At 38.3% G+C, this 126,005-nt stretch overlaps 13 protein-coding genes, 3 long non-coding RNA genes, 2 other non-coding genes and 4 pseudogenes across 27 annotated transcripts; 9 read left to right on the plus strand and 13 right to left on the minus strand.

The window, feature by feature from the left end:
* Positions 1-1,832: 1,832 nt before the first annotated feature.
* Positions 1,833-7,199, plus strand: LOC126619213 (serine/threonine-protein kinase Nek3-like). 3 transcript variants are annotated; one of them, XM_050287512.1, is made up of 16 exons: positions 1,835-2,117; positions 2,918-3,025; positions 3,168-3,234; positions 3,471-3,536; positions 3,713-3,759; positions 3,883-3,928; positions 4,089-4,169; positions 4,277-4,319; positions 4,399-4,448; positions 4,534-4,615; positions 4,705-4,754; positions 4,942-5,015; positions 5,275-5,326; positions 5,599-5,827; positions 5,900-6,054; positions 6,235-7,199. In XM_050287512.1, the coding sequence occupies exons 2-16, from the start codon at positions 2,940-2,942 to the stop codon at positions 6,925-6,927; spliced, it is 1,821 nt and encodes a 606-aa protein (XP_050143469.1). In that variant the 5' UTR covers positions 1,835-2,117; positions 2,918-2,939; the 3' UTR covers positions 6,928-7,199. The 3 variants fall into 3 exon arrangements, with proteins under 3 accessions (XP_050143468.1, XP_050143467.1, XP_050143469.1); XM_050287511.1 differs by having other exon boundaries at positions 1,833-2,117; positions 5,599-6,054; positions 6,259-7,199; XM_050287510.1 differs by having other exon boundaries at positions 1,834-2,117; positions 5,599-6,054.
* Positions 7,200-7,321: 122 nt separating this feature from the next.
* LOC126619214 (protein IQ-DOMAIN 19-like) lies at positions 7,322-10,223 on the minus strand. Its single transcript, XM_050287513.1, has 4 exons — positions 9,010-10,223; positions 8,410-8,640; positions 7,581-8,168; positions 7,322-7,483 (listed from the first exon to the last, which is right to left on the minus strand). The coding sequence occupies exons 1-4, from the start codon at positions 9,340-9,342 to the stop codon at positions 7,463-7,465; spliced, it is 1,173 nt and encodes a 390-aa protein (XP_050143470.1). The 5' UTR covers positions 9,343-10,223; the 3' UTR covers positions 7,322-7,462.
* Positions 10,224-10,368: 145 nt separating this feature from the next.
* Positions 10,369-13,000, minus strand: LOC126619215 (uncharacterized). Its single transcript, XM_050287515.1, has 3 exons — positions 12,890-13,000; positions 10,977-11,796; positions 10,369-10,680 (listed from the first exon to the last, which is right to left on the minus strand). Exon 2 carries the CDS (start codon positions 11,718-11,720, stop codon positions 10,983-10,985), a length of 738 nt encoding a protein of 245 aa, XP_050143472.1. The 5' UTR covers positions 11,721-11,796; positions 12,890-13,000; the 3' UTR covers positions 10,369-10,680; positions 10,977-10,982.
* Positions 13,001-18,046: 5,046 nt separating this feature from the next.
* On the plus strand, positions 18,047-21,383 carry LOC126617938 (uncharacterized). Its single transcript, XM_050286016.1, has 6 exons — positions 18,047-18,273; positions 19,777-19,929; positions 20,221-20,301; positions 20,416-20,547; positions 20,659-20,763; positions 21,050-21,383. The coding sequence occupies exons 1-6, from the start codon at positions 18,171-18,173 to the stop codon at positions 21,124-21,126; spliced, it is 651 nt and encodes a 216-aa protein (XP_050141973.1). The 5' UTR covers positions 18,047-18,170; the 3' UTR covers positions 21,127-21,383.
* Positions 21,384-24,417: 3,034 nt separating this feature from the next.
* LOC126618309 (phloretin 4'-O-glucosyltransferase-like) lies at positions 24,418-25,146 on the minus strand. The gene has a single exon (XM_050286350.1). It carries the CDS (start codon positions 25,144-25,146, stop codon positions 24,418-24,420), a length of 729 nt encoding a protein of 242 aa, XP_050142307.1.
* Positions 25,147-25,537: 391 nt separating this feature from the next.
* Positions 25,538-27,239, plus strand: LOC126617939 (uncharacterized). Its single transcript, XM_050286018.1, has 6 exons — positions 25,538-25,742; positions 25,914-26,066; positions 26,172-26,252; positions 26,357-26,488; positions 26,597-26,671; positions 26,975-27,239. The coding sequence occupies exons 1-6, from the start codon at positions 25,643-25,645 to the stop codon at positions 27,049-27,051; spliced, it is 618 nt and encodes a 205-aa protein (XP_050141975.1). The 5' UTR covers positions 25,538-25,642; the 3' UTR covers positions 27,052-27,239.
* Positions 27,240-27,408: 169 nt separating this feature from the next.
* Positions 27,409-29,515, minus strand: LOC126617935 (probable ribose-5-phosphate isomerase 3, chloroplastic). 6 transcript variants are annotated; one of them, XR_007621591.1, is made up of 3 exons: positions 28,484-29,515; positions 27,998-28,099; positions 27,409-27,612 (listed from the first exon to the last, which is right to left on the minus strand). XR_007621591.1 is itself a non-coding variant. In XM_050286015.1 (2 exons), the coding sequence occupies exon 1, from the start codon at positions 29,358-29,360 to the stop codon at positions 28,512-28,514; it is 849 nt and encodes a 282-aa protein (XP_050141972.1). In that variant the 5' UTR covers positions 29,361-29,515; the 3' UTR covers positions 27,409-27,612; positions 28,484-28,511. The 6 variants fall into 6 exon arrangements, 3 of the variants coding, with proteins under 3 accessions (XP_050141972.1, XP_050141970.1, XP_050141971.1); XR_007621590.1 differs by having other exon boundaries at positions 27,545-27,818; XR_007621592.1 differs by having other exon boundaries at positions 27,545-27,818; positions 27,998-28,121.
* A 1,959-nt stretch (positions 29,516-31,474) lies between these two features.
* LOC126617941 (PITH domain-containing protein At3g04780-like) lies at positions 31,475-34,099 on the plus strand. Its single transcript, XM_050286019.1, has 8 exons — positions 31,475-31,643; positions 31,859-31,945; positions 32,196-32,319; positions 33,167-33,215; positions 33,303-33,360; positions 33,480-33,526; positions 33,618-33,695; positions 33,846-34,099. Exons 1-8 carry the CDS (start codon positions 31,605-31,607, stop codon positions 33,895-33,897), a joined length of 534 nt encoding a protein of 177 aa, XP_050141976.1. The 5' UTR covers positions 31,475-31,604; the 3' UTR covers positions 33,898-34,099.
* Positions 34,100-34,258: 159 nt separating this feature from the next.
* On the minus strand, positions 34,259-34,329 carry TRNAG-GCC (transfer RNA glycine (anticodon GCC)). The gene has a single exon. It is a non-coding gene; the product is annotated as a tRNA-Gly (tRNA).
* Positions 34,330-34,860: 531 nt separating this feature from the next.
* Positions 34,861-36,130, minus strand: LOC126617940 (probable aldo-keto reductase 1; annotated as a pseudogene).
* Positions 36,131-36,136: 6 nt separating this feature from the next.
* LOC126618310 (probable aldo-keto reductase 1) lies at positions 36,137-39,420 on the minus strand. The gene is made up of 2 exons (XM_050286351.1): positions 39,298-39,420; positions 36,137-36,400 (listed from the first exon to the last, which is right to left on the minus strand). Exons 1-2 carry the CDS (start codon positions 39,418-39,420, stop codon positions 36,137-36,139), a joined length of 387 nt encoding a protein of 128 aa, XP_050142308.1.
* A 272-nt stretch (positions 39,421-39,692) lies between these two features.
* Positions 39,693-39,763, minus strand: TRNAG-GCC (transfer RNA glycine (anticodon GCC)). Its single transcript has one exon. It is a non-coding gene; the product is annotated as a tRNA-Gly (tRNA).
* A 1,682-nt stretch (positions 39,764-41,445) lies between these two features.
* On the minus strand, positions 41,446-43,399 carry LOC126617933 (perakine reductase-like; annotated as a pseudogene).
* A 5,771-nt stretch (positions 43,400-49,170) lies between these two features.
* LOC126617937 (uncharacterized) lies at positions 49,171-50,272 on the plus strand (annotated as a pseudogene).
* A 1,030-nt stretch (positions 50,273-51,302) lies between these two features.
* On the minus strand, positions 51,303-52,572 carry LOC126618311 (probable aldo-keto reductase 1; annotated as a pseudogene).
* A 7,687-nt stretch (positions 52,573-60,259) lies between these two features.
* LOC126617944 (uncharacterized) lies at positions 60,260-62,163 on the plus strand. Its single transcript, XR_007621595.1, has 4 exons — positions 60,260-60,734; positions 60,835-61,079; positions 61,206-61,272; positions 61,927-62,163. It is a non-coding gene; the product is annotated as an uncharacterized LOC126617944 (long non-coding RNA).
* A 2,728-nt stretch (positions 62,164-64,891) lies between these two features.
* Positions 64,892-68,400, minus strand: LOC126617932 (calcium-transporting ATPase 12, plasma membrane-type-like). Its single transcript, XM_050286011.1, has one exon. It carries the CDS (start codon positions 68,128-68,130, stop codon positions 65,035-65,037), a length of 3,096 nt encoding a protein of 1,031 aa, XP_050141968.1. The 5' UTR covers positions 68,131-68,400; the 3' UTR covers positions 64,892-65,034.
* A 12,816-nt stretch (positions 68,401-81,216) lies between these two features.
* LOC126617945 (uncharacterized) lies at positions 81,217-82,335 on the plus strand. Its single transcript, XR_007621596.1, has 3 exons — positions 81,217-81,344; positions 81,435-81,612; positions 81,744-82,335. It is a non-coding gene; the product is annotated as an uncharacterized LOC126617945 (long non-coding RNA).
* An 8,989-nt stretch (positions 82,336-91,324) lies between these two features.
* On the minus strand, positions 91,325-93,825 carry LOC126617942 (calmodulin-like). Its single transcript, XM_050286020.1, has 4 exons — positions 93,640-93,825; positions 92,712-92,869; positions 92,510-92,590; positions 91,325-92,036 (listed from the first exon to the last, which is right to left on the minus strand). The coding sequence occupies exons 1-4, from the start codon at positions 93,728-93,730 to the stop codon at positions 91,902-91,904; spliced, it is 465 nt and encodes a 154-aa protein (XP_050141977.1). The 5' UTR covers positions 93,731-93,825; the 3' UTR covers positions 91,325-91,901.
* Positions 93,826-96,424: 2,599 nt separating this feature from the next.
* LOC126617934 (uncharacterized) lies at positions 96,425-104,465 on the plus strand. The gene is made up of 4 exons (XM_050286012.1): positions 96,425-96,812; positions 102,729-102,923; positions 103,446-103,627; positions 103,925-104,465. The coding sequence occupies exons 1-4, from the start codon at positions 96,524-96,526 to the stop codon at positions 104,231-104,233; spliced, it is 975 nt and encodes a 324-aa protein (XP_050141969.1). The 5' UTR covers positions 96,425-96,523; the 3' UTR covers positions 104,234-104,465.
* On the plus strand, positions 98,197-99,653 carry LOC126617943 (uncharacterized). Of its 2 annotated transcripts, none has more exons than XR_007621594.1 (3): positions 98,197-98,568; positions 98,746-98,924; positions 99,056-99,653. It is a non-coding gene; the product is annotated as an uncharacterized LOC126617943 (long non-coding RNA). The 2 variants fall into 2 exon arrangements; XR_007621593.1 differs by lacking the exon at positions 98,197-98,568 and having other exon boundaries at positions 98,634-98,924; positions 99,056-99,119; positions 99,216-99,653.
* Positions 104,466-110,436: 5,971 nt separating the features above from the next.
* LOC126618814 (GDP-mannose 3,5-epimerase 2-like) lies at positions 110,437-114,019 on the minus strand. 2 transcript variants are annotated; one of them, XM_050286989.1, is made up of 7 exons: positions 113,903-114,019; positions 112,458-112,868; positions 112,213-112,306; positions 112,002-112,131; positions 111,790-111,922; positions 111,072-111,279; positions 110,437-110,930 (listed from the first exon to the last, which is right to left on the minus strand). In XM_050286989.1, the coding sequence occupies exons 2-7, from the start codon at positions 112,865-112,867 to the stop codon at positions 110,775-110,777; spliced, it is 1,131 nt and encodes a 376-aa protein (XP_050142946.1). In that variant the 5' UTR covers position 112,868; positions 113,903-114,019; the 3' UTR covers positions 110,437-110,774. The 2 variants fall into 2 exon arrangements, with proteins under 2 accessions (XP_050142946.1, XP_050142945.1); XM_050286988.1 differs by lacking the exon at positions 113,903-114,019 and adding an exon at positions 113,538-113,757.
* Between the last annotated feature and the right edge of the window lie 11,986 nt (positions 114,020-126,005).

A 126,005-nucleotide genomic window follows, 5' to 3' on the forward strand; every position in this document is an offset into this window, starting at 1 on the left:
TTGACATGTAAGATGATATTTCTTATTCGTGATACATCATTTGGTTAAAAATTTAGTCTACCTAGCATTACCCTAATGATTAACGTTTTTGTATGCATTAAATTGTAATTTCCTTATTAATGTTTTAGTCAAAATACTGCTCTAACAATCTTGCCTTGAAACAATTTAAATATTTTCTTTCTTAGCTTGTTGCTAGTCAAAGTCGTAGCTTGCAATCTACTAAACGAGCCTTACTACCCTGTAATATAAGTATGTGTGTGTGAGTGATAAAACATGTCTTTTTCGACGTAATGAGTTGATCATTATTCTTTGAATATTAGTAAAATTTATTTTTAACAAGACGATATTGCATGATACTCCAACATATGAGAAAGACTGTTCCAACTCACATCAGGACAAAATAACAATTTCGACTAATTAACTCGATTCTCATCTGCAACATTTATTTATAATTTCTTAATAATCCAAGAAAAATAAGTAAAATAAAGTCTCCAAAGTCTAAAATATTTAATAAAGCTGTGTGACAAAATGAGTGGGGCCATGTCCATCCTCCCAGCTTCCCAGCCTCCCCTCTCATCCGAGCCCTCCGATCTGGCTTCTGTATGGAAGCCTTCTCCTCCCCGTCCCTTTTGTTTGTTAGTGTCTCCTCCCCCTAATGCCACATAGAGGTGAGATTTTTTAGTATGTTAGGAACACGACTTATAATACCAGTTGTCATAATATAAATGATTAGATATTTTGAAGAAATACTCCAATCACTTGAGTATAACTTAGATCAAATCGTGTTTCCGTCACACTAAAAAGTTTATCAGTATAAAACTACAGGGTACTTCCTATCACTTCTCTCCTTTTCACAACCCCAGACAAATCATACTAAAAAAATTACTATTAATTAATCAATTAATTAAGAGAATTGTTATTAACACTCCAAAAATCTTATTTGGCACTTCAAACTTTCTATAATTAAAAAGAAAAATACATTTGTAAGGAATGTATAATGAGATTTTTGGAGTGCTAATAACAGTTTCCTTAATTAATTATATTAATTTTTTTGTTTAACACTTAATCTAATATTTTTTTTCAAGAGAACAACTTGTACAAAATGGAAAAGGATCATCTCTTGATCCCTTCCATCTAATCCTCCTCATCAAACAATCCAGATTCTTGAAATTTGATCAAACTGCATCAAAACGTGTAGCTATGGTCCCTCAACTAAAAATTCATTACCATTGGTCGGGTCCCTCAACTTTGATCCAACTGGAGAAATTGTTCCTCAACTTTAACCCAATTGGAGCAATGATCCCTCAACTTTAACCTAATGGTAGAAATGGTCATTCCAACATAACTCATTTTGACAAAATTTTGACGAAGTTGACGAAAAAGATTATAACTATATATTTTGATGAGTTGAGGGACCCCAATTGTAGCAATTGTCTTTCCAACATAACTCATTTTGACAAAAGTTTGACGAAGTTAACGAAAATGACCATAGCTACACATTTTGATGAGATGAGGGACTAATGGTAATGAATTTTCAGTTGAGGAACTATTGTTACAATTTACTCTATGTAAAATAAACGTTATAATTAATATTGTATCATTAGCACAAAACATGGTGGTATACTCGTGTCAAAAGAAAGTGTCTCAAAGTATAACTCTATATAAATTATCTTATACCTTATAGTTTAACGTTAATTTTTATGTCAATATTATAAAATATTACTGCGAAAACATGAGCGGTCAGAGAGTTCATAAAGAAGCTTGATTTTGAATCTTCTTAGCATTTCTTTATTCTATTTATTAGATAGCAATTTAGCAATGCAATGCAATCACTCACTCTCTCTCTCTCTCTCTCTCTCTCTCTCTCTCTTAAGAAGTTGACAGTTTGTCTGTCGAGGAGTTGGAGAGTAAAAACCCAAATGGGCGGATGGGGGAAAGAACTACTGCAACTTCCTCTGCAGCTTCTACTTCTTCTTCTTCTTCCTTTTCTGCTCCCTGCTCTACTGGTCCTGTGACGACGTCGTTTTCAGCTCCTACTCCCCTGCCGCCACCCGAAATGTCTCCTCCCTCACCTGCATTGTGATCTCTTCGATCCAACTCACTCACTCTACATTCAGGTCCTCCAAATCTCTCCCCCCCCTCTCTCTCTCCTCTTTCTCTCTCCAGCTTAAATTCTCTGACTTTTCTTTTTCTTTGACATCAAAGTGCAAATTTTGACTTGGGTTTTTAGTTTTGAGTTGCATTTTCCATTCTATATGAAGCAATTTGCTTAATTTTTATCATTTTTACTCGGTTTTTTTCCTTTATTTGAACTTAGTTTTTACTGTGTGTATTACATTGTTTGGTTGCTGAGAAAATGTGAGAGAGCAAGAGAGAATTATATTGTGCTATTCATGGTTTTTCTTACTGTTGGGATCTGGTTTTGAGGATAAATTCACCATTTGGCTGAGCTAATTGGATAATTTGGACACAAAGTTCAAATTTTTACTTCTTTTTGGTAAAATGTTTATGTAATTTCAGCTGCTTTTTACCGCATTTGATTTTCAACATTAAAGAACCGGACATTCATCTAGAAAGAAAGCATAATTCGGGTTGTCGACTTGAATTTTGTACTGAAAGTAGTTGAAAGGGTAACTATTGCTGACCACATTTTGCTTTCAAGGGCTTATCAATTTTCTTGAGTGAAAAATAAGGTATTGTTTTTCTCTTGCGTTTACTTTGTTTGTTTCTCAAGAAAAATAGAACTGCAATCTTCCGAGCTATGCAAATCTTGAGTAACTTCACATATGGTGGAGCTTTCCCTTGCTGCCGAAATGCTACGTTTGATTCGTGTCAAAGTACATTCCGAGAATAAAAAAGAATTGGTTTCGCTATTGGGAATGTATATGAAATTAAAACCATTTTGTTCTTTATTCAGTGAAAAGTTTTTAGTCTAAAACATGGAGCAATATGAAGTTCTTGAGCAAATTGGGAAGGGGGCTTTTGGTTCTGCGCTTCTTGTCAGGCATAAGCATGAAAAGAAGAAGTAAGACTGGATTTTACTTTTCCTTCTTCTTTACCTCAATCCATTTTTACTTTCATGGGAACATGAGCTGGTCCACTATTCCTTATTGTATGGTGATGCGAAGTTTGGGGCAGAGTTAATTATGCTTCTTTGATATATGAAGGTATGTGTTGAAAAAGATTCGCCTTGCCCGCCAGACTGATAGATCACGGAGATCTGCACACCAGGAGGTTAGTATTCTTTGTTAATATTTGTCTCAAGGAACTAAACACATTACTTGTGTGTGCTGCTAATCGTCCATTTCTTTTCGGGCTTCAATGGATAATCTTCCATACCCAATAAATCTCATTCATTTTCTAGACGACTTTACTAAAAGAAAACATGGAAAGAAAAAAATTGAGTTTGCTGCAGGCTTTATTATGTATATCGGATACCTCCAGATTGACAACTTTCCTCGTTTGTGTAGATGGAGCTCATTTCCAAATTCAAAAATCCATTTATTGTGGAGTACAAAGATTCTTGGGTGGAAAAGGTACATTTGCCCACAACTGTATCTAGTGTATTTGTGCTCGGTGGTGCACTTTTCCTTTTCTTCTGTATCTGATATATTGCTGCATCTGTTTATTAATTCCCGGTTGGATACATTGGAGTTATGGTAGCCTAGCTAGTTGATATGGCCTAAACTTGGTTCATACCCCTTGTTTTCAGGGTTGCTATGTGTGCATTATTTTAGGTTATTGTGCAGGCGGAGACATGTAAGTTTTGTATCATGCTAAAATTCTTATATTTATATGTGTAATGTGTATATTCATTTGCTTTGACTTGAAGGCTTGCATATCATTTGCCAGGCACTCATTCTGTGTTTCTGTGTGGTTCAGGGCAGAAGCTATAAAAAAGGCCAATGGTCTTCTTTTCCCTGAAGAGGTTTGAAGCTACTTCAATTCTTGTTTTTCTCTTTGTTTTCTCCTCCTGCAAAATTGTTTTTTTTCTTAAAAACACATTCCTGTCACATAGTCGCTTTTATGCATTTCGTAACTGTAATTTCGCCTCCTATCATCTAATATGGATATCAACTTTTTTTCAGAAGCTCTGTAAGTGGCTTGTCCAGCTTCTGATGGCGCTCGACTACTTGCACAGGAATCATATTCTTCATCGCGATGTCAAGGTTAGTGACATTTTTTGTCCTGTGCACTCTGGGACGATGGGTGTTGCTATCTTCTTTCGAATTCCCTGAAGCTAATTTGTACTAATAGTGGTCCATGGTTGTTTCAGTGTTCTAATATATTCTTGACAAAAGATCAAGACATACGCCTTGGTAAGTGATCCTATTATCTTCTACAGTTCTCCATAAGCGGAGTGTAATTTTTCTGAACAATTGATAAACGTTGGAGCAGGTGACTTTGGACTTGCCAAAAAGTTGACTTCGGATGATCTTGCCTCTTCGGTAAGTAACTGTGGTCCTTTTCTGAAGTTCATATTCACAACATCTTGAAGCTATCTATATTAAGAATCATTCTCTCTTGATTAAGGTTGTTGGAACTCCTAGCTATATGTGTCCTGAGCTTCTTGCTGATATACCGTATGGTTCAAAATCAGATATTTGGTCCTTAGGTAAGCACTGAATATGTGTGAATTTTTTGTCGTCGATTATTGTTCTTCTTTAGCTGCAATATGTATTGTACTGAACATATCTGATCCAGGATGCTGCATCTATGAAATGGCTTCTCATAGAGCCGCCTTTAAAGCGTTTGTAAGTTTTGTATTTCTCATATTTCAGATATCCAGAGATGCATTGCTTTACCTCCTTTGTGTGTGTTTCCTTAATCAGTTTCTTTTTAAAGAAAATGTTTTATATTCCTCTGCATTTATAAATTGTTTCCTTTTTCTCTTGCAAGCTATTTTTTTTCTTACGTATTTCTTTTCTCTTTCTTTAACAGGATATACAAGCACTGATTAACAAAATTAACAGGTCCATAGTGGCTCCCCTTCCCACAAAGTACACTGGTGCATTGTGAGTCCTTATCTGGTTTTTCGTTTGGCTTTGGTGGCCATTCAATATCCATTGCACGTTCTGCCTTCCTTACTGCATAAGATCATTAAAAATTTGCGAAACATTTTGAATTGTGCAAGGATAAAATCAAGTGACAAAACTAACAGATGCTTTAATAGCCTGAATTTCTATTACCTCGTGTTTCTAGGCGGATGTGTTTAAGTTGCCTTTCATAAGTGAATATTACTTATCTAATCACTTTCAGTATTTCTATTTTCAGCCGAACACTTATTAAAAGCATGCTTCGGAAAAACCCAGAACTCAGGCCAAGTGTACGTATACTTCTCCTCTGGTGCAGTCCGGTTTATTTGATTGGCAATAATTTTGTAATTTCCTCGTATGAATTCGAAAGCATTGTATTCAAAACATTTTGAATACGTATTATCAATTCAGAGTTGCCTGGTATGACCGGTTTTATACAATCTATATAAAAAGCATATCTTTCGGGTTAGTCCGATTCCTGTAGAATCAGATTTCCTAGGAATTGTGACAATTCACATCTTTCGAACTTTTCATCTCATTTGAAGTGTTTCTATTGTGACAGGCTGCCGAGCTGCTTGCTCACCCAGTCCTTCAGCCTCATGTTCACCGGGTTCATCTCAAACTCAATAACCCCAGACATGGAACTTTAGCGGTCAACTGGCCTGACACCGGTTACTTGAAGAAAACAAGATTTTCAGAGCCAGAAGATGTTCCTTTCTCCACTCCCCATTACCAGGAGAAGCGGCATACATTCAGCAATGATAGGACTTTAAATCCTAGTATATCTGGAGGTGAGCAAGATTCCTTAAGCTCTACCCAAGAAATGCATGGCAGGTCAAATTATCTGAATCGAGAATTGGCAGGACATTCTGTTGGTGGCACTGGCACCTATAGAAAAGCAGCCATACGCAAGCAACCAATTGCTTCCAAAACTTCAAATATCGTCAACAGTCGAGTTACTCCAGCAAAAGCTTCTGCCACTCCCAAGAGATTTATGGAGCCAAAGAATCGTGCATCGGTAAGATATTTCTCTCTCTCTCTCTCTCTCGCTCTCTCTCAAACAAAAAGTGCAAGTTTATCTCAAACAAACTTTAGCTGCATAAAAGCACTAGCTATACTTTTGCAAAATATTTTAGTTTCTAAACAGCAAGTTTTTTGCTAGTCTAATAGTTTGAGTTTATAAAATTCATCTTTCCAGCTTCGTGTTTCACGCACTCCGCAGAAGACGGTGAGTACAACTCGCAGAGCATCATTGCCATTAGCAAGAGCTGCAACTCAACAGTCCCCTTTCTGGCCCAATGTTGATGTTCTTCACTGTATTAAATCTCCCGATGTTTCTGTCAATTCCCCTCGAATTGACAGGATAGCTGAATTCCCATTAGCCTCGTATGAAGAACAATTATACGAAGAACAGTTTCTGCCTATCCATAGAACCTCATCACCCTCTGTGCAAGGCTCGTCTGGTTCCCCACACTATGGTGACCGTTCAATGATGAAAGACAAATGCACAGTTCAGACAAACGACAGAGCCTCTCGCAAACTTAGTTTCACGGGTGCATGGCAGGGAATAGAACCTGGCATGTTCAAAGCTGCACCAGACAATCAAAGTGATGGATTTTCGGATCAAAATGCAACTGCTGGAGCATCGAGCCGGACCTCATCAAACACACGCCGCCGGCAGTTTGACACTTCATCATTCCAGCAAAGGGCTGAAGCTTTAGAAGGGCTGCTCGAATTCAGTGCAAGATTGCTCCAGAACGAACGATATGACGAGCTTGGGGTGTTGCTGAAGCCTTTTGGGCCAGGGAAGGTCTCTCCTAGGGAAACTGCTATTTGGTTGGCTAAAAGCATCAAGCAAAATACTGTCAACCAGGATGATCAATTCCAATGAGCTGTTGCAACATGTATTTATAATTCCAACTCGAATTATTTTTGTAGTTACGAGTTTTCGGTTATCATTCTTCTCAAGAGGAATTAGGCTCCTAGATAGATCCTGATTTTGCAGGTTATGATCTCAGAAGAGGAATTCATTATCACCATGAATTCAACTTAGTTTGTAAACTGTGATGGCTTAACTCTCTCTCTCTCTCTCTCTCTCTCTCTCTCTCTCTCTCTCTCTCAAGAAATGGTTGGAAATTTATCGAATGATGGTATTTGATACAATTATTGTCCTCAAATGGCAATGAACTTCATGAACCAATACTATTAGTTATTGGTATCTTTCATAGGAAAGTTCTTTTGAGTAGTGCAAATGCATGCTACGAAAATTCTAGAGTACATCAATGTGCGCTGAAGAATCCATCAGATTTTAACGGGTGAACTTGAGCCACTTAAAACGTTTGTCGTTTACATTTTGATATACATTGATGTGTAGGACTCTGCATACTCTATATCAGTCTGGAAGAGCTCTTCAGCATCCCTTTCTGTTAGTACAAATTCACATGGGGCTGCAAATCAAATATTCAACAAATTAGACAATTACGAAAAATGCAGAAATCAACGATAAAAACCTGCAGTGTTCTGTCCATTAGGATAAAGTTTTACCTCATATGCAGCAAGAGATTCATGATAGTAGGAATGGACAGTACTCGAGCTAACGGAAGCATGCTTGTTGTCCTCGAACAATCTTCTTGATCTGTAGAGCTTAACAAACCAGGGATCATGGCTTTTCTGACCGTTGGGTTTGAACTGCGTAGATGAACGTTTCAGCACTTGATCCTCCATGGCAACTAGTGTTGCATCCACTTCTGTTTGCTTGCTTCTGTTCTTCAAGCTTCCTTCAGGCCTCTGCTTTGGTTCACTCTGTGACCTAGCTTTCGCCTTGGAAGATTTCGTGTTGGTCATGTAATTTGGCTTGAATGCGAAGTCCTCGTAGTCTGTGTCATCTTGGGGTTGATGAGCGAAAGAGTGTCTTCTTGGTTTTGGTTTGGATGCAGTAGGATAATTCCAGGGACTATTTACTGTTGCAAAAGAGGATTCCTCGTAGTGATGCCGGTTTGAGATGGAAAGACGATCTGAATAGACTGTTGAGCAGCCATGCTCAAACCTCCCTGCAGCTTGTGAATGATTAAGGTGTCCACTCGTGCTTTTCGCAACTCTTTGAACATCATTCGGGTTCAAATCTATTGACTTCTGCATAAACAAGACCACATTGTAAGCATGGTACATTTTTTGGACCACGATCACTTCATGTTTGGTTGCTATCAGAAAATGCTTTCTTGAGGAGCTCAGATTTCGAAACCCGAGTGTTTGTATCAGGCTGAATTGGGTTTCTGATGCAAAATTCACTCGGGTTTCGGAAGCTAAGATCAAAACAAAAACTAGCACAGATAGTATGAATAGGAAACATTTCGGACTGAAGGAGGAGACTTACCCTATGAACTCCACTGTCCTGAGGGTGGCCTCTTCGAATGATCAGCTGCTTTTTATTAGCTCTCTGTGCTTCTTCCACCATCTGAATTCGCTTAAACCGCGCTCTAACCTGGATCGCCATCAACGCCTGCATCTGCATTATCGTAGCAGTTGTTTGTTTCCTCACAATGTGACCTCTTATGAGTGCTTGTAACTTCACCAAACCCTTCAAGGCATGTAAAGCCTTCCTTGCCTGAAAACAACATAACCAATATGACTACCAAAATAAATAGATTTGGAGTTAAGAATCTTATGTTGGAAAATATTAGTATTTTAGGTTTGTTTTATTGTTTGGTTTTCTTGTGGGTTTAGGCTTTCGAGTCAATAATATTTTCCATTGTTTGTACGTTCGTTAGCGTACTCTCTGATGTTCACAACTTTTTATGACATGTTTACTAATATGTTATTGCATGAGGAAGAATTGAATTCACGAGGAGTCAGAATCCGGAATTCCCATTAAAGATGCTTACTAAATCATCTAGAATCGGATTTTGAATGATACTGAAAATAATCGTTTACGGATTCGTGAACATGTTGTAGAGTTTTGGATGGAAATTCGTACCAAATGCGAACGGAAGGCAGCTTGAATCCTTGTGGCAGCAGCATTTTCGACATCTCTTGGTGCCACGGCATGATTCTTCTGAACTTTCAGTGACAACTTAGAGATGTCAATTGAATCAACAGATCTTGTAACCCTGTGGGACGCCTCTTTGCCTGCCAACTTTCCAAAGCTCCACCTTCTCTTCACTTTCGGCGTCCCTGGCCGGTTCACCGACGGCCTGGCAGAAGCGGTAGATGAAGACTCATTCGAAACCTTAGTTTTCGGGGCATCGTTAATCTTTTTTTCTTGCTTTCCAACCAAGAACTTTATGATCCATCTGCTTGCCTTCCCCATCTTCAACTGTCACTAAAAGTTTATAGCACCACAGGAAAAATAGTGTTACACTTCATACGGAGGAGTATATATATACATATACATGTACATACATACACATATACATATATATATATGTGTGTGTGTGTATAATGATCTTACTTGTGTAAATAAAATATGATTAAGATTAGTTGACTGTGTGGATGGTTGGTATATTAAAAACAACCGTCAACAGTCTGCATGGCTTTTTCTCAAAGTGCTTTTCCGGCATGGTCATTTTTTGCTGAATATTTAATCACTTTGGCCAGCAGAGGTTTATCTGAGAAAGCCATTTGCCACCCTCATATGGATAGGCAAAGATTCCTAATTTCCTCCCTTGTTAAAGTAATAAAAATGTCAACTGCTTAGAATTTGGTTTTTTGGGAGGAGGCTGCATCAAATCGAGGCATCAATGGACTTATTAATCCCTTATTTCCTCTAACCAATCACATTTTTATAAACTTCAAAATTTGGATCTCAGAGAAAATGATAACTACACGGCTTTTTTCTCTCCCTCACATCTATGTTTAATCATGTCTATTGTTTTCATTTGATTTATTCAATCCAACAGCTAAAAATAAAAAAGATAGGAGAGACATGTATGTAGGAGGAAAAAAAATGGTGTGTGATCAAATTTCGATTTAATATTTCACGGGTCCTTTGTTAGTTCATGATTTTTCAGATCTTCTAAGGGCCCGTTTTGAGATTGTTTGACAACCAAAAACACTTATAACTCGTTTGACAGTTTAAAAGTTAGAAGCACCTTAGGGCTATATAAGCACTTTCTAAAGAAGCACCCGTCAAATACTTCTTCAAGGAGCACTTCCAAGTTCTTTAGCAAGAAACACCATGATTTTGATACTAAAAAAAAACGAGCATAAGTGCTTCTTACAAAAGCAATCTCAACGAGTCCTAAATCCCATTAGGCTGTCATCCCCATCAGGGCCGTCGTTGATTGCTTACCGAACCGGCCATTGCAGCATTGCTAACATAACACCTTACACAATCTTAAAAGACTTGGAACTTGCACAGAAAGTTTCTAATGCGTTCAATACAGATCATGAAATCATGCAAACATGTAAAACTCAACAATTTAGGTCAAAATACTAAACTTATCCGACATTGAATTTCCGAAAGCATTCAAACAGATTATTGCTAATAACCAAGACCGAAGCACTAGATCTAATTCCGCAATACCATTTCATCGCTTCCTCACCAACACGCTGACTTCGTGAATTCAAATACTAGCTCTCTTCTGACTTCAGTAAGTGCTGGTTGTCTGATAACAAACGATCTCCTACCTCGCAAGCATAACGCCATCTGCATAAGAAACATGAAATCATATCAAACGAGAAAAGAAATGAAAACTGGCAAAACTAAGCGAGCAGAGACATGGAACCTAGTGAATGCCGCATGGCTTTTCTTTCTACAGGCTAAGTCTCAAGCTTATTTAAAAAACGCAGATTGTTTTGGTGCGCGTGAGAGGTAAACTATTTCAAAGCTAGATTCACAACTTATCAATCAAATCTCCGAAAAGAAGTTATCATCCCAGAAGTGAAAGAAAAAAAAAATTAGCAGGGAAGTAAACTATTAGGAGCCAAAAGAAAAAAATCAACCTCCAGTTATCTGAGCTTCTCCTTCGCACTGCTCTTTCTTGCAGCTTCCTTAACTTTCTCAATATAACCTTCAATCGGAGGAGTCAGAGTTGCCATGAACCGGTTTACTGGGAACGGGGTAAGATCTGGAACCAATGCTGCTGCTTTCAAATGTTCAGGCAATGCCTCAATCGCCTCCTTCTTCAACCGCAACAGTGTGGACTCTGCTGCCTGCCTTGCACGGTGATGCCTCATCAAGACCCTGCTATACTCCTTTGCAAGCTTTCTACCGTCTTCAACAGTCAGGTTATATTTTGGTATCTTCTCCACATCAACCAAACCTAGTGATATCAAATCCAAACCAGGTGTTCCAATAATTGTTGGTTTTTCTGGGATTCCCAATTTTCCCTTATCTTTCTTCAGCATCTCAATCTCACGCTGTCGCTCTTTGCTAATAAGTCCCATCTTCTCTCGCATTATTTCACGTTTTCTCAGTACTGGTGGTAACCACCTAACAGGTGTCGGGGCATTTAAGCATGAATCATATAACTTTTCCGCCGGACTTATGTGACCTCCTCCACCTTTAGCAGCAGGGGCTGCACTACCCCTTTTCACAGTGATCTTTGACCGCTTCAGTGGTCCTGCAGCTTTTGTCTTTGATTTACCCTTTGCCGTCCCACTTACAGAGCATCTCTGAAGAAAGTTATGGCTTGAAGAAGACTCAATGAAAGACGTCACAGGTTTAATCTTTAAGATTCGTATCATTTTCTGAAACCCACTAAGCTCTTCAGCAGGATACAGTGAATGTCTTGCTTCTACAATTAACTTAAATTGCCTGTCACTATGGTAAACCAAGAAACAGATTATCAAAGGACGAAAGAACATTATTCACACATTTCACCAAATCCAACTGCCCACATGAAAAACCGATATTACAGACAGAAAAAGAGACAAACAAGAAGTACCATTGTTACTCAACTTAACTAAGTTTTCTATTCCCGAATCGAAAGAAAAAAACTAAGACTTCACTTAAACTTTACTTAGCTCTGAATACAACACTAGCATACTCCTACTCATAAGATACGGAAAGATCTAACTTCAGATTCAAACTTTCAATCGAAAGTCCCATTACGTAACATTACAAAAATTTGCATTTGTTAGAAAACACAAAGCAACTCCCGCCTGTGTAAGTTTATCTTACATTACCGGTCCTAAGCCCGGATAAAGGAGGAGGGGGTGGTCGTCAGGTAGTCGACAGTCAGCACTCCCATCTTACATCGAATCCTTATGATAATGAATCCTGAACGAAATTGCGCTAACCGAGCGCAATGGCGTTCTAGGATTCATATAGTCGACCCCCACTTAGTGGGAAAAGGCTTTGTTGTTGTTGTTAGAAAACACAAATCAATTAGTTTACAAACTCCATTTCTTGTTTCTAAAGACTAAAGTTTGACAGTATTGTGCTCAAAATTTACAAATTCAACAGCCAAATACAAATATTCGGGATCGAATTTAAGCAGAATTTGAACTAGGGAAACATCTAGCTACAATGAAACTACTTCTATATGCTTAAATTCTAAAATACAAACCATCTAAAGATTCACACCTTTTTTTTTCCTTCTCATTCCCAATTTTTAAAACCTAATTAATAATCACAGGCTAACATTGCATCTTCAAAAGGGAGAAGAACAAAAATCCCCAATCTTTCTTTGTCAAACGCTTAGAGAATTACACATTAAATAAACCCAGAAAAAAAAAATTGAAACTGCAACCCGGAAATGCAATGAAACTAAAACAATCTGTAACTCAAATTACAGGAAATAAATCTCAAAAAAAAAAATTGATCTTTTCAACCATCAGAACTAAACCTTTGATCCATTCAAACTCAGTATTAAAATCAAATATACGAAGAAAAGGGGAGAGAGAGGACGTACCAGCTTGCTCGACTGTGTAGCGCCGGACCGAGGAGTGAGAGAGGAGGAGAGAGAAAGGAAGAAAAGGGTTCGAAGGTTTAAAGCGAATGATGAGAAATGATAAACGGGTGTTGGGCTTACGGGTTAGAGTATGGGTGGGTTCAAGTTGGGCTTGGCCTGCTTATGTATGATGGTCTTCTCCAAATAGGCCTCACATATGGGCCCAAAGGTAGGTGGAGCACAAAACTAGAAAACGAAGTTTTTGTTTCTCAAGGTTTAATCCCTTAATTAATAGGTATATTTGCGAGTGCTTCTAAAATTGCTAAAAACAGTTTTTACCAACTTAAGACACTTAGTATTACGATATAGTGATATTTTTTATCACTTATAAGTGAGAAGTCTTATGTACAATTCTTGTCAAAAACGAATTTGAATCATATTATTAATAGTCAATTATGAGGCTTAGTTCACCATGTTCCCCCTTAATGTGAATAATATCGTTTGCTAAAAAAAATGCTTAAGAATACGTTTGGAAATATAATTTTAAAAATCTTGTTCGTCTTAAAAAAAAATTTTAATAAAAGTTTTAACAAAAAAACTCTTATAAACAAAAATGCTTCCAAACGAAACACATTAATTTGATCCAAATTGGAAATTAGTTGCCACAAGTTGAAGAAATTTTGCATATAACTGAATAATATTACTTTATATTTACATCTCTTATCACATTAGAATTACACACTGGTTAGCTTTCAATTCGTCTATGACCATCAAATAAATGTGAATAAATATGAATGGATATATATCAGTATCTCAAGAATTACCACTGCTTAGCTTTCAATCTGCGTATGACCAATTACATCTCTAATAAAATGACCTTTCGTATGAATATCTTTCGTTGCCATATAAAAAATAGATTTGAATGGATATATATCAGTTACAAATAAGAATCTCTCCACTTATTGAGAACAGTTGTCTGTTAATCAATTAGCATAAGCATGCTTAGTGAATTAAAAAAAACATGAACTCTAATAATGAGCAATTTAATTATGTGGTTTGGTCTATAATTTATGAGTGCTTGACTTTATTTCATCAACTGTGTTCTTCTCACATGGAACAAGTACCTGTATATTCTTCGATGAAATAATGTTTTTACCTGATGCAAGATCATGCGAGTTTAAATCTTCTACGCTCAAAATTTTTTTGACCTTTCTGTACTCTATTAAGCGAGATTTAAATGAATGATTAGGTGTCAACAAATGAGATAAGTTGAAGAGAGACCACATAAAGTTTTTGGTGCAGAAGATTTAGGGTTTAGGCCAAGCATCATTTAACTATTTTTTAAACTAACTACATATAACAACATATTATGGTTTTAAGAACTCAAAGGATATTAATAAATAACGTGGCTATTACCTCTTCACCCACGCCAAATAAAAATAAATAGTTATTCAAACATCATACGTAGTTCATAGTTGAAAGAGAGACAATAAACTTGTAGTTTAAGTGATTAAAAGTATATATTTTGCACTATAAATTTTGAGTTTGAATTCTTCTTACTTAAAAGAGAGAAGAAGATTTTCAGGACAATTTTTTATTCGGGCAAATGAGATCTTACAACAGGGATGTTGGAAAATTACTTATTCACAACGACGTCGTTTTGAGTCTCCTTGCTTCACCGTCCAATTCCGTTTGTTAATTTTACTTTCGATTTCATCGTCTTTCATTGTTTGAGTAAACTGTCGATTTGCTCCCTGAACTATCACCCAACTTTCAATTTCCCCCCTGAACTTTTTAATTGGAAAATTAAGGACTTAAACTAATTTTTTTTGGCCAATTTCCCCCTACAGTTAGTTTTTCATAGATTTCATCCAAATTAACGTTAACTCTTATCATGTGCAAACCACGTAACTCTCATTTGTGGACAAAAGTGTCATTTCACTAGACCTTTAAATACAAAAGCTATAGAATCACACATATTTGCATAGGTTTATATTTTAGAAATCTAAGGTTTTCAATTATTTTAAAGAATGAAGCGACCGAACTACCCACACATGTTGTGCATATGCTTCCATTTAACAAAAATTTGGATGGAATGAATGAAAAATTGACAGCAAGGGGCAAATCGGCCAAAAAAATTAGTTTAAGTCCTTAATTTTCCAATTAAAAAGTTCAGGGGGGAAATCGAAAGTTGGGTGATAGTTCAGGGGGCAAATCGGCAGTATACTCTTCATTGTTTTCCTCTAACCATACCTATAGCCTTAAAAAAGCACTTCCAACTGTTTTTTCTGTATCACTTAGATTTTTAATAGGGAATTGTTATTGACACTCGAAATTTCTCATTATACACTCCAACTTTCTATATTTAGAAAGAAAAATACACTTGTGAGGAGTGTATAATAAGATTTTTGGAGTGTCAATAACACTTCTCATTTAATAAAAAATTTACCATGTTTCTAATCAAATCATTTTAACAAAAGCCCTTGCCAAATGGAACACATTAAGTTGATCTAAATTAATTAATTGGAAATTAATAAACTAGCAAACTAGCTATTATGAATGACTGGATTTATCGTTTTTTATATTCATACATCACCAACTACACAAAAGAACCTCTCTAGTTGATAAGAACATGTGTCAATTCATTTAATTAGCATAATCCCCTGCTTATTGAATTCATAAACATAAACCCTACTTGTGAGCAAATCAATGATATGGTTTGGTTTATAATATAATATATAAAGCATCCGCCGAATAATTCAAATCGAAGCAATTGAAAGTTCGACTCGGGCCTATAATTTATGAGTGTTTGACTTACAATTTCGTTAACTTCTCGTTGTTTTCTTCTATATTCTTAGGATTAAGCCAACCATGTTAGACAAAATAATATATCTCCTAGTGACGCGAGGATCATGCATGACTGCATGTAACTTAACATCATTAAACTATATTTTTAGAAAAGATTTAATATTGACTATGGTTTTGTAACAACTCAAGGATATGAATTTAGCTATTTCATGTTCAACCACCCCAAATATTAATTTAACTCGAGGATATTAACTTGACCTAACTTCTCACGATGCAAGCTGATTGTATTCGTGTTACACAATGTCATGCTCTTTAACTTAATCAAATAAAAATAGTATCGCATGATTGGTTTTAGGCAAGGTCTAAAATATCGATATTATCCCGATATTTCCATCGAAATTTCCGTGTTTTTGGACTACCGATATTTCCGATATTATCGATATTTTAGACCTTGATAGGAACTCTATGTGGTACTAAGTCACTCATGTATTTTACCATGTAATGTATAAAGTGTAAAATATTGTACTAATTCATTATATATAAATGATTATGGCATGTTTAAACTTCTTTCATTAATTACTGCATATTTTTTACACTCACAATATTTGCCAGCTCGCTATATAATCAACTTAAATCAGTTAAATCTATCATGCAATGCATTTCCTTCCAATTTTTTGTGATAAACTAATAGATAATTGACTAAATAAACATTCTGCAAAGTTTCAATAAAAATTTCCATGTTTTTCTTACAATTTCTGTGGTTTTTATTCAATTTTTATCGATATCGATAATATCCCGATATTTCCATCGAAATTTCCGTGTTTTTGGACTACCTATATTTCTGATATCATCGATATTTTAGACCTTGGTTTTAGGCACAATTATATTTGTGTCTTGTTTCTATATTTCTCATTAAAAAAAGAAGAAGAATATGCACATTTTCAACTTTTGTGCGTGCAAAATTTTTCAAGCATAAGAAAACTAATACAACAACAACAAAGTTTTATTTCACATATTAGCTTAATGAATCTGAAAATGCCATTGCGATAGATTTTTTTAAAGGTTTTTTTTTTCTCTGTAAGTATACATCTTAACCCTGATAAGTGGCCATGTGGAAAAGTGCGAACCACAGCTCACTAAAGAAAAAATCGGAGGTCCTGAATTCGATACTTTGTAAGCTGTGGATCAATGAAATTCTCAACTAACCTCCTCTGAATCTAAAAATGGTGAATAATTGTGATTCGTCACCAGTTATTTGCTTTTCAAAGGGAAAAAAAAAATGAAAGTACACATAATACATCTTTATCCATATGTTGACATCTTCCTTTTGTTTTTGCTTAATCCTTTGGAAAATGTCTTCCTCGGTTTCTTTCTTCTATAGTTTGTGGCCATTATTTAATTAAGAGACGGCTTTAATGATAATGAAGGGGAAATGTTGACTTTGGGGGAGCTCAAAACAACTTCTTTCCACATGTCACTCCTCTAGAATTACAACTGCCCCTTTTGAATTTTGCACACCTTGTTGAATTTAGTACAAGTCTTTTGGAACTCTACAAAACGAAAAAAATAAACTTTAGTCAAGTTTAGTTAACATAACTTTTAGCAAAATATGATTGTGTTGTACAGGGATACATCTGCCACTAAACTACAATCCTGAGTTATAAATATAATATAATTTTGCAGTACAACTATTAACGGATTCTAAATTTGATTGGCATCGAAGTGAATCAAAATCTTATAATTATTAAAAATTTATATATCTTGTTGTGATACAAGTTACAACTACATATCAACGTCTTGAATTTGATTGGCACTCATTTATATCAACATCTTTAATTACATAAAATTCTTGTAATTTATTGATTTTGTGATACAACTAAAAATCGACAAGTCTTGAATTTAATTGGCATCCGTTCGGATCAACATCTCATAATTACCATACTCTATGGTTTTTTGTTGTCATCAAATGGTAGGATTTGAAAGGTGATTATCTCCATAAACAGATTAAAACCTGAATGATTCTTTGTTCTGGTAGTATCTAGTATGTGCTGACTTTGGGAAACCCTAGGTAGACCCAAAGAAATATCCGATTTTATTGAAGATAACTTTAACGTGGGCAATTGGCAACTACACACCCCCCTTTCACGTTTTTTTTTTTTTAATATTATGGAACCTTCTTCCAGTCGACAAACTAGGCCGCCATCGGAAGCTTCTCGTCTCCTTTGATACCTTCTCAAATTTTCCATCTTAATCAATTATTAATTAAGCTCATAAGCCTGTTGATTTAATACATAAATAATCCTTTTAATTTTCTTTGTTTGGGTTCTAAGAAATCTTCGAAACCCTTCAAACTTTATATATATAGAGAGAACCAAGCCTCGTTAGAAACAACCCTTCACATCTTCACATAAACCTCCCTCCCTCTCTCTCCCGCCATCTCTCTCTCTCTCTCTCTCTCTCTCTCTCTCTCTCTCTCTTTAAAAAACTGATACAAATGGCTTTCTCTAAGTCCATAGCCTTTTTAGCTGTGCTTCTGGTAGCGCTGCCCATCGCTGCTTTCGCGGACTGGCCGTATAACTTAGCTCCTACTATTGCCGGTAAGCACTTCATTTTATCTCCAAAACAGATTTTTTTTCAAACTTTGTCTGTAACTCACTGTAGGCTCGACAAACAAAGAGAAGATGTTTATGAACGACATGTATAGTCTCTTTTTATATAGAGTAAAAGACTGTTTACTACCCTCATGTTTCGTGATTTTCAACATTTAGTATATTAAGTTTTTTTCGTCTCAGATTCATATTTTGGAACAGTCTCATACATCCGTTAGTCAAACTGTTAAATTTGCCGTTAATTGTGACGTGGCGTCCATGTGAACAATGACTGGGCGCCACGTGTCATCCATGTTTCTTCTTCTTCTTCTTCCTCCGACTGAAACTTTTTTTTTTCCTTCTTCTTCTTCTTCTCCTTCCTCCGAATCTGGGGAAGTTTTTTTTTTTTTTTTTTTTCCTTCTTCTTCTTCTTCCTCCGAATTTGGGTTGCAGATTCGGTTTTTTTTTCTTCTTCTTTCTTCTTCTTCTTCTTCTTCCTCCGACTGCAACTTTTTTTTTTCTTCCTCCTTCTTCTCCTTCTTCCTTCTTCTCATTCTTCCTTCTTCTTCCTTCTCCTTCCTCCGAATCTGGGGAAGATAAAGGTTTTTTTTTTTCTTCTTCTTTCTTCTTCTTCTTCTTCTTCTTCTTCTTCTTCTTCTTCTTCTTCTTCTTCTTCTTCTTCTTCTTCTTCTTCTTCTTCTTCTTCTTCTTCTTCTTCTTCTTCTTCTTCTTCTTCTTCTTCTTCTTCTTCTTCTTCTTCTTCTTCTTCTTCTTCTTCTTCTTCTTCTTCTTCTTCTTCTTCTTCTTCTTCTTCCTTCGACTGCAACTTTTTTTTTCTTCCTCCTTCTTCTCCTTCTTCCTTCCTCCTTCTTCTTCTTCCTTCCTCCTTCATCTTCTTCCTTCTTCTTCCTTCTCCTCCCCAGATTCAGAAGAAGAAGAAGAAGAAGATTCTTCTTCTTCTTCTTCCTTCGACTGCAACTTTTTTTTTCTTCCTCCTTCTTCTCCTTCTTCCTTCCTCCTTCTTCTTCTTCCTTCCTCCTTCATCTTCTTCCTTCTTCTTCCTTCTCCTCCCCAGATTCGGAAGAAGAAGAAGAAGAAGAAAAAAAAAATTCCCTAGATTTGGAGGAAGAAGAAGAAGAAGGAGAAGGAAGAAGAAGGAAGAAGGAGAAAAAGGGGAAGGAAGAAGGAGGAAGGAAGAACAAGAAGGAGGAAGAAAAAAAAATTGCAGTCGGAAGAAGTAGAAGAAGAAGAAAAAAAAACGTGGACGACACGTGGCGCCCAGTCATTGTTCACATGGGTACCACGTCACAATTAACGGCAGATTTAACAGTTTGACTAATGGATGTATGAGACTGTCCCAAAATTTACATTTTAGGTATGAATCTGAGACAAAAAAAAACTTGATGTACTAAATGTTGAAAACCACGAAACATGAGGATAGTAAACAATCTTTTACCCTATTATATATATAAGTTGGTTTCTTTCTTCTTACACATCTTCTTCTTGTTACAGCTCAAATATGTGATCAAGTTGAGTGTGGAAAGGGAACATGCAAATTTGATATAAACGAACCATTAGGTTTCACGTGCGAGTGCGACCCTAACTGGAAGCGAACGCGTGATGGTGACGATGATTTGAAGTTTCTCCCCTGTGTCATCCCCAACTGTAAGCTCTAATTCTTGTTGGATTTTTGGATCGTCGGGCCTGCCCCACTCTAACGATACCGATATTGTCCTCGCCTTTAACACCTGCCCAATTCGTCAGGTGTGGAGTTTTACCACAAAAGGTCTCGGTACTAGTTAGAGTGGAGTAATCATATTTAAACCCCTTGGTTTCTTTTCCCACCACTGATTTGGGACTTTAACAATTCTCTCCCTCTCGAATAAAACTTGAGGAGCAAGATTTTGTTTTGCAGGATGTCACTTAGGATCGATTCTAATTTTTCGTGTTTCGCAGGCACACTGAACTACAACTGCCAGCCCGCTCCACCTCCAGTTCCTCAGAAAGAAGTCCCTCGCAATTTGTCTGCCTTTGAACGTAATTACCACTAAGCCAGCTCAATTATCTCATCCATTAATTCACATAATTAAATTAATCGCTTGGTTATTATTAATTTGTTACTAATAACTCAAAATTTTGGGGTTTAAACAGCTTGTTACTGGGCTTACTGCGGAGAAGGTAACTGCGTAAGGAACAGTACATACCATTACACCCCCATCTGTGAATGCAACTCCGGCGCCACTAATCTTCTCAATGTCACATTATTCCCCTGCTACAATCAATGTATGAACTCTAACTAATTACTTGTCTTAATTCTGGTTTAAAACATAATTAACAAACTTTCGAGAAGCTGGAGACAGTGACAGGAACTCTAATTTTTTCGTAATCTTTCAGGCACGCTTCAGAGTGACTGTGCGAGCCTTGGAATCAAGGTTGCAAACTCAAATTCCTCCACTAGCCCTGGGAGCACCACTAACTCTGGGAGTGACAATAGTCAAGGTGAGACTGTAATTTGTTTGTTCTTTTTGGGTTATCAAATTTTAGACTTGAGATTAAGGCAAACTAATTAAAAGCCCGTTCGATGACCATGTTATTTTTAGATTAATTTCTAATTAACAATAAGGATCAAGACTTGGTCAAGGGGCTTGAGGTTTCAAAAGTCGACATTTCTTCGTAATTAACTATGAAAATAAAACCTAAAATCTATAACTCAGCCATGTTGAGCACTCAAATAACACAATATGCTGATTTTTTTTTCTTCTCCTTTTTTCCCCTCGTTTTCCAGCTACGTCGTTTTTGCCCGGAAAGTTCCAGTTGATGGCTGTAGCGATGGTGTCTGTGGGTCTGATTCTGAGGAAGTAGGGTGCAAGAAACCGCCACGGCCGAGATTGTGCATTACATTTGTTCTTGTTTGATCATACTATAGTTTCACTCACTTCAGATTCATTTTTTTGTTGTAAAATTACTTTGATGTTTCCCCAGTTCATCAGTTTGTATACAGTCAGTTTGTGTAAATAGATCGACACACGGTCATAGCCCGATGACCCATATATTGCACTTGTATACAGATTCTTATGAACCATCAATATGTTGACATCTTCCTTTTGTTTTGGCTTAAACCTTTGGAAAACGCCTTCCTCGGTTTCTTTTTTTGGTCCTGAAAAGTAAATTTCATTAATCTAAAATAAGGTTACGGGCCAACACCGTGGAAGGCAAAATAATCCAAGTATATTGGAGGAAAATAGATAAATAAACGCTTAGCCCAATTAAATAAACAAAAACGAAAACCCAAATCCCTAATATCTAACTGCAAAAAACAGCGTCCGCCGCTGTCATCGCCACAAAAGTCTTGCCAGCAGCTGCCTAAGCAGCAATAGTAGAGAAAATGACCGAGTGGTGAAATCAACCAAGACAACACCACACAACCAAACCTGCAACCAAAAGCACACCACATCCAGATTTCTTCACCAAATACGCAGAACCAAGAGATAGTCACCGGATTCAAATCTTATTCACTAATCTTTGCAAATATATACAAACACAGTAACACATGGGTATAAGGTGAGGCTAAGGATATGTAAAATACCCTACTTTAGTCATAGCCACAGAACACTTGACCTTGAGGGAATTGTAGCATGCTGGTTGGGGGAGAGAAAGTGAGGGAGAAAAATAAATTTGACAACCATATCCGGCCTGGAGTCCTCAAATCAAAACAAAGGACGGGGTGGGATGGATTAGAGCAAGTCCGCCGTTGAACCTTGCTCGGGGGATAGGCGAGAGGAAAGGGCCCGAGGGCCGGTGGGTTCGGCTCCAGCGTTGGGCAGCTCGAGTGAGGGTGGGAGCCCGAGGGCCAGGCCCGTGAAGGATTGACAGCCCTTCAGCCCGAGGGGTGTGACGTCAGGCTGACGCCATGCCTGGCGTCGGTCCTTTTTTTTATTTTTTTTGTGTCGGGCGCATGCCCCTCATGCACGCGTGGGGGTGCGTCAGCTGACACGTTTTCAGTCTGAATGACCAGCGCGCAGTGACCTTTGGGAAGCCACGTGGCTTCCCACGGTTCGTTCGATCCCAATAGCTCTTTAATACGAGCCGTCCGATTTCCAACGGTAATAAAAAAAAAAGCTGATTTAATATCAACCATTTGATCTGAGATCAACGGTTGATGTTACTCTGCTTTATAAATTAAAAAAAAAAGTTTTAAAATTAAGAAAAATTACCGTTGTGACACGTGGCACAATCTGGAGTGTTGGAATTCAATTTTTTTTTAAATCCAACGGCAGAGATTAATTATTTGAATAAAAAAAATTTAAAAATTTTAAAAAATCTGAAAAAAAAATCTGAAAATTAAAAAAAAAAATGTTTCTACTTTTCGATAAATACCTTCTCATTATCATCTACCTTACACCACAATTTTATATGTTCTCAACTACTTTCAATCACATTCCTATCTTTCTCTCAAAGTTTCAATCCAATTTTTTTCAACATAATGACTACTGATGCAGGTACGAATTGGACGTCTCTTGAAGATGTTGCATTGTGTACTAGCTAGGTTGAAGTTACTCATAGTTCGCGTACGGGTAATGAGACGTGGCACAACGAGAACGATTTAAAATCTGATCGAAATCTATCTTCAAATATTTTGAAAAGATAACAACACGTGGCACGATGACATTGGATAAAAATCTTATCGAAATCTATGACCAATAATAGTCGTTTTGGGTAAATAACACGTGGCACAACGAGAACGATTTAAAATATCTTATCCGAAATTACAAATAAATTTATTTAGTATTATTTTGTAAAAAAAAAATTAATAATATTTTATTGCCTATTGCTAGGGCTATTCAAGTGCAACGGTGAAGATGCAAAAGACAGTTACTGTTCATTAAGGCAGTTACTGTTCACAGAGTGGATTGAATAGTAGATTGCCTGGAGGGGATGACTCCAAGGGTGGAATTGCTCTTATGGGGGAAGGGAGGCAAAGGGAAAAAGTAAGGGAAGGTGGAGTTTTGGGTTTAGACAGTAGAGGCCAGAGGAGAGAGGGAAGGGAGGAGAGAAGGGTCATGAAGCCCAAAACTTGTTTAATTAAGAAACGGCTTAATGAAGGGGAAATGTTGACTTTGTTGGAGCCCTAAACTTCTTCCACGTGTCACTCTTCTAGAATTACAACTTCCCCTTTTGAATTTTGCACACCTTGTTGAATTTAGTAATTAGCACAAGTCTTTCTGTGCAAAAGGCAAGAAAGAAACTTTAATCAAGTTTAGTTACGTAATTTATAGTAAAATATGATTACGATTAGGTCACCTTTAACCAAATGTATTGTTCTGTACAACAATACATTTGCTCACTAAATTATAATACTAAACAGCAAATATAATAGGATTTTGTGGTACAACTGTTAACGGGTTTTGAATTTAATTGGCACCGAAATGAATCAACATCTCATAATTATTGAAAATTCATATAACTTGTTGGTTTTATGGTACAACTAAAGATCACTACGTCTTAGTTTCATCCAGTCTTTAATAACTTGATTAATTTTAGATAATAGTTGATAGAAACAACACTTGTAAGGAGTTTGTTGAAACTAAGAAATATAAGCATGCCTTCTATCCACACAAGAATAAATGAAGTTATTTGAAAATACCTGCTAGTGGAGGAAGACCACCTAAAGATAAGAGACATAGGGCTAAAGAGAGCCAAAAAAGTATTATTTGTGTATAATCATGCATAATTTCGAATGCTATCAATTCTATTACGTAGATCAAATGATACAATTCAAGCAAAAGTTCTTAGATTCATGCAATTTGATTGACACCTAGTTAGATCAACATCTCATAATTACATATAATTCTTGTGACTTATTGATTTTGTAATACAACTCAAAATTAACATGTCTTGAATTCGATTGACACTCGTTCGGACCAGCATCTCATAATTACCAAACTCTATGGTTTTTTCGTTGTCATCAAATATTAGGATTTGAAAGGTGATTATGTCCATAAACTTGGAGATCAAAACCTGAATGATTCTTTGTACTAGTAGTATCGACGTGTTGACTTTGGCAAACCCTAGGTGGACCCAAAGAGAAAAAAATCCCATTTTATTGAAGATAACTTTGACGTGAACAATTGGCTTGGCAATTACAACCCCTCTTCAATGGCGGATCCACAGTGGGGTCAATGGGGTCACACGACTCCTTGGAAGCCATGGAAACAACCTTAGAGACCCCTTGGAGCTGCTGGTGTGACCCCTTGGCTGCACACCAAGTGTTTGACGAAAGGTCTGAAAGAACTCCATGGCGAAATTGTACGGATTTGTATCCACCATGAAGGAGGGAAGGTCTCGGCTTGTGAAAGATAATGGCAAACCTGGTAATTCTATTGGACATGGAAGGACATTGTTCGTACCAGAACTAGTATTATCCCGGATGAGATCTTTGTACCCGTTAAAGTAATAGTAGTAGATGTCGAAAACCGTGGCTGGCTGAATCCAAAGCAGCACGCGTGGGAGGTGAAGTTCATGTGCCATCCCTGCCGACCAAGGGAGAAGTAATGAGTAGACTAGGCAAGTGTAAGGGTGACCCTCGTTTGCACTTGCGACTACAAGGTCGGTGATGGCTTGTGCTCCGTGGTGCCGCAACTCCGACATGTAGTGGTCGATGTTGTCACCGGGCTTAAACCTGTCATCGTACCCATCAGAGAAGGGCGCATAAGTCAATCCATCTGGAATTGAGCCATTGCCTATGTGATGATGAGCTAAGAGACTGGTAACGAAGGTGACATGCGCACCTGTAGTGTTGATAAGGCGCTTGGCGTATTGGAGGGAAGGGTTGATGTGGCCTTGAGTCGGATATGTGACAAGTAGAAAGCGGTGTTGCACCATGGCAGCGCATGTGATTGCGGAGGTGCGTGGAGTTGTTGGAAGTAGAATAAGTAGACTTGATGAAATGACGATATGCATGTCGTTTCTGTTAAAAAAAATTTGCGCGCTGCGCGCGCTATCCTTATTGACCCCCCAAACATTATTTCCTGGATCCGCCACTGCCCCTCTTCACGTTTGTTTTTAAAAAAAATTATGGAACCTTCTTCCAGTTGACAAACTCAGGCCGCCATTGGAAGCTTCTCTTCCACTTTGATACCTTCACAAATTTTCAGTCTTAATCTCATATCAATTATGCTCATAAGCGTGTTGATTTAGTAAATAATTAATTCTTTTATTTTCTTTGTTTGGGTGCTAAGAAATCTTGAAACCCCTTCAAACTTTATATATATATATATAGAGAGAGCCTAACATCATCAGAAACAACACCCCCTTCACATCTTCACATAAACCTCTTCTCTCTCTCTCTCTCTCTCTCTCTGTGAAAAAACTGATACAAATGGCTTTCTCTAACTCCATGGCCTTTTTAGCTGTGCTTCTGATAGCGCTGCCCATCGCTGCCTTCGCCTGGGACTTGCCGAATAACTCTACTATTGGCGGTAAGCACTTCATTTTCTCTCCGAAACATTTTTTTTTTCAAAATTTGTCTGAAACTCACATAGGCTCGACGAACAAAGAGAAGATGTTTATGAACGACATATAATCCTTTTTATTATTATTATTCGTATCAGTTGGTTTCTTTCTTCTTACACATCTTCTTGTTGTTGCAGCTCACATATGTGACCAAATTGAGTGTGGAAAGGGAACGTGCAAAGCCGATTTTACCAAACCATTAGGTTACACATGTGAGTGTGACGCTAACTGGAAGCGAACGCGTGACGGTGACGATGATCTGCAGTTTCTCCCCTGTGTCATCCCCAACTGTAAGCTCAAATCCTCTCCCTCTCAAATAAAATGTTCAGAAGCGAGATTCCGTTTTGCATGATGTCACTTATGATCGATCAATTCTAATTTTCACGTTTTTGCAGGCTCACTGAACACCAACTGCCAGCCAGCTCCACCTCCAGTTCCTCAGAATGATGTTCCTAACAATATATCCGCCCTTGATCGTAATTACCACTAAACCAGCTCGATCATCTCATCCGTTAATCCACAATTAAATTAATCACTCGGTTCTTTTTACTAATAACATGTATTTTCGGGTGTTAAACAGCTTGTTACTATGCTTACTGCGGAGAAGGTAAATGCGTAAGGAACACCACATACCGTTACACACCCTTCTGTGAATGCAAATCCAGCGCCACTAATCTTCTCAACGTCAAGGCTTTTCCCTGCTACTATCAATGTAAGAACACTAAATAAACTTGTTTTAATCCTGGTTTAGAACATACTTACAAACTTTCAAGAAGCTGGAGAAAGTACTGGGAGCTCTAATCTTTTCGTAATCTTTCAGGCGCGCTTCAGGCTGACTGCGAGAGCCTCGGAATTAAGGTTGCAGACTCAAATTCCTCCACTGACAATAGTGAAGGTGAGATTGTTTGTTCTTCGTTTTGGGTTATCGAATTTTAAACTTAATGTGAAGGCAAACTAATTAAAAGCTTGTACGATAACCACGTCGTTTTTAGATTAATTTTCTAATTAACTTGCTTGACAAGAAGGATTAAGACTTTGTCAAGGGGCTTGAGGTTTCAAAAGTTCATTTCTACGCAATTGACTTTGAAAATATAGCTTAATTTATTTCTACAACTCAGCCATGTTGAGCACACAAATGACGCAATATGTTGACTTTTTTTTTTTTTTTTTTTTTTTTTTTGCTCCTCTCGTTTTCCAGCTACGTCGTTTTTGCCCGGAAAGTTCCAGTTGTTGGCCGTGGTGATGCTGTCTGTGGGTCTGATTCTGAGGAAGTAGGGTGCAAGAAAACGCCACGGTCGAGATTCTGCATTACATTTGTTCTTGTTTGATCATACTTTAGTTTCACTCACTTCAGATTCATTTTTTTGTTGTAACATTGCTTTGATGTATCCCCAGTTCATCAGTTTGTATAAAGTCTGTTTACGTAAATAAATCGACACACGGTCATAGCCCGATGACTCTCATATACGGCACTTGTATACAGATTTTTACGAGTACAATAATTTTATGAACCATCTATCATTGACAGAGCAGATTTTCAACAAGTATTGTATGGCTTTCTAAGCTACACAGACACAGACACAGACACAGACACGCACACAGACACGCACACACACTAACATACACCGGGTAGATATAGATTTCTCGACGTCATAAGCAAATCAACTTTCCGCAACAAAGGAAAAGATTTTACAAGTCGATAAAATCCACCCTCGTGAAACAATTAGAACTGATGCAATCAGCATAAGAAATGAAGACAAAGAGGTCATACACTAATAAAAAAATTCATTAGAACACTTCCAAAACAATCGAAAAGCTTTTACACGTTGATCAAACCTGCCGTTACCAGACAATTAGAAGGACAGATGCCATCAACATAAATAGAACACAACCAAAAACATGATCAAGTTATAAATACGCCACTCAGGTTGCAACCGAAATCATATCGCAGGTTCTGTATGATTTAGGCTTCAAGTTAACTGGTAACACGTAGTAATCCAAGCATTGAGTACAGGTGTACCATCGAGCGTTTTACTCCATAACTTTTTAAGATGCCATTGCAAAGAGAGAGCCACATGCATCATACATCACACAAGAGAGCGATTAACTACTAACATAAGTGGTTCACCGATCGATACTCAGTTCATTTTCGAGTAACATTGATCACAAAAAGCTACCAAGTTTAAATATCAGTTCAAAAGAAATGTTGTTGAAATCTTACCTATTCTGGAAGACAAACTGAAACGCGGGAATCACTTGACCCTCGAAAGCCTCAAGAAAAGCTTGGGTTACAGTTGATGGAGGCAGTTCTCAGTATACTCTCCTAAAATTATACAGAAACAGGACTGCCAATAACTCAAAATATAATAGCAGAAGTGTGAGCTAAGAATCTAAGACAGTAACGAGGTCCATTCGGGTGACTGAAAATCGCAGAAGCACGAAGGTAATTCATTTCACATTATTTCACAATTCACAATTCCATCATTCTTTAGTATCATTAGTATACCACTGGTCGAAACCGCAATGCTCAACAAACAATAAGACTATCGAATGCAGAATTTTCGACAAATTTCCCATTTCGCCAATCTAAAATTACACCAAAGCAGCTAAATTTCACCAGTAAATACTGAACAACAAGCAGCAAGTACCAAAACCCCCCAAAAATATGGAAAAAAACAGAGTACTAATGGAGATTCCAAATACTCACCACCACCGGAGAACCCGAAAAAAGCCAATCACTTGGTCTTCACATCCACTCCATCCGTGCCCGCAATGATCACCGCCGTCGCCATGTCCAAGAACAACCCATGTTCCACAACCCCTTCAAATTTCAAAATCTCCTTCCCTGCCGCCGGCCCGTCTTTAATCGGAGTCTGGAAGTACAAATCCACAATGTAATTGAAGTTATCAGTCACATACGGCTTCCCGTCGCCGTCGATCCTCAATTTCGCCTCCACCCCTTCTTCCTTAAACAGCTCCTGAAGCCTCACCAAGTTGTACTTCCAGCAGAACTGCACCACCTCCACGGGCATTGCCAGCCCGCTTCCACCGAGCCCAGTCACTAGCTTCGTCTCATCCGCCACCACCACAAACTTCTCCGACGCCGCCTCCACCATCTTCTCCCTCAGCAAAGCTCCGCCGCGCCCTTTGACCAAATCGAGATTTGGGTCGACCTCATCGGCGCCGTCGATCGCCAAATCGATCTTCGGGTGGTCGTCAAGCACCGAAAGGGGAATACCCAACTGGCGAGCTTGGTCCTCCGTGCGCTTGGAAGTCGGGACTCCGACGATGTCCTTCAATTCGCCGGATTTGAGAAGCTCCCCGAGCTTGGAGACCACGAAGGCGGCAGTGGAGCCAGTTCCGAGGCCAAGGACCATACCGGATTTGACGTACTCGACGGCCTTGTCGGCGGCTAGCTTCTTGAGGTCGTCTTGAGTGAGGGCAGGGACTGTGCGGGCTTTGACGGACATGGGCCTGTAGGAAGAAGGTGAGCGCATGTTAGGGGATTTGGGGGTGCGCAGGAAAAGGTGGGTGGCGGTGGAGGCATTGTGGGGGGAGAGGAGGGATATGGCGGAGGAAGCCATTGAAGAAGTGGAGAGTGGAGGAGGAGGAAGATAGAAGAAGGAGAATTGGAGAGGAAATAAGAGGTGGATTTTGCTTCCTCTGTTTTTTGTTTGTTCCTGTGAGCTCTGTTTTTTTGTATTTTCAAAGGTTTATGCTTTGGATATACAAAATGTGACGTTTTTGGGGTGGGTGGTTGGTGGTGGTGGCTTGCTATTTGGTTTGGTTGAGATAAGAGGTTGTGGGTGAGGATTAAGAGTTGTTAGATTCGATTCTCGTTAAATGTGAATTTGAATCACATTATTGTTAACCTATTATGAGGTTAAGCTCACATTCTTTCCTTTAGTGTATATAATATCGTTTGTTTAAAAAAAAAATAAAAATAGAGGATTAGGATTACACATCTTTTACCTTTCATTAGAGTTTCAATATAATTTAAGTTCGTACTTATAGTCTAAAATAATATTTACTGTTATTGTACTTTAAAAAAAAATATATATATTTTCTCTCTAAGTTTGAATATTCGAGTAACTGATTCTCTTTTGATTTATATGATTTGAATGACATAAATAAACAAAAGTATGTAAAAAAAATGCGTGTGAAAATCACTTGCCGTGAATATAAGTTCATGGGGTTAAGTTTTACACTTTTGAAATTTAGATGATTTGAAAACGTGTGAAAATCACTTCCTGTGAATGTAAGTCCATGGGGTTAAGTTTTACACTTTTGAAATGTAGGTGATTTGAAAATAAGGTAAATTGTTAATCATACATTTTCTTAACAAATAATTGTGTCATTAGAATAGAAAGAAATATCACAAGTGACCCTCAACTACAGTGGTAGAGAAGAGTGTTCGCTTTGCACTACGACGTGAGTTCGAACCTTGTCGGCTCTCTAATATAATATATTTATCGTTTGACAAAAAAATAAGAATAAAAAGAATTATCTCTTTTACAAGATGAAGAATCGAGGGCAGATATGTTGAAATTTAATTCATTGGAACAAAAATTAGATTCAATGGATTTGCGGGTGGTAAATTTCAATTTGTGTATATTATATTTATCTTGTTGGCGTGATTGTTTGGTAACCATCTGTGATTCAATCAAATCTATGAAAATTGAGTGCTGACCAGCTGCTCCCACAACTAGATCAGTACTCACCAACTAGATAGCAAGAACACAAGGACCTTTATTTATTTATTTATTTATTTTTGTTGAATAAAGTAATTGTTAATTTGCATCAAATTTGTGTAACCAAAGTCAACTACAATATTTGTATTGCTAAAAACATGTTTCATCTCAACATAAACCGTTTTGGAAGAGAAAGAAAACATCTAATCTGAAAAATTCTTTAGTTCGAACGTTTTTGTATGATAACCTAACACAAGAAAGTAGGATCGATACTAGACTAAGAAGGTGGCATTGGAAGAAGGGGGTTGGAAGGGATCAAAATAAATAGAGTAGTCATATATATTGACAGACGAACAATCATGTGGTACGGTCGTTTGAGTTTACAAATTTTTCCACTCTAAGACACATCTACTTGCCACTTAATGATATGATCGAGTGATATTTTTTTCAACTTGTAAATAAAGATATTTAATTTCAATGGTCATAGATGAAGAGTTCAATACTAATATATAAAAAAAGCATGATTTAACTCTAAATCTACCTATTAAAAAAATATTTTATTTTATAGAAAAGAGAAAAGTAAATTTATAGTAAGAAAAAAAACTAACAAAATAAATTTATCCTCTTCTGTGTGACATTCCTTGTTTAATAATACACTTGTGTTGTAAACATTGATGGATTAATGAATGCCCATGTAGTAATGTGGACTTGGAAAAATAATGATGATTGTATTTGTGTGATACTTTCAAAAAATGTGTGCTGTGCTTTTTAAGATGTAATTATTATGTTCGTTTGGGTTGCTTTATAAATAGAATTAAAGATCAATAACATCAGTATTTCTTCCTCCCTCATTTATCTCTCATCCTCTTGTTATAGGCAAAATATGATATTTAACATCTGCTTCGTTCGTGTCACTAATAAAAATTATCACTTTAACTTTTGCTTATTTATAACAACTTGTTATATGTAAGTTTTTATTCCTAAGCGGTAAACCTGCATCTCTTCGGCTTCGGATTCTTCAACTGACCCACAATATATAGCTTTCGTACCCCAAACTCCCATCTCTCTCTCTGTCTCTCTCTGTCTCTCTCGTTCCCGTCGTCCAAATTTCAACTCAAACTGTCAATCTCGTCAACCATGTCTGCAGAATCGGCTAGTGCAATCCAAAGAAGCCAAGTAAGTAAAACACCCTCTTCCCAATTTCGTCGCTAAAAGTAAAAACAACATCCGAAAATTGGTGGGAAAAAGTTTGAATCTGGCATCTGGGTTTCTCCTAAAGATCAAAACCCAGTTTTTGAATTACCCAATTTCTTTCCCGGCCCAGAGAATTCCAAATTCTGATCCTGCAGTACGACACTGCTTAAAGGCTGCTAATTTTGTTTTTGGGGCAGGTTGATCTATTGGACTTCATAGATTGGTCAGGTGTTGAATGCCTCAACCAAAGCACTTCTCACTCTGTTGCCAACGCTCTCAAGCAGGTAAATTTTATAATTGTTCACTCTGTTTCACTTGTTTTAATCTTTTTTACCTGGAGAATTATTTGTTTTGTTATTGTTTCTTGGATGTAATTTGATGGGGTTTTGTTAAAATATTGTTAAGATTTACGATTGATGTTGTGTAATTTCAGTTTTTGTGTTTTAATGATATAGTTCGATTAGTACTTGAACATGTGTTGGATTGGATGTAACGGGGAGTTTTACTTACTTACTCTTGCTGATTAACGATTAGGGTTATAGAGAAGATGATGGTTTGAATCTGGAGAGCGATGCGGATGAGCAGCTTTTGATTTATATACCTTTTCTTCAAGTCGTAAAACTACACTCTATCATCGTCAAGGGGCCTGAAGACGAAGGTAGCATTCAATGTTTCTTAATACAGTTCAGCTGCATGTGACCGTGCTTGCTAAATTAATCTTGTTAGTGCTATGCTTGAATACACTGATATGCTTTGATCTGAATGCATAGGCGACTGTTCTTGAAGGTGTTATTTGTTTTCGGTATTGATGTTACGTTTCTTTGATTTTCTTGGCACTTGCTTCTATCTTTCGTTATAAAATCTTATGACAGTGGAGCCGTCCCAACATATTTCATTTAGGGTTCACAGTAACAATGTATTTGATCTCTTGTCATATTCACTGTTTTACGGTTTATAAGGACAATGAAAGTTTTGATTATACATAAATATATGTTTTTGTAACCATGGAGATTAAGAAGCTACCGATCTCAACCAAATTGCAAAAGGATCATGTTTTTTCTCATTTGGTGATTGTAATCCAAAAATTGGTGTAATGTCATTGTATTTAAAAAAAAATAAGCCTAAGCAGCAACTACTAATTGAGTGAACACGAAAGTTGATAATGGAGCATTTTTGGCCTGCATATCGTAACTGTTATCGCACAAAGTTTTCTTCTTTGCTGGAAAACCATTGAACAAATGAATGTTTTCTCAATGTTGGCATTGTTCAAGGTTATATTACAGGAATGGGATATGAACTTCCCCTGAGAAAGATGGTTTTCCAGCCTTCTTGGCTTTTATACCACTTTGCTTCGTCTATGTTTTTTCATTTTTCTTTTCTCTTTACTTGGCCTCTTAGTTAACCAAATTGTAGTTTTCGTTATATGTTTTATCCTGAAATTTTTTCTTCGGAACGATATATGAAATGATGTTTGATACTGTTCTAACCTTAAGAATGATATTTAGGTCCCAAGACCATGAAACTTTTTTCAAACAAGGAGCACATGGGATTCAGGTATTATTCTGCAACAATTACCTTCATCGATCGTGGATGAATGCATTCAGTTTAATTGATAAATGCATTTCTTATTGATTATGGCAGCAACGTCAATGACTACCCAGCAAGTGACACCATTGATTTATCCCCTGATAATTTAAAGGTTAGGATTCTGTAACTACGACATCTACTATGTGATTCTTTTGCTTGGCGAAGCCAATTCAGCGATGCATATTTGGAAGAGTTCTGTGTTATATTTGATGTTATTTTTATACGTTACAGGGAAAACCAGTTGTTTTGAAGTATGTCAAGTTTCAAAATGTTCGCAGGTATCTTACTCAAACCTATTTTCTGTTCATATACTAGTTTATTTGCTCTTAGTCGATCTGATTCAATTGAAAGTCGTTATATTTGTTTCAGCTTGACTGTTTTTATCGAGGACAATCAATCCGGCTCAGAAAGCACAAAAGTTCAAAAGATTGTTCTTTGTGGAACAACGTAAGTTTCTATTATTCCTCAATCACATTACACGGTCTACGTTCTGTTGATTTGTACATCTGACATGTGACCGATCTTCCATTTTGATAACAGTATCGACGTATATTACATGCTGTACGTATCTGATGGCTTTTTCATCGTGTTATGTAGGGTGGAAACGACAGACATGAAGGGCTTGAAGAAAATTGAGGACGGACACTGAAGAAGGAGAGAAAAGTAGAAGAAGTAGAAGAATGAACAAATTGGATCATCCAAATTTAAAAACCATAGTGATCATCTAGCAACCCTATTTGGTTTATGTTGCATATTATATTTCAGGATTATTATCTACTTTCTGTTGGGATTCTTCACCGAACTTGTTACACTATCCCAAGGTCAGCGCATACGACAAGTCTTTTTAGGGACTTACTCTCTCCAGTTTTTCACATTGATGTGTCACGTGAGATATTTTATCTCTCTTGGCTTTGCTGCGCAATTTAACTAGAAACTTTGCACTTCTCTCTCATAGTATATTTATGAAAGAAAAAAAATTATAAAAAGATGGTAAAATTAAAAAAAAGAAATGCACCAGCCGGGAATCGAACCCGGGTCTGTACCGTGGCAGGGTACTATTCTACCACTAGACCACTGGTGCTAATGTGTTGGATGCGGCTCCCCCTTAATTATTGAACGCAGCATAGAGGAACTGAAAAAGAAACTAAACTGGATTTGTCCTCAATTGCAAAATGACTCATTGGCAATTATTTTATTAATTTTGTCTAACATTGCCTATAAACAAATGATAAAAAAATAAGATAGTTACGATAAAAAGAATAATACCAGAGAGATTCAAACTCTATTTAAATTACACAACAGCTTATAAAAAATTCAATGCTTAATTTGCTAAACTCAAGCCCAAAAGCATGAGTGACTACTATAAAAAAAATTCCAAAGTTTAGACGTATAAAAATATCACCTCGCACTCTTCTCTTATGTATTTTTCATACAAGAAAAAGTGCACGATGACCGTCTAAGGGTGTAAATAGCAGGGTCAGTTCACAAAGAACAATGTTAGTCAAGTCCGACAGTGAGGAGAGATTTTTTTAGTGTGATCGGGGTGATACACGTATTGGGGTGATACACGTATTACTATATAAATTGTGAGATATGTGTACTAAAAAGTTAATAACTTAAAAAATAAAATTTCCCACCACTTCTATTAAAACACGTGGTGTACCACTTGTGTTTTTGTCAAAATTAAAAATTTCTCGACAGGGAGATCGAAACGTTTCCATGTCCTAAAGCTCAGATCTTAGAGCCTTTCAGAGGAGGAGTGTTGGCGAGCTTCCATTGCAACCCTATCAGGCGCCCATTATCTCTATCACCAGCTACTTGGTGGATTGATACAGCATCAGAAACTTCTTTCACGTTTTCTTCCTTCAGCTTCACTGCCAAGGAGCCAATGTTGGAGTCCAGGTTCCTAATCTTTGTTGTCCCTGCAGCCGAAATTCAAAAGCCGATGAACAATGTGTCGATGGAGAGTAATTATTTTTCGTCGCCTGATTCCCGGGTGTGTAAAATATACTTAGGAAGATTTGTAACCACAAAAGAAACATGAAATATCAAGCGAGTTAAACTCACTAGCATGGAAACAATGAGCTTCAGGTGCTATGTAGCAGATTTTACATCGATCGAAGTTGAAGAGAATGAAAGTGTTACGAGGACTCACCCGGGATAGGTACAACATCATTTCCTTGGTGGAGAACCCATGCTAGTGCTAGTTGAGCAGGAGAGTTTTTTACTGAGGATTTCTACTCGATTGTACGTGTTCTTGTTCTTGTCTAAGTTTTCTCCTACCGGGGCTGTGAGGTCTTACAAAACGAAGAAAAACAAGGTTTCAATAGGAATCTTGTGGATGCAACACTTTTAATGATTACGCGAGCTCCGTTAACCCCAAGTGTTATTCCACAGGACCAACATTTACTTTTACAAAGGACTGAGGAGAAGAAATTACCACATAACTATTTGCAGAAACACTGTCAACTACACCTTTGCCACCGAAAAATCCACGACCAAGTGTACTATATGGAACCATTCCAATGCGAAGCTCCCTGTATGCGATAACATTGAGAAAAACATTTCATAAACACTACGAGATCATCTTCAAAAACATTCCCTTTTCTACTTACAGAATGGAATTATGGAAACAATTCATGGTAACAGTTTTGCATAACTCAGAGTTTCAGATTGGATTTTGAACGTACCTGCAAAGTGGAACAATATCTTCCTCAATATCACGAGTCCAGAGGGACCACTCGATTTGTAAATCTGTGATCGGATGAACTGTGTGTGCCCTCCTTACTGTGTTCGGGCTGGCTTCAGATAACCCGATATACTTTACTTTTCCTTCTTCCACTAGTTTCTTCATCTCATGCATCTAAGCTCCACGAAAATATAGGTATCTAAGAAATTTTTATACAAGTTTGGTGCTTAGTGGATTGAGGAAGAGAATGACGTTCAGTTTCCTCAATAGGCACCGAAGTGTCCACCCGGTGGTAATAGTACAGATCAATGTAGTCCACATCAAGACGTTTCAAGCTCCCCTCGCAGGATAAGCGGACATACTCAGGAGTTCCCTTCGCTGAAATAATAGGAGGATCCGCCTGTCCAACAATACCAAACTTTGTAGCTACTTGAACTTTCTCCTTTGGCAACTGCTTCAAGGCCTAAATTATGCAAACGTTGCAGTTAGAATTAATGAACACATTGTTGTGCGGAAGCGTCAAATATGAAACCAATAAACTACAACGGCAAAATATGACAAGACAAATAATCCAAAAGACACAAGGATTTATACTTGTTCGGCGTAAGCCTACATCCAGTTTCGAGACGGCGAGGAAATTCCACTAATATCAAAAGGAGATTACAAATAGAGTTTTAACTCTCAAACCTAAATCCCACATACAACCAATAGCTCTCACTCAAACTAAGAAACAAATGGAGAAGAAGAAACACATATCAAAATTCTTCTCTCCCAAAAGCTACACAAGTAGCACCAACATCTTTGATTGAGTGATTACTAATAAAATAGAATAAGGAAAAGGGGGACATCATTATGATGTCTAGCCCTGATTTGTGGCTTTTAGAAAGGCAAAGAATATGTGGCATTGTGTGATGAGTGCAGCCGAAAGAGAGAAACGGAGAGAGAGAAGGCGGGGCCTTTTGTTTATATTAAGGCATTTGGTTATGCCTTTGGATGTGGGGGAGCGGCAGATGAGAGAAACCAGGGAGAGCATTCGGCTCTCCCATTTGAATATGAGCTGCTCCTTTCCACCATTTGTAATAATCCTATTTTGTTAGTAATCACTCAATCAAAGATGTTGGTGCTACTTGTGTAGCTTTTGGGAGAGAAGGATTTTGATATGTGTTTCTTCTTCTCCATTTGTTTCTTAGTTTGAGTGAGAGCTATTGGTAGTATGTGAGATTTAGGTTTGAGAGTTAAAACTCTATTTGTAATCTCCTTTTGATATTAGTGGAATTTCCTCGTCGTCTCGGAACTGGATGTAGGCTTACGCCGAACCAGTATAAATCCTTGTGTCTTTTGGATTATTTGTCTTGTCATATTTTGCCGTTGTAGTTTATTGGTTTCATATTTGACGCTTCCGCACAACAAGTGGTATCAGAGCTCCGGATTTCAACTTTAGGGTTTTGTACTAGTATGTATATGAAACCTTCGAATATGTTGGTGAAATATGATATTGAAAATTTTGACAGGAGGAATGACTTTGGCATTTGGTTAATTGGAGACATAAGTTTTGTTTGCATTGCTGCGAAATGCGTGGCGTTGAAGAAGGATGGTAAGGGACCATGCTGCAGTCCCTGAGCTCGCAGATTGGAGAATGGTTCCGAAAACAGCATATCTGCTGCAATGTTGTTGAAATGTTGGTGTTCGAAGGCTGCAGGTGTAGTGTACTGTTTTGGTAGATTCTTTGTTGGTCATCTTTGCACCGGCGGTGTTTGTGGGCTGTTGTCGACGAGTTGAGTGGGAAGGAGAAAAAGTAGAAGCTGTTGAGCATTGAAAAGAAAACGTTGGTTCCTTTTCTTTCGGCATTTGTTTTGGTAGAATGACATCATGATGACAAATGATGTTGTTGGCTGAAAAAAAAAAGGATTAAGTTTTCTTCTCTTTGGCATTTTTTTTTCAACGGCAAAGGATTTTTTTTTCTTCACTCCCACTAGTTGCCTTTGGAGCAAGTTGATGGAAACATTGGAGGAGTTTGTGAGGGCCAATTTGTTGAGTTATGCAAGTTTGGATAGTGAGGCACCACACTATTTTGGATACACCACATGCACTGCAGAACTTTTGTGTGGAACCCTCTTGTAGAAGGCAAGTTATATGCTTTCTAACTTTGTTTGGTTTATGTACATTTGGTTGGATATGTTTGCCACTGCTATTTGGTTGGTTTTGGATCTCCTGCTGATTATTTGAATTTGAAATTTTGGTTGTCCTGTTGGTGCTCATGTGATGATGGTAAACTTGAGTGAAGGGCATATTTTTGTATGTGGTATGTGAGACCTTGTTGCCAAATTTGTAATCAGTTTTCACTTGGAGAATGTGCCATGCTATGTGAATGAGTCTATTGGTGCAGTTTAAGACCATGGTGTTTGTGAGCAGGTGGAGTTCGTTGTGTGTCCAACTTTGGTATGGTGTGCTTGATCTTTTGTTGGTGATATTGAAGAATTTCAGTTCTTCGTTTGAATCACCTTTTGTTTTGATCAAGGCACTTATGGTTTGCAAATTTGGAGAAGACGGTAGAGAAATGTTCACTTTCGTTGGCTTTGGTACAATTTGAGTCGAGGTGGAAATTGTTATGAGCACTGGTAAGTTTGGGGAATTTGATTTAGTTTCCGTTGTCTTTAGTTTGTACTTTGGGTGCTTATGGTGATTGTTGATTCGATTCTCTGTGATGCTTTCGGAACTTGGTCAAGGTGGAGATTGTTGGATTTGTGACCAAGTGGACAACAAGCCAAAATACCTTTCGGCTAATAAAATAGAATAAGGAAAAGGGGGACATCATTATGATGTCTAGCCCTTGATTTGTGGCTTTTACAAAGGCAAAGAATATGTGGCCTTGTGTGATGAGTGCAGCCGAAAGAGAGAAGAGGAGAGAGAGAAGGCGGGGCCTTTTGTTTCTCCTCTTCTCTCTTTCAGCTGCACTCATCACACAAGGCCACATATTCTTTGCCTTTGCAAAAGCCACAAATCAAGGGCTAGACATCATAATGATCTCCCCCTTTTCCTTATTCTATTTTATTAGCCGAAAGATATTTTGGCTTGTTGTCCACTTGGTCACAAATCCAACACACATAGCATGTACGGAAGCTGCATATTTCTGCTCCTTTATCCAAAACACATACGAAACACGGAGACATAGACAATTAGCAAATTGTCTGCTACTTCACAATTTATATCTATCATGCATGCATCAAGGCTGTATACCTTAGACGTTCTCCCAACCCTCGCAAAGCAGGAAGCCTTGTTGGCTTGGGGTCCCTTTTTACGCATGCATGCAGTAAATTCTCAGTTAAGTAACTTCATAAACTCGTGAGCGGAAATACATACCTTCCCAAGAAGAATTTCATTCGCATGAGGTCCGTACACATCGGCTGTGTCAAAGAAAGTGATTCCTTTACTGAAGGCATGTTTTATTAGGGCGATACCATTCTCATCGGCGGCAATAGACATCCCTTGCCCTCGCAAAGCAGCAAATAATTTGTTAGATTAATTATGCAAACTGGGCAGTAGAAGAATGATTTTTGTAACACAAACAATGAAGAAAAGATATATTGAAAAATTGGGTGTTGCAAAATCTAATATGCGATGTTAGATATATTTTATTTCAAGTTCTTGGCTGGCTGCCCAATTTGACTCTACAAACTTTGCACTCCTCTCTCTCTCTGATAGTATCTTTCTGGAAAAAACAAAACAAAAAAGATGGTAAAATAAAAAATAAGAATTGCACCAGCCGGGAATCGAACCCGGGTCTGTACCGTGGCAGGGTACTATTCTACCACTAGACCACTGGTGCCCACATGTCGGTTTCAGCTCCCGCGAGAGTATTGTATGCACAAAAAGTGGAGCAAGTGGTGCTAAAGAAGAAATTAAACCGAATGTTGTCCTCAATTGCAAAAAGACACATTGGAGATTATTGTCCAGTAGTCAGATAAGACAAACGACTCCGGGTTGGAATTGAAAATATCCAAAAATACATAATGTCCTTTCTACCCTAATACAACGTGTAAAAGCCAAGGGCATTTTTGACTATCTAAATATTTTTTTAAAAGCATGAGTCGTGACCATCTTGAACCATAAAATACAAAACCTTAGCACGAGGAATAGGCGCCCCTGTTTATTTCGATCTTGTTTTATCGTTGTTTCTCGTGATTATATTCATCCAGTGTATTTTCTAACTAAAACGAGACAGATTTTATTTTTGATATTCACCTTTGAGTTATGAATTAAATACTGTAGGTTATCTTATGCACTTTTTTTTAGTGTTTTTTATTTCTACTTTTCGACTTGGGTTATCGATTAAACTCGATAGTTGTGATTGTATGTGTAAATTTAGGGTAGTGCTATCCACATACTAATTTTTACTTTTTACACATCTTTTTCAGTTTTCGATTATCAGATTGAATGAATAGAAGAAGATCAATGACAAAAATTAACAAATGTGTGTAAAAATAAAAATAGGTGTGTGAATAATACTTTCTTAAATTTATAGCATGTAAGTACATGAACGTTTCCAATGTCAAGCCTCCAAGTGGAGTTGGGAGGCCATGGATAGAGCATTAGAGCTTTTGCTTGAGGTACTATAGGTACGAGTTTTCTTTAGAGATCGGACGTCCATCCTTCGTTAAAGATTCAATCCATTAACAAGTTGTCGATATAGTATATTATATATTGTGTTCTAAAAATTGGTTTAAGCACTCGGCGGTGGAGCCCCAATCCGATTTGGGCTAAATCATTTAGGTAAGGCGGGAAGGATTTAGGCGGCCGCCTAGGCGTCTTTAGGCGCTCAAGGCAGCCTAGGCGATGCTAGGCGGCCAACTGATTCTCGCTACAAATCTCCCCTCACATCTGCATGATCCACCGCCCACAACCCAAATCTTCAAACCTGCGCTCTTGCACCCAACATCAATCAATGAACCCAAGTAGATTGAGAATATACAGGGATGAATAATACACATAATCCGTCCATTGGGTTTTACTGCAGAGAGAGAAAAGGATCTGTTGAAGAGAAGAGAGAGAAAAACTGAAAAAGGGAGGAAAGGAAAGGCATAAATGCTTAAAGCCTAGAGCCACTAAACAAATGATGGTTGATTGGGACTAGCATTGGAGAAAGGCTGTGGAAAATGAGAGGTCTGTCAATTTAATTGAAAAAAAGGGCTTTTCGTTCAAGTTCGGTCCATTTTGTGGCCTACTATTTTGTTCGAAGAAAAAACAAACTAGACCCACTATTCTTTGTACAATTTTTTTTATTTTAAAAAAAGTCCTAAAAGTATATACATATACTCATATTTTATAATATATATTGTAAATTTATGTAAATCCGTCTAGGCACCTAGACGCTAGGCCCTAGTCCGCCGCCCAACTAGTGCCTAACATTTTTTAGAACTTTGATTATATATATATATATATATATCAATAAGGTTAGTATATAACATGTCAATAGTAGAATGCATTATTTTGTTATCGATACAAAATTAGTTATTTAACAAAGAACAAAAGTTTTGTGTTGAATTACTATTATAGATACCGTGAATACAAGAAATGAAGCAGACGCATTGGCATTGTAGCCAACACATCATATAGTCTTATTAATGCACACATACAAAAGAATCGAATGCATAAACAAACATTCAAGTTGGTATTTTTGCAGGTGTATTTGCAAACTTCCATGAGCAGCTAATGAAACCGTCACTAATTCTTTCCCCTGCCACTGCATTGATAGGTACCGCATCAGAAATCTCTTTCACATCTTCTTCAGTGAGTGTCACTCTCAATGATCCGATATTACTATCGAGATTTTTTATCTTTGTCGTCCCTAAAAGAACACAATGAGATGTAAATATGCTTAGTTGTTAAGTTTATTGAAAATGGTCCCCGTTTAGTTAGTAAGTTAATACGAACGTACCAGGGATTGGTACCACACCATCACCTTGGCTAAGAATCCAAGCTAGGGCAATTTGTGCGGTGCTGCATTTGTGCTTTTCGGACAACTTTTGTACGTCGCCAAAAATGACCTTGTTTTTCTCCAAGTTGTCTCCTGTGAAACGAGGATGGTAATCTGACGCCTGATAACAAATGGATTAGCCATCAAATAACCATGTTTAGTCTCATAATTTATCAAATCACAACTCCCTTACCAGAAAACTTGTAGGCAGACTTTCGACAGCTCCCCTGCCACCGAAAAATCCACGACCAAGCGGGCTGTATGGCACTATCCCAATTCCAAGTTCCCTACAGTTCCAACAAACGCGACAAAATGTTAGCACATTGATCGTTAATTTTTGTGATAACACTTTTTATGGATCTTTTATCAATGGATTATGATGCGGTAACAATCAACCAGACAAAATGTAGTTACCTGCAAAGCGGGACAATTTCTTCCTCAATTTCGCGAGTCCAAAGCGACCACTCCATTTGTATAGCTGTGATGGGATGAACTGCATGAGCCCTCCTTATTGTGTCCGGGCTAGCTTCCGATAATCAATGTACTTTATTTTTCCCTCTTCAACCAACGTCTTTAGCTCCTCCATCTGCCCTTACAAAAATAGTAAGCAAGCGAGTAACGAAAAAAATGGAAAAGAGGCTTCACATTGCACTTCAAAAGTGGGGGGAAAATTTGTAACACTTACAGTGTCCTCTATGGGGACTGTTGTATCAATCCGGTGTTGATAGTAAAGATCAATGTAGTCCACGCCGAGGCGCTTCAGGCTAGCCTCACAGCAGGAGCGGACATATTCAGGAGTGCCATTTACAAGCACCTGATTTGGTTGAATTTCTACGATACCAAACTTCGTAGCCAACTGAACTTTGTCTCGTGGCAACTGCTTCAATGCCTGAAGTTAAACCGATTGAAGACAACGTAAATGATCGACCAACAATAAAAGCATACGAATCCAGATTATGCAAGGAGCCATCGCTTGGCCCTCAAGGCAAATCAAAGCTTGGAATTATGGAAAAGACTAATTAGGGAGCAAAGTTTACCTTTCTGACTAAAACTTCATTACTATGAGGTCCATAAGCATCTGATGTATCGAAGAATGTAATTCCCTTATCGTATGCGTGCTTGATGATCGATATGCCAAGCTCTTCGGGGACTGGATCATTGTATAATCCGGTAAGCCCCATACACCCAAATCCCAACTTGGAAACCTGCACAACAAATGAATTCACAATTTGCATTTTGCAACAAATCAATGTGAAATAATGCTACTTTTTATTAGGAGGGAAACAAAAAACATAACCGAATCGCAGAAACGATAAGCTAGAGTAAAAAATGGGAAATCGTTTCACCTCGAATCCCTGAGTTCCGAGTTGCACTCTTGGAATTTGAACTTTCTGCTCCTCCGCCATTCTTCTTCGTCTTCTTCTTCTTCTTCTGTGATCTTGCTGCACTCTTGGAACCCTTTTTTTTCACCTGTTTGGTGAAGTGAGCGAATTTAAAGGCGTTTTACGCACTAAACTTCATGTCATCATTGCTTACATCAGTGTATCTTTTAGATCACTGCGTGTGTCATTAGTGAATAGTCATTAAGGAACTAAACTATTGAGTATTATATCAAATGTTATTTGGAAGTTTGGTAGTGTCCTAACCAAGGATTTAAATATCGGTAATATTGGTAGTCCGAAAACACGGAAATATCGATGGAAATATCGGTATAATATCGATATCAATAAAAATTACATGGAAACCACGGAAATTGTAAGAAAAACTTGGAAATTTTTATTGAAACTTTGCAGGATGTTTATTTAGTCAATTATCTATTAATTTATCACAAAAAATTGGAAGGAAATGCATTGCATGATGGATTTAACATTATCAAGTTGATTATATAGCGAGCTGGCAAACATTGTGAGTGTAGAAAATATGTAGTAATTAATGAAAGAAGTTTAAACACACCATAATCATTTATATATAATGAATTAGTACAATATTTTACACTTTATACATTGCATGGAAAGATACATGAATGACTTAGTACCACATAGAGTTCCTATGAGGTTCAAAATTTTCACCTTGGTGTTTTTTAAAGTATAGAAATTTATCTTAGATAATAAATATTAGCTTGCAAACCTTGCAGACATCTTAATGACCATATAAGGCTGAATATGTAATCACAAACACATCTGTAACGAGTTGGATAAGGCCCAGGTACGTGGTTGACAAAGGAAGGGTTCAAATATAACCTGCTTGCTTAGTTAAAAAAAACAAAATATTATCTAAATAATTTATAATTTATATAATATATATATATATATATAATATATCCTAAACTTTTAAAAATATAAATGGATGGCCTTCATTATTAAAAGTTAAAACCATGCACCTCTTTCACGTCACTTGTCTAAAAGTTTTAGACTAAAACCATCAAAGCCAAAGGTTTTGTTTTTTTTAAGTCTCGCGTCCCACCACCAAGGTTTTCTCTCTCTCTCTCTCTCCCCGCACCGTCCCCTCCTCCTCCCTCATCTTCACAGATCTCTGTTCCTCTCTCTATCCCCGCATCACAGATCTATGTTCCTCTCTCTCTCCCCGCATCGTCTCCTCCTCCTCCCTCATCTTCACAGATCTCTGTTCCTCTCTCTCTCCCCGCACCGTCTCCTCCTCCTCCCTCATCTTCACAGATCTCCCCCTTCTCGATCCTTCTCTCTTCTTCTCTGAGGCCCTCGATCCTTCTCTCTTCTTCTATGAGGCCTGACCTCTCTTCTCCCCCTTCTCCATTCGACCCACACACACACAGATCTCCCCCTTCTCCCACTATCTCGATCCTTCGCCCACTCTCTCGATCCTTCGCTGCCGTTGATCGTGGCTCTGGCGAAGTCGGACTTGGCTCAGTCGTCTCTGGTGGTGCGCCGCTGAGCAAGGAGTTGGCCCAGTCATCGATTTTTCAGGTGAGATTCCATTGAAACCCTAAGTCCTAAACCGACATCACATATGTTGAATCGTTGATGCATGCGTGAAATTTGAAGCTTATATGTGAAATTGAAGTTAAAAATCGTGTTTTTGCAAGGTTTTTGGGACGAAATGGGCTCGTGAATAGGCACACCATCTCTGGCGTTCTTCTCCGGCGTTCGATATCGGAGGCCGATTGCACCGTTCAACAAAATATCTCGATATTTCCAAAATATCGCGATATTATCGATAATATCGCGATATTTAGACGAAAACTACACGGATACCTATTTAAATATCTATTCCCCGAAAAATCGATATTATCGGCGATATTTCGCCGATAATATCGATATTTAAATCCATGGTCCTAACTTATACTAATATTATACTAAAATCATATCCCTAATTGCGTGAAACAATAAAATAGTCTCTCTTATGGCATATAATTTCACACTAATGTGGCTGCTGCATGGATTCCAAATCTTCTGCACCCACAATCTTTTGTCGCCTCTCTGTGATTTATCCATTTGTTAGACACCTAAGAACCCACATCAGGAATTAAAAAAAAAAAGCCAAAATTTGGACCTTGAATAGAATTTTGGCTAACCATTATAACTTTTCATAATTCTAATTAAAACTTAACATGAAAAATACTACAATACCCTTTATATCTTCTCCAGCTATTCATGGTCCAAATTTCAAAGCTCCAAAACCTCCAAATAGGAGCAACTAATATCAAATCCTTCACCGTCGGATTGAGTCCTAATTTCTCACCATTCCCCATAAAGGAGAACTGAAAATCGTAGTACTTGACTACTTCGTCAAGGAATCAAAGAATTCAAATTCGATTTCCCGAGCGCGAAGGTGAGTTACGGAGAATTGAACCCAAGAATCGATAAGGGAGCAGTACTGATTGTTTTGCGAGAAAGAGAGTAGGAAAGACTGCACAATGGATGGAGAAGATAAAGTTTTGTAATTATTTTAGTTAAGAAATTGTAATATTTTCACGTCAAGTTTTGGTTAGAGTTTTGAAATGTTATAGTGGTTGGCTAAAATTCTATTCATGGTCCAAATTTTGGTTATCTTTTCAAATTTCCCAAGCCACGGAGGTTTTAGGTGCAGAACATTTGAGCTCTGCCGTGTATGAATCTTGTATAATATACTATAAATGGAATTTAAGGTTAAATTTTCATAACAGTTTCCGGGGTAAGTAGTCCCCGGATCTTTGTTTTGTTAATGAGCTTTACAATTTTGAAATGGAAATTACACTTAGAAATGATCTTATAATGTTGTTGAAATTACATTCCAAATAACTACTTAAAGTTTTGAAAATGGACATTTATAAGGTTCACTAGCATTAAGTGATGACATGGACAAATATTAAATCATGTTTTCACTTTCATGTCATCTATGGAGCTTTGAATCTCCAAATCTATACATTTTAACTAAGCAAATTACAGTTTAACTAAGCAAATTTACAATTTAACTTGGATAAAAGATGTGGTTTTGAATTAGAGTTTGATAAGCTCATATTTATATATATTTTACATCAAATTCACTTGTCTTTTCTTAGTTAGTTCCTTATATTTTTGAGCTATTTACTTTATTTTTGTGTTTTGTGGGATTTGTCAAGCAAATAAAAGAAAAATAGCACAAGTACGATTTTTAGTAACAAATTCGTCAAAACTGCATGTGCAGATCAGCTGACTTTGGAAGCAAGTTGCGAATAGCTCAGAATGAATTAGAGAATGAGCCTTATATTCTTGAACAGCTACGGATGTCTATTTTCTGGAGCATTTCGCGGATTGTTAATATCATTTTTCTAGAAGAAGTTATGGCCGTTTTAACACTGAAAGGTTTCCAAGAAGCTGAGCAGTTTGTAACTGCATTGAAGGCAATAAATCCAATAAAACTAGCAGCCAAAACTGATGCAGCCAAGAACAAGCCAGCTGGCACCTATTCAAATATCAGATGAAATGGAATTAAAGATGAGGATTAAGTGGGAGTAATTAGCATAAAGGTTGCCCAAAGAGTTACAATTGTTTTACCATTTCCTCTCACTTATTGTCATCACTAAATGGCTGTTAGTGGGGTGAGTTATGGAGCAGAAATGGGGCAGCAAGCATGGGCATAAAGGCTGCAGGTTGCAGCGGCAAAAGAGGTTTTCTTTTAGAGGAAAAAAAGATAGAAAAAAAGAAGGAAAGGAAGGAGAAAGAGGACAAGGCAGCTGCGTTGGGGAAGGAAGGAAAGAAAGGAGGAAATCTTGGCATTCTCTTCTTTCGGTTTTATCTTCTCAAACTCATGTCTTTCTTTTGGTTTAATTTGAGAACTATATGTAACTAAATTTTTAGAAGTTAGGGGCTGTTTTGAAGCCCCAAATATGATTGCAAGTTTGTTATGACATTTCGTTTGAATTACTTTTATGAATGGATGCAAATTGGTTCACTACTTGTCTCATTGATGAATTCTATATTTGTTTTCTATGGATGCATACTTAGTAAGCATATCTAGGATTCTAATGCTATGAATATGTGTGTGCCTGCCCTTGTCGAATGAGGACCTACATATGTTCTAGAGTAGTACTTGTTAATTGCGATTAACATGTGAACCAATTTCTAGGATAAGTAAGACAACGCTAGTACTTACGATGCCTTGTGATGACTTAAACTCTTTTCGTTCTTAATGATTTCTTCTTGTTAAATCTATGAACACGTCATTCTAGATTGTATGCTAGGAACTAAGTTAAGTTGAAAACGCCATTCTCTTAACATACTACGTAAGAAAGAGTAATAGGTTGAGTTTTAACATTGAGCCAACTTGAGCATATTCATCCGGAAATAAAAGATATTTGAATGAAACATAACATGTTTGCATGATTATTTGGTGGTGGATAGTAATACCCCTAACTCGTTTTTCGTAATTTGTGAACTACTTAATACCTGTTTCTGTCCTGTTTTTGTTCGATTTAATTTAAATAGCAAATCAACTCCAAAAATCCCAAAAATTTGTGTGAGTGTATCTCTTTGTGTCTAGTATCTGCATATAAAATTTCGTAGAATTTAGATAAGTGTAAGTCGGTCTAATAATTATGTTTCGGTGGCTGGTCAGTAGGGACAGCAACCAGTTTTTGTGACATTTTAAGTAGTTAGATAAAACAATCTTCTGCGGGAAAGACCCTTATTTTCATATGCTACAATTAACAAATCTTATTGTTAATAAGGAAAATCAATAGGATATTTGTGTGCTACTTTATGGTGTGCTTTTAATCCTATCAGAGTTCAAAAGATTGTGCTTGGTGAAAACCAACTTCAGTATTCATCCAACTCATTATTTAATGATAGTAATGTCATCACATAGTGCTGGCAAAGTCCTTACTTAACACCGGTAATCTAACAAATGTCTAAATTTCAAGATATTAAGTACTTGTTGGAAACGTTTTAAAATGTTGAGATTAATTTGGAATCACTCGAAAATTTTGAGATTTTATCCGTACTAACCCTTATATTTCCTAAACACGGAGAATTAAGAATCATAATAATTTCAATATCAAGTAAGTAAACTTCATAATAAGAAACGGGCTCAAGTTTGTGAAGAAAACTAAGCCCAAGCCCAAAACATTAAAATAGTCTCTAAGAGCAAGTCCAGCCCTCCCAAATAGGCTAGCACAGAGTCTCCCAAAACAACCTAACCCCCCAAAAACCCACTCCACCCGACAAAATAGCCAGGCCCAAAGTCCATCCTAGCTTCTTGGCCAACCCAAAATGGACTGAGGGAGGAATCGACCTATCTCATGACGTCAGCCACGAGTTGAGTCTTTTTTTTGCGATTGGAGTGTGGGCGCGCGTTCCTGCATTAAAAAAAGTGAGAATCTTACCATGGGCCACATGTCCACTTTTGAGTTGTTGGATTTCAACCTTTTTGAAATCCAACGGTCCAGATTAATTGACTTAATACATTTTTTTTATAAAAATTGTTTAAAAATGCAAAAAAAAATTAAATGAATTTATTTTTTATTTCTTTTATATAAATACCTAACCATCAACCACAAAAATTGTATTTTCGAAAAATAACATGTGACATAACAAGATTAGTTAAAAATTCTATCCAAAATTAAAAATAAATTTATTTTATTATTATTTTATAAAAAAATTAATAATATTTTAATACGAATTGACTGAACTCTTGCCCAGCTTATTTTTTAGGGTGGCGATGCACTTGGTCAAATACTGTTCATTGCAGTCAATTACTATTCATTTGGGTGGATTAAATGGGCTTTGGGCCATCTCTCTCATTTTTTAGGGATGAAATTGCTCTAATCGAATTTCAAAAACCCTGCAAACTGAACCCAGAAGGGTACACACACACGGTAGGGATTTTTTGGAACTCCATCGTCGACAATGTTGATGTCGAAGAGCTCGAAGATGCTGCAATTCGTAAACTACCGCATGCGGGTCACGATCCAGGACGGTCGCCAGCTCGTCGGAAACTTCATGGCCTTCGACCGCCACATGAACCTTGTCCTCGGCAACTGTGAGGAGTTCCGCAATCTCCCCCTTCTCAAGGGCAACAAGAAGGAGGACTGGGATGACCGCCGCACCCTCGGCCTCGTCCTCCTCCGCCGCGAGGAGGTCGTCTCCATGATCGTCGAGGGCCCGCCTCCTCAGGAAGAATCCTGCACCAAGGCTACCAGCGCCGCCCCGTTGGCCGATCCCAGTATAGGCCGCGTCGCTGGGAGAGGTATTCCTACAACCCCTCTCGCCCAAGCGTAGCCTGGACTTTTCGGTCCTGTTCGCGGCGTGGGTGGACCTGCTCTTGGGATGATGTAGTCTCAGATTTCCTAGCCACCGTAGATGTTCGCGTCTCCCATGACTTATCCGGCTGCGCTAGTGATTTGGCCTCCAGCTCAGATGGGTTACCCCGGGCAGGGGCATTCGCAGATGGCGCGGGGCCCCGCCCCCCTGGAGTGCCGCCTCCGCAGTTTGCTAGGCTGGGCATACCACAGCAGTTCTCGGGCCCATAACCGATGCAGTTCGGGCAGAGGCCTATATATGGCGCCTCCACCGCAGATGATGAGGGGACCGCCCCCTCCCCGCCTGGTAATGCCTTCTCCGCCGGGTGGAGTTCCAATGTATGGACCACCCCGCCCCGGCATGCCTCCGCCTCCACCCAATCCTCAGAACCAGCAGCAACATTGAAAGAATATGCTTTGTTTTGTTTGTCTAGAGTGTAAATTCTGAATGTATGCTGTGGATGATGAACTAGCTGACTTAGTTATGTGAAATTGAACCCATTTTCTAGTGTTACAACTGTGAAAGAACAAGTTTTTTCTTGCTGAAATCATCGTTTCGAAACACAAAGAATTCATTTTAGTATCTCAATTTACGTGACAATGCATGTGGGTTTTAAGTTTTGAGTACATATGATGCGATTCTCATGATTTGGTTTCAAGTTTCACTACTTGTGATGTTAGCATTGTGCAGAAAAACCAAATATATGGTAGAACTGATAATGCTAATCGAAACACAATCTAAACGAGATTTTTTTAATTTTCGTCGTGTTGATTGAAAGTTAAAATAAGGGAAGTGAACGGGGGTTTTACCTCAAATCCCCGATTTCCTAGTTCACTCTCGGAATTTGGACAACCTGCTTCTCGAGAAATATTTTATTGTGACCGGAATACGGATGGTACATCACCTGTTTTTATACAAGCGGTGGGAAATTGTATTTTTTTAAGTTATTAACTTTTCAACACATATATCTCATCATTTGTATAGTAACATGTGATATATGTTCTGATCACATTGAAAAATATCTCCTGCTCCTCAGCCATTCCGCTTCTGCTTTTTCCCCAATTCTTTCCTTCCCTAATTCCTTTTGATGCTGGAGTTGGGGTCTGTTAGGAGTTCCGAAAACAGCCTGTTTGAGGACGACTACAGATACAATTAGTTATTGGACCTGGATTGTCTGCTCTCCCCATCCCATGCCCTTCTCATGCCCTCCTATATTCTGTGGTCACGGTTAAGTCACGTCAACATTTTATATTGATTTTTTTTTTTATAGAAATAATAAGACAAAAAGTGATGGGAATATAAAATATTATTGTGGCTTAACCGTGATCACAGAAATATGAGGGGATGGGGAGGGCAGACAATCCAAATCCTTAGTCATTATGTTCTATATTTTGTGCCATCATCAAAACAAAAGATTGCGTTTTTGAACTTCTTTAGTTGTGATATTTCTTGTTGTTTGTTCGTTTTGGCTCACTTTCCCCTTGTATCCGAAAAAGAAAAAGACGACATCAATTTGCATATCGACATATTCTGCATTGTAGCAAACATTTGTTCTACTTTTGCCCGTCATATCTATTTCGTTCCTGAAGGATGAAGCAGAAAATAGTTTTACGTGTTTACGTTTGCTTCCATACATTACATCTTAATTTGTAACTTTGCTATCCTTCACCGGCTATGTATTTGCCTAACTTCCATGGGTAGCGAGATTCAAAGTATCGATTCCCTGCAACTTCACTAGGCACAGCATCTGAAATCTCTCTCAAGCCATGCCCTTCTAGCTTCACTCTCAAAGACCCGATATTGTCCACCAAGTTTATAATCTTTGTCGTCCCTGAAAGATAGATCAAAGAGAAGATCATGAAACCGTAATGCAATTAGCTCGTTTTGGTAAGTTTGTAATAGTTTCGATAAAGAAATCACCTCGAATATAGGCACCACATCACCCCCTTGATTGAGAACCCATGCTACTGCTAGGGCTACTGTTTGAGCAGCGGTGAATCCATGCTTCTTGGCCCAATTTTATATTTGGGTAAACTTTGTTCTTGTCAATATTTTTGCCTTTTGGATCTTGGGTATGATTCTGTGATCAAATTAAACACGAACAGTGGTTGAGCCAGCATGAGGTCATTGGATGTCCGTGATCTCAACAACTTCAAAAACCGCATGTATATTAATGTGTTTGTATATTGTATTTGACCCCTATAAACAAGCTAAGACAAACTAAATTGAAACCTCCTCCTCTTACTTCTATTTTCTTCTATCATTTTTGTCTTCATTTTCTCTATTCTTGTACGAAATACTTTAGTTGAAAAGCTTTGACAATCTTCAACATTACTCTACAATATCCTGCATCCACCTCGACAAGCTTCAACAAATGTTGGCATATATTTCGTCATATGTTTATAGGAATTGGAAGGTGCCTATTAGGTACTTGATGAAATGGCCCAATAAATTTTTTTTGGTTGATATTATGATTCTATTATTTGAAAATCCTGGCTACGCTCACGAACACGAGTTAAGTTGCTGTAAACCTCGAACATGATTTCGGTAAACATTTATATTAAGTTCCATACAGGTTGAGAATTTGCAGGTAAATTGTCCCCGACTGTCCTGCCACCGAAAACCCCACGACTGTCTTGCCATAGAAAACCCCACGACCGAGAGGTCTGTACGGAACAATACCAATTCCAAGTTTCCTACATTTGATGTACCATTAGACTAAGAGCTACTTGGTTGCATAATACTCTGAAATTGAACACGTACTGGCATAGCGGAACGATTCGTTTCTCGATGTCACGTCACCAAAGGGACCATTCCATTTGGACGGCAGTGATGGGATGAACAGCAGGAGCTCTTCTTATGGTGTCTGAACTTGCTTCTGTTAATTGGACGTGCATAACCTTCCACCAACTTCTTGAGCTACCCCATCTACGCCGCCCAGATGAAACAGTAACGAAAAAGGTGATATTGAAGTAATTACTACTTGGATTAAAAAAGAAAATTACTGCTTACAGTTTCCTCTATGGATCTTTAGGAGAAAACTTACATAGTTACATGCCACCGACAAGGTACGAGCACCGTAGGATTCCGATTACACGCAAATTTTTCTCTTTATCGTAGGCACTTGCATTTTAGGATAAAGTCATCATTACGCTATCTGACTAGGAGAAAACGGCCGTATAAGTTCGGGTAGTACCAAACTATAGGGTGTCACGCGCTTTTGTGCGAGAGATATTGGATAACCTCTACAAAAAAAAATTTCTCGCATTTAGAGATGTACTTGATAGTTATTTGATATCATAGCAAATGGTAAGTCCACAAATTTATTTTATTTTACCTTTGCCAGCATTACTTGGTTCGTGTAGGGACCATAAACATCTGCAGTGTCGAAGAATATGATCGTGCTTTTGAAAGTTAATTTGATGATTGACATGCCGACACCTTCAGGGACAGGGGAATTGTAGTTTCCAGTAAGTCCTAGGCATAAAATAAAATAAAAACCAACTTTGACACGTGTAGATTGCCAAAATATATCTTTTGCAAGCATCTTCCATGAGGGTTTAAGGGAATATTCGAATCCTTAAAAGAATATTGTCTACCGTGAGAAGTTCTTATAGTATAATTCTTAAATGTACGAACTAAAATATTTAAAAAAAATCATTGTTCATTTCGTTTGAGTATTGTTGCCGTTGATAAAAACCTAAAAAGCTGTCTTTACCGTTGGAAGAGAAAAACCAAAGAAAAAACAAAAAAATAGAAGATGATGCGCAACATTCCCAAAAACAGGAAAAAAAGGATGTGATATCCACACACCCTATTTTATTTCTCACACACCTTTTTAATTTTCGACCGTCGGATCGGATGAATTGAAGAAGATCAACGGACAAAAATTATCAAGGGTATGTAAGAAGTAAAATGAGGTGTGTGGATAGCACACAAAAAAATAAAAAAACCAAAAAAAAGAAGGCATTCCCACGTGAGTGGGTTGCTTCCCATTAAACATCAACAATGGACACACTCTTTGAGTTTCTATATATAGTTGAGGAATTATTTTAGGTATTCGGCGGATTCCTATATATTGAGATACTTTGAGGATTTATATTCCAACTTTTAGAAGCCTTTTGTCTTTATATTTAGAGACTATACGAATTTACCTCAATTCCCTGATCAAGTAAAATTGAATTTACCAAAATATATCACTCATGAGTTCCAAGTTTTCACCCTTGGTATCTAAACACTGGAGTTTTACACTTCTTTCTTGTACTTTGCACGTCCAATTTCACACTTCTTTCTCTTTCTATAGATTTATTTTTCGCTTTGGTTTCCATGGTTCCAGAATCATATATACACAAAAGAGAAGTGATGCGATGATCACACTGTTACGTGGTGTCATTACTAATTTAAGTATTCAAATATAAGTGACATGATTGATTAATTTGTCATGATAAATAGATCGGTGCATCATCTTACATGAATGAATTGGTAATAACACTTAGTAACTTGACAACCACGTTGAAAAGCTTCTTGTAAAAGGTTATTACCAGACTCATACATTTGATATTCATCTATATATGGACTAATGATGTTGGTTTCAATATGAGACTCATACATTTATAGTTACTTACTCATGTGCACATTAGATATTATTTTTCCTGCAAACTATTTATGTGAAATTGAGTATAGTTATTTGAATTTTGACCAACTATATATACATTCAAATTCTATTCGTACAAGGCACTTTAGTTAAAAGCCAAAGCTAAGTGGAAAGCATGAATAACTTTTTCGAGTATTGTTATAAGAAATTGATTCTTGGAGCCATTTAACAGCTACCATCTAAGTTTTAAATTTGGTAGATCAACCGCGCAACACAATTCTATGAAAATAACATGTATGACAATTTTTTTTTTTCAATTATACATACCACTGAGTGATTTGAAATATCAATAGTTATAAATTGAAAATAGAAGTTTATTGTATTTTCAACGGTTAAATTTGCGTAAAACTCGCACCAAAAGTGAAACGTAACATTGTAATCGGACCCGATAACTACATAGTACAAGTAAACTGTGGAAGTACCTTTTGACTTGTAATTGACTTCCGATTTCCCTCATGAAGTTAATTACTCTTTAGAAAATTAAGAACGCAAACAAACTTTTTAGCCAATTTTTCTACAGGGTCTATTTTATTCACGTTCCATCCAAACTGTCGTTAAAACAGAGGCATGTGGAAAAAAAATTAAAAAAAAAAAGAGTTAATAACCAACCATAACTTCATATGTGAAAGTTTATCTTACGATGTTGGTCTCAATTCCGGATAAAAGAGTAAGAAGAGGGCGTCAAAAAATCGATAGCTGGCACTCAATATTCATGACAAATTCCTATGATATCCCACCTTAGTTAGTGAGAGAAAACTTTGTTGTTATTGTAATAACCAACTATATTCAAAAGAGAGCTGCATATGCTCAACTTAATGGAGGAGAAAGAGAGCAATATATGAGATAAGTATTTTACTCCCTGAAATTGTATTCACCAATTAACTCAATGTAAAGAAAATAAAAACAAAGAGCTAACCAAGATAACCACGGCGGTGTGGGGTCACAGCGGCGTGCCGGAGACTAGTGGTACCAAGAGCGAGCATGCATGCATGCAACAGAGATGGACCACCAAATTTTAATCCTTATTCAGTCTCTGCAATACTATTGATGAACAACCTGCAGAAAATTATAAGTATATATGTTTTTGGAGAGTTGCAGAGTGGTTTTAATTACATGGTGGTGCACAACGAAATTGGTAACTATGCGTTCTTACTAAATTTCTTGCTAATCAAATTTATGATAGATCGATCTTGACCATAAAAAATAACTAATGAGAGAAGGAAACAAAAACCCTACAACCAACGCAAAGTCCAAATTGTTGAAGCATGTCTCGCATCGGAAATCTAAAGAAGTTTAATTCTTCACATACCAAATGGTTTCAATATTAATTTGCATCGGTGTTCCTCTTGTATAAAACGCTACAACTATATATTAGTATCGTGTTCCACTGGACTGTCATTAAAACTTTAATTAACAAGGTTGTTAACATCACACCGAACGAAAGGTAAACAAGGCAATCAACACGCAGGCCATGACACTATATGTAGACTAGTAGCACATCACTAGCTAGGTCTTCATAGCTATATAAAAGGGACAAAAGGAAAAAACAGTTCAGAATACAACCTACCTGCTAATTAGAGAAGAGAGAGAGGGGTCAGGTTTCTGGTGCCAGCTGCTTAATTTCCTTTTTGCGTGACCTTATGCAGCCCTGATGAGCCATGCAAAAATAATGGTCCCCCATTTGCTATGTGGTTTTATACTTTTTTTGGGTTCATGCTTGATGCTTACCTTACAGAACAGGCAGGCAGAGAGAGAGAGAGAGAGATGCCCAGAGAGACAATGTGAAAAGTTCTCCAACTAAAGTTACCAAAAGAACTTCATAGAAATATAGAAACTCTCACACAAAAGGGCCGGTCTGCATGTGGTGGCGTGGGGGTGTGACAATATTAAAGTTCAAATTTCCTTTTGGGGCCACATGCATCCTTCATCTTTTCCCTTGTTTTACTTTTCATCTACTAGCTAATCTAACCCTAGTGCCTAATTTTCTCACTTTCAACCCTCTAATTAATCACTCTTTAATTAAGATACGTTTAACAAACGATATTATCTATATTAAGGAGGTGGGGAAGTGGGTTAGGCCTCACACTGAGTTAGCCATAATAATGTAGTTTAAATTCGTCTTTAACGATAATCAAGCCAAAAACCTCTCACTTACAAGTGAAGAGGAATACCACTAGACCGTAATACTAAATGGCTATTAAGATGCATTTTGTATAATCAATTGAGTTTTTTTTTTTTTTTTTTGGTCAAACGATAGATTTGTTAGATTAAATGTTAGATTAAGAAGCCGGCGAAGTTCGAACCCACGTCATGGTGAAAGGGCTACATTCCTCTCTACCACTGTGGTAGAGGGTCACTTACGTATAATCAATTGAGTTAAATGTTCACAAAAAATATGATAATCTCAACAAATATGATAATCTACAAGCCAAATGAAGCTATGAATAATACTTGCGTTTTTTCTTTATCGTAAAACTATTTTATTTCTGTTTATGTTTTATTGCTATGTATAGGAGGATTTTGAATGTATCCTAACATGTATGGTGGAATGAAATTTGAATTTCTTTAGTACAAGACAAATCATAACGGAGCATATAATTTTCCTAACTTTTTGACAAATTTCGATAGGCTAATCTACTCAAATTTACGAGATCAAGAGTTCAAATTTAAATTATGACAGCAACGAACATTCTACTCTGATCACGTCAACCCAACGCATTTCTTTCTCAAACATTAATATACATACATGTCTTTTTTTTTCTTTTTTTTTTTTGTCAAATCAAAAAGTATTTATTTCGAAAATTAAGTTATAAAACATCCATCCACATGAGACAAAAAAAGATGGAGTGGAAGGTGCAAAACTTTGGTTGGAAGAAGCAAAAATTGAATAGACCTCTATATCCTATTCACATGAGACAAGGAGAGAGAGTGGAAGATGCAAATAAAGTAATTGCCTGGAAGAAGTAGGAAATTAAGGACCTCTGGCTCTATTTATATCCTCTCATCTCTTCTTATCCCTGAAGCCTCCAAGATGAAAGAAGAACAGAAAGAAGGAGAAGAAGAATGACCTAGCTACTTGCTATCTTATCGTGCACCTCCAATAGTTGAAGCTGCCAGCATGATCTAAGCTTTCTTTGTACATAGGACAGGCTAGATCATGTGGTCGCTTCACCTGTTGAATGAAGCACGAGAAAACCCTAGATTCACAGCCATCGACCTCCTCAAGAACCCATTAGGGTTTTTTTTTTTTTTTTCGGAGAAAACCCTAGAAACGGTCTGTTTACAGATATGAATATATTATTAATTTCGTAATTAGTTATCAGAATTTAATTACTAGATCCATGTCTTTTTTTACTCATCTGGGTATCTCACAATTTACTCTCTTTTTTTCACCATTTTATTTGATTTTGTGAACAATTCTTGTATGATGTTTTGGACGTTGTGCATGTTGTTGATAAAGTATGAAAACCTGCTTCCAGCTGTAGCTTGTGGAGAATCTCATTAGCAAATGAGAGAGGTTGGGGTTGGAGTGACAGAATTTCTCTTCTCTGTGTCAAGCGGTTTGGTGCTTTTGAGATCCATCCTCGTTCACTGGGAAAAGTGTACTGTATTTTTTTTCCCCTTTCTAAATTCCTTCAACTCATGTACAGTTAATTGTATCTCCTCTAATTCATGTTGCTGTATGCTTTCCCTTGTACTCATCTGTTCTGATCTGTTCACATCAAAAGATTCCTTTGAAATCTATAAATTTTATTATTTTTATTATCTTAATGAGATTCGGTCCTCTTCAATATATTTGTCTTAATGAGATTCGGTTCTGATCTGTTCATATAGTGCATACTGAATGTGTTTTTTGTTTGTAACAAACAAATATTATTAATCTAATTTTTTAAGGTAAAAATATTATAATCTAATTAAATTTATTTAAACTACAAGAAAATATATTCGAATTTGGATACAGAGAGAAAAACACATTGTTCTAGTCAATTATGTGGTTCACCTCAAATTAATATGATGAAGAATCTTATGTATATGCAAAATTAACTATTTTTCTCAAGAATATGCCCTGTGTATGCAATATGATACTGAACTCTTTCTATCTCTCAATGTCAAGCAATCAAGCTATTGTTAACTCGCTAGATTAATTAGCCTGGTTTATATAAATATAGTAATTAAGTAACATGACAACAGTAATGTACATAGTTGCAGATTTGATAGATATGGTCCTATGGACAAGGGCCCTTAACAGCCCTAAATATATTAAGCTTCATGATAGGAAACATAATTTCAGATCTGAAAGAGGACAAGAGAACCCATATTTTCTTTTGGTTTTGGTCTTCATTGAGAGAGAGACAGATATATAGGTAGATAAATAGATGCATAAATTTATCTACCATGGAGAAATAAATATGCAAGATTTCTGCAGTGCCCCAAAACATGTGGTTATGCCTATTGTTCTATCCCATAAATCATGTGTAACCGAAATTGGGCAAACATCTCTTCATTTGATGAGGATTTCCTAATTTTTAATACATTATTTGTGGACCAAACTTTTACATCCTCAAGGTCGAGAAATAAACAGTATGCTACATGAAAGAGAAACACCTCTCTCTCTCTCTCTCTCTCTCTCAATGAAGACAGCTGCTATGCAAGGCAAGAGGCAAGTATGATGTGTGACGTATATAGTATTTTCAAAAGTTATCAATCTCATTACGCTATGAAATTGAATGTCAAACATGCATCTTATAAGAAGCAGCTACCTAACCTCTTCATCAATATAACATTTTCTCTTTCGAGCAACTTATACATGACATAGATAAGGTGTTATTGTGTCATCCCATGCCCATAAAAATGTCATAGAGAGTAAAAATTATAAGTATTTTATGCTATCGACACGACGCCACTACAATAGTGTATTTATACATACGCCGAAGGTGGAATTTACAAAATGTTAGCAACTGTGCATGAACCCAAGTTTGATTGATGGACCTGTAACTTTTAATTTGGTTGTTAGTTGTGTGCTCACTCAACACTTCATTTTTGTTTGCAAGCCCCATATGGCTACACTCCATATAAGCTTTATGGAGAATGAGTGCACCGTCACGTCACCCATTTGTTGCTTACAAACCTTTGCAGGCTTGCCTCAACAAGAACAACTGGTTGGCGTGGGTTGCTTGCCAGAGTTTGTTACATGCTATAATTAGGCATGACCATGAGCTGGGGAGATTCTCTATGAGGATATCCACCATCACAATTATATAGCACTCATCATGCGTTAAAGTGATACTCTTACTTTGAAAGTCACCCACCCATAAACGAGTATAGTTTTGTTGCTTAAGCTCAAAAGATGTGCATGAGATAAGAGGTTTTGGTGTAAATGGTTAGATGACTCAATAAGATTTAATATATGTTGAAAGAAGAAAGCAATGCCAACTTTTAACTTTTATATATCAAAGTTGATGATAAAAGATATTAGTTGTGAGGAAAATTAATCTCTTTTAATTCTTACAAAAATGATCGGACTGGAAGAATATTACCCAATAAAATAAAAAAGACACCCTAATAACTCTATGTGACGACCCGTCCCTAATTTTCCATATAATTTTATCTCCGAGTGTGTAAAATGACGTTTATGCCCTGGTTGGCAAAGTGACGTCGACACAGTTATTCAGCTTTAAATTAATTTTCTCGATATCGTAATTAATTATTACCCATTGTTATGAATGCGTGAAAGAGAGTTAGACCCCGAATCAGACTTGTAACGAAAAAGTTACGTTTAGTTAAAGTGAGTTAACAATGGGTAGATTTGTACACGTGCGTGTTAATTATTCAGTGTAGGAAACTACTGTTTTTGATAAGGCATGTTAGACTTCGTCTGATTTCAAATTGTACAAAACCTTATCATTTTTCTCTTTAAAAACCTGTCCCGTGCCCTTTCTCCTTCACCAACCAATCAATCACTCTCCTCACTTCCCTCACCTAATCAGACAACTACCCTCTCTCTTCTTTATGTCCAATCAGAACCTCTCCCTCTCTCTCTCTCTTCTTCTTCTCTCCCTCACCCGAGTCTCCCTTCTTTCTACAACAACCAAGACTCACCATCAAACTTCATAGATCGACCTTTAAATTACCACCATTATACTCTCCTCATCCCCACGAACCTATCGGTACGAACCGATCATGAAATGATCAAGTTTTGAACCTCCAACTAGGAGCAACTTGGAGCTCCGACTCGGGTGTGGATTCTTTGATGATTTATAGTTCGAGTTACAAGTTTTTGGGAAGCTTAGAAGCCACTACACAACTCCTGGTGGCCACTAACCTAAGTTGGGAGAGGAGCCAACGTTGAAACACGCAGTTTCAAGGAGTTGAAAATAGGTCCGAGACTTTTGAGCTTTGTCAGTCCACTTCTTTCTACTTTTTGGACTTCCAAAAGGTATAGACTTGTTCTACTCTTCATAAGCTTCATTTCCATATAAAGTACGTCAAAAATGGTTGAGAAATGAAGAAGATATGAAGTTTTAAATTTTTTCCAGAATCCCGTTAAAATTCTCCAATTTCCAGCGAATTAGATGGCGGCATTGGAGCAGGCAGACGGTGGAGGACAATCGGAGAAGAAGGAGAATATTCCGTTAAAGTTAACAGAATATTCTATATATTCCGTCAAATCTGACGGAATATTCCTCTGTCATTTGTCAGCGTGTCAGGCGCGTGTGGCTGCAACTTGGCGGCATGTGAGGGCGCGTCCGGTCTCCGGGTGCCACGTGCTTGACGTGTACAGGTCCGTGATGTCGAGTAGAATGTTTTTGTATATTTAAACCATCCGTTTGAGCAAATTATGGGAGATTTTCCTAGCCTTTTAGTGTATGTCCTAATTAATTAATTAGTAAAGTTATTTCACATATAGGTGAGACTTACCCCGAGTAGGTATGAGGACAAACAAGGCTAGGATGCTACAATCCATCGATGTATCAGTGAGTGGGCATTTGTTTTTATATATTATATATAAAGTTTATAGTTTCCACATGTGCTTTTGGATTGAATTTACGCCAATCATGCCATGTTCTATTTAATTTTAAAAATGTCATATTATTGTTGAGATTTTTATATATTGTCATGGCATGTTCTTATACATATTACTTGCTCATCATGCATGCTTGCACAAGTGTATTACTAGCCCTAACCAGGGCCAGGCTTAACGTGTATGTTCACATCACACCGCACACTCACCTTGGACCCATTGTAGGTGCCAGTACGGTCGTACAGGTTGCAATAGGCAACTTCGACTCGTATGTGATGAGCCTAGCGCCAGTCTTCACGTGATTGTAGTACTATAGCGTATATTATGATTACACTCAGTCCTGTTGATGGCATAACTTATCTACATGAGCTAGTGTGTTAGTATAGATTGATGAACACCTGATTTTACTTATGCTACTGTTGAGATATTATGATTGGCGTATTTATGGATTTGTTGTTGATTTACAGTTGATTTCATACTTATATGTAGTATGATTTTCTAGAAACTATATATGTTTTACGGCGATGGGTTAGTATGTTCATAAAATAAATGTGTTTTATAAACCTTTGTTTTTGCCCACTCACCCTTCTGTTTTTTGCCCCTTCAGGACCTAATTAGCTGAATACCCTGTGGCATTCGAGGAATCTCTGGCGTATTCTGACATTACCATAGATAAATGTAGGGGCTTTTTCCTTGTTGTGTATTAAGTACTTTAACTAGTTTCGACTGCACTACTTATGTCATACTGTCATCTATGCTTTGAACAATATTTGTGTTTTATGTGTTTGTCCCACTACTGCGCACTTTCTACTTTAGATTAAATAAATGTTAGTTTTGGCTTAAATTTATCCATATTTTTATGCTTCACTTTCCTTTTTGGTTACGTCACCTTTGGGTGTAGGCCATCATGCCTCGACTTCGGTCGGGGTGTGTCACTCCATCTTTTTTAATTTATATTTTGAATAAACTATAATTAAGTTTTAGGATTAAATGACATAAAAGCCCTCAACCATTTAGTGTTATTCCAAATTGGTCTCAACCTTTTTAATCATTCCAAACAAGTACCCAACCTTTTGAAAATGTCACATCCGTTAAGCCTAGTTAAAGTCAGTTAAATTAACTAGGGGTTACTTTGTCTCCAAAATAAATGGAAGGTCATGGAAGCATAAACTTCACCAACTAACCGTCACCACCACCCCATCATGCCATTACCTCCAGACCCCAATGCAAAACTACTAACTTCAACTACAACTCAAGCCACCAACATCGAGAAGAAGGTTATGGAGGTTGTTGAAATGGTATGGACTACCATGATGCAACACCGCCATCTTTACCGCCCACATAAACGAACCTGAAGCTTTACAATTCGCAAAATCAGCATATGAAGAAAACACATGATCAGAAACAAGCTCCTATAAGCCCTATCTGATGTAATTTCAATTTGGGTCCATTTTTTATTCAATTTAGTACCCCGTTTGATCATTGCGTTCCATATTGTATAATCTATGTTTGAAATTTAGATTTTGAGACAGTTAATACTAATGTTGACCACAATATACCCCGTTGGTGGGGTTTGAATATAATATGTGTTTGAAACTAATTGGGGCTTGATGGATGTGACATTTTCAATATATTGACACTTGTTTGAAATGTTTAAAAAATGTTGAGACTAATTTGGAATGATACTAAAATATTGGGAGGTTTAAGGTACTTAATCCTAAATTCTATATATAAAAAAAATAATTTAAGAGATACCCCGACAACTATAATTTTGTTTTTTAATATATTATAATTTTCGTAGAATTAACAGTATTGCACTAGAAAAATTATATCCATACAAGACGTCTAATGACATCAAAGACACTAAAGAAATAAACCCAAAACGGAAAACTACCCACATCATAACATTTGAAGGATTTTTAACGAAACACTCCGGTACTGTTTACTTTAACCAAAACTACATTTTTACTCTAAAAAATCACTCATGGTACTATTTACTTACAACACATTTTTGTCATTTTGATTAAAACTCAAAGTTTTCAAACATTTTTTCGTTAGTTTCCTAACATTTAAAGCAACACTCATAACCATACCCATACAACCCACAATAACCAAATAACCCGTAACTCTAAACCTTGGCTGCCACCAACACCATATATCTCATTACATCTCATCATAAAGAACTTGTGGAACAATTGAGTTGGTTATATCAAACGATCCAGTTGTGCATAAGAGCAAACAATATATAGACTTGATTTGACTTGATAGGTGAAAAGCACATTGTTGGAATTCCTTTGTCCCACATCGGCCAGAAGGCTTGAGAACAAACCATTTATATAGAATTACCCCACTCTAACTAACACCGATGCCTTATGTATTAAAACCCCACACTTGACGGATTGAGCAGATGACCAAGTGGGGACAGTATCGGTGTTGTTGGAGTGAACCCATGACCCGTCTACCTAAAATTTAAGACACATGAGTTTATCTCAACAAAGTCTTTAAAATCTGTGATGCATTGAAGTATATTAAAAATAAAAGATGTTGAAATTTTATTTAAATTCATATTATATTATCTCTCTCTACACTAATATTTTAGTTCTTATCTATTATAGTATCTCTTTAAATCTAAAATTACTACCTAAATTCTCTGACAAACCCAAAGATTACATAGTGACGGGGAACTCATAATCACCACAACGAACTATTATTCACCCGGATAAAGACACCCAAGATTACATAACGCACGCAGAAAGTCAGGGTTCCAGGGAAACAACTTTGCACCAACTCTCCCACCCTAAAACACAAAAACCAAACATTTGAACCGCTTATGACAATTCCAACAAAAAACAGTGAAAACACATGGAGCAAGGGCCTAGGTGTCGCGGGAAGACAACAATTTACGTTGGCAGCTGAAAGCAATCAAGGTTCGCTCTCAACTCTCTCTCTCTCTCTCTCTCTCTGTTAAAAGTTTCGATTTTGCATTTTGTGACTATGAAGCTTAAATACTATGCATATATCTTTAGGGAAGCAGAAAAACCAATAAAGAATCTGAATTTATAAATTAATCTGAACTAGCTGAAAGAAGCTAATTAATCATAATCACCAACTGATTGTTCATTGTTTAATCTTCCATAACGCAGTGAATGAAGGGTTCATTGTTTATATTCATTGGAAGCATGTGCAAACTTTACCAATTTTTTATTTATTTATTTATTTTTTTCTGTTTGGTTTGGTTAATTAATTACTGGGAAAATTTGAGAAATCAGTAGCAACAGTGAAAAAATCCTTTGTACCATTGTCTTGGAAGTTGTAAAACACCATTGTCTTGGAAGTTGTAAAACAATGTCACCTAAGAATTAATAGGGGCCAATCTGAACTGAATGATTTATAGGGTTAGGGTTTTAGTTAATATGGTATGATTAAATTGCTTGATTGAAAAACGACTTGAGCTGTAGGCCTTTTCTACAGTGATATATTTATTCTCGATTTAAATCAGAAGAAAAGGCATTAGTTTTTGTGCATGTGATTAAAGTGCAGAAACCTTAGGAAAGAAAAGAAAAATCTGAAGCTGTTTGAGAAAACCCCCATAGTAATCAAATTTCCGAACCCTAGATTGAGAAAATCTCTAAAGAAAAACTATTTACAAGCATAAAACTTGAACTGTAAAAGACCTGAAAAAGATTACTGGTGTATATATGAGTACTTAATATTTCTATGTGTTTAACAATGCAGGTGCTCTTAGCCTTGGAACCTGCCATCCAGAAACTGGAATGCCCTTAACAAGCCAGCCAATCGGCCAAGACAATGCTGCAATTCCAACGCAAGCACCCCATTGCCCCCAGTCCAGCCTCTCAGTGCTGGCAAACTTCTTCAGAAATTCCACCATTAGCAGTTGAAGAACTATGGTAATACCGATTATTGCCAAAAACAGCTTGCTCTTGAGTAACCCCTTGAATATGTTCTTCTTTTCAAGTTTTCTTGCGTTGAACTCGTTGAAGACTTGACAGAAAACAAATGTGTTGAAAATAAGGGTGTTCTTGACCTTTTCGTCCACGCCGAAAATGGATCTTCCCTTAAACTGTAGGGTTAGCAAGATTGTGATTTGATACAAGGCCTGAGCGATAAGGTTTCTCCACATGATTCTAGTAATGAGTGGTTCCGTTCGTCCCACGGGCTTCTTTTCCATGAGATCATTTGTCGGTTCTTCTGTGGCCAAAGCTAAAGCCCCCAAGGTGTCCATGATGAGATTCAACCACAGCAGCTGCACTGCAGTCAGTGGAACTTTACCAGAAGAAACAGCAGCAACAAAGTTGATAACAAGCGCAGCGACGTTGACAGTGAGTTGGAACTGGAGGAACTTTTGAATGTTGTTGTACACACACCTTCCCCATCTCAAAACTGTCACAACAGATGCGAAGTTGTCATCTAAGATGACAATATCCGAGCTCTCCTTTGCAACTTCGGTGCCTTGGATTCCCATTGAAAGCCCAATGTCTGCTTCTTTTAGCGCAGGTGCATCATTCGTGCCATCTCCTGTGACCGCAACCACATGGCCTTTCTGCTTCAAGCATTGCACCATCAGAAGCTTGTCAAATGGTGAGGATCTTGCCATCACACGTATCTTATCGATCCTTTCCATCCTCTCTTCAGGTGAGTAACCTCTGAATTGTACCCCTTCTACTACAGACTCAGTAGTCTCCAAATCTTCATCTGTTTTGAGTATCCCACACTCAAACGCTATAGCTCTTGCAGTATGCAGATTGTCGCCAGTTATCATCTTAACGTTCACTCCAGCAGCTCTGCAACCGTCTACTGCTGTTCTGACTCCTGGTCTGCACGGATCCTTTATACCCACAAGACCTAAAAGTGTCATTCCACCCTCTTCAAGCTTCTCAGGAACCTGATCATTCTCGTCTTCAAGCATTCTATGCGCAAAGGCAAGGCACCGGAGGCTTTTTGATGCCATGTTCTGAATGGTTGATCCAACACGCTTTCTTTCTTCGTCATCCATCACTCTTAGCGCCCCAGTTTCATCATAATAATTTGCGCACATTGTGAGTATCATCTCAGCAGCTCCTTTCCAATGCGTCTGAGTACCCTTTTCGTTGTTCCTCCTAATCAAAACACCGCTTCTCTTTTTCTGCGAATTGAAGGTTTCTACATGAATTATCTCACAGCCTTGTTTCACTTCATCAATGTTCATACCCAAATCAAACAAGGACCATGAAAGTATTGCTTTTTCAGTAGGGCTACCCGAAATCTCAGGGAATGAAGAATTTGGTTGACAAATACTTCCGGTTGTGTTTAAACCAACACCCTCTTGGAGTAAATGGAGGACCTTAGGCGCTATCTCGGTGATATTCTCTTCGGTCATTACTTGTGTACCAAGCCAGAACTCAGTGACCTTCATCTTATTTAAAGTAAGAGTACCTGTTTTGTCTGTGCAGATTGTTGTTGCCGATCCCATTGTCTCGCAAGCGGACAGCTTCCGAACCAAAGCATTGTCATTCATCATTTTCTTCATTGAATAAGCCAAGGTCAAAGTAACAGCCAGAGGCAGGCCTTCAGGAATCGCCACCACGACAATGGTAATTGCTGCAGCTACAATCCCCACAACACCATTCATCACATCATCAAACTTCATCTTTCTGCCTCCAAATTCCCTATTTCCGCTGACATCTACGGTGTTTCCTGTGAAATAACGAATTAGAGAAACCACAAGAACAAGGAGAGCCACTGCCAAACCAACCTTCCCAATGTACGAAGTCAGGTTGTTGAGGCGCACTTGCAAAGGTGTTTGCTCATCCAAATCGCGGCTGATCGAGCTCATCATCTCTCCCCACAGTGTGTTCATGCCCACAGAAGTTACAATCATCAAGCCAAACCCATCTGTCACCTTTGTACCTGATAGAAGAAAAGGGTTGCTTCTATCATTGATCTTAATGTGGTCGCTTTCTCCGGTCATGCTAGACTCATCCACCTTCAACGAATGCCCTTCTAAGAACAAACCGTCTGCTGGAACCTGATCACCGACCTTCAAACACACAAGATCACCAACCACAACATCAAAGATTGATGTAGGACGGCGCAGTCCATCCCTCACAACTTCCACACGTATGTCATCGCTCTTCGAAGAAAGCTTTTCAAATTGTCTTGACTGCTTAAAGTTGGAAAGTGCAGATACAATAACAACCAAGAATACAGCAACGATGATGCTGCCACCGTCATACCACCCATCTTTCAAGCCATGCTGTTTAATACCAAACCCTAGGGAAAGTATTGCACATACCAAAAGTATTATAATTGTGGGGTCCTTGAAAGCTTCAAGCACGAAACTCAGCAACCCTTTCACAGGCGGCTTCTGGTACTCATTGGTGCCAAAAACATTCTTTCTGTGTATCAGATCAGGCTCAGCGCCGCTAACACCACCCTTCATGTCAGTCTCAAGAACTGCAGCCAATTCTCGAACCCCTCCAAATTGACTCAAAAGCTCAAGGTTCTTTTCCTTCACCATGTCAGCAAGCGTCTTCTGATCAATGTTGACAAAAGGAAGGTGTTTTTTGTCACGTGCATTGTTGCGATCGTCTTGATTCTTGGGTTGCACGTCTATGGTTACAAACGAGAGGGAGTACAGCAACTGGGAATTGTTAACGGTTTGTAGTTTCTTGGCAAGTGAAGTAAGAGCCCTGGTGAAGTAAATGGCTGTGAGAGCTAACCGCCACCTCCGCTTGTAAGGTTTCGGGGTTGGAAACTCTTCTTGATCGGAGATGGCTGGTTCTCCAGCAGGTTTTCGAGACCTCAGTGACATGAGAATCGAAAAGAAAATTAATATTTAAGTTGATCAAGAACACAGAATTAAGAAGAAACAAGCAACGCAGGAACAATATATCAAAACAAAAAGTAAGGCTTCACTAGTGAGGAGGTATACGTAACACTACTTGTTTATATAGGATTGATCTGAATCTTGATTTCCATGAAATTTCATGGAAAGAGGAAAGAAAGTTCACTGTAGCTTCTCTTGTGTTTGGTTTCCGAAGAGAGAATTAAGGAATCTGGTTCTGATTAAGGGGATCATTAATCACAATCTTTTTGTTAATCACACAATCATGGCTTTGAAGGAAAAAGAAAAAAACCGTGTCCTAGTTTAACGTTACTTGTTTTGCTTTCTTAGATTTACGTAATGTTATTCACACACTTATTTTTACTTTTCTTACACCCCTCTCAATTTTCAGTCATCGAATCATATAAATTGAAGGAGATCATTGGCCAAAAATTAACAAGGGTGTGCTAGAAGTAAAAATGGGTGTGTGAATAGCACTTTCCTTTATAAAATCTTGCATGTTAACCAATACCCCCATTAATGCCTTTTTTGGCTCAACTTATATCTTACTTGAGATGGGCATTTCCTCTTATATTTCAAGAGAATCATGTTGTTTGCCAAATTTCACATTTAGATCAATGGATCTAACTAATGGAAAGTTCGTGGAGATTTCTCTTTTCTTTAGCAAAAGGGAGCGTAGTTTCTTGGGACACCCTTTTGGTATAAATGCTGTTATTTTCCTTTACAAAATCTTGCATGTTAATCAATGCCCCCATTAATGCTTTTTTTGCTCAATATATTTCTTACTTGAGATGGGGATTTCCTCTTATATTTCAAGAGAATCATGTTATTTGCCGCACTTCACCTTTAGATCAACGGATCTAACTAATAGAAAGTTCGTGGAGATTTCTTTTTTCTTTAACGAAAGGGAGCATAGTTTCTTGGTACACCCTTTTGGTATTGTTGACCCTAAAAACTATCAAGCCTACGTGGTGCGCAAGCCGAGTAATCAATAAGCTAACTATGTCCTTCCGTTATGTGCGGGGCGTGCCAACTAAAATACATGGATGTGGCGTTGAGCACACTGCTGACTTCTTGATCTTGCGACTGCGGCCGAGGAAGGATCATGTCTCGGCCTTTGGGTTCTAGAGCCTGAAGACAAGGCTACTAGTCTTGCGAAGTTCATAGATCGTTAGCGTCGGATTCAGTCACGGTGATTATATTCGTAAAAGTATAAACACGTTGAACCGGCACCAAACTATACGAACACAAGTACTCGAAAGAGATGTATGCCTTAATGGCGAATGTGGTTCGACCGTCAGAATGCCGAACTCTAAAACTAACTCGTGAATATCCAATCATAAAACAACATGGCATTTAATGTGCCAAGCCCAGTAATCTGTAACACCTTACTTTGTCGAGAAAGCTAATGAGATGATCTCTGCCAATAAGGACTCGAAAATTCTTCTTGACCGAGACTTGGATAGGTAACGAGTCGACATCGACGCAGTGCTGCTTATCCAAACTGAAGGTGCTCCGCGGTCAACTAATTCTACGACAACAGTGCTGTTTATCCGAGGGTGACGAAAGCAATTTATTGAGTGCAAAAGCTGAAAACAAGAGATAGATAAGACTTATAAATATAAGAGAATAAAGAATGTTCATTTAAGAAACGTGTTCAGAGTATACAATTATCTAGAACACTAAAAGAATAATATAAAATTTAATGAAACAAAGGATGAATCCTACACCAAGAAGACTCGAAGATGCCGATGTGGAAATGCCTTGACGTCGGGATTGTATGCCTCGATTCTAAGTCTTGAAGGGGGCGCAAAACAAACATGAGTGGACCAAGTTGATATATATATAGTAAAACAATTATCAACGTACTAACCCCCAGTTTTTATGAAAACACATATATAATGATAAACATAGGTTTTCCGAAACCTAGCATGTCGTGTAATGTCTCAAATCATAACTTGTATATATAATAATCACTAGTGAATGTCCAATAACCCCCATGCCCCATGTCCGCTCCTCGTCTCTGAGCAGACAGTCAGAGGAAAATACACTCCAAGCCCTATGCCGGCTCCCCGTCCCTGTGCTAATAGCTAGAGGAAACACACTCCAGGCCCTATGCCAACACCAAACCGTTGCCCAGGACGGACCAGAATCTATTCCAATGTCCCGTAGTGGAATAAGGACCACTAGGTAAGTACAAAACCATTGAACATACATATATTGAAAAACAACTTCATAGTATAAAGTCATCCATCATCTATACTATAAAGAGGTGTTCGAAACATGTTCTAAATATTATATCGTCATCCATCAGATATTCTATAAGAACACGGGTTATAGGAAAAATAGTAATAATTCAAAATAGCCTCAGTAAGCATGTTATCTCACAAAACGTTTCATAAAACGTAATCATCAAATCATGCTTTTCATGTATGCATTTCTACTATTAAACATGCATTTTTAGAAGGGGTCCACTCACAGTACTTCGCCGCCGAAGAGCCATGCAACTAGCGAAGACAGAAACGCTACTATAATTGCCCCTAAGTCCATAAAGGGTACATTTAGTCAAACTCTACTCAAAAGATTTTATTTGAGAAAACAGACTTCAAAAACAGGTCCAGGACATTGAAATTAGCCTAGGAAGGATCTCGGACGAAACCTGAAAAAGTCAACCCAGGAAGTCAACGTTGATCGTTGACGGTTAAAGTCAAAGTCAACACTGACCGTTGACTGAGTTAATGGTCAGACGGGGTCAAAGTCAACGGATCCGGGTCAATGGTATTGGGTTAGACCAGGTTGGGCCTAAAGGGTTTGGGTCCAAGGGTTTAAAAGTTTTGGGCTTTAAGCCCGGCCCAGTAGTTTTGGGTTTGAAATAAAATAAATAGAAACAAAATAAAATAAAAAGGGTTTTGGGCTTAAGTGATCCGGCCCAAAGGCCTGGGTTTGAGTTTCAGACTTGGGCTTGGGTAAATGGATTGGACCTTGGGTTAATGGGTCGGGTTGACCTATTTCCAGGCCAAGGTTTTGGCCGGTTTCTGGGCAAACTTCAAACGCCCATAACTTCTTCGCTACTCAACGAAATTGGGTGAAACAAAAAGGAAAGTTGTAGTACTTAGTGAGACGAAGAGATTGATAGCTTTCAAGTAGGCCAAATCACCATGGTTTGGTCAGAAATTTCCTCGAAAGGGGCGGTACCTGTAGTAAATTTTGGAAAAACTACTCCAAGCTATTTTCTGCGATTCAAACGTATACACAACTTAAAAAAAGCTTCGATCTAACCCTAAAACACATCCCCAAAGGTTTTTAGAAGCTTACCAATGTTGGAAAGACCATGAAACGCATCGGGAAAGACGATGAACAGTACCGGCTGAATAGAAGATGAGGGTTTAAGGTGTTCTTTCTTCGATTCTAAGCTTACTAGGGTGCTAATGGAGATGTTGATGTTGTTGTGGTGTTGATTGTTGGTAAAAAAAACCCTCGGAGAGGCTGAGATAGAGAAAGCCGAGAGGGAGTGATAAGGGAGAGTGAGGGAAAAGAGAGAAAAAGGAAGACTTTTCAGAAGAAAGAAGAAAAAAAAAAAGAAAGGGAAAGGGAACCAGAGGAAAAAACAGGGGGTAGGCCCTTTGGGCACATCATTTAAGACCAAAAAATTCATTTTTAAAAGGAAAAATATCCCCAAACTTAATGAAAATACAAAAGTACTCCGTAAATACCGGGACGGGTTGTTACAACCTACCCCTAGCCGAATCAGAGATGTATTCAGACTAAAACTCCTTACCCTAGTTGATGCACAAAACTGGAGGGTCTTGGAACAACGTAAATCCGACCGTGAATCTGCAAGAAGTAAATAACACAAGATGTATCGTGGTTCACCCCAAAGTTTGGGTTACGTCCACATTGATTATTGTATTTCTCTGAGAGGATTGTGAGGGAGATAACCTCTGTAATGTGATAGGAGATGTGAGAGGGTGAGGGGGCTTCAGGCCTAAGATTTGACTTCCTCTAATTGTGAGGGTGAGGAGTCATTTTATAGAATAAGGGCTCCTCACTTATTACATATTTGCCCATTCCTTTATTACATAATTACATTTAAGTCCCCCGAGTATTTGTACGAGATCTAAATACGGAGGCCCTAAGTATGGTATAAACAATAGTCCCCCAAGTTTTCAGTCAAGAGAGTATTTTGGCTAGAGACTTGAAATTCAGTCCATGTGTGGGCCGAGGTAACTAGATGTCGTCTAGGACTGATACTTGGTATGAGGTGGTGCTCAATCCGAAATGATGCTCAACCAGAAGTACCACATGTTGTGAGGCTGTTCTGCTTATAACTTATGTTGCCTTGGTTGGCTCGGCTTGTGGCGTTCGAAATGAGGGAGTCCCTTTTATAGAATAAGGGCTCGATCCTCAATACATAAATGATGGGCTAAAGTCGATGCTCGTAGCGAGACGATTGCTCAGTAGGTACGATGTTCTCTAATGATGGTGATGGAGTCCCTTTTATAGAATAAGGGCTCGCTTCTCAATACATGAATAATGGGCTATAGTTGATGCTCTCTAATGATGGTGAGAGAGTCCATTTTATAGAATAAGGGCTCGCTCCTCAATACATAAATGATGGGCTAGAGTCTCCCAAGTATTTTTCATGAGGCCCAGTTGAGGCCCAATATATGGTACCTAATGTAGTCCCCCAAGTTTTCGGTCAATAGAGTCTGTTGGTTGGAGACTTCAAATTGAATCCATGTATGGGCCGAAGTGGCGGTTGTTCGGAGGCGGTATTTGTACTTTGTAGGTGAAGCTTTACAAGTGAAGCTTTGAAGATGAAGCTCTGTAAATGAAGCTTTTGAAGCTAGAGCTTTTGTAAATGAAGTTTTTGAAGCTAGAGCTTTTGTAAATGAAGCTTTTGAAGTTGATTGACATGAGTGATGCTCATGAATGTTTATGTTGATTGACATGAGTGATGCTCATGGATGTTGACATGAGTGATGCTCATGAATGTAGACATGAGTGATGCTCATAAATGTTTATGTATGATTGAATGAGTGATGCTCATGAATTTTTATGTATGATTGACATGAATGTTTATGTATAATTGACATGAGTAATGCTCATGAATGTTTATGTATGATTGACATGAGTAATGCTCATGTATAATTTGAAGTATTGGGCGTACTTTTGATCACCTGGTTGGTGGTAATAGCGGCAAGTTGCCGAATAATTTTGGAGTACTGGGCGTACTTTTGATCATCTGGTTGGTGGTAATAGCGGCAGGTTGCCGAATAATTTTGGAGTACTGGGCGTACTTTTGATCACCTGGTTGGTGCTATTTTGGGCTTATGGGCCTTCGCCCTCCACACAACATTCCAGCCCATTTATTTTGGGCTTTACCGTTTTTTTATTATTTTTTTATTTTTACCCTCTGATGGGGTTTATACAGATATCTCCGAAAGATACGAAAAATAAATTACATCATTCAAAAATAAGGAAAGTAAACCACATCATTATGGTGGGGTGTTTATTCCTTGCTTTTGCTTGTGTTTTTCTGCTGCACTCTCTCTATCTCTTCAACTGGCAGACAGAAGGAATCATAATAATAGGAAAATCTTTTGCTTTTCTTTTTTTCTCTTTTCCTTTTTTCTTTTCTGTTTTACTTTCGGCCTGGTTGCTGAGAAAACGGACTCGAATGAGGAGTTGATGATAACGGACTGGAGGCTGACCCAACCACCAAGCTTTAGCTTTTCTGGAGAGAGAAAGTGAGGGTCGGAGTTCCCAGAAACTCATTGTCCTCTACTCTTTGGGGAGGGTCATCGGATAAGGCCAATTCGGCACCCTTTACCTCTGCACCGAAATCTCCTCTGGACACCCCTACGCCTGCAAGTCCATCAATTTCCACATTCCACAAGATTTCTCCAACAAAACATCTCAGCCCATTGCTGCCGTAGCTTCTCCTCACAAAACACGTGAGCCAGAATCCCATTTCGAGCAAGCTCAAAGCAGGAGGATGATATTGTCGAGATTCGCCGGCCGTCGACCGTGAGGGGAGAAATGTGGCGAAGATAGTGGAGGACGACGAGGGGGTCTGCAGCACCAACATTGTTCTTAAGCAGCCTGCAATCTTTGTGGGCGTGATCGAGCTTATGCTGCTGTTAGTTGCTGGAGAATGGTCATTGTCACCTTTCAGCTGGCGTCGAAGAGCTTCTGTGTTGATCTCGTCCAGCAACTCTCCTACCCAGCATCTCTCTCCCTCATGAGCAGTTTGCTGGGTCCCAATCGAACGGATCCGCTGTTGTGTTGGGTCATGATCGAACAGATCTGCTTCTGTACTGTGATGGTTGGATTTTTGGACATCCACCTTCTGCTTATTTCTCTCGATGAGCAAAGAATACCAAGTTTACAGCGGCCATATCTTTGCTGCAGGTCTACCCTTTCAGTTGGACATTTATGTCAGGTAATTCTTCCATTCACTACATTTTTCATTTGGTAGCACTTCTCTTGTCTGAAAGCTTCCATCACTATACGGAAACTAGATTTATTTGTACACAGTATGTAGCTCTCCGAATCGCTTCTCCAGCCAAAGAAATTGAAATATATTTGGTGAAAGAGCTGCATGCCGAATTCGGTCAATCAACTGCCATCAATATTAAAATTTCCAAATCTCTTGTTCTCGATTCAAGCAAAGAAAAACTGCAACTTTTAAAGGAGGAAGAAACTTTGGTAGAACTTAGGGATGAGAATGTGGCTCCGTGGGTTGGGTGGATTCTATCTTGCAGTTGCAAAGAGAGACTGAGTGAGAGAGAAGGTGGCTCCGTGGATTTTCTGGAAAAGTTTTGGGTTCTTGGTTTCTGCAGATTCACTGTGGAGGTGAAAAAAATGAAAGAGAACCGACATAACTTTTCGTGTCGATTCCCACAGACGGCGTCAAATGTTGATGCACAAAACCGGAAGGTTTTGGAACAACGTAAATCTGACCGTGAATCTACAAGAAAGTAAATAACACAAGATGTATCGTGGTTCACCCCAAGGTTTGGGCTACGTCCACACTGATTATTGTATTTCTTTGAGAGGATTGTGAGGGAAAGAACCTCTGTAATGTGAGAAGGGATGTGAGAGGGTGAGGGGGCTTCAGGCCTAAGAGTTGGTCTCCTCTAATTGTGAGGGTGAGGAGTCCTTTTATAGAATAAGGGCTCCTCACTTATTACATATTTGCCAATTCCTTTATTACATAATTACATTTAAGTCCCTCGAGTATTTGTACGAGATCTAAATACGGAGACCCTAAGTATGGTATAAACAAACCAGATTCAGTCCCTGATTCTCAGTGCCTTCAGCTTTAAATCCTCTTGTGCTATCAAGACTCAACCCTCGCTTTTATCCAAACCAATCCTTCTCACAAAAGGACTTGGCTAAACCCGACTGGACAACCCATAGTGACCTAGTCGGCCCATGAGACCCCTGGAAGATCGCTGGGCTGAGAGTAGCTACAAACTCGACCCAAATTATCATTTTGGGCCCAAGTAGGTATAAATGTTGTTATTTTCCTTTACAGAATCTTGCATGTTAATCAATGCCCCCATTAATGCCTTTTTTAGCTCAACATATATCTTACTTGAGATGGCGATTTCCTCTTATATTTCAAGAGAATCATGTTATTTGCCACACTTCACATTTAGATAAAATGGATCTAACTAATGGAAAGTTTGTGGAGATTTCTCTTTTCTTTAGCGAAAGGGAGCATAGTTTCTTGGACACCCTTTTGGTATAAATGATGTTATTTTGATCATATTTATCAACTAAATTTTATAATATAGGTGAGTCACACCTATTTAAATAGGGTCTAGTAATTTAATTTATCAACTAAATTTTATAATACATGTGAGTCGCACATATTTAAATAGCCTAACCATCATTTGGCCCCCTTACTTTTTTTTATATCCTTCACATACTTCATTATTATATTATGAAAAACGTTTTTGGGTAACAAGAAACGTACAAAATTGAGACATGTCTAGCGTTACTCTTTCGGGTAAGGCTTAAAGATGGTAACTAATAAGGATTTCAGAACTAAGACCATTTTCAATCGAGATGCATATGGATCTCTTGTTGCCCGGAAATTATAAGAAATTTTAAGAAGATGTAAATACTCATCTTGGCTTAAAGATGTAATTAATTATGTTACGTGTTTTTTTTATATCTCCAATATGAAAAAAAAAGAAAAAAAAAGAAACAATAGCCCCGAGAGTTGAACAATGTAAACAGAAGGAGAAAGAACTATCTTGTAGAGGAAGAAAGTATATTTGTGTATTGTATTGAGAATAATACTATATTACACTTATACAATGTGTATATATCTAGTTACATTGCTTAACTACTAAGCTACTACAAAGCTCACAAGATGTTAACACTTGTCACAATCTCAGCTCATAGAATCCTAACCAACTTAACTACCTTACACACATTATATTTAACATCCTCCTTCAATCTCAGAGTGAGGCTTGCCAAGTCTGAGATTGTAGCAGTGTGTTTGAAACAAAGGAGTGGATAAACCCTTTGTAAGAATATCAGTAAATTGTTCATTGGAAGAAACAAAATGCACATGCAGAAGCTTCTTTGCAACCCTCTTTCAAACAAAATGGACATCAACCTCAATATGTTTTGTCCGCTGATGCATTATTGGATTGTAAGCAAGGGCTATGCCAGAGAGATTATCACAAAACAGTGTTGTAGGATAAGGAACATCTATCTGCATAAACTGAAGAAGCTGTTTGATACAATCAATTTCTACAGAAGTACTTGAGAGGGCTCGATATTCAGCCTCTGTAGATGATCTCGAGATTGTATTTTGTTTCTTGGAAGACCAAGAAATAAGATTTGGCCCTAAATACATAACTAAAGATGTGGTAAACCTCCTGTCATTAGGATCTCCAGCCCAGTCAACATCACTAAATGTATGGAGATCCTAGTCACTTTTGCTAAACTGAACTCCAAACTCAGTAGTTCCTTTCAAATACCTAAAAATCCTCTTCACAGCAGCATAATGAGATTTCATAAGATAGTGCATAAACTGACAAACCTGATGAACTGAGAAAGATATATCAAGTCTGTTAAAGGTTAGGTATTGAAGAGCACCCACAATACTTCTATACAGAGAGGGATTATTGAAATGATGGCCATCACCTTCTAATAATCTGTTATAAGGTAAGCAAGGTGTGGAGCAAGGTTTGGAATGAACCATGTCTGCCTTAACCAACAAATCTGAAACATATTTGGATTGAAAGAGAAACATTTCACTTGAATTCTGTGTGATTTGGATCCCAAGAAAATAATGAAAGGAACCTAAATCTTTAATATCAAATTCCTTGGTCAAAGCACTAATCATTGTAGCAATGGACTCTGAATCACTTCTTGTAATTATAATGCTACCCATATAAAGAAGAAGGATGACCACATACCTTCCAATATATGTTGAAAGGAACCCCAGAGAAGGAAGAAATGATGTAAATATTTCATTCCATGCCCTTGAGGCTTGTTTTAAGCCATACAATGACTTAAGCAATCTGCAAACATGTGTAGGATTGTAAGGATCACTAAATCCAGGTGGCTGTGACATATACACTTCTTCCTGAAGAATGCCATGAAGAAAGACATTCTTCACATCAAGTTGACGCACTCACCATCCAAAGTTAGTTGCTAAAGCTAGAACCAACCTCACAGTTGTAGGTTTAACAACTGGCTAAAGGTTTCTCCATAGTCAATACCCTCTTCTTGATTGAAACCTTTAGCAACAAAGCGTGCTTTATACCTGGAAATAGATCCATTAGCATGCTTTTTAATCTTAAACTCCCACTTATAGCCTACCAAGTTCTTGTTTCTAGGCAATGGAACCATAGACCAAGTGTTTTGAGTTTTAAGAGCATTCAATTCTTCTTCCATAACAGAGAACCATAAAGGAGACTTGAGAGCAGACTTGTAAGTAGCAGGTTTAACTTGTGAAAGATCCAATGGTTCACCGTCTTGAACCACTGAAAAAAAAACTTTTTTCTTCGAAATACCATTCTTAGCTCTTGTTTGGGTAGAGTGAGTGTTTATAGGAGGAATATGGAGAATAACCTGCAAGCTATCAAGTTGAAACTCATGCTGCAATTCAAATCAGTAACACTAAAGATCTCAGAATTGGACTCACTAGAGGTCTCAAAAGATGACCCATTTGGAATCTCATAAGCCATAAGAATTGTAGAAGAGGATTGTTGATATGTTGATGCAGTAATGGATTGTAATGAGCTGGGATTACCACTTTGTTGATAAGAATTTTGTGACATAGTATTAAGGTTGTAGCTGGCAGATGATGGAAATGACCATTAACTAATATGGATGAAGATGATGGAAGGACAATAGATGCAGGAGTGGAATGCATCGTGATACACCTCAATTTCGATATTCCACGAATACCAGAATAGGCACGTGCTGGCCGATACCCAAGGGTGATGAAAGCCATTTATTAAATGCAAATGCTAAGAACAATGAATAAATAAGACTTATAAATTTAAATATAATGAATATGCATTTAAGGAACATGTTCAAAGCACATATCTAATCCGGAACACTAAAAGAAAAGTAATATAAAATTGAATGAACAAAGGGATGAGTCATACACTGAGAGGACTCGAATATATCGCTGCGGAAGTGCCTTGACGCCAGGAATGTACGCCTCGATTCTAAATCCTAAGGGGCCCCAAAACAAACATGAGTGGACCAAGATGATATATATATATATATATATATATATATATATATATAATACTGAAATAGTTATCAACATACTAACTCCCAAAAGTTTTATGAAAACTGGTAACATAATATGTAATAGGTTTTTCGAAAACCCTAACATGCTATAAAACCTTATACAACGTATCTCTTATATATAGTGTGCTACTAGTGGTATCAGTATCGCCCAAAGACATATAGAACTCTTCCTTCAGAAACTTCCTTCATACATATCAATCGCCTGTAAGCTCCTAAAACACCTAACCCGAAGGTCAATATAAGTATCATCACCCGAAGGCTCCTACAACACCAAACCCAAAGGTAAACATAAGTATCAATCGCCCGAAGGCTCCTATAGCACCCAACCCAATAGTCAACAATAGGGACCACTAGATACACACAAAACCATTGAACATAATCTTTCCAAACATAGGTACACATATCTCAAAAGCATTTTAATAGTATAAAGTCATCCATCATCTATACTATAAAGAAGTGTGTAAAAACATGTTCTAAATAGTATATCTGCATCCATTAGATATCCTACAAGAACATAGGTTCGATAGAAAATATGATATTCCAAAATAAGCTCAGTATAGCATGATAATGAATTTCTCATAAAACGTAATCAATAAATCATGCTTTTCATGTATGCATTCCTACTATTAAAACATGCATTTTAGAAGAGGTCAACTCACAGATACTTCACCGCCGAAGAGCCACGCAAACTAGCGAAGACGAAATCGCCACAATATATGCACCTAAGCACATAAAAGGTCTAATTAATAAAATTATATTATAATAATTGAATTTGGGAAAACGAACGTCGAAAACAGGTCTAGGACAAAAACATTAGCCTAGGAAGGGTTCCAGACGAAACCCGAAAAAGTCAATCTGAAAAGTCAACGTTGACCGGTCAAAGTTAAAGTCAATGCTAACCGTGACGGGGCCAACGGTCAGACCAAGTCAGGTCAAAGGTCAAATCGAGTCAGGGGTATTGGGTCAACCGGGTTGGGCCTAAATGGTTTGGTCCAAGGGTTTAAAGGGTTTGGGCTTGAATGCTCGGCCCAATGCCTTTAGATTAAAAAAAAAGAACAACAACAACAAAGCCTTTTCCCACTAAGTGGGGTCGGCTATATGAATCCTAGAACGCCATTGCGCTCGGTTTTGTGTCATGTCCTCCGTTAGATCCAAGTACTCTAAGTCTTTTCTTAGGGTCTCTTCCAAAGTTTTCCTAGGTCTTCCTTTACCCCTTCTGCCCTGAACCTCTGTCCTGTGGTCACATCTTCGAACCAGAGCGTCAGTAGGCCTTCTTTGTACATGTCCAAACCACCGTAACCGATTTTCTCTCCTCTTTCCTTCAATTTCGACTACTCCTACTTTACCTCGGATATCCTCATTCCTAATCTTATCCTTTCTCGTGTGCCCACACATCCAACGAAGCATCCTTATCTCCACTACACCTACGTGTTGATGCTTTACCGCCCAACATTCTATGCCATACAGCATTGCCGGCCTTATTGCCGTCCTATAAAATTTTCCCTTGAGCTTCAGTGGCCTACGACGGTCACACAACACGCCGAATGCACTCTTCCACTTCATCCATCCAGCTTATATTATATGGGTGAGATCTCCATTAAATTCTCCGTTCTTTTGCAAGATAGATCCTAGGTAGCGAAAACGGTCGCTCTTTGGTATTTCCTGATCTCCGATCCTCACCCCTAACTCATTTTGGCCTCCATTTGCACTGAACTTGCACTCCATATATTCTGTCTTTGATCGACTTAGGCGAAGACCTTTAGATTCCAACACTTCTCTCCAAAGGTTAAGCTTTGCGTTTACCCCTTCCTGCATCTATCAACACTATATCGTTTGCGAAAAGCATACACCAAAGAATATCATCTTAAATATTAAGTTTGTGATCTTCGCTAGATTGCTCCGGTCATTAGTGTGGATAAGTATGTAAATGGATAGAGACAGGAAGCAAACACAAGATGTACGTGGTTCACCCAGATTGGCTACGTCCACGGAGTAAAGGAGTTCTCATTAATTGTGAAGGGTTTACACAGTATATAGGTTCAAGCTCTCCTTTAGTGAGTACAAGTGAATGATTTAGTACAAATGACATTAGGAAATATTGTGGAAGAATGATCTCGTAATCACGAAACTTTTAAGTACCGAAGTGTGGTATCGTCTTCACTTGCCTTATCTGTCTCATAGGTAGATGTGGCATCTTCTTTAGAAGTACTCTTCCTCCCTCCAAGGGTGGTATCTTTAACTGGTGGAGATGCACAAGGTAATGTATCAATTTCACTTAACGCTTACTTGTAGTTTCAGGCTTGGTCAAGCGCGATACAAACCATGTAGTAGGAGTCCCCCAAGTCGCCGAGCTAGGGGATCTGCTGAAAGAGGTGACAGACAAGGTAAGCAATCAGAGCTCCAAGCAATCAGTCCCAGATCAGAAGTTTGATTTCGAGTTCCGGCTGATTGTTATCTTTCTCCTTATCATGCAGGTAGCATGAAGGATAAATAGAAGAAAAGGAGAAAATGTGATATGAGATACTTTTGCTTTTGAATAAGTAACTTTCCACAGGCTTATTCTTGAACTGGGCTGGAGGGTTTTCTTGTTTCCGCCAGAGTATAAGGCCGACTGAAGAATTTGAGGGTCAAAACAAGTCCATCAAATCTAGAGTACGTTTGACCCTGCTGATATGGGATACTTTTGCTATTGACAAAGTAGTGGATGTATCGGCACGTGTTATGTTGCGCTTGTCTCCACATGTTTCCTTGTATCCTTCTCACTTGCCCTATTTGTTCCTCAGGCAGATGTGGTATCTTCTCGGGAAGCATAAGATGTTGAAGATGAGTACTCGAGAGCAATGGGGTTCCAGGCAGTCAGTTCCGGACTAGAAGCTTGATTCCAAGTGCTGACTGATTGCTCTCTTTCTCTTTGTCTTGCAGGTAAGAACAAGGCCAAAGGAAAAGACAGGGAAAAAGCATGATATGGGATACTCTTGCTTTTAACCCTGATGATATGAGATATTCTTGCTCTGGTGTAGCTTGTTTGCAGAGGTATTCTTGGGGGGAAAGAAAGCTGAGTATTTCGAGAGGCTTCGTTGAGAGTGCCCTCTCAGATATGAGGAAGGGTTGAGCATTTTTGCAGGTCTGCCTGTCCGTTGAGGATGGATGTCGACATATATAGGAGTCTCCCTAACAAGAAGGAGTAATACTATTCTTTTACCCTGCTTGGTCATAGCACGGTAGTGGGAGTTGCCAGCTTCACTGTTTTAACTCTGTCAGAGCACTTTGAAAAAGTGGTATGTGGTATCTGGAAAGCTGATGTTACGTGTGAAGATTACAGACAAGCTTTATCCAAGGAGATCTGGCTCTCGAAGTTGAGAAAGCGGTGTGAGGATTACATACAAGCTTTATCTAAGGGGCTCTCGAAGTTGAGAAAGCGGTGCCTCTTCGGTTTTCGAACAAGCAATCCTGTCGGGGATCTGTCTCTCGAGATTCGGAGAACGGTGCCTCTTCGATTTTTGAGAAAGCAATCCTGCTAGGAGTTTGGCTCTCGAGATTAGGAGAGCGGTGTCTCGTCGCTTTTTGAGAAAGTAATCATGTTGGGAGTCTGGCTCTCGAGATTCGGAGGACGGTGCCTCTTCGATCTTGAAGCAAGCAATCTTGTTGGGAGTGTTTTCTCGAATGTGAGTAAAGGTTAGGCCTGTTTGGTAGTCTACCTTGCCACGGAGCACAGAGGTTGATACACAGGGACTTTCCAATTATCCAGCAATTGTCCTGTTCCTTTACCCTTGTGGGTAATAATATGGTAGCTAGACCTTCAAAATTTATGTGTCTAAACTTTGTTAGTGTTGTTTCTTTGCTATTCTTTTACCCTTCTTGGTCATAGCGATGTAATGGGAGCTGCAAGCTTCACGTGTCTAAACTTTGTCAGAGATTTTTGGCAAAGTTATCTGTGGTACCCGTGAGCTGATGTTGCGTGTGGAAAGTGGACGATTGAACAGTAACATTCACGTGCTTTCTACTTCACCAGAAATCTTCGACAGAATGCTCGTAATTTCCGCAAAGTTGAGTGTGCATGTGACAGGTGCTGACAAGGCTGAAAAAGCAGGTACCTCTTCGATTTCTGAGATCGGCCCTCGTGGTCTCTAAGCAGCCCAGCTTTTGAGAAAGCAAGCGCCTCTTCGATTTCTGCGATCGACCTTCGTGGTCTTTGAGCAACCCAGCTTTTGAGAAAGCAAACGCCTCTTCGATTCCTGAGATCGGCCCTCGTGGTCTCTGAGCAGCCCAACTTTTGAGAAAGCAAACGCCTTTTCGATTTCTGAGCAGGCACATCTTCGATTTCTGAAGCTCCATCGAGTGCAGATTTTTATAGAGGCTGGTATTAAGTTCCAAAGCACACTTGAATCTCCACCAGTAGAAGCTCCCTTCTTGCATTTCTAAGATCTTGATTTGTCCGACCTCTTTTCTCTTCAACACCTTTGAAAATGTCTGGCCCCTCTGACCGTCGTTTTGACTTGAACCTTGTTGAAGAGGCAGCCATGCCTTCTCCAGACAACATATGGCGCCCATCCTTCATATCCCCTACTGATCCTTTTACCGTTGGGGATTCCGTGATGAAGAATGATATGACCGCTGCGGTGGTGGCCATGAACCTTCTCACTCCCAAAGATAACAGACTACTTTCCAAACGGTCTGATGAGTTGGCTGTTAAGGATTCTCTGGCTCTCAGTGTTTAGTGTGCAGGTTCTGTGTCTAATATGGCCCAACGCCTATTTGCTCGAACCCGCCAAGTTGAATCATTGGCGGCTGAAGTGATGAGTCTCAAACAGGAGATTAGAGGGCTTAAGCATGAGAATAAACAGTTGCACCGGCTTGCACATGACTATGCTACAAACATGAAGAGGAAGCTTGACCAGATGAAGGAATCTGATGGTCAGATTTTACATGATTATCAGAGGTTTGTGGGTTTGTTCCAAAGGCATTTATTGCCTTCGTCTTCTGGGGCTGTACCGCGTAATGAAGCTCCAAATGATCAACCTCTGATGCCTCCTCCTTCTAGGGTGCTGTCCAGTACTGAGGCTCCGAATGATCCCCCTCCGGTGCCTTCTCTTTCTGAGGCTCTGCCGACTGCTGAGACTTCTCCTAAGCAACCTTTGTGAAGGCTCCCTCTTGTTTGTTTATTTTGACTCGTGTATATGTACATATTTGTAACTTCTTAGAGATATCAATAAATAAGCTTTGTTTCATTTCAACGTATTGTGTTAAATACACCAAAGCCTTCTTCACTAAGTTCTTTGAATTTTTCTTTTGTTGAAGCTTGTATGTTGAAGCTTTGTGAGTGGAGCATGTAGGTTGAGGTAGTGTTCCCTTAATTTCCCGAGTGGGGAAAACTTCTCGATTGGAGACTTGAAAAATCCAAGTCACTGAGTCGGGTCGGCTATATGAATCTTAGAACGCCATTGTGCTCGATCCTGTGTCATGTCCTCCGTTAGATCCAAGTACTCTAAGTCTTTTCTTAGAGTCTCTTCTAAAGTTTTCCTAGGTCTTCCTCTACCCCTTCGGCCCTGAACCTCTGTCCCATAGTCGCATCTTCTAACCAGAGCGTCAGTAGGCCTTCTTTGCACATGTCCAAACCACCGTAACCGATTTTCTTTCAGTTTTCCTTCAATTTCGGCTACTCCTACTTTACCTCGGATATCCTCATTCCTAATCTTATCATTTCTCATGTGCCCACACATCCAACGAAGCATCCTCATCTCAGCTACACCCATTTTGTGTACGTGTTGATGCTTCACCGCCCAACATTCTGTGCCATACAGCATCGCCGGCCTTATTGTCGTCCTATAAAATTTTCCCTTAAGCTTCAGTGGCATACGACGATCACACAACACGCCAGATGCACTCTTCCACTTCATCCATCCAGCTTGTATTCTATGGTTGAGATCTCCATCTAATTCTCCGTTCTTTTGCAAGATAGATCCTAGGTAGCGAAAACGGTCGCTCTTTGGTATTTCCTGATCTCTGATCCTCACCCCTAACTCATTTTGGTCTCCATTTGCACTGAACTTGCACTCCATATATTCTGTCTTTGATCGGCTTAGGCGAAGACCTTTAGATTCCAACACTTCTCTCCAAAGGTTAAGCTTTGCATTTACCCCTTCCTGAGTTTCATCTATCAACACTATATCGTCTGCGAAAAGCATACACCAAGGAATATCATCTTGAATATGTCCTGTTAACTCATCCATTACCAACGCAAAAAGGTAAGGACTTAAGGATGAGCCTTAATGTAATCCTACAGTTATGGGGAAGCTTTCGGTTTGTCCTTCATGAGTTCTTACGGCAGTCTTTGCTCCTTCATACATATCCTTTATAGCTTGGATATATGCTACTCGTACTCCTTTCTTCCCTAAAATCCTCCAAAGAATGTCTCTTGGGACCCTATCATACGCTTTTTCCAAATCTATAAAGACCATGTGTAAATCCTTTTTCCTATCTCTATATCTTTCCATCAATCTTCGTAAGAGATAGATTGCCTCCATGGTTGAGCGCCCTGGCATGAACACGAATTGGTTGTCCGAAACCCGTGTCTCTTGCCTCAATCTATGCTCAATGACTCTCTCCCAGAGCTTCATTAGCTTAATACCCCTATAGTTCATGCAATTTTGTACGTCGCCCTTATTCTTGTAAATAGGCACCAAGGTGCTCTTTCGCCACTCGTTTGGCATCTTCTTCGTTTTCAAAATCCTATTGAAAAGGTCAGTGAGCCATGCTATACCTGTCTCTCCCAAGGCTTTCCACACTTTAATCGGTATATCGTCTGGGCCCACTGCTTTTCTATGCTTCATCTTCTTCAAAGCTACAACCACTTCTTCCTTCCTGATTCGACGATAAAATGAGTAGTTTCTACACTCTTCTAAGTTACTCAACTCCCCTAAAAGAGTACTCCTTTCATGTCCTTCATTGAAAAGATTATGAAAATAACCTCTCCATCTGTCTTTGACCGCGTTCTCTGTAGCAAGAACCTTTCCATCCTCATCCTTGATGCACCTCACTTGGTTTAGGTCTCTTGTCTTCTTTTCCCTTGCTCTAGCTAGTTTATAGATATCCAACTCTCATTCTTTGGTATCTAGTCGCTTATACATATCGTCATAAGCCGCTAACTTAGTTTCTCTCACAGCTTTCTTCGCCTCTTGCTTCGCTCTTCTATACATTTCACCATTTTCATCGGTCCTATCCTTGTATAAGGCTTTACAACATTCCTTCTTAGCCTTCACCTTTGTTTGTACCTCCTCATTCCACCACCAAGATTCCTTTTGGTATAGAGCAAAGTCCTTGAACTCTCCTAATACCTCTTTTGCTACTTTTCGGATACAGCTAGCCATGGAATCCCACCTTTGGCTAGCTTCCCCCTCTCTATCCCACACACACTGGGTGATTACTTGCTCTTTGAAAATGACTTGTTTTTCTCCTTTTAGATTCCACCATCTAGTCCTTGGGCACTTCCAAGTCTTGTTCTTTTTTCTCACTCTTTTAATATGTACATCCATCACCAACAAGCGATGTTGATTAGCCAAGCTCTCCCCCGGTATAACTTTGCAATCCTTACAAGTTATACGATCCCTTTTCCTCATTAGAAGAAAATCTATTTGTGTTTTTGACGACCCACTCTTGTAGGTGATCACATGCTCTTCTCTCTTCTTAAAGAAGGTGTTGGCTAAGAAGAGATCATATGCCATTGCAAAATCCAAGATAGCTTCCCCATCCTCATTTCTCTCCCCAAAACCATGGCCACCATGAAAACCTCCATAATTGCCTGTCTCCCTGCCCACGTGTCCATTTAAATCTCCTCCTATAAATAACTTCTCCGTCTGAGCAATTCCTTGCACCAAGTCTCCAAGATCTTCCCAAAATTTCTCCTTCAAACTCGTATCCAACCCTACTTGAGGTGCGTACGCACTAATCACATTGATGAGTTCTTGTCCTATTACAATCTTAATTGCCATGATTCTATCTCCTACCCTTTTAACATCTACAACATCTTGTGTCAAGGTCTTGTCCACAATGATGCCAACACCGTTTCTCGTTCTATTTGTGCCCAAATACCAAAGCTTAAACCCTGAGTTTTCTAGATCTTTTGCCTTAAGACCAACCCACTTAGTTTCTTGTAGGCACATAATATTTATCCTTCTCCTCACCATAACTTCCACTACTTCCATAGATTTTCCCGTTAAGGTTCCTATATTCCACGTTCCTAAACGCATTCTACTCTCTTGAACCCTACCCTTCTGTCCTAGCTTCTTCACCATCCCCCGTCTAATAGGATCAAAGTACTTCTTTTGTGTGTCCTGTGTAAAGTTGATAGGAGCATATGCTCCCAAACAACTTTCAGTGGAGTCGTTCGAAAAGAAGTTTCTATGGCCCCCTTGCTCATTTAACACTGCATCCGGGTGCCGATGGAGATACAGCGACCCTTGCTCACTTATCACTGTGCTTGGGCCACACAGCGCGCCACTTACGGGTGACGTCCTAGCTTTAGCGCGATTTCGTTCTGAATTCATTGTCATAAGGATTCGACGTAACTGTGGAGTACCGGCTGTCGACTACCTGACGCCCTCCCCCTCCTCCTTTATCCGGGCTTGGGACCGGCAGTGTAAGATAAACTTACACAGACGGAGTTGATTAAAAAAAAAAAAGAACAAATAAATAAATAAAAATAATTGGGTTGGGCTTGGATAATCCGGCCTAAAGCCTAAACTTAAAATGATTTGGGTTTGGGGTAATTGGGTTGGGTCTCAGCCCAAATGGGTTTGGGTTTCAAGGCAAACGAGTTGGGTTGACCCGTTTTCAGGCCAAGTTTTTGGCCCGTTTCTGGGTTGATTTTCCAAGGCTCATAACTTTTTTGTTTCTCAACCAAATCAAGTGATTCAAAAATGAAAGTTGTATTACTCGATGAGAGGAAGAGAATGGTACCTTGCACAATGGCTAACTTATTGTGGTTCGGCCAAAAAATGCCTGGAAAGGGACGGTGCTTGGGTGAAAATTTTGGAAAAGCTACACCGAGCTATTTTCTGTGATTCACGCACATACACAACTTAAAACAAGCTTTGATCTACTCCTAAAACACAACCAAAGAGTTTCTAGAAGCTTACCAACGTCAAAAAATTACAAAAACGTCAGGAAAGACGATGAATAATGAAAATGTTGCTAAAGAGTTTCTCGGCTTGTCACGGGATTTCCAAAGGTCCTTTGTCCACCTAGTGATGGTTTGTGGCTGCTGTGTGTATGTGTGTTTCAGAGACGAGGGTTGTAGAGAGAGAGAGAGGGCACAACATGAAGGGGAGAGGTAAAGAAAATGAGAGAAAGTGAGGGGGAGAGAGAGAGTTTGATAATTTTAGAAGAAGAAAAAGGGATAACTCGCGGGTCCAACAAGGGAAAAGGGAAAAGGAGGCCTAATAGGGGAGACCAAAAAGGAATGAAGGCCCCACAGGCACACACATTAAGACCCAAAAACAATTTTAAAAGAAAAATATCCCAAACTTAGTGAAATTACAAATTAATTTGGGGGTGGGGTTTCACACATGGAGACATGATATTTAACAGATAAGGTGGGATATGGAAATTCAGACTCGTCAAACACTACATGTCTGGAAATGTAGAACTTTGTATGAATTATGTCGTAACAAATGAAACCCTTGTATTTGGAAGCATACCCTAGGAAAATACAGTTGGTTGTCTTGGGTTGTAATTTGGTACTAATATAGGGTTTTAATAGTGGAAATAATGAGCAACCAAAGATTATGAGATGTTGGATATCTGGAACAACATCAAATAGTAGTTTAAAATGAGATTTGTTATGAAGTGTAGATGAAAACATTCTATTTATAAGGTACACAACAGTTTGGCATTCAAAAGACCAGAAAGTTTGTGGCAAACAAGCTGTTTGCAATAGGGTTATAGTTGTTTCAATGATATGACCATGCTTTCTTTCGGCTAAACCATTTTGCTCAGGTGTGTAAAGGTAGGGCAATTGATGTTTAATCCATTTTTCCAAAATAAACTTTTGAAATAGTTTACTAAGGAATTTACCTCCACCATCACTTTGTAATGTTTTGATGGAAGTAGCAAAATGATTGGAAGCATAATTATAGAAGCCAACAAAAGTAGAGAAAACATCACTTTTATTGATAATGAGAAACAACCAACAATGTCTTGTGCATTCATCAATGAATGTCACATAGTACCTAAAACCATCTACGGAAATACAAGGAGATGGACCCCATACATCACTGTGAATGACCTGAAAGGGATGTATTGACTTAGACACAGAATTGACAAATGGTAATTTACAAAATTTACCTTCAAGACATGTATGACACATCATAGACAATGAATCAGGTAACACAGACACATTACATTTCTTTAACATGATAGACACCACAAAATTGGAGGGGTGACCTAACCTATTATGCCAGAGACTAGAAGAACTTGATGTCCAAGATATGCAGTTTGAGCCTTGGAAGTGACAACATTACTTCTAGCTGCAAATGGTATTGGGTATAATCCATTACTGCATTGGCCTTGAAAAAGAATCCTCCATGTGGCTTTGTCCTGGATCCAAAAACAGAAAGCATCATATATTAGCCAACAATTATTGTCCAAACATAGTCTATGCACAGACAAAAGATTATGAGATAATTGAGGAACATAAAGGACTGAATTAAGTTGCATGAGATAATTGAGGAACATAAAAGACTGAATTAAGTTGCAAAGGTTTGAATGGAGTATGAAGAGTGGAGGAACTAATATGGAATATTGATAAACCTGCACCACTCGTAGTCTGAATTGTTTCATTAGTAGGATATGGGGAAGCCAATGTAAAATTAGTCAGATCAACAATCATATGTGAAGGTGCTCTGGAATTAGTAAGCCACAGTTGTTGAGGATGAGCACTTGGTTTATGAGGTTATGATGTTAAAACATGCATGGTTGTCAGAGCTTGAGGTGAAATGTTTGAGTTCCTGAAATTATTGTATTTGGCACTATGATTCTTCCTCCCACAAATTTGACAACCCTCATAAACTGCACTATCAGAATTCCTGAATCTGCAGGTAGAAGCCAAGTGTCCAAAATTTCCACAAATCTGACATGATGTACTAGAAAATCCATGTTGCCTTGGTGGAGAAGTACCAAGAATACCAGGAGCTTGATTCACAATATAATTTCCATAGTTGGACTTGGAACTCCTAAAACGAGAGTGAGAATCATATTGAAATTTGCCCTTGTTTTTGTTCTTACTGTAGTTTGGCTTGAACCCAGAAGAGTAGAAATGGGACTGAGAAGAACCCCCATAGGAATACCAAATGAAGAATCCTCAGCTTTGGGAGAATCACCATAAGATTTTGAGCGACTGCCATTATTTCGAGCAACCATTGCAGATAAGAAGGGGTAATGGGAACATTTTCATTCATTGCTTCCTCAGCAAGTAACTAAGATTTGAGATCTTTCATGGAGATAACATTCTCACGGCCTCGAATAATGGATCGCAGAGTATTGTACTCAGATGGGAAACCATTCAAGGTTAATATGACAATATCATCATCATCGAATTGAACTCCAGCAGCAAACACATAATCACGAGCTTCTTTAATTCGTTTTAAATACAGTGAAATCAAATCAATACCTTTCTTGATATTTTGTAACTCAGATTTCATCTGAAAGATCGTAGCTCGAGTAACAATAAAAAATTGTTCTTTGAGACGCACCCGCAGATCATAAGAACTAGTACTACCAATTACACAAGAAACACCAGAAAGGGATAATGTGGCTGTGATCAATTGCATCAATGCCCGATAGTGCATTTTCCAGATCTTGAACTCATCACTTTCAAATGTAGATAGTCCATCACTTGAAGAAACAGCGGAATCCCCAAAAGTAGGCATAATAAATCGAGGAGGACAGAGATGAGACCTATCCACAAAACCCATAAGACCATGACCTTTAATAAGCAATTCGATCTGAAAATTCCAAGTCAAATAGTTGGAATCATCAAGTTTGACAGTCACAGAAGATGAGACTGTTGATATGAGAGACATTATAGAAGAGTGAAGAATCTGCAATTGAGCAGAAGTCACCATTGTAGAAGATCAAGAGAAGAAACCCAGATGACAATTTTCTCTGAGAAATTAGAACAAACACTTGGTGTCCAAAGAAGAAGATGCACCTAGTTTAGAGAAGCAGAGAGCAATCATGATCCCAAGAAAAGAAGATCGATTGTGAAGCGTAGTAGGAAGCGGAAGCAGAAGAACCAAGATCAAGAAACCTTCAAGCCGAAACTTTTCAGGTGAAAGATACCATGTAAACAGAAGGAGAAATAACTATCTTGCAGAGGAAGAAAGTATGTTTGTATATTGTATTGAGAATAATACCAGATTACACTTATACAATGTGTATATATCTCGTTACATTGCTTAACTACTAAGCTAATACAAAACTCACAAGATGCTGACACTTGTCACAATCTCAGCTCATAGAATCCTAACCAACTTAACTATTTTACACATTATATTTAACAAACAAGAGGGGGGACCAAATGTAAATTTACATCTCTAGTTAGAGCAAAGATATGTTTAAATGACATGTAAATATGATTTTTATATCTCTCTTTTGATGATGCTCCAAGAGAAAGTTAGAAGTGAAATTTCATTATTTTTTGCTTTGAAAAAGTCAATGGGAGGAGAGACTTCCCCATTGCAGGCCAAGGCATACCGTAAGCTGCTTTAAGGATTTAAAGAGGGAGTCTTAGTCCATTTTTTGGTTTTTCAGTACACACGAAATGATTGTTCATGTATTATATGTCTGGTCTAGTTACAATATTGTTCCATTGATTGAACAAGGTGAATAGCTGAAGGCTAAATAACTGGATGATGGATGGATGGATGGATGGATGGGTGGATGGATCAAAAAGCTAACATCATTCTCACAAATTCTTCGTAATTCACTAAGCCATCACCATCCAAATCTGCTTCTCTGATCATCTGCTCTACCTCTTCATCTGTCAGTCTTTCTCCCAGATTTACCATCACATGCCTCAACTGCAGGAAAGATATTATGTTAACAATCATCACAGTAAACTAAAACAAAAATATATATAAGTTGCTACAGGAGAGGGATCTCCATTTTTCTTGCAAGACATGGCAACCTTTTGCGGGTATAGTTCAAAGATTCGAACCGTCTGTTTAAAACTTTGCTCAAATATCCTTCAAATTGAAAATGTGTGATATTCTGCTCGTTGAGCTCATGCAATAAGTCCAAGTTGGTGAGCTGGGGTATCGATTTTCTGCTCTTAATTCACATTTTGTTGGATGCTTTGCTTGATTAAGATATCTTTGGATTCACACGGGAATAAGAATCAAAGTCAAGATTAAATTTAGGATATCTTATATTGCTAGAACTTTGATCTTCATTTATATAATCGCAAAGCCTCTCATTAGCAACGTGCCTTCAAATAAATTCTTATTTTCTCAATAATAATATGTCAATGGGATAGAGAATATAGTTATTCAACCTCATTAGGTGAAATGTAGCCATCCTGATCCTTGTCAAAAACTTTGAAAGCTTCTTTCAATTCTTCATCCGCGTCGTTTTCCTATATATAAACAAATTATTTAACATGCTAACTAGTTAAACTTGTCTATGTCAGAAGATTAGTTATTGGTTGGGAAAACAATCAAGTACGTTCACTAAAATATGCAAACTAATTAATTTACCTTCATTTTTCTTGCCATGAGATTCAAGAACTCCCCGAACTCTATGGTTCCGTTTCCATCAACGTCAACTTCACTTATCATGTTCTGCAATTCTTCTTCCGTAGGGTTTGGATCCAACAATTTGACCGCAGTGGCAAGTTCTTCAATAGTAATGCAGCCTAACAAATTTTAAATAAACACATATATACATATGAACATGAATAATTTAAAGCAATTACTTATTATGTTTGTCTGAAAATTAATAAATCTACGTGAATGTGTGATACTATTGAATTACTATTAATCAAGCTTAACTGCAGTAGCTGCCATAACATCAAAGCATTCAAGCATATCGAAGATCGCGCATGGTGGAGCTGCAGGGGGTCCAGAAACTGACAGAAATAATTTGTAATCAAGGGCTGCTAAACGTACAGCCTGCCTTAATTTTGTTTCAATTGCAAAAACTGAGTCTAAGAGCTAGCTTAGGGGCATAACTAATATGTGTATAAGTAGATTTTCTGGTTTAAAGTTTCAATGTATATTTCATATATTTGTACAAGAGTGAGTCCAGGTATATATGAGAAGAGAGAGGGAAAAGAAAAGAGATGGGAAGGATGGCTGCAGCAAGCAACCGACAAGAAAGAAGAAATCTAAACCTTACACAAAGACATTACCCCAATCAGTCTCCTCCCTTAAATCAAGGGAAATGTGATTTACATACCCTTACCGTAAAGATTACAATGAGCATTGCCCTAGAGATTTACCCTAGGGGTCACCTTGGTAGTAGATTCCATATGCAACATCAGTCATATGCAGCATCAGACATATGCAACATCAGTAGATGCAGCATCACAACAGTATATCACGTATTAAAACTTAATAACCTCTCTGAGTTTCTTTAATCATTTGCTACGTGTAAACATAGAATAATTAGGAAGATCAAACTTACCATCTCCATCCTTGTCAAAAAGACAGAAAGCTTCCTGAAACTCAACAATCTGTTCTTCAGTTAGGACCTCTCCCATTCTGTGCTTGACCATAATCTTCAAATTTTGGGATTAACCACTGTTTATGTACCTGGGAAACAATGAGATGGAGCTGGTGTAAATGGACTATATTTATATATGTTTTTGCGTGTGTTCATTTGATATGCATCTACTTATTAAGGGGGAAAGCAGGAATTCTTAATAAGATGGTAAGCGTTGTCCGTTCTTCAAGTTAGAAAACATAACGTTGGAAAGTGACTTACAGTCAACCATGTTATAATAGAAAGTTACACTATCAAAGACTTTATAGACATTTATATTTGTTGTTTGATATATATTTCGTAATTAGTCAGACATTATTGATTAAGATGTCTCTGGATTTTTGTTTCAAAGTCTTACGCTTACTAGGAAAATTTGAAAATGTACTGCAGAGTTGCCATGCAGTTCCACTTTGGCGACCACGACTCTTGAAACCTCATTTTCAGTGCTATTGTTTTCTTTAAAATCGGTGTTTTTTGTCCTACAGTGTATATAAAACTGTTTTTCGAGTAAAGGGTTTGTAACTTAAGTGGTTAAGATAGTTTACATTGCACCATAAGTACTTGTATTCGACATGATAAAAGAAAACTATGTTCTCCGAAAAGAGTCTGGCTAATTCATTCATATAAATTAGAAAATGTCGCCTTGAAAACTTTTGTCTGGTTTTCGTTACCAAACTTTGTTACATGTTAATGTTGCAGCAGAGGTGCTACTAGACTTTCCGTACATACATATTTGATCAAAATTTGACTAAATTAATCTAAAGCCCGCTACAAGTAAATAAACATCAAGAACTTGTTTCCTAAGCACCAGAGCTCCATGAAAAGGGAGAGGAGTCAGAGAACAAGGGATGTGATTGAAACCCCTGGACTAGAGAATAGCAATTCAATTGACTGACTTGAGCGTCAGAATATCTTTTGCAGGTACCCCAACTCCAAACGAAGCTTTGGAGAGAGGACGTTCGAGGACACTTCTAACAAGGAATTCGACTTACATGCAGGTTACAGTCAACGAATCTGTGGAGGAATTTCTTCATGTAAGAAGTCTCGCTCCAACAGTTCAGCAAATACAGCAGTTGGCCATAGTCATTTTAGAGAACCTCATGAGCGTCGAGGCGGTAGAAGCTGATGTAGGGATACCTTTGGACAGTGAGAGGAGGAAAATGCGGTGTTTGTAGGGTGTATAAATTGTAAATCTTTTTGTCCCTAGCAATTCTCTGTCGATTCTTCGCCTCCCTCGCTTCCAATAACTGCTCCCTCACATAACTTATCAAGTATTCTTTTTTCTCCGGAGCTAAAAATTCATCCTCTTGTATCAACTATTCAAGTGAGAACTCCTTAAACCAATTCAACTTCGTTTCGTCACCACGACAATTTTAGTTAGATGTCTCATTGAGTCCATATGAGAGAATATTGAACAAAATCATGATTCATTAGAGCCTTGTGATTTGAAGTGCTATTATTACAAGGGCTCGGTCGTTATGTCCTAGAAAGACAAGCGCCGATCAACCATGAGTCAAGATTCTAAAAGTCGTTAGGCACTAGTCGGGCATAAACTTGTTTTGAGAAAAAAAAAAGCTGACATTTGCCTTGACCTATTTTCATGATTTTCTAATCCATTTTCATGTGCATCAGCATGTCTGTTAACGTTTTTTTATTTTTTATATTATGAGTTCGAATTAAATTTGGTATTTAGTTGCATGCCTATTTCTTGTTTTCTATGTAAGTAATATAGCAATTACACCCTAATTTTTCTAACATATTCGTGGTTATAAACCGACTCCAATTGATCATACCATGCTGTGCCAACAGGAAAGGCAGCCTTCTACCGATCCTCCATGTTTCGGGATCGTTAGATCCTCCTGCTTCTGTCCTCATTGTGTATGTTACTTCTTTTTCCTTCACTCTCTTCTATTTCACTCCACGAATCGCTTGAAATTCAAGGATAAAATTGTTATTCACATACTAAACAAGTCATAATGGTTAGATATTGCACTTGTCGTTTAGGTGAGTCAAATCTGAAATCTCTCCCGCGGGTAAAGATATATAGTACTCGCCTAAAGAAAAGAAGTATAGTACTAATTTGTACGACAAATAATAAACTCTTCACCAAAAGAGCTAAATTTGATCTACTATGATATAATGAGAGAGGTATAGAAAATGTGTGACTAACAGATAATACGTACACATTACCAACCTATAAAATCTAATTAACCATCAGGGGTAACTTAATAGTTGGGGACGAATTTCAAACCTGTATTATACATGGTAGGTCCTGTGTTCGATTGCTGGCGCTAGTGCACCACACAATGGTGGTGGGGAAGGTAAAATACTTCTATAAATCTTCTTGGCCCCGCAAAGGACGTGGACTGTCGTGACAATGCCATCAACTAAAGAATGTTTTTGAATTTTGCTGCAAGATCACATGATTATACTGTCATTCTAACTCATTCTTTCTCGATTAATTTGGCGACACTCCTTCCTATCCTACAATACTTTGCAATTATTAGAATCGTCTACTTTTTAGTTCACCTTTTAAAGATCAAATTTGAAAGAGAGAAAAACAATAAAATCAAAAATAATTTTACGTTTAATTAACGTTGTCAAAATTTTAATGAGACATTTCTCGTTGTAATTACTTGGAAATTGAGGTGCCATCTAAAAGTTTGAATCTTCGGACAAAAACGGACACAAAACCAATAAGCTTCTTGTCCTCTAGACCAGTTCAATTCCTAGTCCAAATACACAAAGTCAGCTCTTCTCTCTCTCCCTCTCTCTCTCTCTCTCTCTCTCTCTCTCTCTCTCTAAAATGTCGGACGGAGCCTTAACGGTCCTCGACGGCAGCCACCTGAGAGGCGTCGACCTCATCCTGCCGGATGCTGACGCCAGCCTAACGGGAGCTCAGGTCCTCGACCTTGCCGTCTCCAAAGTCTCTTCCTCCCTCTTCGGCCTCTCGCTGCCTCAGAGCCTCAAGTCCTCTGCTTTGAGACGCAACAGCCTCCAAGACGACGACGCTTTCCGAAGCGCGGAGCTCGATCGCGCGCAGGCTCTGAAGGTGATCGGCGAGTACATCACGGCGATCGCCGATGAATTGAAAGGTGCTAAATTTAACTTCCATAAGTACAATTGTTAATGTCAATTATATATACATTGTGTGATGAATTGTGGTATAATCCGAAAACGAGGTTCCGATGAAGTTTAAAGGATGTCTTGTGTGATTCAGGATCTAAGAAAGTGAGGATCGGTAATTGATGTAGTACTTAAACGAGTTTGAATAAATTAAGGTGTAATTTTAGTATGAATAATTGTTGTTTGACTTTGAAACTGTTTGGTGGCTAGAAATGTCGGAAATGTCGACATGAAAAACACACAAAAATACTTTTTTCTGTTGTAAAATTGACGATGTGTGCAGTGTAATAAATGAAACAAGACACAAAATTTATGAGGTTCATCTACAGTCAGTGTGACTGGACGTCCTCTGGACAGCAGTAGTGCTTTCATTATAATGTGAAATAATAGGAGTACAAAGTTAACTCTTTCTATTCTCTATCTCTCATCTCTCCTCTCTGTTCTTCCTTCCTCTTCCGACCTCTCTCTCTCCCGTGAGCCTTGTGGCTGCTATATATTTGCTCTCATCCTCAACATTCCTTTTTATAGGCACAGATGATAGTGCTTGCTGCCTTACTGCCAGCTAAGCTACAATGCTCTAAAGTGGTTGATATAGTCATCCATTACATCATTTAGTGGTCAGCCACCAATGTTTACAACATTTTCTTGTTTGTTTTGTCCATTATTCTAAAAATCTTCGTCTAGCGCCGTCTAGGCCCCATTTAGGCGCTAAGCGGCTGGTCATCGCCCCGATTAATGCCTACAACAACAACAAATCCTTTTCCCACTAAGTGGGGTCGGCTATATGAATCCTAGAACGCCATTGCGCTCATTTGTGTCATGTCCTCCGTTAGATCCAAGTACTCAAGTCTTTTCTTAGGGTCTCTTCCAAAGTTTTCCTAGGTCTTCCTCTACTCCTTCGGCCCCGAACCTCTGTCCCGTAGTCACATTTTCGAACCGGAGCGTCAGTAGGCCTTCTTTGCACATGTCCAAACCACCGGAACCGATTTTCTCTCATATTTCCTTCAATTTTGGCTACTCCTACTTTACCTCGGATATCCTAATTCCCAATCTTATCCTTTCTCGTGTGCCCATACATCCCACGAAGCATCCTCATCTCCGCTACACCCATTTTGTGTACGTTGATGCTTCACCGCCCAACATTCTGTGCCATACAACATCGCTGGCCTTATTGCCGTCCTATAAAATTTTCCCTTGAGCTTTAGTGGCCTACGACGGTCACACAACACGCCGGATGCACTCTTACACTTCATCCATCCAGCTTGTATTCTATGGTTGAGATCTCCAACTAATTCTCCGTTCTCTTGCAAGATAGATCCTAGGTAGCGAAAACGGTCACTTTTTGTGATCTTCGCTAGATTGCTCCGGTCATTAGTGTGGATAAGTATATAAATGGATAGAGATAGGAAAGCAAACACAAGATGTACGTGGTTCACCCAGATTGGCTACGTCCACGGAATAGAGGAGTTCTCATTAATTGTGAAGGGTTTACACAAGTACATAGGTTCAAGCTCTCCTTTAGTGAGTACAAGTGAATGATTTAGTACAAATGACATTAGGAAATATTGTGGGAGAATGATCTCGTAGCCACGAAACTTCTAAGTACCGGAGTGTGGTATCGTCTTGACTTGCCTTTATCTGTCTCATAGGTAGATGTGGCATCTTCTCTGGAAGTACTCTTCCTCCATCCAGGGGTGGTATCTGTAACTGGTGGAGATGCACAAGGTAATGTATCAATTTCACTTGAAACTTACTTGTAGTTTCATGCTTGGTCAAGCGAGATACAAACCATGTAGTAGGAGTCCCCCAAGTCGCCGAGCTGGGGGATCTGCTGAAAGAGGTGACAGACAAGGTAAGCAATCAGAGCTCCGGCTGATTGTTCACATTCTCCCTATCTTGCAGGCAGCATGAAGGATAAAGAGAAGAAAAATGAGGAGAGATGATATGGGATACTTTTGCTTTTGAAGAAGTAACTTTCCACAGGCTTATTCTTGAACTGGGCTGGAGGGTTTTTTGGTTTCCTCCAGAGTATAAGGCCGACTGAAGAATTTGAGGGTCAAAACAAGTCCATCAAATCTAGAGTACGTTCGACCCTACTGATATGGGATACTTTTGCTTTTGATAGAGTAGTGGATGTATCGGCACGTGTGCTGTTACGCTTGTCTCCACATGCTTCCTTGTATCCTTCTCATTTGCCCTATCTGTTCCTCAGGCAGATGCGGTATCTTCCCTGGAAGCATAAGATGTTGAAGATGAGTACTCGAGAGCAATGCCAGGTAAGTAATCAGGTAAGGGGTTCCAGGCAGTCAGTTCCTGGCTGGAAGCTTGATTCCAAGTGCTGACTGATTGCTCTCTTTCTCCTTGTCTTGCAGGTAAGAACAAGGCCAAAGGAAAAGACAGGGAAAAAGCATGATATGGGATACTCTTGCTTTTAACCCTGATGATATGAGATATTCTTGCTCTAGTATAGCTTGTTTACAGAGGTATTATCGGGGGGAAAGAAAGCTGAATATTTCGAAAGGCTTTGTTGGGAGTGCCTTCTCAGATAAGAGAAAGGGTTGAGCATTTTTGCAGGTCTGCCTGTCCGTTAGGGATGGAAGTCGACATATATAGGAGTCTCCCTAACATCAAGTAATAATGCTATTCCTTTACCCTGCTTGGTTATAGCACGGTAGTGGGAGCTGCCAGCTTCACATGTTTTAACTCTGTCAGAGCACTTTGAAAAAGTGGTTTGTGGTATCTGGAAAGCTGATGTTGCGTGTGAAGATTACAGACCTGTCGGGGGTCTGGCTCTCGAGATTCGGAGAACGATGCCTCTTCGATTTTTGAGAAAGTAATCCTGCTGGGGGTCTGGCTCTCGAGATTCGGAGAGCGGTGTCTCTTCGATTTTTGAGAAAGTAATCATGTTGGGAGTCTGGCTCTCGAGATTCGAAGGGCCGTGCCTCTTCGATTTTGGAGCAAGCAATCTTGTTGGGAGTGTTTTCTCGAATGTGAGTAAAGGTTGGGCATGTTTGCTAGTCTACCTTGCCACGAAGCACAGAGGTTGACACACAGGGACTTTCCAATTATCCAACAGTGGTACTGTTCCTTTACCCTCTCTTCGATTTTGAGAAAGTAATCATGTTGGGAGTCTGGCTCTCGAGATTCGGAGGGTCGTGCCTCTTCGATTTTGGAGCAAGCAATCTTGTTGGGAGTGTTTTCTCGAATGTGAGTAAAGGTTGGGCATGTTTGCTAGTCTACCTTGCCACGAAGCACAAAGGTTGACACACCGGGACTTTCCAATTATCCAGCAGTGGTACTGTTCCTTTACCCTCTCTTCGATTTTTGAGAAAGTAATCATGTTGGGAGTCTGGCTCTCGAGATTCGGAGGGCGGTGCCTTTTCGATTTTGGAGCAAGCAATCTTGTTAGGAGTGTTTTCTCGAATGTGAGTAAAGGTTGGGCATGTTTGCTAGTCTACCTTGCCACGAAGCACAGAGGTTGACACACCGGGACTTTCCAATTATCCAGCAGTGGTACTGTTCCTTTACCCTTGTGGGTAATAATATGGTAGCTAGACCTTCAAAATTTATGTGTCTAAACTTTGTTAGTGTTGTTTCTTTGCAATTCTTTTACCCTTCTTGGTCAGAGCGATGTAGTGGGAGCTGCAAGCTTCACGTGTCTCAACTTTGTCAGAGAACTTTGGCAAAGTTATCTGTGGTACCCATGAGCTACTGTTGCATGTGGGAAGTGGGTGATTGAACAGTACGATTCATGTGCTTTCTACTTCGCCAGAAATCTTCGACAGAATGCCCATAATTTCCGCAAAGCTGAGTGTGCGTGTGACAGGTGCTGACAAGGCTGGAAAAGTAGGTGCCTCTTCGATTTCTGAAATCGGCCCTCGTGGTCTCTGATCAGCCCAGATTTTGAGAAAGCAAGCCTCTTCAATTTCTGAGATCGGCCTTTGTGGTCTTTGAGCAGCCCAGCTTTTGAGAAAGCAAACACCTCTTCGATTTCTGAGATCGACCCTCGTGGTCTCTGAGCAGCCCAGCTTTTGAGAAAGCAAACGCCTCTTCGATTTCTGAGCAGGCGCCTCTTCGATTTCTGAAGCTTTGTCGAGTGCAGATTTTTATAGGGGCTGACATTAAGTTCCAAAGCACACTTGAATATCCACCAGTAGAAGCTTCATTCTTGCACTTCTAAGATCTTGATTTGTCCGACCTCTTCTCTCTTCAACACCTTTGAAAATGTCTGGCCCCTCCGACCGTCGTTTTGACTTGAACCTTGTTGAAGAGGCAGCCCCGCCTTCTCCAGACAACATATGGCGCCCATCATTCGTCTCCCCTACTGGTCCTCTTACCGTTGGGGATTCCGTGATGAAGAATGATATGACTGCTGCGGTAGTGGCCAGGAACCTTCTCACTCCCAAAGATAACAGACTACTTTCCAAACGGTCTGATGAGTTGTCTGTTAAGGATTCTCTGGCTCTCAGTGTTCAGTGTGCAGGTTCTGTGTCTAATATGGCCCAACGCCTATTTGCTCGAACCCGCCAAGTTGAATCATTGGCGGCTGAAGTGATGAGTCTCAAACATGAGATTAGAGGGCTCAAGCATGAGAATAAACAGTTGCACCGGCTCGCACATGACTATGCTACAAACATGAAGAGGAAGCTTGACCAGATGAAGGAATCTGATGGTCAGGTTTTACTTGATCATCAGAGATTTGTGGGTTTGTTCCAAAGGCATTTATTGCCTTCGTCTTCTGGGGCTGTACCGCGTAATGAAGCTCCAAATGATCAATCTCTGATGCCTCCTCCTTCTAGGGTTTTGTCCAGTACTGAGGCTCCGAATGATCCCACTCCGGTGCCTTCTCTTTCTGGGGCTCTACCGACTGCTGAGACTTCTCCTAAGCAACCTTTGTGAAGGCTCCCTCTTGTTTGTTTATTTTGACTCAAGTATATGTACATATTTGTAACTTATCAAGGATATCAATAAATAAGCTTTCCTTCATTTCAACGTATTGTGTTAAATACACCAAAGCCTTCTTCGCTAAGTTCTTTGAATTTTCTTTTGTTGAAGCTTGTATGTTGAAGCTTTGTGAGTGGAGCATATAGGTTGAGGTAGTGTTCCCTTAATTTCCCGAGTGAGGAAAACTTCTCGGTTGGAGACTTGGAAAATCCAAGTCACTGAGTGGGATCGGCTATATGAATCTTAGAACGCCATTATGTTCTGTCCTGTGTCATGTCCTCCGTTAGATCCAAGTACTCTAAGTCTTTTCTTAGGGTCTCTTCCAAAGTTTTCCTAGGTCTTCCTCTGCCCCTTCGGCCCTGAACCTCTGTCCCATAGCGCATCTTCTAATCGGAGCGTCAGTAGGCCTTCTTTGCACATGTCCAAACCACCGTAACCGATTTTCTCTCATCTTTCCTTCAATTTCGGCTACTCCTACTTTACCCCGGATATCCTCATTCCTAATCTTATCCTTTCTCGTGTGCCCACACATCCAACGAAGCATCCTCATCTCCGCTACACCCATTTTGTGTACGTGTTGATGCTTCACCGCCCAACATTCTGTGCCATACAGCATCGCCGGCCTTATTGCCGTCCTATAAAATTTTCCCTTGAGCTTCAGTTGTTTTGAATCTTTGATATGTGGAACTTTTTTGGGCCCGAAATGGAATAAGGGGTTTGAACTTTCAAGTACTTAAATGACGGATTGAAAGGTCGAACTTGGTTGTTTAATTTAACGTATTGTTTAATCGCGTCATTTGGCGGGTGCGAAAATGCTTGGCAAGAACAGAAGTTGGTTTCGGAGAATTTTGATTGTATGATGTAGGACGTCGGAGAGCTTTATGATTTAATGATTAGTTGATGCTTATTGCGTATGCTGAAATTTTGTCTTCGCTCTTCAGATGATCCGCTTGTCATATCTGTCTTGGACGGATGCAATCTTCGACTGTTTTTAGAGGACGAGGATGATTTTGCAATGTTAGCGGAGAATCTGTTCACTGATCTGGATGTAGAAGATAAAGGAAAGATCAACAAGAAGGAGATCCGGAATGCGCTTGCTCACATGGGAGTTGAGATGGGCGTTCCTCCCGTTTCAGGTTTATCTTGAATTCATTGCTTTGGTTGTTGATTCTATGATATACATATCGCTGATTTTTCTGCAACTGAATTATAAATTCTGCACAGAAATTAAATTAGAGTTGTCTTGAATGGTTCTCTAAAATGTTCTCGTATGATTCAAGCACTTCTTTTGCTAAAAAGAAGAATAAGACTGCACTACGTTCGGTCCATGAGTAGCTTGTTTGTTGGGAGATATTACCGGGACTGCATTCGTAATTTCCGTTTGCAAATCAAGAATTACTACAAGTTGTTGTCACATTTATTCGTTAGTGTAAATTTTGAGCGATTCTAACAACTAACGTCCATTCGTGTGAACTTAGGTTTGTGGCATATTATATCTACATGCATATGCATGATCTTTTGCTCACATGCTTTGTTCTATGCATATGGGACAAATCACATGGATTCTCATCACCCGTTCCTTCCTAAATTGCATCGCTTATCCAATCGAGTGTCTTAGTTTTTATAGAGTTGATAATTCACAAGGTGCAATTCAACAGAATTTCCTCCTCTAAGTGATATCTTGACAAAACACAAAGCTGATGGGGATGAAGAATTGGGCCAAGCACAATTTGCTCAGCTACTCCAGCCTGTCCTGCAGGAACTAGCCGAGGCCCTGGCCAAAAAGCATGTTGTTATCATCCAGAGTGTCAAGATTGTAAATGGTTCCAAGCTAAGAAAGGTAGTTCTTTTTCCCCGTTGTTTTATACGGTACCCCCTTGTTATCTAGCGAACTAAAAGAAATTTGCTTAACATTGGTAACCAGGTTGACCTAAAATTTCAAACAGTTCGGATAACTCTGATCCACCTCGAGTCAATGGGGTTCTATAATTTTCCTTGATGGAAACAATTAAGTCTTGTCTCGGGTCTTTTTTGGATTCGAAAGCTCTAAGGACTTTAGTCTTTGTTGGCACTAGCCTAAATATATGTTTGTCAATTATTTCAATGAGCCTCTAATAGACTGACGAAAACTATGCAGTTTTTGGCTGATGAGAAGCAATTGAAAAATGTGGTTGAGAAGATATTGCAAGAAGAGCACCATGGAAAGGACGGATTGGGGAATGCAGATAAAATTAGGAGTTTTCTTGAGAAAAATGGGCAAGAGTTGGGTCTGCCACCATACGAACCCGAGGCAGTTACTCTTTTGTATGATGCAGTGTTTGCTGATCTAAGCGCAGATAAGAGTGCTCCGGAAGTAGGTCAAGATGAATGTGGAAATCTTGTGAAGGAGATACTCGAGGAATTCGCAGATCAGCTAGAAGCGAGTCCTGTTTTTTGTGATGCTTGATCATCCAGTCTCAACCGGCAGAGCTTCTTGTTTGTGCAGATAACTCGTTTATTCACGTGTTTTTGAATCCATACAGCCAAAATACGAACGATATTACGGATTGTGAATCATAGCATGGTTGGTTTAAGGTGAATTTCACTACTTTAAGCCTTTTTTGAGTGACTGAATAACTACATTACAGAGTTTACTAAACATAAAACAAGGATCTGATGCAGATTGCTTTCGAGTTTCACCGCATTGTGTTCTTATTGTTTGGCATCGGATTATCGACATGGAAACGATTCTCGTGCTAGCAATTCACGGACGTTGTTCGGTTCGATTTGGTTTAAGGTTCAAACTATCTTACCAAATGGATTCATTTGGTGACTGGTTTGGTTCAGTAAAATAATGTCAAGTGTAAATAGTAGAATGAATATGGTCGTTTTCTTGTACACCAAACTAAATCGAATCAATCTAATTACGGTTCTGTTCGGTTCGATTCAAGACTACACCTCTCACGTAAAAAAACCAAACAAAATTGTTCGAATTGATCAAGTGCAAATATTGAACCAAATTATTCGAATCAGTTTTTATTTCTTTATTTTTATCTCTTATTGTTGAGCAAAAAATTATACACAATATGTAAACAAATAATTTACTCGACATAATTTCACCCTCGTTTATTTTTTAAAGAGAATTTTATTAATTTGAGTTCAACCCTCGAATCAGTTTTTCCTTTTCTCTTCCTTTGCACCTTCCCTCTCCAATAGGTTTCGTAGGAATTCAATCCTATTTGACATAGGACTTTGAAAACATTAAAGCTGGACCTTTTTTCATTGTGAAAAACACTTGTTTGACTTGTATTTCCTTTGAGTTTTTAGACAACCCAGTGGAGGTAATGGAGTCATCCATTTTTCCTCTTTCCTTTTCTTGGTTTTGGAACCTCTGTCACTTTGTATCCATGCCTGCTTTCTTTCTCTTTTTGTTGTTTACTTATATCTTTTGCTCAACAGATTACAGAACAGCGAGTACTTGCTTTCATATTTATGAAAATATAAAAGCAAGTGGCAGAGCACCATTTTTTTTTATAAACGCCTTTTCAGGCTTTTATAGTCAGACTTTCTTTCAAAAGAAACCACATGATTTTATGTTGCAGAGCTGTGGCATTTTAAAGTTGCCACGTGAGTGTCTTTCCCATTTGATTTGGGGAGCCCTTATTGCTTCTATGTGAATTTGAATTCTTTTAAGTCCAGTAGATAAAAATAAAAAACATACTCCTGCAATAATTTATCTTTTCGTGGGATTCAAGCCACATAGGCTCTGTTCAGAGCGGCCCTTTTTTTTATAATCTTTTGGATTTTCAATCCCATTTAACATGGGACTTTAGGTCCCGAGCCTATGTCCAATTTGTCAGCAAGCTTTTTTTTTTCTTCCCCTCTTTGAAGACTTGAATTTTCCAAGTCTTGAATAGTACTGCACGGCCGTCGGGTATGGCTGCAGGAACTTCACAGAGAGCTTTCGAGCTTCTGCAATCTGTTTTAAAGTGCAACTTTAGAGCCACTTCCGCTGCATCCTTGGACCTGGGGACTTTTTCTTTCCTCAAATTCTTGGCTTTCTTGCCTTCGAATGTCTTCTTCCGGAGGACTGCCAAAGACAACGGTTGAAGAGCGGTGGTGTTGCGATTTGGTTGCTGCAATGCAGTGATCACTTAGACTTGGTTGAAAGTTCACGGGGTGGTTTAGACCATCCTGAAGAAATTCATGGGATTGACAGTAGCGGCATGGAGCACTTGGATTTGATTGGAACTTCACGAGATGCTTTAGACCATCCCGAAGAAATTCATGGAATTGACAGCAACGACAAAGAGCTAGGTTGTGGTGGAGATGGAGGACCGTAGGAGTTGGGGGATTCCCTGACCGTTGGTGGTTGCTTTTGAAATTTCCAGAGCTCCATTTTTTTTCCTTGCATCGGGGAATGGAAGAGGTTGAAGAAGCAAAGTGCTTCTTTTCTTCCTTCCTACAAAGCAGAGAGAGAACCAACCCAAAACAGAGATTAAAAAGAATGAAATGGTTTATACCTTCAAATGCTTTGTAGCTTTTCCTGCTCTTTATTCTTGCGTGTAGCACTTGATCTTTTCTTCTTCTTTTTTCTTTGTTTCTCTTTTGCCTTTGCTCTCTTGCTTTGCCTCTCCTCCTCTGTCGTCTTCACTGTGCTTTTCAATTTCTACAGCGTTTTATTGTCATTATCCTCCCCTTTGCTTTGGCTTGGTGCCTTTTATAGGCGAACAATGGAAGCGGAAGTTATGGTTAATGGGTGAGTGCTACCACGTACGCTACACATTGGGATACCTGTAGAAAACCACCCACGTCTCTAGTTGTGAAGCGATTTTATTATCCCATATATATATATATATATATATATATATATATATATATATATATTTAAGGATAAAAATCAACAATCTCCATATTGTTTTCACTCCTTAGAAGTAGGCACTTGCAATCCTCACACATCCCCACACGTCTACTCCACTTATTTTATATTTTTATTTATTTATTTTTACTTTGTGAAAATATATGGTTCAACACTCATATTTCATAATATTTCTGTCTTTTCCGTCACGTGACTTGCGAGTGAGAGACAAAAATCTTCTTTAATATCAAAATACTTTTGGCACTAAGTAGATTACTTGTGAAACACCACATACGATGCACAATTTTACATGTGAACGACCGATACCGCTGCAGATGGCAAAGGCAGAGCCACATGTGAAGAAGGGACAAGGATTGTCTGCCCTCCTTGTTTTCGTGCCCTTCTATGCTTTTTCGTTTGTATGGTCATGATTAAACTACATCAACATTTTATATTATTATTCATTTTTATCTTATTATCTCTATAAAAAATAATATAAAATGTTGACGTAGCTTAACCGTGACCACACAAAACAGAAGAGCACGGCAGAGCACGAGAATAAGGAGGGCAGACAATCTTTGTCCGTAAAGAAGGGCCAAGATGTGATTGATGTGTGTCCCAAAATCCTCGGTGGATTTGGTCGAGCCAATTGGTAGCTACAAGCCTACAAAGTCATATAGACATTACATTCAGGAAAATATCTTCCATAGACGTTACATTCAAGAAAATATCTTCACCGACGTTTTAATTCAATAATATATTTTTACGTGTAAATATTTTTTGACATATTCTATGATGGAATTAGAATCTGAACCTTGAGCGGTTCAGTATTAAAGATTTAAGTTTTTTAAATAGAAACATAACATAAAAAGTACAAACAAAAAATCAATTTATTCACTAAGACATTTATGGATTTATTATTGTCAATCAAATCACGTACGCCCATGCCAACATATGCGAAGCAAAAATATCCATGTATTAGACATGGGATCCCCTTGTGTTGCTGGTGAGTCTTTAACGGTAACAAATCTGCCACGTTAGTGTCCAAAGTTTCTAGCCACGGACTCCTCCCGTCCGTCAACACTAACATCATCCTTCACCATCTACAAGTTGCCAAATTTGAAATGATTGAATTGCATTGATATAATTTCTTATGCTTCAAAGAATTTAATCAGTACATATCTTGTAAACTTGATCTGGAACACGATTGCGACACTCATATTTTATATTCTTAAACTTTTCTTCTCGATTCTAGCCACGAAATTGAATAAATTAACGACGGATCGATGAAACAGAATCATGCGCAAAAAGACAAAAGGAGAGTGTAAAAATCACTTCCCTATAATATGTATTCAAGTTTTGAGCTTGATTGAGATGCACAACGTTTTTACAACGAACGATAAATACTTGGCTATCTGTGGTGATATATCCTTCTTTTTCTATATTTCTCATTATGTGAGAGGAATATATCTTTGATTGTATGCAAAAAGTAGAGGGATATGTTCTAATAATATAATGGTTGGAGCCACCAAAAAGATGGAGCTCCAAATCTTGAGAGATTTATCAGTATGCAATGAACATAGCATGATTCATCAAGTTTTATAATACAAGTAGTTTGATACTTGGAAAAAAAAACACCCTCTAATCACTCGTATCGTGATACTCAGTGTACCTAGTCATGTTTTCGGCTTCCAGCAACTTTGTTAGTTGTAAATAACAAGAAGACAGCAACAAGAAGCATAAACCCTACCAAATCTTGAAAAGCAATATCCTTTGAATACTCTTGGAAAGGAAGGGGGTTACGAATTACAGGCAGAAACAAGCAGAAGTAAAGCTACCAAAGATCAATTTTTGCAAGCATAGAACAGCATAATTCAGACAAGAATATTGCAGATGGCACGCTGGTTGAAAGCGGCCGGTCTCAACATTCGGGCAAGATCGCGGTATTGAACCCGAAACAAAATCTTATTCGGGAAATAGAGTACAACACATAAACCGAAATATGATTCAAAAAGGGAAACAAAATACAAGGGCACTCCTAAGATAGAAGATTTAGGGCAAGTTTGGTATTACTGTGCTTTGAAAAAAAACTGCTGTGAGAATAAGCGGTTGTGAAATAAATCAGCAGAGTGTTTGGTAAACTTTTTTGTAAAAGTGCTTTTGGAAAAGAAAAAAAGCAGTCTGATAGTGGGTCTTTTCATTAAAGGAGCATTGTAGCTCCGTGTGCTTTGAAAAAAAACCAGTTTTCCAAAGCTGCAAATAGCAGCTTCAGCTTTTTCCTTTGATTTCAGCTTATTCTCACAGCAGCTTCCAAAATAAGCTATTTTTTTTTCAGTTTACCAAACACCTAAAACCCTCACAGCTTTTTTTCATGGGTGCTTTTTTTTAAGCACCTCACTCCCAAACCACCCCTTAGTACTGATTTAATACTGATGTGCTTTTTAAAAAAATGGATATAAATTCAACTTCAGTTTTGTTTTCCACAGTTTTGGATGAAAAAAAGCTGAAAGTTCAAAGCAACAAAAGCTAGCTTTGAAAAATCGGCTTTTTTTGCTTCCATAGCTTCTGCGCAAACCTAATTTGCAAGAGGCATTGAGCCCTTTAATGAAACTTTCAAACATCCAAAATGACATTAAACAATTAAATAATTACACATAATACCAACTGGAAAACGTCGCCGACTCTTCCTCGTCGATCTCGCCACAACGCCGTTCACTCCCAGCTTCAACAATCACCGTTATTGACCTTAGATCCATACCCTAGGACATTGTTTCTGCCTCTGTTCTTCCCCCCATCTCTTGTCCGTCCTCTCTCACTCCCATGCCGACAAAATCGCGCCGAGAAATACCATCATCTTTTCTGGCAAGGACCAAATTCGGTTTTGGTATTACATATTTGTCCAGATTTCCTAGATTGCACCGCTTACTAGCGACTGATTTTCGTATTTTTGCAAATTATGATATCCCAAATTGCCCAGACAAACACCAAAACTCAATTATTCCAAATACCCAAAATTAAATACTGGAAACTACTTCGTATGATCAAATTCACACTATACAGTTTCAAAAATAAAAAATGATTAGACCATGTATGTAGTGCAAATCAGATGACATGTGAGAGAGATTGATGAACGAAGCACAAAATAAAAAAGAAGAAGACAGAGCAAAAAAATAAAAATTGAGAAAATTGGGGTTGTAGGGGAGACTTCTAGTGAAATGTTTTTGGTTTTTGGAAAGTCTGATTCAGTAGTGGGGTAGTGGGACAGACTTCTCGATGCGGATGGAGAAAACAAAGGGGGAATACTTAAGAAAATTAAAGGGTAAAGTACAAAAAACTACATCAACTATTGGTGTCACGACACTTTTATATCTCATCTTTAGAATTTGGTCTAATGTTATACCTTTCGTTACTTGGCCGTTTACTTTTCAATTAAATGCTAACGTGTCTTGATTCACATCCCACTTTATATTAAAAAAATCATTAAAATATTATTAAAAACTATACAAAAAAATTATTTGTCCCTCTCCTTCCCCCCCCCCAATCTTCATCTTCTTTCCCCCACCTGCAACCCCCAACAAAAAACCTAAAAAAAAAAAAAAAACAAATGTCTTCCCCCCCCCCCCCAACCCCCTCTCTCAGCATTTAACTGAAAAGTAAACGACCAAATAACGAAAGGTATAACATTAGACCAAATTCTATAGATTAGGTATAACATTGTCAATTTTAAAAGATGAGGTATAAAAATATCGTAACACCAATAATTGATGTAGTTTTTTGTACATTACCCAAAATTATATTAATAACACATCTAGTATTATAACTTTTTTTATCATTTCACACAGTCACACTGTTTTACATAAAAGTTTCCTATACACTATAATACTGCTTTTTGAGCACTTTACAAAAAAGTTTATCAAACACTCTCCTGCTTTATTTCACAGCTGCTTATTCTCACATCACAGCAGAATTTTTTTCAAAGCACAACAATACCAAACCAGCCCTTAATCTAAGAAACTAGATGTACAATGTAAAGGGGAATAAAAGCTTCCCTGCTTATTGTCCCTGTACATAGATACGCGCGGCAATATCATAACCAGACCTGCTGAATACTATATTTTTCCAGCGCAGTTTCAAGGCTGTTCCGAACACTTCATTCTTTACCATCAGCAGCAAGCAGCGAACCAAGTTGAACTGGGGCTTGGGTTCCGACAACCTTAGATGAGCCATACACCGAGAGGTCAGCACCTTGTGCCTTCTCTTTCTCAATCTGTTCCTTGATCCAGAAGTATGTAATTCTCAGACCATCCTACACGAGTAAAAAGAAAATGTATGTTCAAATTATGCCGTAAACAGAGAGCAAACACAAATTCAACATCAATAACTCCCGACTTTATGGAATCTTGGTGGCATTAAGAAACTGCAGAATGGGTACTCTCATGCTGTTTACCTTCAACCTTATGGTAGGAGCCCAACCAAGTTTCTCTTTGATCAGTGTGTTGTCCGAGTTACGACCACGGACACCCTCTGGCCCCGGAATGTGCTGGATAGGCAGCTTCTTGTCCTCAAAGCTAAGAACCATCTCAGCCATCTCATTCATGCTAACCATCTCATCACTTCCAATATTCAGTGGCTCGCGGAAGTCTGACTTCGTCAACCTATATCATAAAAGAGAAGACATATATATTACAAATTATAAAGGGGTTTGCATGTGAAACACTACATATACCTAATAAAATTTGGCCCAAGAAAAACAAATAATGGAAGTTTTTGTACAAGGGCCACGTTAATCTACCATACAATGTTGTAAGGTTCTGAAGAAATGAATCGAACGCATAACAAAAAGAGATTTCAACAATGTAATATATTCATTTGTCTTCATATCTATCACTCTCATCCAATTACTCGCAAAACGCCCTCATAACACTTTCAGCAAGAACTTACACTATAATAATGCAAAGATTCAAAATCAAATCCTTCAAGGTTTAAGTTATATGCTGACTTTATCATAATCAACTGAACTAGACTCCACAAAGCCTTGTGAAACAGAAAAAACAATTGACAACATCTAAGAAAGTCAAAGAATTTTGAAGCTTAAAGCCTCAAAAGAAGTGTTTTCGGCTAGAAAGTTTGGAGCGAAAAAGTAGTAATAACAATAAGGTTCTTACCGAAGAACACCTTCTACACATTCATCAATAAAAGTAAAGGATCGGGTCTGAAGTCCATCTCCCCACATCTCAAACTTTTCAGTGGCAGTGAGTGCCTTTCTGCAAAAAGCAGCAGGAGCCTTCTCCCTTCCACCTATAAGGAAGCAACAAAACTAGGCCAAAAAGCAAAAAGGCCATGCATACATGTCAGCTATAATTGCAATTCAAGTCACCTTTCCAGGTTCCAAATGGACCATAAGTGTTGTGGAACCTTCCAATACGGCACTCAATTCCAAAGTCTTTTGTGTAGTGCTTGCACAATTCCTCAGTTGCAAGCTTCTGCAAGCCATAAGCATCTTGAGGCTGCAAATAAAGGCAAGAAGAGTAAATTCATTTAACACAATTAGTACTAGAGCAAAAAATCATAACCGTAATGTTATATACCTCCGCAGGCCAAGCATCAGACTCCTTCAGGCTCACATTGGTTTCCAGCTGCTTAAATTCAGGATAAATACAAGCACTTGAAGCATAGAAAAACCTGCAGAAACCCATATAACAGATAGAGAATTTGAGTATTTGAGTATATCTTTAAAGCATTTTGGAGATAAAATCCAAATTTTCGAACTCAAACAATAGTTACAATATGAATTCATACATCTCAGTCAAAATACGACTTTAGGACAACAAACCTCTTCACATCATTGATCCGAGAAGCCTCAACCATGTTGAAGCAAATCATGGTATTATTATAAAAGATGACGGAATGGTTGGACTGAATGAAGCCCATTCCGCCCATATCAGCTGCGAGGTTGAACACATGGTCAACATTCTTAGTAACCTTCAAGCAATTATCCATAACCCTGAGGTCAGCAAGATGGAATTCATGGCAGAAGATGTCTTCAGTCATGTAGTCATTCTTCTTCCAGTCAGAAGCAATGATGTAATGACCCTCATTCTTCAATCTCCGGGCAATGTGGGAGGCGACAAAGCCACCTGCCCCAGTGATGGAAATTCGGAGCTTTTCAGAAGGCCAATAAGGCTCCCTCTCGAGGTTCTCGTAGGTGTACGCACCATACTTAGTATCACCAGCAGTTCCCATTCTGAAAGATTATACACATAGGAAAAAGATTACCACTTTTGCACTAAAATTTACCTCCAAGAAAACAACAAAACCCAAAACTGCAAATAGGAAGACTAACCGACAGAACTGCTGCTTAATATCATATTCAGAACCATCTAATTAAAATCCATATCCAGTGAGTAGATATTGCATAGAAATTTAAAAAATGAAGAAATTTAACCCCCCATAAAATTTTAGCAAATTGGGAAAAGAGTAAAGTAATTTAACGAGTACCTACAGAAACAAAATTAGCATCAAAATCTCTATAAATTAACATGTAAAAAAAGTATAACCAGCAGGATTATAATTGACCATTTCAGGACCAACCCGAATGAAAACATCATCAAATTACATGGAAAAACAAATATATCTTCAAGATTTTGCTAAAATCAAGTACCAATCTCTCAGTGTATAAAAAGGAATGAAATTTTAGCATACCACCCTGCCACACAACCTACCAAAATACCAAGCAAACAAAAGGAATGGTGTTGTGAACAAGTTTAACAACCACAACAGCCACTATACAAACAATTGAAACAACCCCATTAAATGTAACAACCCATCAAACGTTACAACAATTGGAACCAGCATGGGAGAGAAAGAGGAGAGAGAAGAGGGTAAGTGAGAGAAACCCAGTTGGGAATTTTACCCGGACAAAGCAAAGTTTGAAGCTTTGAAGCTTTGAGAAGTTGGGAATAAGAATGAGAGGCAAAATGTTGGGTTCGGAGGAGATGAAAGGGGATATGATATGGGTATTTGGCCCTCAGCCTGTGAAGTTTTGCTGGTATATATTCATAATTGGGACACAGTCCCACAGCAAACAATAGGACGCCACTCGTTACTAATTTACGGTTTGACCATAAATAATTCAGAGAGAGAGAGAGAGAGCCATAAATTTTTTTTTTTTTGATAAATAAATATTTATATTAACAAGGCAAAGCCCAAAGAGAACATGAAACAAGCAGAGAGAAACTCTCACAATACCAAAAAAACAAAGGGGAAACAAAGCCTAACCCACACTGGGGAAGACGACGGGAAAGCGTAGAGCCTAATGAGTAGCAACATTCCAACAATGGAGGATTGTCATGTTAATGGTTGAGGGCCATAAATAATTGAGAGAGAGAGACCATAAATAATTGAGAGAGAGAGAGAAAGACCATAAATAATTGAGAGAGAGAGGGCGTCTATACAAAACTTGCACAATCGCAGAGCCAGTTGGTTAAAAATATTATCGTCTTGCAATTAAATTTGAATCTTGTTATAAATAGGCAAAAGTTAGAGATATAACATTTGCTAGTGATAGGAGTGAAGCGGGGGCAAAATATCATACTATTTAGTTTCTTAACTATAACACAAAAGTATTGCAAATGAAGTGAAGAATACTAATATTATTGATTTTCTTCTTTTCTAAGTTGTACCTTGATCACTTGCGGTGTGCTCTCTTTATAGAGTCATATCCATAGGTTTACAGGGAAATGAAGGAATCACGTGTGACTACACCTTTTGAAAAAAGCATAACATAACAAACTCCCTACTATTCAACACTATTCCCATGTGGGCATTCAATCATTCTCACAATTTTCCACAACACTTCCCCTTGGATGCCCACGTATCAACATCAGTTGCCTCGTTAAAACATTGCTTGGAAAAACCTAGTGGGAAGAAACTATAACGAAGGAAAAAGAGTACAACTTTATTTGGATTGTTGATATAGTGTTAAGCATGCTTATGTTGCCTTATTAAAACCTTGATAGGAAAAACTCAGTGGGAAAAATCCTAGTCGAATGAAAAAGAGTACAACTTACATGTATCATGAATGCTCCCCCTGATTCCGCATTTTTCAAATTTAGCTGATTGGTAAGTCGACGTAATCAGATACTCTGCATTAGCTTCTGAAATATGCACTTTGGTAGAGATTTGGTGAACAGGTCTGCCAAATTTTCATTAGAATGGATTTGTATGACTTCAATAACTTTAGCCTTTTGAAGCTCATGTGCACTGAAAAACTTTGAAGATATGTGTTTAGTCTTATCGCCCTTGATGAATTGGGCAACACAGGCTACATTATCTTCATGAATGACAGTTGGAGTGTTTGTCTTTGAAAGTAGACCACATGAATTCCAGATGTGATGGATCATTGATCTTAACCAAGAACATTCACGACTTGCTTCATGTAAAGTAAGTATTTCCAAGTGATTGGAAGATGTAGCAACTAGTGTTTGCTTTGTTGAGCGCCATGAGATTATTGTATCTTCATTAGTGAACACGTATCCAGTTTGTGAGTGGGCTTTATGCGAATCAGAGAGAAAACCAGTATCTACGTATCCAATAAGGATCTGGTCATTTGTGGATTTCTCTAAATATAAGAGACCCATGTCTGTTGTCCCACGAATGTATTACAATACATTTTTGCCTCCCTTCCAATGACAAATTGTTGGAGCAGAGCCATACCTTGCTAACAAGCAGTGTTCTAAAAATCGGTCTAGGTGGTGGCCAACCGTCGGGATTAACTCTTAATCAGGTAAGGACTTAGGCGGCTTGGGCAAACCTTGGGCGTCCTAGGCGGCTGGTTGGTTAGCCTAAGCGGTCTGGAATTTCAATTTTTTTCTGTTTTCAAACTTGAGAAAGAATGAGTACAGTGTGTTCTGGAATTTGTAAGTTTGCAGGTTCTGTTCTTGTGAAGACGAAATGAGGAAGAAGAGGAGAAAATGAGTTTCTCTCTCATCCTTTCATTCTCATGTGACCACCCTCAAACTTTTCCATTTAATTTATTTTTTAATTTCGTCCAATCATGTTTGGATAGCTAGCATTAAGTTGACCTATCAAAAAAGAAAAATGGGCTGTCAATACCCAACATCAAGTTACTATTGATTGTTTAGATTTTTATATTCAAGATAGGGAAAAGGAAAGAATAAAAAAGAATAAAAGATGATCTCCTTTGTTTCTTTCCAAAAAAAGATGGTCTCCTTTGTTTGTGAGTCTCTTGTTGATGTGAGTGATGGGAACTAGGGGTGGAGGGGTAGGGTCACACCACACACGTGGTGGTTGAAATGGGGAAGGATGTTTTTCTAACGGTTTTGGTGCTCCAAAGTTCAAAGTGGGACACCAACCCAGATAAAATCATAAATAAAAGAGAGAAGATTTTGTTGATGATATCAATGTGCGTGGTTTGGTTAGGGGATGCCTAGCATGGCTTCCTAGTAGTTTTATCATGAACCATTCAACCCACTACGTGGGATTTTTATTTGTATTTTTTTTAAATTAGATATAATCATTTAAAATGTCTTAAGTTATATGGCATATATGCTTAATGTGTTTCTAAATTTTAGACTTGTTAGATATTATTTTTGTATTTTATTATTCTTTTATTATTTTATCTATGGATTTTATACAATTATAATTTTTTATGTGTCAATATGCATTTATTTACAAGATATACAAGAAATTTACCTAAATCCGCGCCTAGATCATGCCTAACCGCCTAGGCGCTAGGTGCCAACCCGCCGCCCGACTAGCGCCTAGCATTTTTTAGAACCTTGCTAACAAGTTGACTGAAAAAGCTATATCTGGTCTAGTACATTGTGCTAAATACAATAAAGCACTTATAGCACTTAGATATGGTACTTCTGGACTAAGGACCATTTCATAATCTTCTTTTGGACAAAATTGATCTTTCTTAATGTCTAAATAACGAACGACCATTGGCGTGTTGAGTGGATAAGCCTTATCCATGCCAAATTGCCTTAGAATTTTTCAATGTAATCTAACTGGTGGACCAAAATTCCATTAGCACAATGCTCAATCTGCAGGCCGAGACAATATTTTGTTTTCTCAAGGTCTTTCATTTCAAATTCGCTTTTCAGATATTCAGCAGTTTTATTAAGCTCTTCAGGAGTTCCAACTAGGTTCATATCATCGACATATACTGCCATTATAGCAAATCCAGAATTGGATTTCTTAATGAACACACAAGGGAAAATGACATTGTTGATATATCCTTCTTTGATCAAATACTCACTGAGACGATTATACCATATCCGTCCAGATTGTTTCAGCCCATATAATGATTGCCTTAATTTGATTGAGAGCATACCTCGTGGTTTCTTAGTTGTTTCAGGCAACTTAAGTCCTTCTGGGACTTTCATATATATATCAGTATCTAATTTTCCATATAGATACGCGGTGAAGACATTCATAAATCACATGTCAAGATTTTTCTGAAACTACCAAACTTATTAAGTAACGGAACGTAATTGCATCCATTACAGGAGAGTACGTCTCCTCATAATCAATTCTAGGTCTTTGTGAAAAGCCTTGTGCAACGAGTAGTGCTTTATATCTTGCAATCTCATTTTTCTCATTGCGCTTCCTTGTGAATACTCATTTGTAACCCACGGGGTTTACACCAGGCAGGGTTTGGTGTCCAAAAACATTTCGCCTTTCCAAGGAATTTAATTCTACCTAGATTGCATCTTTCCACTTAGGCCAATCCTGTCTCTGTTTACATTCATCAACAGAGTGGGGCTCAATGTCATCGCTTAATAAGATTTCAGTTGCTACTGTGAATGCGAACATGTTGTCGATGATTATTTCATTTTGATCCCACAATTCATTAGTACATGCATAATTTATGAAGATTTCTTTGCCTTCATGTACTTTTGTCTCTTCAGGGACATGTATCTCATCAATGACATTTTCTTTTTCTGAAAGTACAGAATCATGAATTGTGAATATGTTATTCATTTTCTCTTCCTGAATGATTTCATTTGGATTCAGCTATTCCCTCGTCTTTCTCTTTCAAAGGGCTGAATCTTTTAAACCTAGGGGTCTACCACATTTTAGAAGTGCACCGGATGAATCATTCGTTGCCTTTATTTTGTCCAACAGGGACATCAATTCTTACAGATGCATTTGCAGCTGGAATATATTACTTTGTCATTTTTGAAGCATCATTAAATGCATTTGGCATTTGATTAGCAATACTTTAAAGATAAACGATCCTTTTCTCTTCATTTTCACATTGAATGCTTCGTGGATCAAAATGAGATAAGATAGGTACAACCCATGTCAGCTCTTGCCATTCTTCTGGAACGGTCTTTTCTCCCCCTAACGATGGGAAAACTGTCTCATCATAGTGACAATCAGCAAAACGAGCTGTAAGCATATCACCTGTCAAGGGTTCTAAATATCTAATGATAGATGGTGAATCAAAACCCCCATAAATTCTCAGTTTGCGCTGAAGTCCCATTTTAGTGCGTTGTGGCGGTGCAATATGCACATAAACAACACAACTAAAAACTCTTAAATGTGAAATATTTGGCTGATGCCCAAACACGAGTTGTATTGATGAGTATTGGTTGTTGGCTATGGGTCTAAATCGAACCAATAATGCAGTATGTAAAATGGCATGTCTCCATGTAAAAACTGGCAATTTAGTTTTCATTAGCAGAGTGCGAACTATTAATTGAAACCGTTTGATAAATGCTTCTGCTAAACCAGTTTGAGTATGGACATGAGGAACAGAGTGTTCAACATCAATGCCCAATGTCATGCAATAATCATCAAAGGTTTGAGAAGTAAATTCACCAACGTTATTAAGTCGAATTGACTTAATAGGGTAATCTGTGAACTGTGCTTGCAACTTAATTATCTGAGCATGAAGTCTCGCAAAAATTACATTTCGAGTAGACAATAGGCAAACATGTGATCATCTGGTAGATGCATCAACCAAAACCATAAAATATCAAAATGATCCATAAGGTGGTTGAATAGGCCCACAAATATCCCCTTGAATTCTTTGCAAAAAAGATGGGGATTCAGCATCAATCTTTAGTTGTGATGGTCTAATTACCAACTTCCCTTGAGAACAAGCCTTGCAAGGGTTATCATTTGAGATAACAATGTGTCGACTCAATAATGGATGTTCATTATAGTTGATAATGATTCTACGCATCATGGTGGATCATGGATGACCAAGACGGTCATGCCAAATCATGTAAATTTTTTTATCAATAAACTTCTGGTTCATGACAGTTGTGCTTCAATTGTCTTTATGTATGTATAATACAATCCACTAGATAAACCATGCAACTTCTCCAATATATGCTTATGTGTATCATTGAATGTAATGTATAGATACTCCACATTGTCTGCACTTTTTGTTTCAATGTGGTATCCATTTAAACGTATGTCTTTAAAACTCAACAAAATTCAAGTAGATCGAGTAGCTTACATCGCATTTTGTATGGACAATATTGTTCCATTTGGTAACATGGTCTGGGTTTTCCCTGAGCCTTCAATCTCATCTTATTGACTTGATATTGTTGTTATCTTTACTTTTGTAAGCATCAAGCTTAAGAAATATTTCCGATCTCAAAGTATTGTATGCGTGGTTGCGCTATCTACAAGACAAATACGTGAAACCCCACCCCCAAATTAATTTGTAATTTCACTAAGTTTGGGATATTTTTCTTGTAAAATTATTTTTGGGTCTTAATGTGTGTGCCCATGGGGCCCTCATTCCTTTTTTATCTCCCATACACGGCCTCCTTTTTCTTTTTCCCTTTTTGGACCCATGAGTCCCCCTCTCCCCTTTCCTTTTATTTTCTAAAAAAAGCTCTATTTTTCTCTCTCTCTAAACTCCTTCTCAACTCTCTCTATTTCAGCTTCTTTCGAGGGCTTTTCTCACCAACAAACAATACCACAACAACATCAACATCTCCATTAACACCTTAGTGAGCTTAGAATAAAAAGAGAACACCCCGAACCCTTCCCTTTCTCTCAGCCTACACTGTTCACCAAAGTTCTCCAATGAGTTTCCTCCTCATCTGGCGAAGGTAAGCCTTGAAGCTCATCCAAAAGTTGTAGATCATGTCTTACTGTATGTTTGGAAGTGGTTTTAAGAAGTTTTATCAATGTTTGGACGTAGGAACCTCACAGGGGAAAACTTCCCTAATTTTTTGGCGAGCATTGCCCCTTTCGAGGCAATTTTCGGCCAAACCAAAGTAAGTTGGCCGGCATGCAAGGTATCAACCTCTTCGTCTCACTGATTAATACAACTTTCCTTTTTGAATCACCCAATTTCGTTGAGTATTGAAGAAGTTATATCCATTTGAATCTTACCTAATTTTCGACGACCTTCAAGACTTTCAAGGCATTTTCCAACCAAACCACAACAAGTTATTAGTTGTGCAAGGTACGATTCTCTTCATTTCGTCGAGAACTATGATTTTCATTTTTGAATCACTCGATTTGGTTGAGTAACGAAGAAGTTATGAGCGTTTGAAAGTGTGCCAAAAATCGACCAAAACCTTGGCCTGAGAACCATATCCCAACTCAGATTTCCTTTGGGTTAGGTAGCCCAGCCCAAAGCCTAAGCCCAAATCCCAAAGTCTTAAGCCCAAAGGCCTAACCCAAAACTCTTTTAACCCTTTAAAGCCCAAAACCTTTTTAGCCTAGGCGCTACCTAACCCACTAACCTAACCCTAACCTAAGTCCAAAACCCTAAACTCTAATTGGCCCAAAACCCTTTATGGGGAATATTCCATTAGGGAATATTCTTTATGTTGAATTTTACGAAATTTACCCCGGACCCTTCTTAGCATAATTCGACGTCCTGATTCCATTTTTGACGTCCGTTTTCTCAAATTCAATAGTTTTAATAGTGTTTTATTAATTGGACCCTTTATGTGCTTAGGGGCAATTATTGTGGCATTTCTATCTTCGCTAGTTTGCGTGGCTTTTTGGCGACGAAGTATCTGTGAATGGACCCCTTCTAAAATGCATGTTTTAATAGTAGAAATGCATACATGAAAAACATGATTTACTGAATACGTTTTGTGAACATTTTATGAGAAACTGATTATCATGCTATACTAAGCTTATTTTGGAATACCATATTTTCTATCGAACCCATATTCTTGTAAGATATCTGATGGATGACGATATACTATTTAGAACATGTTTTTATACACTTCTTTATAGTATAGATGATGGATGACTTTATACCATGAATATGCTTTTGAGATATATGTACCTATGTTTGGAAAGATTATTTTCCGTGGTTTTGTGCGTACCTAGTGGTCCCTATTATTGACCTTCGGGTTGGGTGTTGTAGGAGCCTTCAGGCGATTGATACTTATATTGATCTTCGGGTTGGGTGCTGTATGAGCCTTCGGGCGATTGATACTTGTGAAGGAAGTGTTCTGAAGGAAGAGTTCTATATGTCTTCGGAAGATATTGATACCACTAGTTAGCACACTATATACGAGATACATTTTATGAAAGGTTTTATGGCATGCTAGAGTTTTTGGAAAAACTACCACTTATTATGCTATTAGTTTTCATAAAACTTTAGGGGTTAGTATGTTGATAACTGTTTCAATATTATATTATATATATATATATATCAACTCGGTCCACTAATGTTTGTTTTGCGCCCCCTCAGGACTTAGAATTGAGGCGTACAATTCCGGCGTCAAGGCACTTCCGCATCAGCATCTTCGAGTCCTCTCGGTGTAGGACCCATTCTTTTATTCATTCGATTTTATATTATTTCTTCTAGTATTCTAGTTAGTTATATGCTCTGAACACGTTCCTCATTTGCATAATAATTATATTTAAATTTCTATTAGTCTTATGTATTCATTGTTCTCAGCATTTGCATTCAATAAATGGCTTTCGTCACCCTCGGGTGTCAACCAGCACGTATCTATCTTGGTGTTCGGGGAATATCGGGATCGGGGTGTGTCAAATATCTCCACCATTGCTCTTGTTTTGAGAATAACCATAGTTTTTATCCATGCTCTCTGAGTAAGGAAATCACAGTTAAAAACAATTTATTTATAATAAAAGGAAATTGACATACCACTTTTATTGATTTTGAAATGCAAGCATTAGACTACAAGTTCAGGATAATAAGAGTACATTAAACAAGAATGATTCACTCAGACCCATACACTTCATTCCCCCTTTCCACAATGAAGTCTGATACATCTAGGTGGGTTGTGTTTAATTGCCCTGATAAATCGAACACTTGATCAGGTATATCCATCGGTTTAACCTGGTTAAGGAAATTGGTCTCGACACCTTTCTCCTTGAAGGAGGCTTGATACAAATCTACCAAATATTTTAGGGTACGATAGGTATGCGCCCAATGCCCATTGCCACCACACTTATGGTAAACTCCTTCAGGATTTCTATGAGTATTATTCATATAAGCTTTGCCTTTGTGGCGATTTGCATTTTTTGGGCCTGAATTATGCATTAGAACCTGGTTGTAAAACTGAACACCATGATTCATGCCTTTCCTGTTCCACTGACCTCGTCTGTGTCCACGCTCTCGTTTGCATTTATTGCCACGAGAGGATATGGTGTTCATTTCGAGGGAAGCAACATTCATTTCTGAGAATGGTGCAGATCCAGTAGGTCAGGACTGATGATTCTTCATCAGGAGCTCATTATTTTGTTCAACTACAATGAGCACAGATATCAGCTGATTGTACTTAGTAAAGCCTCGTTCTTTATATTGTTGCTGCAAGAGCACATTAGAGGCATGAAAGGTGTTGAAGGTCTTTTCCAGCATATCCTCCTCAGTGATGGTCTTTCCACATAACTTCATCTGGGAGCTAATTTTGAACATTGCAGAATTGTACTCAGCCACCGACTTGAAATCCTGGATCTTCAGGTGAGTCCACTCATAACGAGCCCTTAGAAGGATCACCATTTTCTGATGATTGTATCTATTTCTCGGTGCCTTCTAGAGAGCTAATAGATCATCAACCGTTAAGTTCTCGCTCTTTAGTCTTTCATCAAGGTGACGACAGATAAAGATCATGGCATTCACTCGATCTTGAGATGATGCATTAATTTCCTACTTGATGGTTTCTCCAAGATTCCCTGCTTCCAGATAGATCTTGGCATCCACTACCCAGGTAAAGTAGTTCTTCCTAGTAATATCCAGGGCAACAAAATCAAGTTTTGCCAAGTTCGCCATTTTTTTTTTGAAAGAAAAATGAGATATGTAAGAACTTGCAATAATATGTATTCTTGAGGGATGTAGTGTTAGAACTTATGGTTCATACAAATTTTTCATTTTGATTTTTAGATCAAAATGATAAGCAATCAAAACTTCAGGCTCAAGATTTACATGATTAATGAGAAGGGCGATTATACTGCACCATTCTCATTGAAACAAAATATAGCATATGATGGACAATTATTCCGCACCATTCAAGTAGCAAGAAAATTTAAATATGCAGGGCGGTTGGGCGATTATACCGCACCATCTAAAATTGCAGTAAAATTAAATCTGCAACTCAAGATAAGTGATGATACCGCACCATTTTGGATTGCAGTAAGATTTAATTTGCAGTTCAAGATGGGCGATTGTACCGCACCATCTTTGATTGCAGTAAAAATTAACATAAATAAATATTGGGTTAGTAATCAAGAATTACACCAAACAAGATCAAAAATATATGTAATCGTTATATTGAGGATTAGAAGCAGACACGGTGCTAGCAGATCTTCACAAAAGTATATCAGGAAGATGAGGCAAAGGAAGAAGAAGAACAGTAAAATCCTTGGAGGAAGCATTTTTCGGTGAAGGGAGATGAGAACTGGTTAGGATTAAAGAGTCATGCTGATAACGTGTTATAAATAGACAAAAGTTAGAGAGATAATATTTGCTAGTGACATGAGTGAAATGGGTGCAAAATATCACACTATTTATTTTCTTAACTATAACACAAAAGTATTGCAAGGGAAGTGAGAGATACTGATATTATTGATTTTCTTCTTTTCTAAGATGTACCTTGATCACTTGCGGTGTGCTCTATTTATAGAGCCACATCCATAGCTTTACAAGAAGAATCACCCGTGACTACACCTTTTGAAAAAGCATAACATAACAAACTCCCTACTATTCAACACCATTCTCATGTGGGCATTCAATCATTCTCACAATTTTCCACAACAAGTATATCTTGTAACTTTAAAAAATTATTCAGGTATGACTAATTTGTACATTAAAATTTTTTACCATTAAATTTTGATTATTGAATAAGATTACTAAATTTATCACGTACATATATTAGATAAATTTCTCTAAAAAAATATGGTCACTTAAGTATTTTTACAGTCAAGTTCGGATCTCTCTCTTTCAGTATATTGTTTTCGAATCCATATAGCCAAAATACGAACAATATTACAGTTTGTGATTGATAGGATGGTTGGTTTAAGGTGAATTTCACTACTTTGAGCCTTTTTGAGTGACTGAATAACTACATTATACAGCATACAAAACAGAAAACAAGGATTTGATACAGATTGCTTTCGAGTTTCACCGCATTGTGTTCTTATTGTTTGGCATCGGATTATCGACAGGGAAACGATTCTCGTGCTAGCAATTCACAGACGTTGTTCGGTTCGGCCTAGTAGCATTATCTTACCAAATGGATTCATTTGGTGACCGGTTTGGTTCAGTAAAATAATGTCAAAGTGTAAATAGTAAAATGAATATGGTCGTTTTCTTATACACCAAACTAAATCAAATCAATCCAACTACGGTTCTGTTCGGTTAAATTCAAGACTACACCTCTAACGTTAAAAAACCAAACAAAATTGTTCGAATCGATCAAGTGCAAATATTGAACCAAATTATTCGAATCAATTTTTATTTCTTCATTTTTATCTCTTATATTTCGTAATATTTCTCTATCTTTTCGATCATGTGACTTGCGAGTGAAAGATAAAAATCTTCTTTAATATCAAAATACTTTTGGCACTAGTAATAGAGTACTTGTGAAACCGGAAAGGATCCACACCGGACCCTTTCTTAGGGATCCTAGGTATCATGTGATCGTGACTGTTCATCGTACATTGTGCTGTCAGTTTTCGTTACGTACTATTTATATTTAATTTTAAATTTTAAATTTTGAAATTATTTTTTACTGCACGATGTACGATAAACCGTCATGATCATGGGATCCCTATCATCTTCCTTGTGAAACACCACACATGATGCACAAGTTTACACGTGACCGGCTGAGACCGCTCCAGATGGAAAGAACAAAGCCGCATGTGAAGAATGGCCAAGATGTGATTGATGTGTGTCCCAAACTCCTTGGTGGATTTGGTCGAGCCAATTGCTAGAAGCGACTAGCCTACAAGTCATTGTACAATGTCCATAGACATTACATACATGAAAATATCTTACATGAAACGAATTCATCGTTATATGACGTTATAATTCAATAATTTATTGTTACGTGTAAATATTTCTTTACATACTCTGTGACAGATTTAGAATCTGAACCTTGAGGGAAATGAAAGAGTTCATGAGCAATCCCAATATTATCCTGGAATTAACCTCTCCACCTTCCAACATCCAAACCAAAGCATGAACATCCTCCCTGATAGTCTGCCAAAAAGAATGATAGAACACTCCTTGAAATCCATCGGGTCCCGAAGCTTTGAGACCACCCATCTGCATCGTTGCATCTTGAATCTCCACATCAGATATTGAAGGCAACAAAGACTCATTCATACTGTCCGAAACTGAAGTAGGTACACATTCCAAAATATCTCCCCAATTCCTGCACCCCACAGAAGTGAAAAGATTGAGAAAGTAGTCATCAATTAGTTTCTTGACCCTATTCGGCCGCTCCTCTCAATAACCATCCTCCTGTTTGACTTTCAGTATGATTCCTCCACCCCCGTTGCATGGTTGCTGGATGGAAAAAGGTGTTCGCATCGCCTTCCATAAGCCATTGAACTCGTGACCTTTGTTGCCAAAAGCTTTCCTCCTGCGCCGATAACTGAACAAGCAATTTCGCCTTCTCGTGAATCTCATCAACATATGCACCCCAATTTTTTTGAAGCTCACCAAGTTCAGATGTTAGCGTCTCAATTGCCTGCGCTCGCATCTTGAATTTACTTTGACTCCACCTAATGAATTGAGATCGACAGTGATTAATCTTGTTGTGCCAATAGGCCAAAATATCACCACCACAAGGACGGGCCATCACGTTTCCACCAACCTTTTGCATTCCTCCTCCTTTGCCCAAAAAGCTTGAAAGAGAAACAACCATCGTCCTACCATATGCTGGCAATTCTC

The sequence above is a fragment of the Malus sylvestris genome, chromosome 4, assembly GCF_916048215.2.
Source record: "Malus sylvestris chromosome 4, drMalSylv7.2, whole genome shotgun sequence".
In the NCBI taxonomy this organism is placed as follows: Eukaryota; Viridiplantae; Streptophyta; class Magnoliopsida; order Rosales; family Rosaceae; genus Malus; species Malus sylvestris.

Excerpts from the sequence above, each read along its gene's own strand:
- LOC126619213 (XM_050287510.1), top strand. The coding sequence starts at position 2,940 with ATGGAGCAATATGAAGTTCTTGAGCAAATTGGGAAGGGGGCTTTTGGT. Across the intron at positions 4,170-4,276 it reads TTCTTCATCGCGATGTCAAG|TGTTCTAATATATTCTTGAC; the intron begins GTTAGTGACATT and ends TGGTTGTTTCAG. Across the intron at positions 6,055-6,234 it reads AGCCAAAGAATCGTGCATCG|CTTCGTGTTTCACGCACTCC; the intron begins GTAAGATATTTC and ends TCATCTTTCCAG.
- LOC126619214 (XM_050287513.1), bottom strand. The coding sequence starts at position 9,342 with ATGGGGAAGGCAAGCAGATGGATCATAAAGTTCTTGGTTGGAAAGCAA. Across the intron at positions 8,641-9,009 it reads CTGCCTTCCGTTCGCATTTG|GCAAGGAAGGCTTTACATGC; the intron begins GTACGAATTTCC and ends TGTTGTTTTCAG. Across the intron at positions 8,169-8,409 it reads AGGACAGTGGAGTTCATAGG|AAGTCAATAGATTTGAACCC; the intron begins GTAAGTCTCCTC and ends TTGTTTATGCAG.
- LOC126619215 (XM_050287515.1), bottom strand. The coding sequence starts at position 11,720 with ATGATACGAATCTTAAAGATTAAACCTGTGACGTCTTTCATTGAGTCT.
- LOC126617938 (XM_050286016.1), top strand. The coding sequence starts at position 18,171 with ATGGCTTTCTCTAAGTCCATAGCCTTTTTAGCTGTGCTTCTGGTAGCG. Across the intron at positions 18,274-19,776 it reads CTTAGCTCCTACTATTGCCG|CTCAAATATGTGATCAAGTT; the intron begins GTAAGCACTTCA and ends TTCTTGTTACAG. Across the intron at positions 20,548-20,658 it reads ATTCCCCTGCTACAATCAAT|GCACGCTTCAGAGTGACTGT; the intron begins GTATGAACTCTA and ends GTAATCTTTCAG.
- LOC126618309 (XM_050286350.1), bottom strand. The coding sequence starts at position 25,146 with ATGGTGCAACACCGCTTTCTACTTGTCACATATCCGACTCAAGGCCAC.
- LOC126617939 (XM_050286018.1), top strand. The coding sequence starts at position 25,643 with ATGGCTTTCTCTAACTCCATGGCCTTTTTAGCTGTGCTTCTGATAGCG. Across the intron at positions 25,743-25,913 it reads GAATAACTCTACTATTGGCG|CTCACATATGTGACCAAATT; the intron begins GTAAGCACTTCA and ends TTGTTGTTGCAG. Across the intron at positions 26,489-26,596 it reads TTTTCCCTGCTACTATCAAT|GCGCGCTTCAGGCTGACTGC; the intron begins GTAAGAACACTA and ends GTAATCTTTCAG.
- LOC126617935 (XM_050286015.1), bottom strand. The coding sequence starts at position 29,360 with ATGGCTTCCTCCGCCATATCCCTCCTCTCCCCCCACAATGCCTCCACC.
- LOC126617941 (XM_050286019.1), top strand. The coding sequence starts at position 31,605 with ATGTCTGCAGAATCGGCTAGTGCAATCCAAAGAAGCCAA. Across the intron at positions 31,644-31,858 it reads GTGCAATCCAAAGAAGCCAA|GTTGATCTATTGGACTTCAT; the intron begins GTAAGTAAAACA and ends TTTTTGGGGCAG. Across the intron at positions 32,320-33,166 it reads CAAGGGGCCTGAAGACGAAG|GTCCCAAGACCATGAAACTT; the intron begins GTAGCATTCAAT and ends AATGATATTTAG.
- LOC126618310 (XM_050286351.1), bottom strand. The coding sequence starts at position 39,420 with ATGTCTATTGCCGCCGATGAGAATGGTATCGCCCTAATAAAACATGCC. Across the intron at positions 36,401-39,297 it reads ATGAAATTCTTCTTGGGAAG|GCCTTGAAGCAGTTGCCAAA; the intron begins GTATGTATTTCC and ends TGCATAATTTAG.
- LOC126617932 (XM_050286011.1), bottom strand. The coding sequence starts at position 68,130 with ATGTCACTGAGGTCTCGAAAACCTGCTGGAGAACCAGCCATCTCCGAT.
- LOC126617942 (XM_050286020.1), bottom strand. The coding sequence starts at position 93,730 with ATGGTCAAGCACAGAATGGGAGAGGTCCTAACTGAAGAACAGATTGTT. Across the intron at positions 92,591-92,711 it reads TCATGGCAAGAAAAATGAAG|GAAAACGACGCGGATGAAGA; the intron begins GTAAATTAATTA and ends GTTTATATATAG. Across the intron at positions 92,037-92,509 it reads GCTACATTTCACCTAATGAG|TTGAGGCATGTGATGGTAAA; the intron begins GTTGAATAACTA and ends TCTTTCCTGCAG.
- LOC126617934 (XM_050286012.1), top strand. The coding sequence starts at position 96,524 with ATGTCGGACGGAGCCTTAACGGTCCTCGACGGCAGCCACCTGAGAGGC. Across the intron at positions 96,813-102,728 it reads GATCGCCGATGAATTGAAAG|ATGATCCGCTTGTCATATCT; the intron begins GTGCTAAATTTA and ends TTCGCTCTTCAG. Across the intron at positions 102,924-103,445 it reads GGGCGTTCCTCCCGTTTCAG|AATTTCCTCCTCTAAGTGAT; the intron begins GTTTATCTTGAA and ends GCAATTCAACAG.
- LOC126618814 (XM_050286989.1), bottom strand. The coding sequence starts at position 112,867 with ATGGGAACTGCTGGTGATACTAAGTATGGTGCGTACACCTACGAGAAC. Across the intron at positions 112,132-112,212 it reads CTGATGCTTGGCCTGCGGAG|CCTCAAGATGCTTATGGCTT; the intron begins GTATATAACATT and ends CTTTATTTGCAG. Across the intron at positions 110,931-111,071 it reads CTCCTACCATAAGGTTGAAG|GATGGTCTGAGAATTACATA; the intron begins GTAAACAGCATG and ends TTACTCGTGTAG.